This window comes from Chinchilla lanigera, unplaced genomic scaffold (genome assembly GCF_000276665.1).
Source record: "Chinchilla lanigera isolate Chin_1 unplaced genomic scaffold, ChiLan1.0 scaffold00026, whole genome shotgun sequence".
Taxonomy (NCBI): Eukaryota; Metazoa; Chordata; class Mammalia; order Rodentia; family Chinchillidae; genus Chinchilla; species Chinchilla lanigera.
In genome coordinates this window covers 20,189,038-20,333,216 of record NW_004955427.1, presented here as the reverse complement: position 1 = coordinate 20,333,216, position 144,179 = coordinate 20,189,038, and the positions used below count along the sequence as shown (strand labels likewise).

Sequence of the window (144,179 nt, the reverse complement as noted above, 5' to 3'; positions counted from 1 at the left end):
TCCAGCTATGAAGAATGCAGTCATCATAGAGCTTCTACCTTTTAGTTCCTGCAGACTCAAACACATTTTCGTTCCCAGAGTCACTGCCTTCCCGGGACAGTCCACATCCCAGTGAAGCCAGAGAATAAAATTCCAGGCATTTCTGCCGCAGGGAGGATAATTCTGAGTAGCATTACTCACCCCTGAGTTCCCTACGGGGTTGTCTGCAGCTTAGTCAGCTCTGCATCATGGTTTGACTTTTCCCCTTACTCAATTCTACTTCTCCTCCCTGTCCTTTCACAAGTATTGATCTCCAGTATTTTTGTTTTTTAGTACACATTTGCAGTAATGTTTATGTTCCTTTTGTGGAGCTGGTCCATGTCCATAAAATACCTTAATTCCTTCTTCATCTCCTTTTGTTCCCCTCTCTCCCCTGTCATTCCATCTCTTGATGCCCTTCTCATTTGAGAAAGCTTTCTCTTTACTTCCTATTATCTATCTTTTACTTTGCTCTTTATTTATATTCTGAGTTAGTCATATAAGAGAAGTCATGCAATATTGAAGCTTTAAATCCAATTCATTTTGTTTAACATTATGGTCTCTGGATGCATCCATTGTCACAAAAAAAGTCACCCAAATTTATCTTTATTTGTGACAGAGTAGTACTCCTTTATCAATTCATCTGTTGATGGACATACAGGCTACTCTCAAGAGTTAGCTACTATGAGTTGTGCTCCTAAAAACATGGTTATAAATGTATGACTATAATATTATGTTTTTACATCTTTCAGGAAGGTACTTAGAAGGTTAATAGCTGTGTCAAATGCAATTCTACCTTTAGCATTTTGAGGAATCTTCATACTGATTTCCAAGGTGGTTTTACCAGTTTATACTCCCAACAATGTAGAAGGGTTCCTTTTTCCCAGAAGCCTCATCAGTCTTTGCTATTACTTGATTTCTTGATGATAGCTATTCTTTCTGTTGCTTTAGCTTACATTTGTCTAATGATGTTGAGTATTTGGGGTTCAAGACAAGAACTCAAAAAAATTATAAATGATACAGAGTTTCACCAAATTTTTTTGAGTTCTTTTCTTGAACTCCAAATAATCTTAGTGTCTGCTTATCGGGAACACAATCTGTGACTATTTCTCTCCATTCTGCTTCTTCCTATAAGCTCTTTCTCTCTCATACAAAGCACAGGGTGCTGCCCCCAAATGATGACTGGAAGAATTTTCCTTGGAGAATCTGAATGATTACTGAAAAACATAATTACCCAATTCAAGTATTTAGACGTACTCAATGAAAATGTTATCTGACTGTTCTGTCATTCTACAGTGTTCCCATACAAAGAGCATCCAGTTTCATAGTTTCTATTCTTAAATATAAAAAATCAGGCATAAACTACCACACAGCTGAAGAAATTTTTCAATATAAAATAACAGACTAAAGGAAACAAATAAGGCATAGAAAACAGTAAGAACACAAGGACAATACATTCTAAGAATAAGATACTTGTAACAATATCTGCAGGGTAAAAAGAGAAGTTATTGCATCCAGGAGCAAAAAATTGAAATAGAAGAATAATTACAGGCTGAGAGAGAACTTTTGGTGAATAAAAAAATGATTATAAAATAGAATAGAAGATATGAAAGACAAAGATGTAAAGAATGCGCTTGAACTGAGGATAAAAGATAAAGAGAGGTATATAGATGGGAAAATACAGGAAAAAGACTCGGGCCCCAAGATTTATAAGTCTTTTTTTTTTTTTTTTGGTACTCGGAATTGAACTCAGGGCCTTGCTCTTATGCAGCTGAGCTGCATCCCTGGCCCCTCAAGACTTATAAAAATAGCCTAACAGAAAATTCTCAAAATCAAAACAAGTCACAAAAGATTGAAAGCCTTTGGATTTTTCAATAGCAGCACTGGAAGCTGCAAGATACTGGAGAAATACCTCTAAAAGTCTAAGAAATTTAGCCTTAAATTTTATACATAGTCTAATTATCAATCACTTATGAAAATAAAGACTTTTAGGCATTCAAAGACTCAAAATGGGGCCTTTCACATACTCTTTCTCAGTATTCTATTGATGTATGTACTACACCAAAGACAATTAAGTAACTCAAGAAATAGGGGGATACAGGTTTCAGAAAATGGAAAGTCCAGCCCAGGAAAGCAGCACTGGTTGAGAGTAGGGAAAGTGGTTCAGACTGGGACAAGAGACAAGAGTGGAGAATTATCAAGGTGGGGTGGAGAAGGAGGAGGTGAAAAAGGAGAAGCAAGAAAAGAAAGAAGTAGAGAGGAGGGGAGGGAACTAATAGGATATCTGTTGCACTGAACCATACTGAAATACTATTTGGAGGTATTTTAAATCTATGGACTATTTAGAAAAATTAACAATAGGTGTATAGGAAACAAAGTCATTAAAAACTGAGGCAATTTCTTACCCCAAGAAAAGTAAAATGCTATACAAGGAAAAATTGTATCAGTGTACATTTTAAATGTAATCAGTGTACATTTTGAAGCAGGCAATAAACAATATTTATATCAACATAATAATATAAACATTGAATATTAATTTGTCAAAAAAATTATATACCTTGTTGAGAAGCTGGAGTAGGGAGAAGAAAAAGAAGTGGAGGTACATAAAAGACAAACCCTCATTTACAAAAACAAAATATCAAGAGATAGTATTTTTAAATTATATTTTTCATTTATTGATAGCAACCCAAGCATATCAGTTTTGAAAATGGATAATGGAAGAAAACAAAAACCGAAACTAAGAAAAATGTCCCTAAGTGCCTGTGAGGAACAGGACCTAGAGATAAGGAAGGAAAGTTGGACAGAAAACTGCTGAACTTAGTCTTATTTTGCCTCTTTAAACAATGTGTATGTATTGTGTTTATATGTATCGTAAACAATGTGTATATATTACTCTGATAAAGATAAAATTGTGATGAAAAATAAAATTTATCAAGGTTCCTATGTATCTCCCTGGCATCATGAAACTAAACTATGCATTTGTTATTCAAATTATGGAAGGGAGAAAGAGTATGAGCTGCAGATTGAGATAGATGGGTCACCTATCGGCTGTGCGACTTTGGCTGGTCCTCTTACCCTGTAATTGTATCATTTATAATAGGATTTCAAACACCTTTCTCATAGGATTGTGTGAGACTAACATAATGTATTATGGTAAATGTACTCCACCTAAAATAGAGCCCAGCGTATAACTGAGGCTTGATAAATGGTAGTCATCAGTATCATTAGTCTGGTCTTCAGGAATCTCTGAGAGTTCACCTTATTCTTCCAATCTCCATTTTCTGTTCTCTGCCACCCAGCATGGCTTTCCTGTTATTTTAGCAGCATCTCTTTTCTCCATACTTGTCATAGGCTCTGTGCAAACCTTTATCTCTAACCATGAAAAATATCCCAAAGCTTTTCTCTAAAATGCTACATGCATCATTTCCTTTGAAATTCACTTTGCGGTGTCTCCCCAGAACTTATAAGGAACTTTGATTGTTTGGAAAACTTATATGGAAGGAGCGGTTAGACTTATCTCAAAGCTGAGATTGCACAGCATACTCATTTTTTAAAATTGGACTGTGTTTTTATTTGAGATAGTTTGGGAATGGAAATTATTTGTTCTAAACCCACCTAAATCACCATTTGACATCATTTTCTCTTCTTCCTAAAAGCCACATCTTTCTAACCCCACGTCATTGCTATATTCTCTCCATTGTCCTATATATACCGTCATATATTCTTTTGAATGCCTTGATAAAACCTGTTTTTCCTAGGCGATCTCATCATTTATCTTTCAAGATAATTTTGATAAAACAATTTCCTGCTTGTTTTGTATATTCCCATTACATCTGTTGCATACCCTACTCAAAAAATCCTTCAAGACTGTGTTATTTGCTTCTATTGGTGAATGAAGTAGCCCATCGTATAAAGGAGGAAAAAAATTAAAATTTAAGCATCTCCTTCAAGATGCCTAAACCAAGAAAATATACAGTGGGCCCCTTCAAAAGAGACAATATGTCTGGATGAGTAGGAAAGAGAAAGCCAAATCAGGTTAAGGGCATGGCAGGGATCTGATTGGAGACACTGTAAAAATGGGAGGGAGGATATATAATCAAAACTGGACTTCCTTTAAGTGAAGCCCAGGTACTGCAACAGTACCAGTGCTGGCAGTGTCACCATGATCCTTAAAATATGCCCATCCCCGAGCCCTGAGGCACATGTACAGAAACAAACACATGTTTCAATATTTACTCTCTAGGGCCTGAATCCATGATGGTACAGTTGTCGATCCTCCCACAGCCATCAGGCAAATGCTTGACTAAACAGATGGCCTTGCCAGAATTTTTTCAATTGGGTAGGAGGGTGGAGGCTTGCATAGCCAAATTCTTAATTCAATATGTCTTCCTGAGTATATTCTCTGAATAGTCCATCTTAGAAGTACCAGCTGAACAGTTGATATAGGAACGAAGGAATAAAAGGGTAGCTGCTATAGCATTTACCACACTGCAATTTAAGAGATGAAAAATCTAGTTAAAGTCATTCCTTGCCACGGAATTGCTGTGTCACTGTGCAAATATCTCTTTACCTCTTTTAGTCTTTGTTTCCTCACCTGTGAAATGGTAATATCATTTCTCCTGTTCAGTTCTCATAAAGATCAAGCAAGGTTAATTTGTGCCAAAATACATTGCAAATTCTAAAATGTATCATCATCTGATGACACCCTAGTGTCTAGGCCAACTATTTAACTTTTAGTTTTTCCAAGAGAGAGAAATAAAAACATTTTAAAGAACTTTGTACTCACATAAAAGATATTTTACTATCAAATATTCTTTAAATTTCATAGTTATTCAAGATTAAGGAGAGAAATATCTTTTTTGTTTTGTTTTGTTTTGTTTTCTCCGGTACCGGGAACCAAACTCACGACCTTGCGCTTGCCAGGCACGCGCTTTTGCCGCTGAGCTAAATCCACAGCCCCCTGAGCTAAATCCCCAGCCCAGAAATATCTTATTTTAAATAATTCAAAAGAATTCTCTGGGTCAAAATATTTTTCAAAAAGAACTAGAATTGAATACAATTTTATGTAAGACAGAGTCTTATTCATACTTCAACATTCTTATAACTGGGTCCTAATGAAAGGTCTATACGTGACTATTTTCACACATGTAATTATTTTAAAAATCATCCTCCTGTTGGATAGAGAAATAAAAAGAATGAATACAAAAGGTAATGAGGGAGAAACATTTGGAAAAGGAAAGAAGAAAGAAATTTTTGTGGAAGAAAGAATGAGGAACAGAGAAAATATTGCTGTAGGAAAATATGTTTTAAAGAAGATTTTAAGAGATATTTATTCAACAATCTGCTACTCCTAGGTTTATAATTATTTAATACCTAGAATTTTAAGACTGAAAATACTTTCAACTTCTCTTTGCCCTGAAATCCAACAGAAACCAGAATCTGAAAATTAATGTATAATATACATGACATTTTCTCAGAGATGAAATAGTTGGATGACTCTAGCCTCAAGAATGAAATGATAACTACCTTCTTATCTATTAAAGGCAGAACCCTGCATTAGATGACCACTGCAGTTTCTTCATTCTAGGACTACAGGCCAGTGGCTTTTTTTAGATTTCTGACTGTTTTCAGTTTATTGGGAGTGCTTAGACTAGTGATTCATTTCTGGATGGCAAATGGATCTCCCAGATGTTTCTGCAGATTGATACTGTGCAGATAAAAGAGCCAACTGGTTTTTTTCACTTATAAATTATTACGTGGATTCCCCAGAAGCAGAAAAGAGCCATCATAAATCACAGTGCACATCAGTGATAACTACAATTAAAATGTTTGACTCTTGTCTTTGTATTGTGTGGTTTAACTCATTCACCCCTGGAAGGTCAGGCTTCAGCCACTCAAAAAAGTTGTCAGATAGTCATTTTTAGTTTTTTGTCTCTTGTAGGCATTGAAATTTTCTGAAAACAAGAGCAACGTACTCACCTAATCAATAGAATAGATAAAAGATAAATTTTGTTCATAGTATTGGAACAATAAGTAAGTTTAATGTTTTTGCTTATATATGGGGATAAACAGAGAATTCTACTTAGATTAAATCTTTTGCTCTGAAAACTATAATGTTTTATTTTTTTATTAGCTACATTTCCAAACCAACAAATAGAGTGACAAGAAAATGAACATTTTTCAAAGCAGTTTGCAGGTGGTGATTATAAAGAAATTCATTTTCTAAACCTAGAGGCTTCCTTTTTTCTTCTCAGCCTTTCCTCTTTTTTTTTTCTTTCTCCTTTCTGCATCCAACCATATCTTCCTGACAAAGCCCCTGGACCGTGTAGAACTTGACTGTTCTGTCGTGGTTAGACTAAAGGAAGGTGGTGGTTGTCTTAGGTACTTTCTTGTTGCTGGGACATAATACCCAACATTCAGAACTGTAAGAAGGAAAGGTTTACTTGGCTCAGTGTGTAGCGATTTCAGGCCATAATCAAGTGGCTCCCACATGGGGCAGCATGGCAGAGCAGCCTGACAGAGGAGAAACCGCTCACAGCACGGTAGGCAGGAAGCAGAGAGACATCAAGGATGGAGAGAGGGAGGTAGACTTATCAGTATACAGCTTGATGGATTCGTTCAAATTGAATATACCCAGTTAAGCAACACCAGATCAAGAAGTTGGATACTGCTAATATCTGAAGGCTGAAACCCCATTTCCCTCCTTGCATTTTCCCAGGTAATTCCAATGCTTATTACAGATGTGCTCATATTCATATTTTATATAATTTGAATAAAATTATATAAATGTTTGTGTCTGGTTTTTTTGCTCAATATTATGCTTGTTAATTTGTTTTTTATATTGCTGTGCAGTTTTAAATCTTAGTTCTCCACGGCAAGATAGTATGCCATTGTGTGACTATACCACAAGTTTTCTTTCCTTCCTATTGTTATTGGACATTTACAGTCCAAGCTTGAGGATGTTATAAATTGTACTTCTATATACACTCAAGTACATGTTTTCTGTGAGTGAGTGTGTGTGTGTGTGTGTGTGCGCGCGTGCGCACCTTTCTCTGTGATATACACCTGGGAATAGGATCACATGATGTGCACATGTTTGCCTTTAGATTTTCCAAGCACTTTTGGAACTCCAGTGGTTTCACACTCTAGGGAAAAAACCTTCTTTTTGGCTGTGCACACAAGACTTTTCTTTTTCCTCTTTTACAGTAACACTTACCCACTTTGATATATGTTGCTCTTTCACATTAAGCTTATTAAGCTTATTTGCTTTGCCTACATTTAATAAAGTTAAATAATCTAAGAATAACAGAACCTGTTTTTGAGAAAAGAGATGGAGAAAGTTGTGTAAAAGGTTCACTGTAGTTCAGTTTTCCTTCTCACAACCCAGACAGAAAATTATCTTAATAATTTTCAGTGCTAAAAAAAAAATAATAATAATTTTCAGTGCTGTTTTCAGGAAGGTTTAAACATATATTTAACCATTCTAAAATCATGCAGAATTTCATTCTGTGATCATACCGGACTGTCCTCCCTATTCACCTCATGACCCTCATATCTACTCTAAAAAACTATACTGAAAGAAAAAATAAAATCAATAGTCAACAATCCTTTCAGTCATACAGAAGCTAAAGAAAATAACTTAAGGGCAGCATGAAAAGAATAACCTTGCAGGAGACAGATGAAAAGGATATAAATGCCCTACGTAAGCCTTGTGAACCATCTGAACCAGGGGCACTATTAATCTTTCATCTGCTAATCCAATAATTAAACTTTTGATGGTCTCAGGGGGGATTTAGCAAAAACTAGGTCAAGGAACCAATCAAGCTTCATTGCTGGTTAGCCTTCCAGCCCCTTTGGAGTTTCTGGAATTATAGAACTCCACATGACTTCAGCTGGGTTGCTTGTTCATTCTCAAATACAATTTTTAAAATTTATTTATTTATTTACTTTTCAAGACAGGGTCTCACTATATAGTTCAGCCTAGCCTTGAACTCACTATGTAGCTCGGACTGCCCTCAAACTAGCAGTGGTACACCTGTCTCAGCCTCCAGGTGCTGGCATTGCAGACATATGCCACCATGTCTGGCCTAAATACAATTTTTTAAAAAAAAAATTTACCATAAATATTTCAACATGTTTCCTATTCAGCCTATTTCAACTCAAAGTTTGGGGTCTTCAATGAAAACATGTAAAACACCCTTTATCACCTGTTTTGCTGAGTTAATATTGGCACATTTTCTTCCTAATAAGGTTAGATTCAAGTATCCATTTACCAAATGTTCATGGAATGCCTACAATAGGACAGGTTGACGTAAATATTCATTTAAATCATCATGCTGTTGATTCAATGGTGAACCAATAAATAGTTCTTGTGTCATTTTAGAGTTTATAGTTCTGTGAAAACAGCTTGTGATTAGTCTAAGAAGAAAACAAAAAGAATAAGTACGAGAGAATAATGGAAAGAAAAGTTGGAGACTTCTTTGAGGGGTGGGGTCTCTGGCTGGTGATGTTTAAGTTGAGACATAAACAAGGAGAGGGTACTGACTATGTGCAAGGCAGAAGGCAAAGCACTGGGAAGGAGAAGCAGAGGCAAAGGGCAAAGGGGCAGTGTAGTTGGTGGATGGTGTGGGTCAACTTTTTAAAACTTATTGTTTGTGATGTGCAGCATGATGTTTTGATATGTGTATATATTGTAGAATGGCTAAAGTTACTTAATATATGTATAACCTTACACACTTGGGAAATTGGAGGAGGGAGGGAAAGAGAGAGAGAGACAGAAAGAGAAGCAGTTCTAAGGAGAAAGTCCTAAAGACAGTGTTCAAACCTAAAGGTAGGTGTCTGGGAGATTATGTGGCCCTCAAGAACTGAAGATTACATTGGTAAGAGATACTGCTACTGAAAAAAAGGAAGTGAGACAGAAAATCCAAAGAAGACAAATAGAACCATTCCATCAGAGGAAACAAGCCCAAGTCACATCAAAATATTTCCGAGTGTGTGGAACCAAAAGATGTTTGTCTTTGTTTCTCTGAACAAACAGAAACCCTGTAGAATATGCCTCTGAAGGTGAGGTAACATTTCATAAAAGCAGGTTATGAAGGAATTTTTGAAGTCAGAGGTAGCATGAGAGGTTGTGGTGACTCACACCTGTAATCCCAGCTCTCGGGAGGCTGAGGCAGGAGGATTGCCATGAGCTTTAAGCCAGCCTGGACTACATAATGAGTTCAAGCACAGCCTGGACTACATAGTGAGACCCTGTATCCAAAAAGAAGAGGCAACATGAACACCTGACTTCTCCCTGCCTGCTCAACCTCATATCCTGCTAGACCTCACTCAATACTTTAGAATTAGGTTTAGATCTAACAATTTCCATGCACTTCCGGTGCCTGAGAACTAAGAGAAATTTAGGACACTTTCTAAGCAATTCTTAATATTTTGGAGTATGTTGAAATGGGCTGGAATTTCTGCTGACCAGATGAGAACAGAGCTGAACACAGAGTTTTATGTTGAACTTTGTTGCTTGTGCTTTTCCAATGAGCAAGGATGATTCTATCACCTGGCTTACATTTATTGTAATTATTTGTTTCCATGACTACTTGGTGATCCTATTTCCATCTTAGCATCTATAGAACTAAGCACTGTTTCTGACACAGAGAACATACCTCATTCATATCACTTGAATAAATGAATAAAAAAGGGTCCCTTGGCTCAAGGGTTTGTACAAGCTTCCTATAAAGGCAGGAGTCATGCTCCAATTTGGCTCAAAGCACTTAGTGAAACAAAGAAGTAAACAATCTGAAAACCATTTCTAGAGTAGAGAGCAATCAGTCTAAAGAAAGGAAAATTCAGAAATTAACTCTGACTTCTTATTGCCCCAAATTTCCAGTGAGTTGCAAGAGTAGTTATTTCAACAACACCAAAAGTTAACTGTCCCCTTTGAAATATTATACTTTTCTAAAGTCTCCATTATTTAATTTTTTTTTTTTTTGAGACAGGGTCTCACTATGCAGTTCAGGTTGGTCTTGAGCTCACTTTGTAGCCCAGGGTGGTCTCAAACTTGCAAAGATCCTCCTGCCTCAGCCTCCCAAGTGGGATTACAGGCATGCGTCACCATGCCCGGCTTAAAGTCTCCATTATTATTAGCACCTGTATCCTCACTTTCTCCTTCAGCACAATCTAAAACTTAATTTTTATTTTTGTGTTCCATCCTGGTACAAAGTTCTGGAGTTTGCTTGCATGTATGTCTTTCACATCTGTCCTTTTCTGTCTGATCCCATGCTCATCATTTTTATACAGGCTCTAGACACCTCACTGTTGTATCTTCCTATCCTCCAAGATGGACTTTCTTTCTCTGCTGCTCAAAATAGCCTTTTCATTGTATCATTCCCTGGTTTTTAAAATGTCAGTTCAAGCTCAGCACAGCAGCACACCACTCTGGTCCCAGCTACTCAGAAGGTTTAGGCATAAGGATATCTTGAGCCCAGGAGCTCAAGGTCAGCGTGGGCAACAGAGTGAAAAAAGAACCACTAGGGATGGAAGTGTACTTCAGTGGTAGAACACTTAGCTCTAGGGTATGCATGAGACCCTGGGTTCTATCTCCAGCACTGCAAAAAAAAAAAATCAAAACAAAACCAAGCCAAAAATGCTAATTCCTTTCAACTGCCTACTGGTTCAATTGTTAATAAATAGGTATATGTTTATGCATTAATATTACCTCATTTCTTGATATACTATGTGCAGTGTAAATCAAATTGTAACCTGATCATTTTCCCAATACTGGATCATTCTTTTCATTGCTTTGGTTTTTCTCTTTGCCTAAGTGATTCTCAATATCTTCCTAACAATTCATAACTATCACTCAATTAAAATCAGATTCAAGATTTTCCTGCCACTTTCCTTGATTAAACCCAGGCCACATGAGGTTCACCTCGATTTTTATTTTCATCTACTATTAGATATATGGACAGATACATACAAATATATATATATACATAAATATACCTCCAATGAAATTGTTTTATATATTAATATAGTTTATTTTCCAAAATAATTTATATAAACTGAAAATATTTAATGTTTCACCATTGCAGAGTCAGATTATATATTAACTATATTCATATTAATTATTTTTTAAGAAATAAATGAATATTTTGCTGTGAAATATTGGCATTATCACTTTTTCTTTCTTCATGAATATGTACATACATTAATTGGGACCTTTATTCATTCACTGATTAACTACTTATTGAATACTTCCTTCCTTCTGAGCCCTGAAGTGAGACTTGGAAATTCCAAGATGAATGAGACATTGTAACCATCCTTAGGTTGGTCAGTGTGCAATAAAGGAGACAGAAAAGAAACCAGTTGCCATCTACCTATAAAAGTCTCGAGGTGATCTTTATTTAAGGCTGAGTAATATTTCATTGTATAAAAATACCACATTTTTCTTATCCACTCCTCAGTTGATGGGCATTTGGATCGTTTCTAAAATTTTGTTGTGGCAAATTGTGCTACTATAAACATGAGAGCACATATATCACTGTGGCCTGATGTTTTTAATTCTTCTGGGGAAATATCCAGAAGGGGAATGGTCAGGTTAAATGGGACCTCTAATCCTAATTTTTTGAGGAATCTCCAGAGTGATTTCTAAAGTGGTTGCACCAGTCTACATTGCCACCAACAGTGGAGAAGAGTTCCTTTTTCCCTACAGCCCCTCCAGGATTTGTTGTTGGTTGATTTCTTGATGGTAGCCATTCTCACTGGGGTGAGATGAAATATCAGTGTTGTTTTACTTTGCATATCTTGAATGACTAATGATGAAAAAAATAAAAAAGAAAGATTATGTAGATTGCTGAAAATATCATGCACTGTAAAGGATTTATAAGGTCAAATCTTTTACAAAGTGATCACACCTTAATTTACCATTTTCATAAATTCAAATTTTCAATATTGGGTTTACTTAAATTTTTAAACTACAATATATTTCAATACAATATGATTTATGATTTAGGTCTTAATTTCAATTTTCTAAGTACTGCACATTCAATTAAAAATAAATTAGAGGCTGTGGGTAATTGTATTCTGTTTTCTTACCTTCTATATTTTCTTTTTATATTAAGTAATTTACTTTCATTAAAAACCTTTGTAATCCAAATACTTACCAGCAAGTTAACTATTCTCTGGGTAAATTATAATTTAAACCATGTGAATTGGAGATTATATATGTAGTTCTGACAGAAGAAAACTTAATTTCTGAGCTGGAAATAAACCTAGTATATACTAATTTGTATTACTTCTTCAGAAGTGTTGTCATGACTAAGTATAACTTAATCAAAATAAAGGATTTTATTTCAGAAAAATAAAAAAGAAAAGAAACTAGGTTGTTGTGATCATATCAGAAACCTGGAATTTTCATCTATTTTTCTGAAAATTGCTGTTCTCCACTCACATATAAAACGCCATGTGGCTTAACTCTCCTACCCAAGATGATTGGTCCATTGGTAGACAGTTGACTCCTGAGTGTTCTACATTTCTAGTGAAGCAATAACCTTTCTGACCAATGAAACAAGATAATATCTTCTGTACTTAAAATTTTATTTGGTTCCCAGAAAGACAACTGCTGTTAGATGGAATAACTCACCAGTGGAAAACTAAAAGTGCCTTTGGGAGCTGAAGAAGATTTACTTTCTTTTGTTCCAAAGAAAAGTACTCAAAATAAAGAGCTCAAACTGCACTATTCTGATCTAGATGGAGAGGGGACTTTGAAATAGTTTACTATTAGAGATGATCCAGACGATATAATTTGAATAGAGATACCTAGCAATTTTATTTTCAGTGAATTCTATCTTTTCTTTGTCCCTGATGTTATGTGGTGAGTGGCTCCCATGTGGTTTTCCCCGTTACTGACTTCTTCATGTTCCCACATCCTTTATCCTTTGCTTATTGTTCTCCCAGTTTCTTTGCTTGTGTGGAACCCAGTTTGTATTAGTTTTCTAAGCAAACACATATTTTAGTTGTGCCGTGGTTTATGACTTCCTCATCCCACAGGCTCAGGAGCACATCTATTTGGCAAGAAAAGATGAAAGAAAAAACATTGACAGTAACTTTGATAAATGAGAAAATAGGACAACAGATTGAAGTCAGGAAAGAAAATTCAAGGGACTTGATTTACAGACAGAAACACAAAAGTATAAATACAAGATAAAAAGCAATACTGAAGCTCTGAAGCTAATACAATGATTTGGAAAAGGTAAGAAAAGAGGAATAGACTGCATTCCAACTGCTTATATACTTAAATATTTTCAGAGGACTAGTGCTCACCAGGAGAGAGACAGAGACAGAGGCAGAATTGGCTTAGAATAAAAGACATTACTTTTGGTTGTGCATTAGCAAGGCATTCTTCACTATCAGGGGGATGAAATACTGAAACAGGCTGCTGAGGGACTTTATGGAATCTGTAGTCAGTCAATAAGATTTATTGCCTCCCTTGGGGAATCATCATAAAAAGAAGAGAAAACTCTCTGAGCTGGAGGATTTAGTTCTTTGCTTGCTTAAAGAAAGATAGCTGAGCAATCTTTCAGCGTCTGCCTTGGTTCTTGACTACTTTCAAAAACATGATTCAGGGAAACGAAGGAATCTATAATGTAAATTGCTTAGAGTTGAGTGTCGGCCCCATGCTGCATGCAGAATTTCTATAAAACAAGAGATTTCTATGTTTTACATTTGCTTTCCTCCTATATTTGTATTTGACCAAGTTTGCTGATCTCCGTAATTCGCTGTGACTTAAGGATACGGTCTCTGATTTACATCAGCATTATCCTCATTTACCATGTAAAACAGCTAGCCTATTTTGTCATTAAGTTCAGTGTAAAAGACTAAGGGCAAAAATAATTTATCTTAATTAGAAAAAGAACTTGGTCAAAATGGCTCATCTTATAGTTTTAAAAATATGACCTTGTGAACTTATGCTTTACCCCAGATACTAAATTACTTTTCCTCTCCTGCATCTCCCATATTATATCCTAGCGATAGCTCTAATGGATCTTGAATTTTAGAAATGTGAACCCTGTGCTTACATGCTTACATGCCTTGATCTGGAGGAAGAGCAAAGGAAAGACACCCAGCAAAGTGGAAGATGACTTTCCCAGCAAGAGAAGATAGACACATACTAATAGCAGAATTTTTATTCAAAATTCTACACATGTGCTGCCAAATAGAAATACTGTGTGCACCACACATGGTATTTAAAATAATTAAAATTTTATGGTAGTTACATTTTAAAAATAGATTAATAAAAGTAATTTTAGAAATACATTTCATTGAGCCCCCAATGCATGCAATATTCTCACTTCAACATGCAATCAATATAAACATATTCATGAGACACTCTACATTGTTTTGAAATCCTATTTATACTTCACACTTACCGACTATCTCAGTCTAGATTAGTATTGTTTCAAGAGCTCAGTAGCTCCCTAGGGCTAGTGGCCATTATATTGGATAGAGAAGTCTCAACTGCAAGAAAAGAGCAAAGCAAGAAAGGATGGACCATCTCTGTGATGCTTGCTCCAGCACCTCTTTAATACTCTCCCTTATTTTCGCATGGAAAAATAATTTGAGAGGGATTAGATAGAGCACTGTCAAGACTTAAAGTGGCAAACCTGACCAATCTTCATCAACTTGCAACTCTTCTCCATCCTGTACTCCTAGTCCTCTTAAATTCTGCTCCTTATTCCATAGCACTATAACCTTCTACTACACTATGGTATTTATTTGTATTATGATTGTTGTTCATTGTCTCTTCCTCTGTAGAATGTAAAGAAAAGAGTGAACTCAGAAATATATGACTGTTTTGCTCACTGAGGTATTCTCAGTGATTAGATCAGTGCCTTGTATGTAGCAGGTACTGTAACAGTAGATGATGAATGTTGAATGAATGAACAGAGCTTTGCATCTTGTAATTTTAAGATGAGGACGCTGAATTCCAAAGAAGTAAGGAGACACCAAGGCCAAAGGAGCTGGTCCCGGGCAGAGCCAATCCAAAGGCCAAATCTTTAAATCACTCAGCTTATGCTTTTTATATCATTCCATGTATAAAAACGAAGAAGAACAAAAACATTGTTTAATATTAGATATGCTGTTGACAATACAACAGACTTGTATTAGATTATAAATTCCTCAAGGGCATCAATGAATCTCCCTGCCCATCTTCCATAATTACAAAGAATGTTTTATACACACTGGGTCTTCTGCTAGCATTAGCAACTGGCTCCTGGAGCTCAAGCCTAAAATCTTAGAAAAGAGCAGAAGATTCCAAAGGCGGGTTTAGACAGCTCTCTATTTTCTAGCTCTCCTTTAAAAAACTCTGAGCCATGAATGTTTATAGCTTGAATCAAATTTGATGTTTTGTGTTTTGAAGAATTTGGCTTTTTCAGACTGAATTAGAAGTGGTGGTGGCAAAAAATCCGGCCAATTAAAAAGTAACCAAAATTTTCTAATTTTGAAATCATAATAAAATTCAGTTATACATAGTTGTATATGTGAGTTTTTAAAAATGATGTTCACCAACATGTTTAATTCCTTCAGATCCATGAAAGGAAGAAAATAGACAATTGTTACTTCCCCTTATGGGAAAAGGAAACAAGGATGGAGAAAAACATTTTGGTCATTTAGCAAATTACCCACCAGATCACAGATTCATAACTCTCTGCACTTTAAAGACCCTTAAGAAAGACTTTGGATAACAGTCTGATAATTTTTGATAACCTTTTGAACTAAAGGTCATGTTTCCATTTAAATGCAACACTAGCAAAGACCAAGAGAAGTCTTACTTGCATAGGAAATCCACAATCAAAAGTTTACAAAAACATACTATTGGCAGCCTAGTAACTTGCTCAGCTTGAGCATATGCTATCTGTACTTTTTTTAGAATCATGAAAAAACCAGTGCTGGAACTTCGGGTGCAGTTTAAAGTACAAATTCAGGACAACTAGGAGCAATTCCTCTATGACTGAATTTAAAATTTAATGAAGAATTTCAGTGACTTTGAAATAAATTGTGAGCACCCCAGTATCATTTTCGTTGAAAACTAAGTTTCCGTGACAAGACCAGAGACTGAAAAGCTATTAAAAATGGAACCATATATTTTCAGATTAATTTAGCTGGAGTTGTTGAAATGTCTTCATTTGCCATGGCTTCAGTCCAGTACAAGAGAGACAGTTTTCAAGGGCTAATGTTGGCCTGGGTTGGTAGTATTTTATTGTCAGCCAGGTGCTACAGACTTGCTAAGTGCAATTTGAACTTCCGCCTATGAGTTCCATTTTACGTGCATCTGATACTGAAGCAACCACTGTAGCTAAGGAAAAAAGCAATGCCTGGGGATCAGAAAAATAGGTTTAAATCCAGCTCAGTGACTTGCAGTGTTACCTCAGTGAAATAGTTCAGCTTCTCTGAGCCTTAAACTTTTCATTTGAATGAATGAAAGGGAAAAAGTCTAGGTAAAGGGGCCCTTATGAACAGAGACCTAAAATAAAGGTGACAGCAAAGCTTGAGCTTGACTAAGGCAGAAACTATATATTGAGGGGGGAAAAAAAAAAAAAACAGAAAAGAAGGTGGCATGGGTAGAAAAGCAGGGCCAAAATAAGGCTGTGGGCTCAACTCAGGGAGCCACCAGCAACCACAGTGATGTGAGAAAATAGTGTGTAAAAGATGGGCTAAGAGTAGTAGTGGAATGAATCAAAGAGTAAAGTGCCTAGAATTGAGAAAGCTCCCCAGAAGTCAGCTGCAGTAATTTCTGTATTTGGTGAGGAGCCTAAAGTAGCACTGTGGTAAAAGGAACAGAGGGAAGAAAAATCAGTTCAATTTGGCCTTGCTCTTTAGATGACTAAAAAAATTATGCCTATGTAGTGGCAAAGCTGGTGTTGTAATACACACCAGAAAGAAGGTAGGAGGAGAGAGTGGGAAGGGTTTCTGAGATATTGAGTTAGAGGGTGGTGGTGGTGGTAAGTCACCCACGGGGAAACCTTAATTGAACTTTTTTGTAATGTGGACCTAGTGATACAGAGACATATTCAAATTTGGAGATTAAGTACCATGGCTATAGTTGAAGCCATTGTAATAGGCTTCCCCAGTGAATAAAGGGAAGGCAGAGTATAACTTAGGATTGAGGATGGATTTGGAGAATTAAATGTGATAATATATAAAAAGTGGTTTGTATATTGTGTATGTGTGAGAGAGGGAGATGGAAAGGAAGAGAGAGAATATATCTTAAAAAGATTAGAAGCTTTCAAGAGAGAGAGAGAGAGGGATGCATGGTGATCTCCAGTGACTCCCCTTTCAGAAGGGAGAGAGTGGTCTCATTGCAAAGGAGCCAGGCCTCAGCATGAGAGTACCCAAGGGTGCCCAAGGATCATTTTCCGCTAAACTCCTTACTGCCTATAAAATAAAACAACATTAACAGCTTTGCTGTTGGTTAAATTCCCAAGAGCTATATTAACTGATTGATCAGGCATTAGCTGGGAGTGATATATGAGTGTTTGTGTGTGTGTGTGTGTGTGTGTGTGTGTGTGTGTGTGTGTGTGTGTAAAGCCAGAGCATGTAAGAATCTACAATTGCTCTTCTCCTAACTGCGGAAGATGAGTCATGGAAGCACACAGTATGGTCAAACTATTCTTGCCCATGTTAAATCTATGGACAATTAACATCAATTAACATCAATTAACATCAAGACCACCACTCTGTGGTCTTCCCCTCCAGCTTCACAGCCACTTGAACTCATATCTATACAATTGCACAGGTCTCGAACCAAGCAGCCTTCACATGAGGCCTCTGAAATGTTATAGCGCCCATGGAAAAGCAGAATCATTCTGCCATTTAACTGTATTAAATACCTCTTTTGATATAGGGCAACATCACCCACATTCAGAAAAAAAAAGGGTACCAAAGACAGTGAATGGATGAGGGGAGTGGAGAAAGAATAATTAGTAAGGGCTAAAGGGAGGTAGGTTGCTGACAAAAAGACCACAAAGCATTTAACTCTTCATCTATCTTCATAGGCTTTCTCCAGTTTATAGCAGAGAAGATAATTAGATGTATAGGCTACTCAATCCTAATTTCTGAATTCAGGAAGGAATTAATAGTTCTACCAAAAGAAGAGTTTTTCCACTTTTGCTACATCAATCCAGCAGAAGCACAAATGTATCTCTGTTAAGGCTGGGGGAGAAAGCGGGAGGGAGAATATGATTACTGCCAGAACAAGCTCAACAGACAGGAACAGAAAAGAATTTTACTGGCAGAAATTAGAAATTGTTCTTTCTCACTCCACCAACACATAAGTAATAAACGCAGAACTACCTTCTGCTGCTTTTAAAGCTGGGTTAGAAAAATGATGCCTCAAGGGATAGAAGTAGAATCTTCTAGGCAGTGAAGGTATACACCCTACCCAGAACACCTGAAACTATTCCAGAAATAATTTTTGCTCATGATATTTTTATATAATCCCAATAGCATGTTAGTTAATGAAGCTAAAACTTTTTGGCCGTGGGCCTTTGCAAACTCTCCAAAACAAATTGAAAAGTTTATGATGCAATCTTCAGAATTAATAAAAACAGTCATGCGCACACACACACACACACACACACACACACACACACACACACGTGCACACAAGTTAAAGCGAATGCTTCATGCAGAAGTCCTATAATGTTCCAAAGGGTACCAGGCATGTGTGATGGGGTGCTAAAATGGGACTCTGTTTCTGTTTGGCTGAAATCCCTAAGGTAAAGAATGCCAACCACTCCCATATTCCAAAGTGAGATTTCTAGATCCCCAAGGCTTGACTTGGCAGTTCTGTGGCTCTCAGCTGATCATCCACCCATTCTTTCAAAATTAAGGTTGAAAATGCTTTTTGTTCTGCTTTGCTTTGTAGTGCTGAGGATCAAACTTGGGCTCTCACATATGCTAGGCTATATCCCCTGACCCTGAAAGAGATTTTGGATATTTAAAAAAAAAAAGATTTCTTCTAGAGTGAATCATGCCACTGTGGTGTTATTTCCCTTCCCTATCACGCCCATCTTGTGCTAATATGGAGCCCTTGTTGCAATTCCGACCCAATCAGAGGGGTATTGAAGACAACATCGGAAAATTCAGTGTGTGTTTCTAGGTAAAACATGAGAAATTCTGTAGGGTTTGATGTTGCCTGGAGCAGCTTGAGCAGCACAAAAAGCACCACAGCTGGTTGGTAACTACATCCTTACGGACAACAGGGCCAACATGCTAGCTTGCCATAGATCCGTCATGGGCAATGCAAAAGGCTACTGCCCGGAAGTGGCTAGGATGGTGCTCAGGAGGGTTTTCCGCTAGAGGAAGAAAATCAGCAGAAACAGGCTCAGAGGACTCCAAGAGCATAGAGGTTGCAGTCAGGAGAAGGAGCTACAGTTGAGCCATCAGAGCAATTATTGAGAACCCAACGTAACGTGAGGGAATTTATTAGCATCTGCCACAGGCAAGGAAACGGAGACCACTATTGCAGAGCTAGTCAGACTCTTGCTGTCCTTCACCTCTTCCGTCTCCGTGCACTTTAATATTAGAGGATCTAGAGAGAGGAGCAGAAGAGAAGCAAACAATCCACATGCTCCCGCCCACACCCACTTGTGCAACATGCTTCCAGCTGAAGCCGGTCCAAGTAGGGGGAAAGGAGAAGATGTAAGTTTGAATGAAGTTTGGAATTTTACTTACATTGGACTTGATATATCAGTTACTGAATGATGTCTCTTTTCGGAAATCAAATGACCAGAGAAGACATTTTATTATCTAATTATGAATATAGAAGTTGTGAGGTCTGCTCAAGATCTCATCTGCGAACAGACAACACCACGGAGCACAGGCAGTGAATGTCAAGTACCACCTCTTTTTTCTGATTGTACCTCAATTTCCACCTCCACCCACAGCCCATGCTGAAAGATACCATGTTAGGTTATCGTGATTTCACTTCCTTCCCAAACCCTGACCATAGGTGATTAGACCAAGGATGGGTTTCTGACAAAAGTCACTCAAACCATAGCCCAGCCAGAGAGCAAAAGGATAAAGGCAATCAGTTTCCTTGGCATGAGACTGAGACAAAAACAAACAAATAGAATTAATATACTTAGCCATATGAGTTAAAACTAAAATGTTATTCATTCATCCAACAAATATTTAAAATTTCTATGATCAAGGAGCTAATATTTTAGTTGGGAAGAGGACAAAAAAATGGTTAAACCACTAAATAAATTAAATAAGCACAGATGATTATTATTGCATTAAAGGAAGCAAAAATATTTGGATAGGGAAAGCTAGAGGGAGGGGATTACTGTCTGTATAAGGTGGTCTCAGGAAGACTGTCTAAAGTGTTGCCTTTAAATTGAGATCTGAAGGATGATATAAATTCAAAATTGTAAGAGTTGAGGAAGGAGTATTCCAAACATAGAGAAAAGCAAATGCAAAAGCACTGAGGAAGGAAATTGCTCAGCACATTCCCAGAACTGACAGACGGCCAGGGCAAGTAGAGCAGAGTGAGCAAGAGGGAAAGATGAGATCAGAAAGGGAGACAGATGCCAGAGTATGCGGGGATTGGGAAGTCATGGTGAGTACCAGGCAACCTAATGAGGCAGGATTGGAGTCAGTACGGAAGAGGTGCAATATGCCTTTAAAAAAGAGTTGACACTGAATACTACCTATGGGGCTATCTAATAAAATATATAGCTAACTACTGTAGTCAGACCTATATAGTGTTATTTCCATCAACAATGGATAGCGTGTATGATAGTAGTCCTTTAAGAGTATAATGGAGTGAACATTTCCTATTACCTGATAGTGTTGCTATTGTAACATTGCAGTGTGTTGTCATCAAACATACATTGTTGTTATGTACATGTTTGTGGGATACTGGTATCAAAAAAACCCCTGTATTATCATATAAAAGAATAGCACATGTATTTATGTATAGTACACAATACTAGATAATTTAATAAATTATTATATTAGTGGTTTGTGTATATACTTTTGTTGTTACTTTTGGTGTACTACTTCTGTTTTTAAAAGTCTACTGTAGTATGTTTTGCTATATGGCCAGCAGCTTCATGTCTCATGTTTGCTATCTTTTGATTGCATCACGAGGCCACATCGAGGGGCTGACCTATATCATCTAGGTTTGTGCAAGTATACTTTATGACATTTGCACAGCAACGATATTGCCTAGTGATGCATTTCTCAGAAAATATTCTCTTCCTTAAGCAACACATAACTGTACTGAGTACTTTTACATCAATCAATGTTTGGAAGTTGGCAGACTTTTTCTAAAAATAGCCATATATAAAGCTTTGAGGCTTTGTATACAACCTTGCTCACAACTGCTCAATTTTATTGTTTAATACAAAACCATCCTATTGACAATATGTAACTGAATTACCATGGCTGTATATTAATAAAAACTTTGTTTTTGAACACTGAAATTTGAATTTCATATAACTTTCATGTCAAGAACTATATGGCCAGTGGGCAGGACCATGATTAAAGACCTAAATATTAAAACAGAAACACTAAATCTACTAGAGGAGAGAATAGGCAGAACTCTTAAAGACATAGGTGTAGGCAAAGACTTCATGAACAAAACCCCTGTTGCACAGGAAATAATACAAAGAATCAATACCTAGGATCTCATCCTATTGAAAAGTTTTTGCACAACAGAAGAAATCACCAGTACAGAGAAAAGACAACACACAGAGTGGGAAAAATTTTAGCCAGTTGTCCTTCAGACAAAGGACTTATATCTAGAACATATAAAGAACTGAAAAAATCAGACCCCCAAATTTAAAGACTCCATGCAAAAATGGGCATCTGAGATGACTACACACTTCTCAGATGAAGAAATACGAGTGGCAAAATGTTCAACATTACCAGTTATTAAAGAGGTGCAAATTAAGACAACATTGAGATTTCATTTCACTCCAGAAAGGATGACTATCATCCAGAAATCAACCAATAACAAACGCTGGAGGGGCTGTGGGAAAAAAGGAACCCTTCTCCACTGTTGGTGGGAGTGTAGATTGGTAATACGTTGGTGGGAATGGTAATGTTGGTGGGAGTGTAGATTGGTTCCTTTTTGTAACTCCTTTACAAAAAGGAACCCTTCTCCACTGTTGGTGGGAGTGTAGATTGGTACAATCACTGTGGAAATCAGTGTGGAGATTCCTCAAAAAATTAGGATTGGAGGTGCCATTCACCCAGCTATTAAGAATTTAAAACATCATACCATGGTGATATATGAGCACCCACGTTTATAGCAGCACAGTTTATAAGAGCTGCATCTTGGAAACAACACAAATGCCCATCAACTGAGGAAAGCTGTAGTCTTTTTATACAATGGAGTACTTCTTGGCCATAAAGAAGGATAACCTTGAGACATTTCTAGGTAAATGGATGTAATTTGAGACCACACTCTTAAGTGGAATAAATCAGATTCATGTGTGTAAACATCACACTTGTGTGAAGAGTTGAAAGAGTAAATAAGGACCAAAATGTACAACAGATGTTGTGAAATGGAAAGAAATTGTTCAGAAGAAAAGAACTAGGGTAGGGAAGGGGGAAAAGAAGAAAGGGAATAGTAAAGAAAAGATTTCTAAAAAAGGATAAAATAGAAACAGAGCTTTGTCAGTGAAGAGGAGAAGATGGATTGAAAGGAGGAGAGGAGTAGGTAAACAAGAGAAATCAAATGAAAAATGAGAAATCAAAATATATCACATACAGGTACACATTCTCTATGGTTAATATGATCATTAAGTATAACTAAAATGTACAAATAAATTTAATTACAAAAAGAAGTATTCGTTTGATTTTTAAGCCCTTTAAAAATGTGAAAAACATTCTTAGTTCATGGGTCATGAAAGTAAAATGACAGCAGGATGGCCCACAATCCATAATTTGCCAATTGCTATTCTAAATGCTTTACTTGCAAGAAATCTCTAAATACAGGTACTTTGAACAAGTCTGGAGATAGACAGTACTAATACATTAACTTCACAGAAGAAGAAACAGACAAAATACTTTTTGGCTAGAGATCTGCAGAATCAAGATATGTAGGGTTTGTGGGTTTTTTTGTACTGGGAAACTAACTCACAACCTCACGCTTGCCAGGCAGGCACTGTGCAGCTGAGCTATATCCCAGGCCAGCAGAGCCCAGATGTGGACCTGAACAAGTCTGGTTCTAGATCACATGATGCTAATTTTGCAGCCCTGCCTTTGACTAGTAATAATTCAAGCTTGCCTTATTCAAGAGAAGCATTTCTGAAATGATGGAATCAGTACCTCCAAAAGTCTATTCTTCCAGTTGATAAGAAAGCTGATTTTAAAAAGTTAAAATCAACTTTTTCAAACTCAGGAAATTAACCAAAGACTTGCAACATTTGAAAGATATCTATTGAAGAAAAATGGTCAGATCTTGATATAAACAGTACAAATTGTGGCATTTTAACTTTCCTATTCTCATCTCTTTTTCCCAAGCATTCACTAGCCTTGAACATTAACAGCTTTACAAATAAAGTAGCTGTGAAACAGAAATCTAATGGCCTCTGGAAAAGGATATAATTGGTTTGAAACACCACTATTCCAAATAACTGTCATTATTTGGCCTGTCTGGCAGCTTCCTGGAAAACCTACTCACAGAGTTTTATTTGATATGACTTAGAGCTTACTCAATGTGAACAGACTTTCCCTCTGGGTATTTGTCAAAAACAATCAGAGGCAGTTGTTTAATATCACAGCTATTGGGAAGGAGAGATAATCACTGTAGTAAACAAAAGGCTGACCAGAAGAATCTTAAAAGAAAAACTAAGGAATGAGATATTCACAGGAAGCTTTGGAAAGTTCCAACACATTTCTGGAAATCTAGTAGACCAGAAACATATACAAAGTCATGTGAATGCCTAAGTAAGACTTGAAAAGATGTATAGGCTTTGGTTGATATTGAGGCTCTATATAAGTAGTAAATGAAGGCTAAGAAAAATTGAAAATGCTAAAGAGTTGAAGGTATGCTCCCAGTGGACTCACAAACCCCATAAGCAATGGCTGGTAGACTTGCTGATTCAAAGCATTCGAGGAAATCACTGGCAGTTAAATACACCATCAAGATAAGCAAACATAGACTTCAATGGCTGAATATGACAAAGAACGAAGAATTTACAGCATTAGCTCAGGAAAGTTAGTAAACAAAGAATTTATATCAGATATCATAAATAGATTCAAAGAACTGATGAAAATAATACATAAAGAAGTAGAGGAAAGTTTAATAATAATGGCTCACCAATAGAGCATATCATTAAAAGGGTAGCCATTATAAATTTTAAAAGAACCAAAGGTATGTTCTAGAGTTGAAAAGTATAAGAAAGAAATGAAAAATTTACTACAGTGGTTCAATAGCTAATTGGAGCTGACAAAAGAAACAAATCAATTGGAGAAACAAATCAATAACTAATCAGAGCTGACAAAAGAAACAAACCTGAAGATAGGTCTACTGATACTATCCAGTTAAAGTAAGAGAAAGAAAATAGAAGTAAATGAAGAGAATGTCAGAGACCGGTTGGTCTCATCATCAAGCATATCAGCATGTGCATAATAGGAATTATAGAGAGAAAGAGGCAGAGAGAAGGAGGAATATTTGAATAACTAATAGCTGGGAAATTCCAAACTAAAAAAAGTTCAGCATAGTCAAGAAGCTGGAAAAAAAAACAAACTGCAAACAGGATATACAGTACTCAAAGAGGCCTAAATGAGACATACTATAATCGTACTGTTGGAAGCCAAAGAGAAATAATGTTGAAAGCCAGAAGACAAGCAACACAAAATGTTTTAAGTAGTCTCAATAACAGCCGATTTATCATCAAAAACTCTGGAGGCCAGAAGACAGTAGAATAATGTATTCAAAGCACTAAAAAAAATAGTCAATATGTGTAGTATAAATATCCTTCAAAGTAGAAATTAAGATATTTTCAGATTAACAAAGTCTGAGAGAACATATCTGTAATGTATCAGCTTTATTAAAAAATAAGGAAAAGGAGACCTTTCAATTAAAATGAAAGGACACTAGATGATAATTCTAATTCACAAGAAAAATTAAACAGCACCAGTCAAGTAATTGCTTAATTATAAAAGACAAAACAAAGACAATTTGGTTCTTTCTCTTTTTGCTATCTGATTTAAAATATAACTGTATAAATCAATAATTATAAAACCATGTTGATAGGCTATAATATATAAAACATTCAAAGCACTAAAAAAAAATAGTCAACCAATAATTCTATGCCTAGAATAGTTATCCTTCAAAAAACAAAGCAGATCACTATGATAAAAATGAAAGAGGGAACATTATACAAACTTTGGAAAAATAAAAAGCATTATGATGGAATGCTTGGAATATGAGAAATTGCACACCAATGAATTATATGACAGATGAAAATGGACAAATTGCTGGAAAGATTAAAAACTCTAAAATGACTAAAAATAAATAAAAATACAAGTAAGTCTATAAGTAAATAAGTTGAGTTAGTAATTTTAAAACCTATATTAAAAAAGAAAAGTACAGTGCCAATCCTTCACAAATTCTTCTAAAAATAGAGGTGGAAGATACACTTCCCAACAGATTCTATTAGTCTATGTAAAGGAAACTACTGTATCAACCAACAATATCCCTTATGATTACAAATTCAAAACTCAACAAAATACTAGCAAGCTGAATCGCGCATCAGGAACAATAGGGTTCATTCTAGAAAAACATGAGCAGTTCCACATGTGAAAATCTATCTGCATAATACATCACACTGAAACAATAAAGAACAAAACATGAGAGAGTAGGGCATGCTGGTATACGCCCATAATCACAGCTATTAAGAGACTGAGTCAGGAAGATTACAAGTTCAAGGCCAGCCAGGGCATCATAGAAAGACCTTATCTCAAAACAAAAATCCATAAAAGGACTAAGGATGTAACTAACTCCATGAGAGAGATTTACCTGGCAGGGATGAAGTCCTGGTTTCAAGTCCCAGTTGTGCAAAAGAAAGGAAGGAAAGAAGGGAGACAGGTAGGGACAGAAGGCAGGAAAGCGGGAGGAAAGAAGGGAAGGAAGGAAGGAAGGAAGGAAAGAAAGAAGGAAGGAAGGAAGGAAGGAAGGAAGGAAGGAAGGAAGGAAGGAGAGAAGGAAAGAAGGAAAGAAGGAAAAAAGGAAGGAAAGGGGAGGAAGGGAGGAAGGAAGTGAGGGAGGAAGGGAGGGAGGAAGACACTATTGAGACAGTACACACAATGATTAATCATGATTAGCACAGATCCTAGAATCTGCTATATAGGTTTCTGTCCTATGCACTAGATGACAGATAAAAATGGGCAAACTGCTGGAAAGATAAAAACTTTAAAATGACTAAGAATAAATTTAAAACTATGAATAGGTCTATAAGTAAATAATTTAGTAATTTTTAACTAATATTAAAAAAAAAGAAGGTAGAGTGATAGGTTTCTGACCTACTACTAACTATGTGATCTAGAGAAGGCCAGAAATTTTTCCTTTTTTTTTTTTGTTTTGTTTTGGTTTGGTTTTTTTCCGGTACCAGGAATTGAATTCACAACCTTGCACTTGCGAGGCAGGTGCTGTGCCGCTGAGCTAAATCCCCAGCCCCCAGAAATTTTTCTATTCCTGTTTGCCTGTAGATTTTTTTTTTTTTGAGGAATGAGTTAATTTAATATGCAGGGCTTAAAATAGCACCTGATACACAGAAAGTGCTAATCAAGTGTTCTGTATTATTATTTAATATTTTTATTGCTGAACTTGCTAGGGATCGTGAACGTTATGGCTATTCTAGCTCCAAAAGTATTGCAAGTGACATGCTCAGTTTACTATCTTAAGTACTACAGCAATGTCACTGAGAATTAACAGATACTCTGAGAACAAAATAAGCTCATTAGTGCAGTACGAGAGGAAAATAAAGTTTAACATTCTCAGAATCATTTTCTTGCTCTCCCTTACTTAAACCTACGATTCCCCAGTGTTCTTCTCAGAAAATGACAGCATCCAGTTTCTCAGGCCATATCTTATCTTAAGCACTTTTTATTTCTTTTCCTCCCTTACTTTCACTCTTCAAGGCACAAGCATAGTCCTTGCATTTATCTCAACCCAACAGCTTCCTACCTCCTTTGTGCTCCAGGGCGTCATCACCAACTCTGAGTTACTGTAATCACCACCTAAAGGGCTTCCCTGCTTTCACTCCTGAGGTCTAGTTACCACATGACAGACAGAATGACAATTTCAAATGGTAAATTAGATCATGTATGTTCTTACTGTGCCCTCAAGGATCCTACCTAATCCAGACACATATCTTACCCTAAAATCTATGAATTTCCCCTGCTCTCAGCACTCTAGCCGCAGCTGATTTTGGGTTGATCCTAACACTGCAAGCATGCTCTTGCCTTTGGCTCATTGCTGTTATAGCATCCCCTGCTAGAGACACGCTTACCCCATAGCTCCCTTTCTCAATTTATTCCACCCTGTTAGAATTTAACTTGCTCTGAGAGGTTTTCTTTAGCTACCATATCAACAGTAGCATTCTGCTATACTCCATCATGTTTACCTGCTTTATTTTTCTTCATAGCATTTATTGCTACCTGACATTACACATTTATTATCTGTTTATTCCCTGTCCCTTCCCATCAAAGTTTGAACGGCATGATTTTCTGTCTCATTCATTGCTTCATTCTCAGAGACTACAGCAGTTCCCTGCACATGATAAATTAGCTATTGACTAGAAAATACTAACGAGGTAGGGAGGCCTGAAACTTCCTATTGCACAAATGGGCCAGTAGCAGGAAGTGAGGTGTTATAGTGAGGGCTTGTAAGGGAATAAATTTGATACAGGACACACAAATTTATAGGACTATCTTATCAATAGTCACCCAAAAAGTCAAATGCAGAAGAGTGCAAAAGATCTGTCCACATGCTAGAGACACAAAGAATCCAGTCAAGGCCCTGGATCCCATGGCAATGTGCGGCAGGAGCCCATCCCAATGCCTAGAACCCATGGCAATGTCCTCTACAAGTCCAGCTGGAGGCCTAGAGTCCACTGCAATGCCTCATGTGAGTCTGTATCAAGGATCTGCACCAGAAAGGCCCCAAGGTCCATGGCAGAAGCTAGAAAGTCTGAGCCAACAGGTGAAGGATCTGTGCCAACAGGCTGAGAGATCTGCGCTGGAGCCAGGAAGTGATGCTCAAGACAAGGAGCAGAGCTCCGCTGAAGAGAACAGCAGCCATCCCCAGTGACAGCGAGGGCTTTAGCTCCTCCAACAGTGAGAGCAGCCAAGTTCGTATCAGGAAAACTAGCTGGGCAAGCTTCTGCAGGAGAATCAGCAGCACGTCATCTTCCCTGCCCATTCTCCTTTTCTGCCATTTCTGCAACAATCCTCAGGTAGATCTTTCATGCCCAGAACCACACTGACTCAGTTTAGTTGGGCGTTCCAATTTGACCATTAGTTAACCCACCACAGGAGAGTCAGATTAAAGCAAAGGTTAAAAATAAAGGTAGATACCTAGCAGTGGGTGCACACCCAGCACTAGGGAGGTTGAGGCAGGAGGATCCCAGCAAGTTCGAAGCCAGCCTGATTTACATAGTGAGACCCTGTCTCAAAAAACCAATAACAACAACAGCAACAAAAATACACTCTCACAGTAGGACAAAATCCAACATCCTGGGCCATTTCCAGCCATTTCACTCTTTTTATAAATAAAGTTTTATTAGAACACAGCAACATGCATTCATTTACATGTTGTCTATAACTCCTATCACTTTATCATGGCAGAGTTGAGTAGTTGCAACAGAGACCATGTGGCCCATAGAGTTGAAAATATTTGCTGTCTGGGTACTTACAGAAAGTTTTCTGACCCCTGGTGAAAAGAGCTGAGTGAAATAGTCCAGTCTTTGTCTTTAATACTTGCTCTGTCTTTAAGCAATATCACATATAAAAGTAACAGTGGTTTATAAGTATTATCTGAACAATAATTATAAGAATGCAATAATTACAAAATGTGGAGAAAGTGCAACATTGCTTTTCCTAAATAATGATTTTGTCAGTTCCTGTGGAGAAGTTCCAGTTTCTTATAGTAGTTCATGAAGGCTTCTCTGGATGGCATTCTCCTATTACCATAAGACCCTTTGCATGGCTATTGGAGCAACTGAATGTGGACCTTAGCTCTGATAAATCAATGATAATGTCCCCAACAAGTCATCACATATGTTGTTGTTATTATTTTAATGAAAAGTGGGGAGACTAATTTTCTTAAAATTCCTATCCAAATAAATTATCAATGTACAAAGCAAAGGAAAAGAAAATCCTCTTTCAAATATCAAACCAAATATCACCTCCTGCAGTCTGTGATCTGTTAGATGGCATTAACTTTAGTCTCCTCTGTCTCCTGTAGCATAAGGTTTGTACCTCTATTGAGTCTGTCACATTATGCCTTGCTGTGAAGTTGTTTATGAATAGATCTATGCCCTCCTCTGAAACATGAGCTCCTTAATTGTATGATTTTTATCTTGTTAGCTTTTGAATGCCTAGTGCCTGGCACAATACCTGGCATCTAATAGGTGCTCAATAAATGTTTGTTGGAAGGAAATATGAAAAGATAATAATATTTGCCTCTACTATGTCTTTTCTCTCCTCCATCATAGTGAGATCTGCCTCTAACTCCTCTGGCTCTGCCCCTTGTGCTCTATCCCTTTTATGGTTTCCCAAAAAGTTCATACACATGTTGGCAGTAAATCCCCAAACTCATGTGTTGGTGATATATAGGAGCAGGGCTTTGGAAGACAATCAGAATGAGATGAGTTCATGAGGGTAGGCCCTCCATGTTGGCATTAGTGTTCTTATCAGAAGAGGAAAAGGAGACCTGAGCCAGCATCCTTACTCTCTCTGGCCATGTGATGCCCTTTACCATGTTACAATGTCACAAGAAGGCTCTTGATGCTGATGCAAGGCTGGCACCACACTCTTGGATTTCCCAGCTTTTAAAACTGTGAGCCAACCCAATTTCTGTCCTTTATAATTGACCTAGACTCAGGTATTTTGTTACAGCAACAGAAGATGGGCTGAGACATCATGTTTCCTCTTCTCAGTTGACCTGCTCGTGTATGGATCTGCATAAGGTTTATATGTGTGAAAATGTGTCTTTCACATTGAAATTTTCTTCTGTCTCTAAGATTTCCCATTCTCTGATTCTTATCTTCACTGAATACTCTTTTTCCTCACTCCCTTGTACATCCCTAAATTGCATTCACCTTTGTGCACTCCACCAAACGGTGAAGCAGAAAAGAGAGAGAAAGAGCTTTATTTCTCTACATTCCCCACCTCCTTTCCTGTGTTTCATCGACCCAAAATACTTGGAATCTATCTTGGCAGGAATTTGCTGGTCAGAAGTGCAGCAGCTGCTCTGCCCTAAAATTTAAGTCTTAAAACAGAAAAAGAGCTCTTCGTGTCCCACCCTCATCAAAACATGGCCTTAGCTACAAAGACATAATGATGTTTGTATTTAAAAAACAAACTCATAAAAACTAATCATGGAAATGGGAACTCACCAGACAGAGGTTCCCATGTCGCCCTTCATGGCTGGAGACCACCTCTGCCATTGTCCACAAGGGGTTCACGCAAGGGGCAAAGAATGTTCCCCTCCCTGGCCCCAGCCCTGTGCCTGTGGGCCCTTCTGCCATTTACCAGTGCTGCTGCTGCCAGGGCTGACTCTTGGTGTTCTAGCTTCCTAGGCATCTACCAGATGCAGCTGCCAGGCTGAAAGGGAAGAAGAATTGATTTCAGTTTCCAACTTGAGCATATCCGCATGGCTTTGACCTTGAACAGAGCTATTCCACTTCCTTGCCAATCCTCATCCGCAGCCAGAGTTTGCTCTCAGCATTGTTTTGATGCATTTCACCAGGATTTTTTTCTTTATTTCTTTTCTATGGCCTCTCATCTTTCCTGGCCTTGTGCCCTGACCCTCTCCAAACACAGCAAGGCCTCCTAGCCAACCAGGATAATGATGGGCACTAAGAGAGAGTTGCGGTACTGGCTCTTGGCAGGCTGACAGACATCAGGGAGGACCAGTGGCTAGGAGGCAACCGGAGCTGCCTGGTCCTCTCTTGGCCTGAAAATTGCTTTGACCCTTATAAATGAAGACAGATTGGTCTTAATATTGAAGTGGTGTGACCTTTGGGGGAATACAAATACTGTGCTTATTTTTGCTTCTTCATTTTATTTACAAGATGAAAATAATACCAAGAAGGCACAAATATTCACAGAGAGATGCTCAATGACAGAGCAATGGTAAGTACTCCTTGGAAGAAAGCAGTAATTGCTTTAGGCAAGTTCCATTAAAGATCTGAGAAAGTAATGCAGGAGAACTCAAATTTGATCAGACATTCCAACAATAAGATCCAAACCATACTAGTTAACTCTATAGTCAAGCAATGACACTTCCCTTTCCAGTGAGTATACCTTATTGCCAGAAGTTGGGCTTGTCTAGGAAATACTGACATTTGCACAATTGTAAAACTGTCTATTCATCACATGGCCTATTCCTTTCCCCTGGGCCACATCCCAGGAAAGATGGTGATGAGACTCTTTCTGAGTCAGAATTTAGCCTTGCTTGGGAGCTAATTTTTTCTGCAGGCTATAAGTCAGGAATAGAAAGACAGATCTGGTATCAGTTTGCTGTGGTGTGGGTGTAGTACATCCCCCAAGGACTCACGTGCTGGAAGCTTTGTTCTCAGTGTGACAGGGTTAAGGTAGAGGGACCTTTAAGAGGTGGGGCCTGGTAGAAGGTAATTAGGTCAGGGGAGAACAGAAGCCCACAGAAGGGATTAATTCTTGCAAGACTGAGTTGTTATAAAAGAATAAGCCTGGCCCTTTCCTAGCCTCTTTTGATTCCTGTCTCATTTTGTAATGTCTCTGTCTTGTGTACATGCTCACCATGAAATCATTCACCATGCTGTGATTTAGCCAGAATACCTTCACCAGAGCCAAGAAGATGTGGGTCCAGGTGCTAGGATCCTCCACGATGCCCAGCCATTAGCTTTGGGGTTGCTCCAAAAGAGTGTAGTGATGCCAGAAAGCCTAAGGCTGATCCAACAGGGACTCATAGCTAAAGGCAGTCAGTCCGTGCACACCTTGCTGCTGAATGGCAAGGTCTTACGGGAGAGCCATCAGTCTGCTTCCGTGGCTGTAGATGCCACTATTCTATCTCAATTTGCTCTATCTCTCTGGTTCTCCATTTCTTTCTCTGACAAGATAAATAGGCTAAATCTTTCTTTAAGATTCCTTCCAGGCTCTGCTACAATAATTCCTTTCGAGCAGCATCAAGTGCATCACAAGTTTGAAGTCAAGGGGGAAATAATTGATTCTCAGGCCCTCTGACTCTCCTTCGAAGCATGAATGGAAACTCCCTTCAGAGAACCTCCATGTAGCCTCAGACACAGGAGAAGAGGAGAGAAGAATTGTTATGAGAGAAAGCTGTGCTCGAGAGTCCTAGGCACAGACTTCTCCTGAGAAGCAATGGAATCTGTAGAGACCAGTGAGAACCTTCCTCTTAAAGCATCATTCCTGCTCTCCACGGCCCAACCAATTCACTACCCATGGAATGAGCACTCTGATGGGTACTACCAATAATACAAACTGATTAGGTAAGATCCTTTCCCAAACTAAGTTCACATCATTTCCTAGGAATAAAGAACCAGCAAGGTAAAAGCGCAAGGGTCCTAGGTAAAGAAGCGTTCAGATCCTCTTTTTCACCTGCTCAAAAAGGAAATGAGGTTGATGTTTGGAAGATGACCTTTAAAGTCAGACACACTTGGATTCAAATTTAGACAAGTTGATCTTACTTAGTTTCCCCATCTTTAAAATGGTACGGTAATAGTATCTTTCTCAAAGGATTCGTAAAATAATGTATATAAAACTTCTTTATTTTCTCTCATCAAATATTGTTGAAAGCTTCTTGTGCTAACCTTTTTTAAAATAACAAAGGATACAATTTTAAGTGCAAATGTGGCCTCTCCCCTAATGGATTTTACAGTGTGGCTCAACATTAATTAGATATTACATGAAAAAATTTATAAGCTTAAACAGTGATAAGTGTTATGAGCATTTGGTTCCTGCAAGGAACAGGTGCAGAAACTGTGTTAGAAGCATAGGAGTTATTGGAGATTAATGTCTGAGAAAAGTGAAGGGTGAAAGAAAGCTAGAGTAGGCAAGAAAAGCCTCGGATTACAGTATTCTTGTCAAAGGCTTGACCAGTTTGATGGGGACTTAGGAACAAATATTGCTGATCAGAGGAACTCCACATTGGGCAGATATGACCAGTGCTAGGACCCTCCATGATGTCCAGTCACTAGATTGGGGTTGCTCCAAAAGAGTGTGGAAAGTATAAGGCTGATCCAGAGGTACAGCTGGAGGCAGTTTGTCTGTGAGCTTCTTGCAGCTGAATGACAAGTTCTTAAGGGAGAGCCATCGATCTACCTCCATGGTTGTCTGTGCCACAAAGGAAAACCATAAGAAAGGTCAATGTGGAGACTAACCTAAGCTTCCCTGACTCGGTCATTTGGACAGAGGTGTGGAAAACAAGACCTAGTGTTAACCAAGCCAAGTGATGTGGACAGGCGTTGGCTAGGTAAGAAAGAGCGGCACCAAGCTAGAAGAGAACAAGAAGCTGCTTTCGAGAGGCAAAGATTCAGTAGTGAGAAGTGGAGGGAGGAGATGTAGGTTAGGAAATGGGACTTAGAAGAGAGAAGCTATAACATAGTTTAAAGAAGTTTCCCGTGTTCCTTCTCCATCTCCTTAAGAAACATTAGTGAAGACCTAAATATGCCTCTAGAATGTTCTGATTTGGGTTTCCCTTCGTCTCCAGTAGTGTGGCTACTCTGCCTTGGAGTAAGACCTGCATGGCCCAGCTCATTCAGGTTTACCAGGAAATAAGGTCTCCCAGGTTTGGGGAGGGGTGTGTAATACAGGGATTAACTTGAAACAAAGAGATAAGTATTTCTTTGGACTTGTCGGCTAAGATGAGAGAAGAAGAATGGGAAGGAAAGCTCTTTCTCTATGTTGCAGGGAGTGAAGATTTTCACAGGGCTGACACATGAAGAATGATTCCACGTCATTTGCTAAAAATGAAAGTAGGGACTTGAACCAGAAACTTTAGAATCCTGAAGTTTATCAATAAAGTGTGAAAACTGCTCTTTTGGAAGTCTAAAGACTAAGATATGCACTGAAGGAGAAGGCAGCAGCTGAGTGTGGGCTAAATCTCTACTGTTCTTTCTCTTCCTTAACATTCTTCTCATCGACTTCCTAACAACCCAGGAATCAAACTGTATCTCTGTATCCTCAGATTATTGGTGGTAAAGAGAATGAACAAGGCTTTGTTCAAGGGAAAGTATTACAACAAAATAGCACAACTAGTGTGATATTGCAGGGAAATTCCATTTCTCCTGCAGAATTCCAGGCCTTCTTTGGATTTGAAAATCAATCACAAAAGAACAGTATTTTAGCTTATAAAATATTTTCTTTCTTTTTTTTTTGGTTTTTCTCTGGTACCAGGAACCAAACTCACGACCTTGCGCTCGCCAGGCAGGCGCTTTTGCCGCTGAGCTAAATCCCCAGCCCCTTATAAAATATATTCTAAGAAAGTATTTCAAAAGAACCACAGCAATCATTTGCATGTGCATGCGCACACACACACATGCAAATATATATACACTCAATGCTCAAATTAAAAGTATATACACACATTTTCAATTAAAAAGCATTCAGAAAGCAAACTGATCACTAGATGTTCCTATTTAAAGCAGGAAAGAAAGACTCATGAAGATTTGAAAAGAGATTGGGAACTATAGGGAGACACATTTTAAAAACTATGTTAAGAGAATTGTAGAATTAATGCTATTTGAAAATAATTGCATTAAATATCTTTCTAACAAGAATTAGTGCATTTAATTGACTTAGGTGATTATAAAAGTAACTTCTCTTTTCAAGAATTTTAATTGGATGGCAACAACCAGATGCACATGAAGGAGTCATTCCTGGTGCTAGAATTGTTCAATTCAACAGTGGGATACAATTCATCATTTGGGTAAATCCTACAACTCAAAGGATTCTCATATAGCTAGCTACTCTGTACATAAAATCATCCCCAAATATTTTCCTTGTTTCTGACTTCCTGATTTTTTATTAATGGTGAAACATCACATTTTAGGCTATTTGTCTATTTCCACTCCCGGTCACCTTTATCTCTCAAAATATTCCATAGTTTTATCTCTTGGTTTAACAATTACAGAAAATAAAGCTATTTAGTTTGCAAAGGATATTAATTATCATCTGCCCTTTCCCTTCATTATATAGATCATCGAGACCAAAGACATTCTCTTCCTCAGAATCCTCCATGGGGTTGAAGGCAGAAATGGTAAAACCTTTAGACTACACTTGATCTTAGCCAAAAGGCCGAGAAGCGATGGTAAAACCTTTAGAACCCAGGCCCTTTGCCCACAGGTCTGTGCTGCACCTCCTGCTCTTCAAATAAACTTGCATGGAGGAGCTTTCTTGTCTTCTAATTTTCCCTCCTGGGAGCCTTTCCCAGCTCATTACGGCTCCGCTATGACAGGGAGATCAATATTACACACACATAATATGTTTACACAGGAGCAATATCACATGCCCTGATTTGTTTCCTAAACACATTTGTGCAGCCTTTTGGCCTCATTTGTACCTGAGGCACATGTCCTCTTTAAGCAGGCTGGCCAACATGCATTCTCACTACAAGAAGAGTTAAAATAGGAGCAAGGAACTCAATAGAAAATCATGTTTTGAAAGAAGAAATTTTTAAATAATATAACCACATAACAGAAAATTACAAAGGTTGTGATCTGGGGCCGAGGACGTAGCTCAGTGATAGGCATTTACCTAGCATGTGCAAGGCCCTGGGTTCCATTCCCAACACTTGGGGTAAAAAAAAAAAATCATGATCACATCTCTCTACCCTACAGTATAATTGCGATTGTATACTCCCACCGGCTATTCTCTCTCTCTCTCTCTCTCTCTCTCTCTCTCTCTCTCTCTCTCTCTCTCAAGTACTGTAACTGTTTTTTAGGCCTTTCCTTTAAATGTCGTTGTTCTCTTTCCTTAACTCAACTTAGCTCAGACCCAGTATTGAAATAAGCAGTCTATAAATTGTCTTGTCCTTCCTTGGAATCAATAAAAGGACATCTGGAAAATATCAATACATCTAGTGCCTCACCAAACACATAACTGGGAGTTGGAAATAATTTTTTGGCCATTGTATGGTTGAAGGGTTGTGGCAGAGACAGCTACTTGCCTGTTTAACATCCTAATTCCCTTTACCTTACTAAGAGAACTCTAATTTTATTTAAGGCAATTCAGTGCCAACACTTTTCCAATTGCATGTTTTGAAAGGTACTGGCTTTCCCTGGGAAGCTGATACTGCTTCTAAATTTCACTCTCTTCATTTTACCCTTATCCTTATTAGTTTACGTACCTGCTAGGGTCCTTTCTGATCAACTTTCTACCCAATGCTTAACAGAATATTTACATGTAATACTTCTTTGCAGGATATTCTCTACCATCTTCTTAAAATGATCTTTATTTAAAAGTTTCAGATTTCCTTTCCCCCTTCCTAATAGTTTATCAAACTGAATGACTTGTTCCTCCATTCAGTAGTTCTAGCAAGGGATAATCATGTCTGATTAGAACAAGCCTAAAATATGTCCACAGGTGACATAAAGGATCTTCCACCTTTTGGGTCCATGTTTACTTAATGAATAAGTGACAGCCTTCAAGCCAATAAAATAATCTTGATTGAATATTTGACCTATGAATAAAAATATTTAATAATTGACTCTTCTTAGCTTAATTATATCAGCAGCTGGGTTTTAGTGGTAAGTAAAATTCCTCCCTTGGTTATCATTCAACAATATTAGTTTGTGATTACAGTTTGGTCAAATATTTCCTCTTTGGGTTCTAGTAGTTACCTTTAACTCCAGCCTATAAAAAAACAATCTTCTTGGTCCAGGTTCCCCAGTAATAAGGCATTCACAGGTCTACTGACTAATGTGATTTAAGTTGGATTGCATGTACTGCCACCCTCATAGAGCCTGGCTGAGACAGAGAGACATGAAGGAGACCACCACGTCTATCCCTGAGAAGAATGAGTTGGAAGAAACAGAAGGCTAGATAAATGACTCTTGGCACAAGTGTCTCAGAGTCAGCTCTCAGAGACTCACCATTATGCTCAGTGAATCAGGAACTGATGCAGAAGGTACTTCAGATGTAGTCTAGTCTACTAGGAGCAGGTGTAAGACTTGGGACTCTCAATGGGGTTCTTTGTCACTGGGGACTGCTCAGAAGATCTAATCAAGAGACCAAGTCATTTCTTCCCTAAGGATTCTCATTCATCCTTTCCCTTTATTGTACAAAGCAGTTCTACATTTTCCCACCCCAGTTGCTACCTTGGGATTTTATCCCCATACATATGACGACTTGGTCAAGAAAGGATATTTTAGCTACCAGGACCTCCTTCTCGGATCATAAGCAATAACAAGACAATACCTTCCCTCACACATGATAAAAGACAGAGTAAAAATACCTCACAATTAGTTAAAGAGGTGGAACTATGGGTAATTTTTTTCTTCTATTTTCAGCCTTCCCCTATTTTATGGGATTATAATGCATATTAATGAGTGCAAACATTTCCTAAGCACTGAATCTGGTCCAAGCACTCTGCTGAGCACATTTCACATCTTATTTCTCCTAATCCTCTTTAGAAATCTGTGACCCAACGTTCAAGAAAACTAAAGAAACTGATTTATGAGTGGGTAGCCTGCATACACATCCAGGTCTACTTGACATTAACATCAGGAGTCTTAGTACTACATATATTTTTATAATGGAAAAAACTACGTATTTTAAAAATTATAAGATGTTGAACCTACAAGCTGGAGACACTGATTTACCTTAGGGAATTGAACTGATGCAAAAGTGAGAGGATACATCATATGTAGTATGGTAGGATGATTAAAACCCTGAGTTGTAGACCAGGACTCATGTCTTGCTAATTCTGTGACTTCAAGCAAATGACATAACTTCTCCATGTAATATTTTTCTCTATCTATAAAAATACAGATAATAATAGCACCTATCATTGGGCATTGTGAAGATTACATGAATTACAGTGTATAAAATACTTTAATAAGGCCTGGCAAATAGTAAGTGCTGGGAATGTGTTGTTATTATATTATTGTTTTATTTTACTCCCAGGTATTTGAGGCTTGTCTTTTCCTGTGATAGTGTAAAATATACTTGCTCTTCTTCCCCATTTTCTGGCACAATACTCCTAAAACACTTGCTATCACCAGAAGGATAAGTTCCTTTTTGTATGCTAAGGAGATCACGGAAGATCAAGGAAGGTCCTAGACAGCCATGGATGGAGGATGGTTGCCAGGGAAAACAACTGTGTGATTAGAGAACTGAAACTTTCAGTCTACCTCCCAGACCTCTGGGGAGAAGAGAGAGACTAAAGGTTGAGTTGATCACCAGTAGCCAATGATTTAACCAGTGGTGTATAAATAATGAAACCCCCATAAAAAATCAGAAGGACTGAGCTCAAGGAACTTCTAAATGAAAGTGCCTGGAGCTGGTCACCTGGAGAGGGCACGAAAGCTCCCATACCCTCCCCTCTACCTTGCTGCTATAGTGTAGATCTAAAATGTCTCCCAAAGCTCTCATGGGTGTGGAAGTTGATTGGATGACTGGGGAGTTGCATGGATCAGTGAATTCATCCATTGATGAATTTGGTAGCTAAATGTGCTGTTAGGAAGTGGGGCCTGGTTGGAGGTGGTCACTGCAAGCATGACCTGGAAGCATGTATTCTTGTCCCTTGTCTCCTCCCTCCTTCTGTCTGCTTCTTGATCACCATGATTTGAGCACCTTTTCCTCCGCCATGCCCTTTTGCCGTCTGGTTTCTGTCATTGAGCCACTGACCATGGATTGAAACCTTGAGCCAAAATAAACCCCTCCTCCTTTAAATTATGGGTGTTGAGTAGTGTGTCTCAGGGACAAGGAAATTGACTGCAAAAGGCTCTTGCCATATGCATCTCTTTATCTGGGTGTTATCTATATCCTTTATAAAATCCTTTATAATAAGTGAATAAATGTGTTTAATTGTTTTCTGTAACCTGCTCTAGTAAATTAATTTAAGCCATGGGAACTCCAATGTATAGCCAGTGGATCAGAAGCACAGGTTACAACGTGGGATTTGCAAGCCTCTTGATCAAGAATTTTAAGGCTGTCTGACTTTTCTAGCAGGAGAGATTTAAGGTAAGGGAGATCAGGAATCTGATGGCCAATATTCGGGGCTCAAGAGATGTACCTTGCAGGAAGACATCTCCTGGTGTCATTGTTAATAGTATAGGAAAGTTGCTGAGCAGAAACTTTCATCTTTTTTCATATTATCAGACTTTTGTTCATCATTTTTAAAAACAAAGAAAAATGTGTAGGAATTACCAAATGAAACTCAAAGAAAGAAATGCACAATATATGTGATAATAAAAATATTCTTGCAGCAGAAATAATAATTGCCTAATATATGCCCAAAAAGCAGAGTGAGTCTTTCTATTATTAGGCAAATGGATGGATACAAGAGCTTGAGTTTCACTGCGAAGAGAATTCCTAAGTAAAGGGCTGGGTTATTGGATCAGGTGTTCAAGGTGGTGGTCCCTGCTCAGAAAGCTATAGGCTGTGAATCTTCAGGCTTGGGCATTTAAATAATGTTTTGGTGGCATCAACTGGAGGCACAAGAATACTATAAAATATCAGGTAAAATAAGGGCAGTGAATGCAATCAGGAGAAAACAGAGACAATGGTGCTTCATCTGGCCTGAGGAACATAAATCAAACTTGTAAGATTTCTTCTCTTCAAACTCGTAAGATTTCTTCTCTTCCCACCTTACTACCGTCCAGTTGTGAAGTCCTCCTCCAGGGCAGCCACAGCTATAGTGGTTGTAGATGCTGAGTCTTGGGGGAGGGTCTGGCTCTCTCTCTCAGCGTTTTAAAAGCTCTTCCTTAACTGAATTCTGTCTTCTGCTCTTTGCTATAGCTCTACATCTTGATAGGGCAGAATAAATTTATTTTGCCTGTCACACAGGAACTTTTTAAATATTTGCAGATAATGATCTGGTACTCTTTAGCTTGACTATTTTTCCCCTTCTCCAAGCTAAATGAGACCATTCCTGTCAACTCTTCCTGATTTCCTGACTCTCGCCCTCCAATATATTAACCTCACTCTAGTTGGTCAATATCCCCCAAGAATTGTGGTAACTACCACAGAGCCCAGTACTCAAGTGTGGTCAGACCACAGCCCATCACAGCAGCGCAGGGGCTGTCTGCGATATTCGCCTCATTTCCCTTCACACAGTCAATGATCTGATTTGATTTTCTCAATAGACACATCATAATGTTGGCACATATTCAACTCGTGGATAATTAAAGTCCCCAGGCCTTTCATATGAACAGACTCTGTCCATGTAATCTCCCCAGTCCAGAATTTATATAGCTGGTTTTCTTTTGGCTCTAAATATAGAATTCTGCAATTATTTTTGATATATTTCATCTTATTGAGTTAGACAAGATGCTTTAGACTGTCTAGACAGTTTTGAATTCTGATTTAGCTCTCTAACTATACTTTCTAGCTTTATGTCACCTGTAGGTTGACCAAAAATGCCATTTAACTTTTTGACGCTTTGCAAAAGTAAGGCAAACTTTTTTGACGTTATTGAAAGTGTAGGCTTGAGTACATGATGCAGAATTTCTAAATTAGCTACAGCAATTTACAGACAGCATTTCCAATGCTTTCCAGCCCACCTGCATGACATGGAATACAAAGCACACAAAGAGGAAATAGAAATCTATTGAATGCAGGTAGTGAGCAAGGAAGAGAATAGAAGTAAGTATGACACTATCTGCACCTCCTTCTCTATTGTATCCCTGTTCCCCAGATAGTTTTGTCATTCAGTTCAAGAATTACCCCTTGGAGAAGAATGATGCTGATCCTGTTTATAGTTCCTCCTAGACCGTGGCTCAGCTTAATCAGTCAGTTTTCCTGTCCAGGGAGATCAGAGGCAATGGGTTCGTATCCAGGCACCATTCGAACAGAGCAGGTACCAAACACAGGAGCCCCAGTCTGTACAAGATGTAGCCCTTGGACGGTTTTTATCTCATCAACCACCATTCTTCCTTCTTCCTTTCATATCTATAGGATCAATAACAGCCAGAAAAGGAGTTATTCTCCATGTTAATGTCCTTCCTTAGATCCAGTCAGAGGAACGGAGCCCAATTTTTATAACCTTAATCTTAAGGAAACAGCTTGCTTCCTGATAATACTAAGGAATAGAAACAGCCCGCACTTGAGAGGCTGAGGCAGGAGATCACTGTGAGTTTGAGGCCAGCTCGGGCTACATAGTGAGTTCAAGTTCAACCAGAAATACATAGTAAAATAAAAATAATTGTATGGCCAGGTTCTGATGACCATATAATATTGGTCTTGACGCTGGCTTTTCCACTCACCAGCCATGTGATGTTGGGCAAATTACTTACGACTTTGTCCCTAAGAGATGAATAAGTAAAAATAGATTTGATGTCATAATAATTAGTTAAAATAAGTTATTAAACTAGTTAGCATAATCCTTGACCCATACACAGTTCTCAATAAATATTCATCATTAAATAGCTTTTTAACGTATGTGTTTAGCTTTTTTCCCTTACAATTAAAATTCTGTGCTTTGATCTAGAACAATTAAGAAATATGGTAACAGCTGTCACCAGGTTCTTAGAATCCTAGCGTGTTAGAAATCTAATTCAACACCTTTTAAAGATGAGAGAAATGAGGCCCAGGAAGGAAACAAATTTTCTCATAATACACACTAAGTGAATAACCAGGCAACCTCATTTCTAATCCTAACGCTGTTATGCTCTCATTTTTCCTCAGAAAGGAACCAGAACTAAATGTATAACCAAATGCAGTGCTAGTATATTTTCTATGTAGGACTGTGATAGTTGTCATTATGAAATATGTTAATATATATATAATTGTGCAGAGAGAAATTGTAAGAATTTTCTATAAATACATATACTTAGCACAGTGAAACTTATGCTCAAAATGCCTACTTCCATACTCTCCTATCTACTAAGTAGGATGGGATTATGAAAAAATTCAGGGCTGGGGATATAGCTCAGTGGCGTAAGCGCCTGCCTGGCAAGTGCAAGGTCGTGAGTTCGATCCCCGGCACTGCAAAGAAAGAAAGGAAAAATTCAGAACTTATGACTGAATAAGCTTGGACTCCATCTCTTACTGCTTTCATGAACTTTAGTGAATTGTTTGATCCCTTTAAACCACAATTTTATCTAGAAAAATGAGACATCAAACCCATGTCAGTGGTTTTGTGACACATAAGGTATAAAATATGAGAATGCAATGCCCATTACACACTGGTACCCCTCCCTATTCTCATTCTGCTCCCCTGATTTTGCTGCTCTGCTGCAGGCACTGTGAGGTGCTAGTGAGACTGGAACCATACAGGAGAGGAAAGGCACCTGCTTTCTGTGTCGTGAGAGGGAAAGTACACGGACCACCCTTAAAGACCACTTGGGAATGTAAAGTTTTTTTTTCTAGAATACATCAGCTACTATGCCAAGAACTAGGGTCACTTACCACAGGGAAATCATCCCTAGTTTATTCAAACTCCAACCTTGGTTCTACTACTGGCTGGCTTTACAGCTATGCACCAGACTCATACTGTATATCCTAATCCTCGAAGTTTATTTTCACCTTAATACAGTTTTTACTTTTGGCACTTGGAAGATCAATCACAACAAACTCCTTTATTAAGCTTCCTTGTGCAGTAACTATTTACTAATGTTTATAAAAGTGAGGCAAAAAGAGGAAGAGAGGGAGGGAAGTACATAGGAAGAAAGAAGCAGAGGAAGGATGGAAGGAAAGGAGGAAGGGAGGAAGGGAAAGTTAATTCAAGGATTCAACAATGACTAACTCCTGATAATTAAGAAATAACATTTTGTTCTGACAGTTATTCTATACAATCAACTTATAAAGGACCATATCAGAATATGCAAAGTCATCTTAAAGTGACAGTATATATTCTTAGCCAAATAACACTCTTATATCAGTAGTTTTCTGACCCTGCTGATGATCACTGTCACTTGAGATACCCATAAACATTTAGATTCCTAGACCACTCCAAAGACGTAATAAATTAGAATTTCCAGTAGAGCTAAAAAAGAAATGAAAAAAAAGGTTTGTATATTTCTTTACAAGTGCCCACGTGCTTTTGTAACAACAAAATCCAGCCTGTTCTGCAGACTGGCTTTGGAAACCACAGATCCACTGCCAGTGTCTGAGAAGAATTACCATATATAAAGAGCAGGGAGTTGGTCAGAAGTAGATTGGTCAGCAAAGGGAAGGAGCAGAAAAGGGCACTCTGGCTCATACAAGCCTGGAGTTTCTTAGCAGAGTGTCTGAAACACCCCTAGGCCACCAGGAGGATAGATTTCTGTAGAGGATACAGAGGTCCCACATGAGCAGAACCTGATGGTATTAAACATTTGAATACTGTAACTCCCCTTACCAAAGTTTCCTACTCAGTGAGCAACCTTCTGATGATTCTGAGTCTTCCCATGTGTTACAGTTGATACATTGTGTCAACTTGGGGAGTCTAGAGGTTTGGCTAAGTGACTCAGCAGGAAGTCAGGGTGCTTACTTTGTATACATCCTGAGCCTGTGGAAGAGGAGGGCATGGAGATTATATGAAAGCTACATGCCCCTTAGGTGGGGGTAGCCTGTTTACAGTGTAAGGCAGGGAAAGAAGCTGCTTGCCGCCATTCTGCACGTTTGCTCTGGCTGTTTTGCTGTTCAGCTGCCATTCCCCCCTTTGCTCTTGTTGCTTTGCTATCTTCTGCCTCAGAGCCAGCCAAGTACAGACTGAAACCTCCACAAACTGTGAGCTAAATAAACCTTTCCTTCCTTCATTTTGGGCGTTGGGTATTTTGTCTCAGCAACGAGAGAAAAGTAACCAAGACACCATGCAAATGGTCTATAGGGAGAAAGGGGCAGACTGGGTCGTGTGTTTCCCTTTGTAAATGAATAACCTGGCACACTTGCTGTGCATCCTTCTCCTGTGGGGCAGCATGAATTAGCATCCTTGAATCTGATCAAGTCAGAGCTTGTGCCAAGATCAAGTTTCTGGTGCAGTAAAGCTGAAGGCTTGACCCTGGGCCCCAGTGAATTCATCAGAGCAAGCCTGTCCCATGCAGGCTTGGGAAGTCAGTCTGTCAGCCTCCCCCGGAGAAGGACGGCAAGAGGGAGTCCATCTCCCTGCGAAACACACAAGACAAGATCTGTGCAGGTTACATGGACTGGGGAAAAGAGGTGGGCTTCTTATAAACACAAGTTTTAAAAAAGTTTTACTGTTCTTAAAGGGCTTCTATATGCATTAACTCATCTGCAGCAACCTGGGATGTACATAATGCATATATTGTTACTTTTCTTATGTTTGAGATAAGGAATCTGAATACACAGGCACTTACCTAAGATCCGAAGTAGAGGGCACAGCAACCAGAATCCAGGTCTTTCGATCCTTCTACATATTCTTCTCATTCCCCCTACCATTCAGTAAAGAGCTAAACAGCCCTCTAAGTGAGCATTAAAAATACCTGGCAGAATAGGACTGTGTTTTCACGTGTGTGTATTCAGGGAGTAGCCGGGCACTGGGCCAAGGACACAGATATGGAAGGACAAGTTGACAGAACACCGAAAAAGAAATCAAACCAACACTGGTAATAAGAAAGCACACTCAATTCACATCTCAGCGAAGAGTACTGGAGACCAACTCAACGGAATTAAAGAATGATCAAGTGAACACCTATTGTGTACAAAGCCTCACATGCTACATGCTACAAAGAGAAGTGGAGCTTGAAAAGAGCATGATTATTTTTTGTTTGCTTGTTTTTGGAAAAGAGCATATTTAAACATGCACTTCAGAGTGATAAAGAGTGAGCCTTTCATATTTTTTTCTTTAATGGCAGCAGGGAGAGCAATCTACAACCACAGCATTTAAGGGGAAGTGGCAAAAGGGAGAAGCTAACTGTCGTTAGGACTCTAGTAGCCACTTAGAAATTCAGGCTTGATGACATGTCATCAGGATTGGATATTTGTGTAAAATCCTTCTTGGGGAAATAAAATGATGCAGCGTTATACATGCTGTTCCATCACTGTATTTATCTTAGTTGTTAAGTACTGGGTGACTTCACCAGTGACAGTTTCTAAAATAAATTGTTTTTTAGAATATTCTTTTAAAATATCCTTCAATATAATGGTAGGAAGACAAACTGTAGATCCAGAGGCCCAGGAACTGTGAAAGGGGCAGGCCCCTGGGCTCCTTTTTCTTTCTTCTCTTCTGACATGGCTTCAGCATGATGCACAGCTGGGATACGGGGCTCCAGCCAGACCCTGGCTAATAGCCCAGACACCATGCTGTGTCTTGTTTCAGTCTTCCTGATTTGCCAACTTGCCAATCTGGCTTTCAGTGTATAAATCTATGCAGCCTGATGTGAGCACTCTGGAGTGGCAAAGGGAGAGGGAGTTAGCTGCCTGTTCCCTACCCTATGGGTTCATGTCTGGCTGGATCAGCCTCCCACCTCTGTGGCTGAGTCATCAGGCTCAGTCTATTCAAACAGATGGAACTTCTATTTAGGTATTTTAATAGCATGCATTTAAGATACCCTATTGAGAGGCTGATCTGATACAGGGTTTGATGAAGTGTTGATGTGCCAAGAAACCAGACTCACTAGGCATACTTGTACCCCCAAAACTAGATAATTTGAATCCATTCAACAAGTGCTCAATCTGCGGGCCTACTGAGCCCTAGTGTGTGCTCAGCAGAGTCAAGAGAGCCAGAAAAGAAGCAACATGTTTGGCACAAGAGCCCTAGAAAGCTTCAATTTTCTCTAAGGAGAAATAGTACAAGGACAGATGTCTGTATATATCTTTAACTGCCTACTATTTGAAAGGGATTTGAGCAAGTAAACAGCTAAATCATCAGGGTAGTGGCCACAAAACTTCTTTTATAACAAGCCTACTTCAAGCAACTTTCAAGGGGAAATAGCTTTCTGTTGTCTCTTATGATGAGAAAAACAAAATAAATATGTAACGTTCAGCGAGCAACTCAGCTGAATGGACCTCTCAGTGCGCCGTGTTCCTTATTGGCACCGTGCTCTGCTTTGGTCACTGCCCTAACTTTAGGTGATTTCCATTCTCTAACTCTGCTACACAGTACTTATTCAACACTGATCTTCTTTTTAAAAGATCCAATCCGGCCTTCTCCCAGATTTTTGCTCCCAGACAATAATGCTGTCTTTCCTTTACAGATAGCTTTTATTGTCAGTACCATGCCCTTTGAATCTTTGAATCTTCAGTTTAATAACAGAATATACCATCTTGAATGGATCATGAATCTGTAAGGTTTTCAAGACTGGCCATTCAACAGTATTCTCTGAGAGTAAGTCTTTCAGGGTAAGCTCCATTTATACCAGTTCATTTAATCAATATTCATTCAACACCTACTTTACACCATATCACAGTTGCTAGGGAAACAAATATAAATAAGAAAAGACTCTTGCTTCCAAGGAGCTCACACATATTATAGTTGCTGCTTTGAAATGGAATATAATTTCTTTCTGGAAATTAGCGTAATACCAGACACATAGTAAATCTTTATAAATAGATGCCATTATTACCTAATGTTTCTTTGAGTCTGGATGGAAGAGTAGAAAGCAAAAATAAAAACTGAGAAAATTAAAACTTTTAAGATGCTTTTGAAAACAAGTATCAGAAAACCCATCTCAAATGCCTTAAACAATAAAAAGGGGGATTTACTGGCTTTCCTAACTGAAGAAGTCTGGAGCACAGGTAATGATGAGTTACGATGCAGTTAGGGCTTTGGTTTCATTCCTCTGTGATTCTTTTGGTGCTACTCTCCCTGTTAATTGGTTTTATCCTCAGGCTAGTAGCAAGATGACTGTAGTAATTTTAGGTTTCACATTTGCACAAGTTCAAAAATTTTCTTCCTCGAAGCCACAACAACTCTTCCTTATCATCTCAGTGTACAACTGAGTCAACAGCCTTTTCTTCAGTCAAGCTGTTGGCCACAGAATGCTGTGGACTGGTCAGTTTAGGCGAAATTCCTGGCAGAGGCGCTGGTAGGAGGATGCAGTTACTGTATCGGTTAGAACCGCCTTCTTACATAGTGTTAACGGCCAACCTTCAAATCGCAGGGGCTTCAGACAGCAAAAATCGACTCCTTGCTCTCAATACCTGTCTGTGTACTGGGCAGGGGGAGCTCAACCATTAGTCACTCTTGGACTCAGGCTGATGGAGACTTCATTTGACTCAGAGTTAAGCAATCACTGCAGCAACAAGGAGGGAACCTGGTAAATCGCTCGTACACTGGCTTTTAAAGCTTTCTGCCTGGAAGTGACAGGTGTCATTTCTGTTCACATTTTATTGGTCAAGACAAGTCATATGGCTATGCCTAATTTTAACAAGCTGGGAAATGCAGTCCTACTCTGTCTCTAGAACTAGAGTATTTGTAAATAGTCCACATTACTATGTAATTACATTTGGGTCAATGAGGCTTCTCCTGAAGCACATATGCTTCCTCAGAAAAGGGATCTCCTAGCAAAAAACAAACAAATACACAAAAACAGGTATTATTAGGGAGGATGCAGTGGAGGCTTAGAAGACAACCAAAAAATGTTTACCACTGAAGTTGTGTGAGGACAACTTGATCATTAAAGAAATGGAGAAAGCAAGATCATGAACACACTGGCAAGGGTCAAGGAGAACAGGACACTAGAGATCTTCACGGCAGAAACTCTCCAGAGGAAAACAGGCAGCAAGGCCAGTACTGCGTGAGTTCACTGAGCTGCACTTGGCAGCTACACCCCTAGCTCAGGAGGGAAGGATAGAATGCAGGGCAGGATTGAGCAGGGTGATTGATGATTTGAAGAGCTTTGTGGGAGGCCTTGGGTTGTTGAAGTTGGAGAAGTTGAAGAAGTTAAGTGGTTCTAAAATTGGCAGCAGGATCAAAGCCACAATGTAATTTGGAATAAAAGTCATATTGCTGGGCTGGGGATGTAGTTCAATGTGAAACCCCTGAGTTCAATCCTAAGAACACCCACACATTATACTCTTACACTAGAATAAGTCCTTGAGAAATAACCTAAAAGAGCAGTAAAGACTTAAAGTTGTTGATGCAGGAAGACAAAAGGGAACCAAAGGCTGGAACATGGAGGGCAGCTGATCTAAAGAGATACTGAAACAAAGACGAGGGTTCGGTCTCACTGGGACCACAGGCACTAGAGAGAGGCGGTCTCCATGGGAGAAGATAGTGTAAGTTTACATTAGATCCATGTTTCTACCCAAGGGAGACGACACAGTATAGAAGAAATAACTCTGGCTCTGCAGTCAAGAAACGTGGGCACGAGTCTCAGCAGTGACTATAAATAGCATGGTATGGGCAAATCATCATAAACTTCTTACAACTTGTTTCCTAGGGAGAAGGAAGGAAATAATCATGCCTCATCCATCTTCCTCAGAGCTTTAGGTGAAGTCTGAATGAGATAGGGAAGTCCTGGCTAGACTAAGAAGCCCTAGCATGTCTGTGAAATAACACTGAAGAGCGTTAATGGGAAAGGGTAAGCAGGATGCTATCTCCAGGCCCAGAGGGAAAGACAGAAGTGAAGAAGAAGTGGAGACATAAGGGAGCTGATTTTCTTGGACAAGACTTTTAATTGCAAGGGATAGAAACCCAATTCAAATTGGCCTAAGAATAAAATAAAATGTATTGACTCATGTTCTAGAAATAATTGCAAGGATAAAAATGGCTGCAAACATGGCAGGTTTCTGTACTCAAGGGCAATGGTTGGAAATCTGTCTCTCTCCAACTCTAGTCTCTACCTATCATGCTGTTGGTTTTATTTTCTGGCAAGTTGTCCTCAGGCGGTAACAGAGATTGCTCCCAGCAGTCATCAGTTCTGCTCCACCAGTTTAGTAACTCTGGTAGAAGAAATGCAGTTTTCTTAGTTCAGCAATGATGTGGAGACACTCTTGACTATCTGGCCTGGACCATGCATCCCTCTCTGAATCAACCACTAACCCAGACAACAGTCCCAGCTGAGTCACACGGACAGTGTGGGTAAGGAACCCAAACGGTAGGAAGAAGACAAAATCACCCATCCCACGATAGGAAATAGCTTTAAATGGCTTGTTCTGGAAGCGATGATGGTGACGAGGATGCAGGACAGAAGAGGTAAAAAGACTCGAGGGAGGACCCAAGGCAGAGGAAAAGTGTTATGTATGTAGAAAGACAAGTTCAAAAAGAGACTTACCAACTGCATTTCTGGGGTGGGGAGGTGGTGTGAGGAGACATTTGTTGAAAGAGATCTGTGAGTCACAGAAGGGAAGGACAGAGAGGACATATGTAAAATTCTCCAGATGACTCAATGTACATTTTCAGAAGTAGTAGTTTAGGGGGAAAAATCGCCACTGTCACATACTTCCATTTAGTTCTTTGCTTGGTGGGTGGTTTTGTTCCTGCTGGTGGTGGAGGGAGTGTGAGCGTGATGTGGGGGTGGGAAGGCTGAACGGTAGGCAGGAGCTAGACTGATGCTGGAGACATGAACATCGATGCCCATAACATTGCGATGATTTTAGAGCTTAATGAGTCTCCGGCAAAAGGGAGCAAAGAAATTATGACTAACTTTCCTATAAGTTACAGCCTGTCAAAGCAATGTGAACTGTGACTGACACACTGCACAGGAGGTCCTCTCCACCCACACACCAACGGGAAGGCCCGCCCGTCTTGCCCCCTTTTCTTCCTCCTAGGTACACAATTGTGCCTGCACACAGGCACACACCAGCAGGAGAAGATTCTCTTGGAACACTGTCAGAATTACTCTTCAGACCTCCCAGGTAGGTCACTACCCTGAAATGAAAAGCTGTCAGCCTCTCATTTTTGAAGCCAGTGGAATAGGGCTGATTAAAGCTGATTTCATACTGAGCAAATACTGTGAGAAGCAATTTAGTTCTGGATCTATCCTCTGGATGCTAACAATTGCCATCATCCCCAACCCCCATATTGGTATAGTTTTAAGCATTTCCAACAGAAAGGCCTCACCTCCATGCTTAAGCAAATAAGACACAAGCCCACCTCTGACCCTGGCCCTGAAGACTATATGACCAAGAAGTAGAGCACAGAGATCACAGGTCCAGATTAGGAAACTGGAAAGCCAGGATGAGCCCTTATTGTGATCTAGAGTCTAAATCTTTGGAATAAATGTAAAGGGCAACTTAGAAAAGCTAATTCCTTCAGAAAAAAAAAAAAAAAAAAAACAGAACTCTGACTTCATATACACATCTGCTGCTACTCTGTCCTTTGTAGTTACACTAGTCCCAGGAAGATTTCTCTAGTCAAAACCATAAAGTTCTGATATTCTCTTGGGACTGCCATTTCCAAAACAGACATCTTGGTTACTAGTCCCTGACTACTCCCCGCTGAACAACGCTAATTACTGCACCCAGTGCAGGAAGAGGTATTACTTTAAAAAGATATAGCACCTAGAGTTACTATATAACCCAACAGAAGGGCTGGGGATTTAGCTCAGCGGCACAGCACCTGCCTGGCAAGCGTGAGGTCGTGAGTTTGATTCCTGGTACCAGAAAAAAAAAAAACAAATGAATAAATAAATAAAAATCCAACAATTCCTAAGCATATACACCCCCAAATTGAAAACAGGCACACAAATACTTATATGTGAGTATACACAGCAGCACTATTTAATAACCAAAATATGGAAACAACTTAAATGTACATGAAAAACTGAACTAATAAACAAATTATGGTATATATACATAATGGAATATTCTTCATCCCTATACATATGCATATTTTGCTAAGTGAAAGAAACTAGACATAAGAAGTAACATTTTATGATTCCATTCTATGAAATATTCAGAAAAAGAAATCCATAGAAACAGAAGGAAGGTTGGTAGCTGCCAAAGGCTGGAGTTTGGGGGAGGGGAGAATGGGGAACCACAGGTGCTTAATGGGTGCTTTTAGAGTGGTAATAGCATTTCAGAGCTGGATAGAGATGGTGGTTACACAACATTGTGAGTATATTGAATGCCACTGAATCATTTGCTTCTAAATGGTTAATTTGATGTCATGTGAATTTCACAGAAAAAAAAAAAAAAAAAGTGAATACTGACTTCTCTGCTATATACAATTTTCCCCTTTTCCCCTCCCTTCTATCTGATGGGGAAGGTGGGCCAGCTATTATGATGCAATAAGCATTTGCCAAAGCAGGCTGAGCATAAAAACAAAAGGAACCTGGGTCTGATATGTTGAACAAGTACAGAATCATTAAATTATGTTATTTGAAAGATAAGCTTCCCAGCTGATTTAAAAGTGAAAGAAAAAATAGCACAAGTTTTTTTCTTTACAAATTTCCTGTTTAAATAATGATCTTGGGGCTGTGAATGTAGCTCTGTGGTAGAGCCCTTGCTTAGCATGTGCTAGGCCCTGGGTTCAATCATGAGGACTAAAAAAATAAAAATCTTAATATAGTTGTAGTGAATAAACTAATGTGCAAGTCTTGGGGGAGATGTACTTGTTAAATGCACTTTTGGTTAGGAGGGTTTACCTGTTGCTGGGAAAATGCCCTCGGCTACACAGATTAGCACTCATCATCTGTAAGCATTTTAAAAAGGAAGTTTTAGACAGATAATTAATACACAACAGCATCACAGATGTTAGGTATAGATAATGTCAGAAATTGAAAATAGCAGTGTTTTACAGGAGGGTCATAGTTTGCTTGTAGCTTGAGTAAGCTGCCACATAATTGTTTATTCATTCCACAAATATATATTGATGACTCCTTACTAATGTACCAAACCTTGAGCGACAGGTATGAGCCAGAATACAGTACTACAGTGAGGAGGAAGGATGATACCTCTGTTCTCATGCAGTTTGTATTCCAGTAGGGGTAAGAGGGTGGGGGACGAGGATAGACTACACACATGAGGCTTTTTTGTTTGTTTGTTTGTTTGTTTGTTTGTTTTCAGGTACAGGGAATCGAACTCACTACTTTGCACTTGCCAGGCAGGCACTATGCCGCTGAGCTAAATCCCCAGCCCCTACACAGGTGAGCTTTTTAACATACATTACATACACATACAAAACAGTGAGCTTCCTGCTGCCCTGATTTAGGACTGGCTCTTAGTTCCCTGGACTCTGGCATGACTTCATGGGACACTCTGCTCCTGCATTACCCAGAAGCCAGCGGCATTCTCCTTGTCATACTATTGACCTCAGTAGTTAAAATGTTTCCCTGCATTCTGTTCTGCTTCAGGAAAAAAGCAAATGAACAAAAATGACCCATCCCAACGGCCCTCAACGCTGCCCAGAAGGTGAAGCAAAATACATTGTGGATCCCCAAAACAAGGAACAAAACAAAACAAAACAGAGCCTAACCTTCAAGAGGGTGGAGTAGGGGAAGGACAGTGCACACATTCAGGTCAATAAGTGTATGAGGAAAAATGCAAGTACTCATTAAGATAAGATTATGTGTATAACTCTAGCACATGAAAATACCCTCAACGAGTGCGGCCAACAGCAATACATAATGCAAGCTACAAATGTAACCCATTGGTGCAATTTTAAGTGCTCTAATAACCACATCAAGTGAAGTAAAGAGAGGGCTGGGGATATAGCTCAGTGGCACAACGCCCTGCCTGGCAAGTGCAAGGTCCTGAGTTTGGTTTTCAGTAACAAAACAAACAAACAAACAAAAGAAACAGAACTAATTTTAATAGTATATTTTCTTTAACCTATTGGATCTAAAGAATTATCTTTTCAAAATATAATCAATACTAAATGATTTTATTCTCATACTGTCTTTGAAAATACAGCATATGTATTATGTATTTAAAACATATCTCAATTTAAACTGGATACATCTTAAGTGCTTGATAGCCCCATGTGGCTAGTGGCTTCCTTACTCAACAGTGCAAACCCAAAGTACTCAGTAAATTCTCTTTTCCATAAGCATTTAAACTAATGGCTTCCAGCACTGAAGCTTCTAGATGTCTAGCTGTGCCCTAGAAACTATATTCCAGCACCCCCTACTGATAGTACTGGAGACATAGCCCTAGGTACCATGAGTCACAAGTGAGCATAATTAACTGATTAAAACATAATTAAATAATTTGTAGTTCAGGCAGGAACAAAATGATTAGCCTTGGAGAAAAGAGCATACTCCTTGAGTGCTAATTCATCTGTCCATGTCAATATTCATTGCCAGGCTACTATGAACCAGAATTAATTCTTCCTCCTCCTGCCCTCAAGGGGCAGATAGTCTTTTAGGAAATGGGGTGATAGACATCTACAAGTAAGATACGAATGAATTCATTTTAAATAATGATTTTGTAATAAACAGGTAAATATGATAATGAATGGAAGAGATCACTTTGATAGCACAGAGCTGGTTTCTCTGAGGTGGCATTTAAGCTGACAATGAAATAACAAGAACACTGGACAACTGCTTTATGCAGAGAATACAGCTAAACAAAGACCTAAAGCATGAAAAAAGTGAGCATATGTTGAGAAACAAGGCAAATGGCAGTATGTTTAGAGTAGCTAACAAGGAGAATTGCACAGGATTCAGGTAGCCAGAGGCCAGACCATATAGGAACTGTTGGAAAGGATAAAAGAAAATCAGTGAAAGATATTAAGCAAGGGATTAAGACAATCTCATTTTTAAAAAATCCCTCTGTGTGGGGGAAATGGTTAAAACCTGTGGTGGTGGGGAAGCATGAAAGTAAGGAGACAAGTTGGAGATTCCTGGAGTAGCTAAGAGGAGCATTGCTATGACTGAGAATAGGGTGGTAGTGGTAGAAGTTATGAGGTCAGATGTAAAATATATCTTCAGTTTATCAGCAAGTCCTGTCAGCTCTATCTTCAAAATTAGGTTATATAAATTAAGTTATATAAATTATATTGTGAGTCTGACAGGGCTTGCTAATAAATTTGATATGGCTTGAAAAAAAAAGGAAAGACTAACCAAATGTTAAAACATTGGCTTGTGCTTATGGGTCAAACAGTGGCGCCATTTAACTGAATCTGCAACAGGAGCAAAATCCATTCCTGCTCCTGAATTTCTAGTCATGGTGAATGCAGCCACCAACCTAGAAACTTGAGATTCATCTGAGGCACCAAGTCCCATTGATTCTTTCTCTTCAAAGTTTCTCAAACCTGTTCCCACCTTTCCATCTCCACTAATGTGGACAGGTCTTTAGACCAAATTACTCATGGATACTACTACAATGGTTTTAATAATCTTCAGGTTTAAACTTTAATCCAGCTTCAATACCACAAATTGTTCCCTGCTGAAAATTACCCCAAAATTGTTTTGAAGAGCAATTTGGCACTGTCTACTTAAGTTTAAAATGGACATTGCCCCTGCTAACATCTGGATGTGTCCCCCAAAGCTTCTTGTACTACAAAGTTGGTCCCCTGTGTGGGGGTGTTGGAATGGTAGAACCTCTCAGAGGTGGGGCTGAGTGGGGGACAGTTAGGTCACTGGGGGTGTGGCTTTCAGAGGGATTAATGTTGGTCTCTCAAAGTGAGGTTTTGCAGAGTAGGTTTATTACATAATGCAAGTCCACCACATGAGCTTGGGCTCTTGCACATACAGCCATTTTCCTTTCCACTTCTTCTGCACATTGGGGCAAAGCCCAATGGGTCTCTCCTGATGGGACTACATATTCTTAGACTTTTAAGCCTTCAAAACTGTTAAATAAACCTATTTAGTTTACAACCTATTATAATGTATCCAGTCTTGGGTATTTTGTTGGAACCACACAAAACAGACTAATACAGTCTTTGGCTACTTCTCTATTATAATTCTGTTTGTAGAAATAAGAGAATGAAAACATAAGGGTAATTCCTCACAGCACTGTCATAGTGAAAAGAAGACACTACCTAACTACCCATCAAAAAGGAACATGTTACATAAATCACCATACAACGTAAGAGTCTATTTAGTTCTTTTTAAAAAGCAAACGAAAATGCATATACAAGCCCATTTATGTAAAAAGCAAAGTGGTACATGGGGAGTGTGAAGGTTGTCTAAAGGCCTAGAAAAGCTCTGAGACAATACGCATTAAGCTATCAGCCATGATTTCCTCAGAGGAGTCACATGGCGAGTTTTGTTTGTGCTATTTATTTTACTGGGTGCATTTTAAAATAATGAACATTTACATAACAACAACAAAACTGTATAACTACCTCATATGGATTAACATGATTCAAGGCACTTCAGGACCTTGTGCTAGCCTTTTTTCCAGACAAATTCCCCAGACTTATTTACATTAGGTAGCAATTATGTACTTTTGTTTGATGGGAATCATTGGTTGATTGTTGAAACTGGGTCATTCACTATGCCTACCTGCTTTGCAGCCAGACTAGGACAGGCTGCTTCTTGGTACTCAGAACACAACGCTCTTTCTGAAGAGAAGCGAGGGTACTTGTGCTTGCCCTTGAGGGCATGCCAGAATTAGTTCATCCCTGTAGGTCTCCAAAGGAAGATTTCATGATTCGCTCCCCATTTCCAACTCATTTTAGCTTTACAAGTGTTTAAAGTATCTGTACTTACCTTGTTCAGAGTTTATTTTCCTTCTTTATAGCAGAAAAAGCCAGCAGGACAATAAATTTACCAACCCCAGTTTCTTTCTAAAAATCTTCCTCACTTTCCCCGAAGAATTTTAGATATTAAATGATAGCAGCCCAGCTGTTAAAGGTAGCACAGGTAAAATAGCTCTGATTAAAATAATATCCTAAGCAAACAGAAAGTGGAATTATACCAATTTCTAAATTCTACACATTTTCATATTTGTCCTTTGTCGTTTCCTAGTCATTTAAAAACAAAAATCAGAAGTAAATATTTTATTGGGATTATACGTATGTGCCATCACACCTGGCTCCATTTAAATCTTAAAGGACAGGGAAAAAGGAAAACAAGGTGTTTTCATTCCTTTGGTTTTTTTTTAACTTGGAAATAAAGTGAACAGGAAAGTACATATGTAACTCTATTGTGGTCCTGGCTGGGAATCTAGCCATAGAGCTGGTAGAAGAGAAGAAAATGAACTTGCTTTTCCAGATCTTGTTCCCATGCAATGGCCATTCTTTTAAACAATACTGAAAGAGAATTATGAAACAATTTTTCCTCCCTCAATCATTTAGATGACTAGAAGTGAAGTACCTTGGCAAGATGAGGAGAGCGAAACCTAAGCAGTTGTTTATGCTGTGGTTTGCTAAATTCTCAATCCCAACCTGCCACCTACACCAGCCCTTCAATTAAAATATCCTTCACCTGGTTTGAATTATTATAGCACAACCAGAAGTCTTGGGGGTGGGATTGTTATTATTTAGCACCATTTTAAAATGCATCATCTACCACTTACCCCTACAAAATTATCAGAACTGGAGGGAATCTTGGTGATCCTAGCACAATACTCTCACAGCTGAATTAAGCTGGCGTGGAAACGTTATATCTGATAACAGCATCCCAGGTAGCAGTGTTAGTTAGCTAGTGCTGGGACTAGAACCTAGTTTCCTGACTTCTGACTATGCTATATTGAATACTTTCCTGACTATGCTATATTGAATATTTTCTCTCTTTTTTGCATATTGAATATTTTCATCATTTAAACACAGTTCTAAGGTGTTTTGCAGAAACAAAAACAAAAAACAAAAGGGGGGGGTTGAAAATAAGAAAATGGCTTCAACTTCAAGGACAGATAAAATGAAAGCAATCTTCTACCAGATACACACTAGATCACTAGGACCATAGGATCAGGGTTGTTTATTCATTGCCTTATTTTGGCAATGTACAAGTGATATTTTTCAGTGTAGAGAGAGAAAAGGTTCCATTTAAAACTAGTTAGCCACCTATGCTGATTCCTACAGGTGAGGAAATGGTCCGTGGGTTAGGGAAACAACGGTGACAGGGCATTTAGGATACAGCAGGAACTTTCAAGGCAACCATTTGGAGGATTAGAACAAAACAAAGAACTGTACCTTTTCTAATGTTTTTAGAATTCTCCAATACCCTTGGAGAGAAAGGTGCGATGAGAAGGAAAAAGGAAATTATAATTTTAGTAAGATTTGACTGTAGGATTCTATTTGAGGTGAAACCTGTAAGAAATTCTTTAACAAGGATGCACACCGTACAATCCAACCTTATTCCCTGATGATGAGATGTTGACAAAAATCCTTTTCTCACCGTCTCCTTCTCCCTATTGCCATAAACTTCAGGGAAGACCTATTATATAGGCTTGTACAAAGGAGACACACAAGAATAGTGGAGAAGCAGAGCCAGAGGATATAAGTCTGCTGTTCCCTGCCCCAGAAAAAAAAGGTGGTTTCCCAAAAGAAATGACACCAGAAGAGGTTTTCTACCATGTGAGGACAAAGGAGCTTCATTTAAATATTTTTTTGTGTGGTTAGCAATAGGGATTGAACCCAAGGCCTTCACACTGAGTTACGCGTACATCCAGCCATTGTTATTTTGAGACAAGGTTTTATTAACTTGTTAAGTTGCCCAGGCTGGTCTCAAACTGTGGTCCTCCTGCCTCAGCCTCCTAAAGTGCTGGGATTATACACATGTGCCATCACACCTGGCTCCTTTTAAATCTTAAAGGACAGGGAAAAAGGAAAAGTTGGGATACCTGAGCAGCTGATGTATTTTATGTATTGTTGAAATATTTATATATTTATAGCTATATACCCATTCATGTGTTAATTTACACAGATGCTAACAGTCAGTCACATTTAGAGAAATCTAATTCCTAGCCAACTTTTACCATAGGCTGTGGGTGGCGACAACTCCATTGTCCTGGGGTCACAAAACATTGCAACTTACACTTCTACCACTTTTGGGTCCAAGCCTGTCCTTACTAAAGTTTCAGAGGCTAATAATTGGCAGGGCTCCCAGTTGTGGCCCATCACTGACTGGCTTTCCTTACCAAATTATTACCCAACTTGAGATACACCTGACTAATAAAGTGGTATCAAATTCTATTGAATTTTCTTAGACATGTTACTAAAATATGAAGGTAATGGTTAAAACTTTTGATATTAAACTGTATTTCCTATTAATTTTGAGTATAAATTCAAAGATATTTATCCAAGGAAATGACGAACCCAGGATTAAGAGACAAAGTATGAGAGGACACCTAAAAATCTTAGCATTAACCTAAAGAGTTTTATGATTTTTTTTTTCTTTTTTTAGTAGCACTAAACTGAACCCAGAGGGCTTTACCACTTAAGCTACATCTCCAGCCCTTTCTTAGTATTTTGAAACAGGTCTCTCTAAATTGCTCAGGTTCTCTCAAAGTTGTGTTCCTCTGCCCCAGCCTCCCAAGCAGCTGGGATGACAAGCATATGCCACCACTCCCAGCTCACTCTGCTGTTTCTGTTTTTGTTTTTGTTTTATTGGTCTTTTTGAGACAGGGTCTCACTATATAGTTCAGGCTGGCCTTGAGCTCACTTTGTAGCACAGGCTGGTCTCAAACTCACAACGATCTCCCTGCCTCAGCCTCCCGAGTGCTAGGATTACAGGTGTGCGCCACCGCACCTGGCTCACTCTGCTGTTTCTATAGGTAATTTCTACATAAAATTCTTTAGCTGCCCATTTAATTCTTTTTCCAAAATAGAAGTATCTTTTCCATTATAACACATTCATATGACTGTAACTCTCATTCCTAATACTTTTGTATACATATACCTACCTCACAGGTTTTTTTGTAAAAGATTAATCAACACACATAAAGCAGTTAAGATAACTGGGTATGATGCCCCATGCCTGTAGCCTCAGCACTATGGGAGGCCAACACAAGAGAATCATGAGTTCAACCCCAACTCTGTAAGACTGTCACAAGATGAAAAATAAAAAGGGTTGGGAATGTAGCTCAATGCAAAGACCTTGGGTTCTATCCCCAGTAACACACACACACACACAAAGTTAAAATGACATTAACACTCTGTTATTTTTTCCTTTTATCTCCTACCCCTCCTGGAGAAAAAAATAAATTCTTCTATATTTCACACATTATGGTTATCTTTTCTTGTCAATACACTGATTTAACAGCTGTGTGATTTTATAGAAAAACATTTAATTTCTGACTAATACACATTAGTGTGTCTCTATTCCAAACACTGCAAGGTAAGTACCCTTATTCATACCTCTACCTTCACTTGTGACATTTTTCCATGACAAAAATTCCACATTCACATATGCTCACATAAAAAGTAAACAAAGAACATATAGTTTAAAAAATTAGGGGCTGGGGATTTAGCTCAGCGGCAAAAGCGCCTGCCTGGCAAGCGCAAGGTCATGAGTTCAGTTTCCGGTACCAGAGAAAAACCAAAAAAAAAAAAAGACTATGTTTAAAAATTAACCCCTGGTTATCTTACCATTTTATTTAAATTAACTTTTAAAGTTATGGTATTTACAAAAAAAAGACACTTAAAAGTTGAATAGTCCCATGTACACAAGACACACACATAAAGATCATTCTTAAAACAACTTATAACCAGAGAAAGTTTAGATCGTATATAACTGCACCTATTATATGAAATAATGACTAATAAAAGAAGTCTTTAACGTGTTTTTAATGAGAATATATATTTTAATTATGCTCCATGATGTTATAGAGCTAGACAATGACAAATTTCAGTTAGTATAAAATAGTTATTATCAATATTTAGTCATTAATAGACCCAAGAAAATGAAACATCACTTCATACAAGGCTCAGATACTCTAAGATGCTATCTTAATTTCACACATGTACTACAAAATGATAAATACTTAAAAATTACAATGCAAGAAAAATACTAGAAGAAATACAATCGTCCTTTATTTTTAAAGTTCTGCATTCAGGAAACTCATGCTACAACATCAGAACGCAAACAAACTACGTTCCTTGAGGTTACAGTGCTCCACAATATGCAGGGTGCACTCCAGACTACCACGTCTGACAAGGACCGAAAGAGAGACCAAAAAAAAAAAAAGGCTTTCAAAACATGTTGAGAGAGAAAGAGGAAGGTAATCAATTAGTCTGTGCTTTCTGCTCGGATGGCCTCCTTAATTTATAGCACTGACAAGAAGTCTATAGTGGGGGCGGGCAGTCCTAAAGGACTTCCAAATCACAGCAGACACAGGCAGTTCTAAGGCACTCCTAATGCTCTCTGCTCCTCAACCCTTTACACGGACTCTTTATCCTTTGTCCATGTTTCTTTAATTTCTTCATAAAGGTATACTAAGCATACTTTGTTTTGTATCACTGAAAATCCAAACCAAAAAAGCATTAAGCAAAACAACAGAATCTACCAGTCTGGTCAACTCTGAAGACACAAATTCTGGTTTACACACTAAACACAAGGTTCGGGCATATCCATCCCTCTTCAGTACACAGTCTCACCTCCCCTTACAGGTCGATCCCAATCTTAATTAGGGGAAATATGGAGTTTTAGGATTCTTTGCCGCCAACCAGTGATTTGCCTATAAGGCAAGCTGCTTTGTTTGGGGACAATATAAGCAACTGTTTAAATCCTTGGTAAGAATTACAAAACTCAGTTACTAATTGTAATAGGTTTCTGTAGGTATGCAAAAAGTTTCTTCCCTCATTCATCTCAGAAGGGAGAAAAGAGTGTCTTAGAAAGGAAAGAAAAAAATCAGATAAGGAAATACAGTAACATATTAATACTGAAGTAATAGCAGAGAAGGGAATGCTTACGGCCAACCTGCCTTTCTGGGAAGTTCTGGTATTAAAATTAAACTTTCTCTCCCATTATCTTTGTAAAAGATTAACAGGTGCTTTCTATCAAGAGGGCAAGAAAGCCACTTAAACATTTTTCTTCAAAGGTAGGGAATTTCTTTTTGAAATGAACATGACAGAAAGGAGGAACAGGCAGAGAAAGCTCATTCAAAGAGGTCCTCAAACATGCGCTGCCCCATCGCTATGTACGCTTCCTTCTCTTCTGGTGTCATCTGGGCCACCAGCTCTGGCCGCTGGCTCACTTCACTGTAGGAGAACGGACGGCCAGCCACCATGACAATCGGGTCATCTGCCACCTCCTCAAACTCATCATCATCTTCCTCGTCCTCTTCCCGATGATGCATAGCCACAGCAGCTGCTGGCCGGGGGGGAGAGTCTTCATCTGACTCACTGGTCTCACTTTCTGAGTCACTGGGATTGGCGGCAGTCACAGGAGCAGCCGCTCCCATGGAGCCAGCTGTGGCAGAGGGAGTCTTCTTCTCATGAATGAGGAGTGCTCGCATGACCTCCTCATTATCATCGGGCCCTGTGTGGCCTTCCTCATGCTCCTGAAATGGATCCATATCTATGCCACCTGGGGGTTAAAACCCAGAAAGTCAGAAACCTTAAATATAGTAAGCCATTCCTTTACACTGAAACACATGTGTATATTTAAATAAATAACGATGTAATAAAACAACACAGATGTCACTGATTCCATTTCTTGGGCTACTATACACAAAATATTCAAAATGTTTCTCACAAAGTGGAGTTAAGCAGTGTAACAGTCAAGAACGAACATGAATTTAAATCCAGGTTCTTCCACATGTACCACCTTGAGCAAATTACTTAAGCTCTTCAGTGCCTTTTCTGCGAAACAGGATGATAAAAGGATCTACCACCTATGGGTTCTGGTTCAGGACTTTATGAAATAATGCCTTTGCAGGACCAAGGATAACGTGGCACAACAGAAAATCAAAACACTGCTCATCTTGCTCAGAGTGGAAGGCAAAAGCGCTACAATGAATCACTCTTGACAACTTTCACCTTACTCACTCTCTCCCTACTACTGCTCCAGCCAGGACAAGGGCCTCCACGACATTCCTTGTACACGTACGAAACACCCTTATCTCAAGGCATTGGTACTGCCTGTTCCTTCTCCCTGAAATATTTTTCCTTTAGGTAGTCAAACAACTCCCTTATATCTTCCACGTCTTTACTCAAAGGTCACCTTACCAGTGCTCTATTTTTTCCCAAGGCACTTATTTCTAACCTAATGAATAAATTATGTCGATTGTCTTTGTCATCCCTCCCCTTTCCAAGGATGTAGGATGTACAAAAGATATTTATCTGTTTTATTCACTGATACCTCATGCAGCTACATAATGCTTGCCACTTGCTAGGCAATGAGAAAGTATTTAGTGCATGAGTGAATAAATGGCAGTTTTACTTTCCTGAAGCCAACTACCCATGCTTTGAACTCTTTAGAAAAAAGTATCTAATTGCAAAAGTCACCCTTCTCTCACCACATACCTCTTATCATGTTTTGTACCACCTTCACTGCACATTGCAGATCAAAACTGTAAGGACATTCATATTCTACATTCTGATAACACCAAACATGTGCCATTTAAAATATATAAAAGCATTAAGTGTTTTTTGGAACTTGATTTTATTCAAATACTAACACTTATTAGCTGTGTAATTTTGCCCAAGTTACATTATCTCTGCTTCAACTTTCACAATACAGAAGGGGAAAAAATAACAGCGCATACTTCAGTGAAGTATCGTGGAGATCAAGTGAGGGTGATGTGTTGAGAAGGGACCTGGTACTTGGGAAAGTGTCATCTACCATTACATCAAAAGAATGCACAAAGTAAAAGCATCTTCTCATTAACACATCAAAGTGGATTATGTGGAATGCTGGACATTTTGGAAAAAACTCAACTTCCAAAATGAGAATTTGGGCAATAAGAGAGAAAATGATGTCAGAGAAGACAGGTTTATAGCATGTATGCCAAAATGAGAGTTAAAATTAAATTTAACTACTTCACAAAATCATCAAGGGCAGAACCTCTTCTCCCCAGAACTCTATTTCCAATGCAGGATTTCAACAGAAAAATAAAAAGGCAAAGAATGCATGTCTCAAAGGAATAATTACTAGTAAAACAATGTTACAAAATAGTTTTATCTTACCAAAATTGTACTTCAAATTATCATTAAATTGAATATAAAACTAGGGGAAAATTAATTTTGAAAAGTAAATAAGGTCACATTCACAGATTTCTGATAAAGATCTTAAGAGGTTTTGAGAAAAAAGGAATTATTTTGTTATAGATAAAGAGAAAACAAAACAAGGAAAAAAGAGCATATCTCTGGATGTTAACGCAAAGACATTAGTTCTAGGAACAGTTTTAATTTAGTAGTTATGAATTATAAAGAAGATGTATACTACAAAACATTTAAGCTCACTGATGATGCTATGCAGTTCTGGGGACTGAAAGGCCAAGCTCCAGCAAGAACTACAGGAAGGGCTGAAGGTTGTACAAGTGGACAGAAAGGTAAAAGGCCTATTTTTACAGAGGCAAGTGCAAGGAAAACTGTCTACATAATTTTAAATACATATGTTAGACAGTTAACAGATACAAGGCAGAAGAGATTCTGAAAAGGCCTGTGCACACATTTCTAAAGTTAATGTCTTAACATGTTCCTAGAACCAAAGCAACTAAATACACTGGAAATAAAACTGAAATCATTAAAGATTAATCTGTATATAAACAGCATGTTCTGTTTTCTGGTCACTAGGTCTCGAGAAAAGTACACCATGACTGGAGATGGTCTGCAAAAAGACAATTAAAATAAAAAACTGTGGGCAGACACGGTTTTGGGGAAGACGACTACTTATAAGGAAAGCAGAATCAAAAGAAATTAGAATTAATTAATGAGAATATTAGAGATGTCTGGAAAATTCACAAAGATATCAACATTACTTCAAGTTTGAGGAAAACTAAGTGTAGGACAAATAAGACTCACTTTATACACTGACCAACTAGAACCCATTGCACGTCATGAAATTTAACAGAGATACAGCAGTACCTCGGTTCACGAACTTAATTCTTTCCATGATTCTGGTCACAGAATTTGTTCTATGAATGGCAGTTCCATGAACCAAGGTACCACTGTAAATTTAGACATGATAGCATAGTATCCTATCTTATGAAGAAAACTTGAGTTGACCAGATGACTTATTTAAGATCCATCCAAGTCATATTCTACTATTCTAGGAATTGTAAACATAAAATGTTAAACTTATGAGCTTAATTGTGTTTAGCATTGGTTAATAATAATGTTATTTAATTTCATCCAAAGAAAAGGTTTGGTTGCTTCAAAACTAAGCAAGAAGACAAGTTGGGAGAAACAATTCTATTAAACAGCTAACTACTATATAATCTAGAATAACTTGAATAAAAATAACTAAATATAGTAAGCTGATTAATAAAGTGGTTGTCAAGGAAAAATTTTTTTCTGGCTGGAATTAAAATATCAAAGAGAATTCCACTAGTGGTATTGCCTACTTTTACTATCACTACCTAAAATTCCATGCTACTTGAATAATTTCTAGTACATACAGTATATTAAAAATAAATTTAAGAAAGGAAAATAGGGCCAGGCGTAGAGGCACATGCCTGTAATCCCAGCACTCAGGAAGCTGAAACAGGAGGATCATCATGAGTTCAAGGCCATCCTGGACTATACAGTGAGACTCTACCTCAAAAAATAAATAAATACATTAAATAAACAAACGAACAAAAAATAGGAAAAGAGGTTAGAGGAAAGGCCAAAAAATAAGTAGTTTTCAGTGTCTGATGATTCTTTAGCACTAAGTAATCACATGAAGGTAATCTGCTAGTAATGACACATAACCTGGGAATGGGGGCTGAGGAAGTCTAACCAGAAGCACACAGACACCCTGTCACTTCTGCTTTCCCATTTCTGAACAGCCTTTGTCTAGTCTTAGTCTCTCACTTTCTATACCATCACCCAAAGTCTTGAATCCAGTTACCTAGAATTTAAAAAGTAAAATCTTGCAGCTATTAGAATTGCGAAGATTATTATGTAATTCTCAACCCTTTGGGCTCAAAGAGGTTTCTAAAATACAGAATGAATTTTCTATGAATCTTTTTGGACTGTGAGAATGCTTAATCCTTTATATACATGGTTTCTTTATTTATATATATATGGCAGGCAGCACAAATTCCTGGTATTTGTGAGAAAAGAACATTAAGAATTTTAGACTAGTGTGCAATTAGGACTTCCAATTCAGAAAAATAAAATGCATATAAATTAGGGCAATAGAAAATTAAAGGAGAAGTGAATTTGACCATCTTGACACAAAAGCACTTTCCAAGATATAAAGATAGGGCAACTCTAAAATGAAGTTTTGAAAAGTTATCACTTTGACTACACTGAAGAGCAATACAAATATACTGTTTTTGTTTTCTTTTTGTGTGCTGGGAATTGAACTCAGGGCACTGCACTTGCTAGGCTGGCACTGTACCACTGAGCTACGTCCCCAGCCCTACTGGTTGGTTTCAAGGCTCATAGCTCCATTTCTTACTTCCTGATATTATGCAATTGATTGTTTTTATAAAACAGGCACAATGAATGGGCAATAAAACTAAGAACTGCTTAAGCAGTGTCTCACAAAATCAAGGTCATTTTCTACTGGCCTAAAGACATATCTGTTTTGCTGACTTGTATCTTACCTTCTTTCATCTCTTCAGAACTATATGCCCCTTGGACAGTGCTCTCTCTCAGCCAAATGGGTCTCTCTTTGGCAGACTTCCCCTCTAAGGAGGCCCGGTGAACATCTTCTTGGTCATCCATGTTAATGACAACGTTCTGCGTGTATAAGTCCTCATAGGAGGGCCCTTTGGTGGCCCATGCTTCCCGGTGGTGACCTCCTGCTTGGCCAGCAGCTCCAGCAGTAGTAGCTGCTCTGTCCTTGCTGTATAAAAGATTAGAGGGATACATGAAGAAGAAACATTAACATCTTGGTGTGGGAAAAGAAGGATGGCCAGAGAGGTAATTACTCAAGGATTATAAATAAATGCTATCCACAGACATCCACACTTTAACAATTCTGAGAAATCTCTTCAATAACTCAGAGTGAAAACTGGATTAGAACAAGATGTTATATTTACTATTAAATTTCTCAAACACTAATTTCCTGGTGTATATAAAGGTGTTTTGCTTTTTACAGTACTGGGGATTGAACCCTGAACTGTCACACTGAGCTATACCCCCAGACAGGCAAGGTCTCACTAAGTCATTATGTTGCAGGCTTGTACTTGTGATCCTCCTGCCTCAGCCTCCCAGCACTCTGCAGGGATTACAGGAATGCATCATATGCCCAGCTACCACTAAGTTTTCACAGACTGAGATGCTTGAATAAACCTATTCTGGGGAACAGAATGACAAAGTCCACTAAAACAGGCAAAACCAAATCAAACCTGCCTTAGTAACATCTCTCATGAGAATTTTGTTTAAAAAATAAAAATGAAACAAAATAAAACACATACTATATTTTTGAAGAGATCCCCTCAGCCTAGCCCAGAATAATCCAAGGTGGTATGTGTACCGACCAAGAAACAAATCAGAAAATTATTCTACAGCCAGACCTCAGTTCAGGATTAACATGCTCCTCTTGCCATTCACCAAGTGAGACATCTCTCTCCTCACCAGCCTCCTTCTCTACCAAGTTTTATCTTTTATTTCTACATCTACACTGATGCTCTATTTCTACCCCACAGGGACTATGACCTGCTTCTCAGTCTACTATGCTTTGCTCTTTACCTTTCCTCCCCATGCCTGTCTTTGCCTGTTTGCATACCACAGGCCTGATCAGCGCTCATCTTTCGCTAGTTTCTTAACTTTCCCCATCTCTATGAGTTCGGCCACATTTTCCATCTTTCTGCTCTTCTTTTGTTTCTTTCACTCTCAATCTATTTCAGATTTGGCTGCTACTCATGCTTTCTGCATCAACTTCTATGCATGACTCTGTTTAGACAGCTAAGATTTACCCCATAAACAATCCTCACGCAGCTTGGACTCCTGCTCACTCTAACCCTCTGCTATATTTTTTCAGCAACTACTAACTCTTGGCTTCACAGTTTTCCAGGATTTCTCTTCTACTTCTCTAGATCTTTTCTACAAATACAACAGTCTCCTATGAGATGACTGTCTTATTCTTAATCTAACCAACACTTCATTTGTCTTCTCATAAACCATTTACTATTTTTCCTTTATTTTAATCGCTTGTTTATTCTGCTTAGCGCACTGCTCTTCACTTCTTTCTAGACACATTTCACATATTCTTGGGCTTTCCATTAGTGCTTAGGCTTCTCTACCCATGCATCTAACTGGCCCGCTGCATTGCTCCTTACAACACTGTGTTCATCCTCTGAAGATAACCTCGGGCTCATCCCATCCCTCCTGCCCTGTCTCTGGAAATCTACAGGCCTGTGCTATTTTTGCAGTCAAACCAGCTCTTTCTAGTTGTCCAGTCCATCCTGATCTAGTCATCTAATCCATGCCTTCAAAGCACTCCCTCTGCAATTTTCATCATGACTCTAGCTGAACTCAGAGCTACCTTGTATGTCACTGTTTGTCACAAGCAATTGTGACAAACCACTGTTCTTCCTGGTACACTCTATCTGTTCCAGTCTCAGTCACTTCTTCTGCCTCCTCCCCATTTGTTTCCTTGCTCCTGCTATTTATCAACATTTTTTGAAGAAGATACTTTTAACCATAGAGTTGACTCTACAAATTTTATTTCTACCTACTAGTTACAAATCTAAATAACCAGCCAATGTAACCCGAAAAAAATCTAGATGAGAGAAACCTAAGTTCACTCCATTTTTCATTTAAATTTCTCCGTGGAGAGAGAAAATGTACACATTTCCACTGAAGATGACATAAATGACAATTTACTGTTAAATTTCAGAAATTTCAAAATATACGAAGACAATTATTCCAAAATTTTTTCTTTGGTGCTGAATATTAAACTCAGGGCCTTGCATTCTACTACTGGGCTATAGCCCTAGCCCTCCGAAATTAAATGTTAGAAGATTTTTAAAATGAGTGCTAAGAGATGATGGAAAAGAAAGGTAACCTATAAATATTATTATTGAGTTGACTTATTGACAGGCTAGAACTCTCTATCAACTCGTGTTAGGTCTTCTGACAATACTGCAGAGGCAGCCTCTGGTTCCTGATGGAGGGACCTTCAAATTTAACTGATTACAGATCAGTAACCAAACTAACAACGTATTAAAAACAAAGCAAACCAAAATACCATCTCTGAACTCTCACTCCACCCTTCTGATAATTCTTTTCTTATATTTAGGGCAGGATGGATTATTACAGCCTTGAGACAGGATGGGCTATTACAGAAATTTGTGATCTTATAGTTGTGATGCCCAAACCTTGCCAATTTAAGGATGTTCTATCCAAACATGGAGCTTGTCAGATGCTTGGCAGTGCCATCTTAGGGTGACATCCTCTAACCTAGTGGTTTTTCCCTGACAGAACAGAGATGACAGTATCTTGGTTCTGGCTGGAGCTCCAGGAACCCCACTGTCTTTCTTGCCTATCTCTACTTGCCTTTTTCCTTGGTGACCAGGCCACCAGATTTCCTCTGTCTGGTCAGCTTATTTACTCTACTTGAGACTCTTTTCAGCCCCGGAGTCACCATCATTCCTGATAAGAGGGTGACTTGACAAAGCAAGCTGCTGTGGGGCTCCTGGTGTTGCTGTACACTATCAGTCGTTGAGTGAGGCTCATCTAAATAAAGATTCTGGGGTGGGAGTGGGAGTGGTCTGTGCGAGGTCGGAACATTAGAGGCAGGATGCCACTGGTGGTGGGAACTGAATGCTATAGTAGTTGGAAGCATCTTGGTAAATGCAATAAATAACTATAGGTAGAAGAAACAGAGGGTAATTCAGATAGTATTATACTATATAGAAAGGAATTAGAAAGTGTTGGAGCATATTTCAATATGAAATACTTACAATCTTAAAAAACCCAATATTTTTGTACTTCTTGTTGCATTTTCTGTTATCATAGGAAAAAAAGCTTTCATATGGTACTAGATTAGAAAATTCATAATAACTGACACAGATACACAACTTTCTGTACAATCGAATTGTTTTCAACCACCCAAAAGGAACTCAATTTGCTCAGGACTCACTATTCTATAACATCAGTATCAGAGAAAATAAAATATTAAGAGTACAACTGGAGCTGAAGTCTAAAGAAGGAAGAAGGTAGATATCAAGGTATCCTGACACAGGGAAAGGGAAAAGGGGTAGAGTATGAGAACATGGCCTAACTGTAGTTCTCATTTATGTTTTGCATACACAGAATATAACCAGTTGCTATGGCATGGCAGAACTAAGCTGCCTCTGCAGTTCCAATACTTATGCACGCTGAAAAAAATAAAAAGCCATTATTAGAAGTCTTAACCTATAGGCAACACTTATACTTTACTTTCAAGAAAGTCACATTCATAACTAAGGACAGCAAGAAACTTGTGGTTAAATGCTTCAAAAAAATGAAGAAAATCCTGTAGTCCTGAAAGAATTTGAGCTTTCACAAGTTGACTAGGAAAATTTAAGAAGCACAACTAATTTAGGATTAGTGAATAATTGGTTGAGTTGCTGCAGGCCCAAACAGAGTAAGTGGCTCAAGTCAAATCTGACTAATTAAAGATTTCTAAAGCCACACACTATTTTGCAAATTTCATCACAGGCACAAGTTAATAAGACAAGTATGGTAGAACTGTGAACCTATGTAACATAACAGTCTTTAGTCTTCTGGCAAATTACTCCCTTTGCAAAGTTAAAACAAGAGCAAGTTTAAAAGGATTCTTGGTAAGGGCACAGGGCTCTGCTTACCTCTGTTTCAGGGCTGAGATTTCTGTAGGTTCTGGCTCAAGTATTTCATAGGCCAAGTTTACATCCTCTGTCTCCCGAAGCAATGCATAAATGGGCTCAATTTGTTCGTTAAATCTTGCCAAAAGCGTGCGTGCATCTTTTTTGGGCATTGCTGATTCATCCTCTTCTACCTCTGTATGGCAAAATGTACAGCGGAAAGTTCCTACAGAGAAAACAAAAGTCTCTGATCAGGTGGGTAAAAATCATCCAGACATGTCTTCTGCCAACAGTTTATTATCATTCTCCCTTCCTTCAACATTTTATTAAAATTTTCAAATAAGCAAATAGTTGGAAGAATTTTACAGTGAACATCCATGTGCCCAGTAACTGGAATCTACAGTCAATTAACATTTTGCTTTAGTTATCAAATATCTATTCATCTTTCTGTGTCTGTCATTTTTGATGCACTTCAAAGTAATTTTATATCCCTAATAGCAGTTTCTAATCATATGTCTAAGACAGTACATTTATCTTAAAAGCAAATTCTTGTGCTCACTTCGGCCGCACATATACTAAAATATTAAAAGCAAATTCTTTACAGCTGATCTCTGCACTTGTATCCCTTTCCCAAAAGCTTTCTTTTTACACATTACATACAAATTAGGGTCTGAGGTAGGATACGAAAAATAAAGACTAGCTAAAAACAGACCAGAAAATCAAGATTTTAAAATTGTTAACTTTTGTCTTAAAGCTACAGTTATGTACAATTTTAAAATTTCAATTTTCTTATCTCTTTTTTAACCTACTTTTCATTTTTTTCTACTCTGCTTCACATCTCTACGGAGGGGAAAGCCAAATAAATACCTAAAACCAAAAGCTTCTATTTGTTCATCTTATACAGTATATTATCACAAGGCTATTTTTCAAACATATTACCCACTTACATCTAAGCAAAGTTAATCCAGTCCCAAAATTAAATTACAAGAAACCTTTCTTTTCCACATTCCTCATATCCAACTTAGAACAGCAAGAATTCTTTAAAAATGCCCCAGCTTTTTCATGTCTACTGTGATTTCAATAATGTAAACCACCAGTAATTAGTATAAAAGATCTTCCTTGATCCTTGAGCCTCTAGGTGCTCTTCCAAGTTTCCTATGCCACCACATTTATCATCATCCTGCTCTAAAACCCATTTCTAACACCCATAGCATAAAATCTAAATTTCTCATCCTGTACTCAAGACCCTGTCACATTTGGACCCAACATATCATAACCCAACCACAGTCACTTACCTATCAAGGTAAGACAAAGAATTGAGATTAGTATTGATTTTGTACAGTGCTTTCTGTTTCTAAAACGTTTCCAGTGTATTTTTTTATCCTTATGCCAATCGTGTACAGTGGTATTAGAACTAAGACTCTTCAGAATTTTTGATTTGTCCAAAGTCATACAGCTAATACAAGAAAACAGGGTCTGGGGATTTAGCTCAGCGGCAAAAGCGCCTGCCTGGCATGCGCAAGGTCGTGAGTTCGGTTCCCGGTACCGGAGGAAAAAAAAAAAAAATAGAAGAAAACAACAGCCACTATTGTTCATTCAATGCTTATGAAGTGCAGGTATCACCAACCCCCTGAAGGAGCTATTATTATTTAGATCTGTAAAATACAGAAGTTCTAATGGGATCATAAATCTTTTAAGTACTTAGTGCCCAGCACATAGTAAGTACTTAAACATTCGCTTTAAAAGATCCCATATACCATTAATATATAACCATATTCTTAGCCTCTCTTCCCCAGGTAGCAAATAAACGGACTAGATTTCCACTTTAATATAAAAGTAGATCCCACTGATATTTATTCCCAGTAGAATATGTTTCTTTACTGCTTCTCCCTCACAGCCAATAACATGGAAATTCTTTGTTCTCACACAGTATGATTGAAAAGTACAGTGAATATTTACATTAAAAATTATTATAGTAAAAGATGCACTGCCATTAATCTCCCTCAAAATACTTCCTCTCTGGTTTGAACACACTTATCCCATCGTTCTTGCCACTCTCTGAAGCATTTTTGGAGGTTCCTTTTTTGTGGATATCAGCAATTGTACTGTAATGGCTGCCTTGATATCTTGAATTGACTCAAAATATTGACCTTTCATAGTCATTTTGACTTTGGGGAAGAGCTAGAAATTACACAGTGCCAGACCCAGTGAATAAGGTGAATGAGGGTACACCATAATATTTTTATCAGCTTGCCTTTCTGTTGCATACCACTCACCAATAGCAGTCAACATATTTTTGATCATATCTCATAAAGACACTCATGAAAAGGCACTTCCAGAAGTGCTTCACAAACTGGCAAGAATGATGGGATAAGTGTGTTCGAACCAAAGCGGAAGTATTTTGAGGGGGATTAATGGCAGTGTGCCTTTTATTGCAATAAATTTTTAAAATTTCAACATATACTATATTATTTTGATCGCCCCTTGCATATCCCAAAACATTCTTCCATCTTCCTACTATCCAAATGCTACCTAATTTTCTACCTCAAATAAGTGAGAAAAAAGTGGCCCTCATAGCTAGCAGGTGGTATTATTCTATCAAACAGAATCTCACAACTCACCAACGTCAGATAAGGTCCTGTAACCATAACGGCAGTGAGGGAAAACTAGTTAGCATGGAATAAATTCTGACAAGCAAAAGCCAGGACTCTGTAAAAACCACAAAAAAAAATCCCAGCAAACCCAATGATGGTGCTTCTTTAGCAATTCTAGTTTATTCTTATCATTGGCAGGGGAGATTTATTAAGATAGCCAACAACAGAATTACCACTTCTCGACAAATCCAATAGAGAGCAAATTCCTACTACTTCCTTAAATCCTCTCTAAAATAACCCAACAAAAGGCCAAATTCTCTAAGTCTATCCAGCACCATCTTCCTAATATACTCTAGTTCCCCAGGGCATGTGGCTTCTCTTGCTGCAAAAAGCTTTCATAAATTCAACTTTGCAAAAGGTCTGAACAGCACATCTTTGATTGAAGGCCATCATCACAGATTCTAGCTTAAACAACTGGACAAGAACTCCACTTACTAGGATAAGAGAGGAAGAATATGTTTATTTTTCCTCATGGGTATGATATCAGTTGCTTTAGATATGAATCCATGTTGCCCACAGCCATTAAAATGGAGCTTATAGCTCAAGAGAAGGAAGGGTATAGACTAGAAATAAAGATATGAGAAAAAGCATATAGGTAGCAGTGGAAGCCAAATTAGATCAGAGAATTTAAAAAGATTAAAGAGAGTGGAAGGAATAAGCAGTCAACATATAAACCTAAGGAAAGAGCAATCCTTGGGGACCAAGAGATGGAGGAAAGGGAAGAAAAAAAATGTGTTATGTGCATATACCAATTCCCCACAATAAATGTAATCATTATGTAGTGCAAATATGTACTAGAAGAAGTGGAGGAGGAGGAAGGAGAAGAGAAAATAATGGTGCACCTAGAGGGACAGGATGGTATTTGAAGGAAAAGGTAATTCTTTTTCAAACAAGACTTGAAAGCAAACTTTTATATTTAGTAACACAAGGTAAATAATGCATGACTAGAGAGGTTTCAGATGGAGTGCTGCCTAGAATTATTCTCTAACTCTTCTAAGTGGTCTCAGCCACTTCTCAATAGACAAAAATATATAACGTATGTGGGGATTAAAAGATAAACTATTACAGTTAGTGTGCTTATATTGTCTGATCAATTTTGCACGCCTGTACCTGGTAATCAGAGCAACTACTCTGAAGATAACAATATAACATATAACAACCTTTGTTAATTGACTGTCATCTTTTGAAATTCTGTACCTTATTATTTTTTCTCTTTAAAAAAAAGATAAACCATATAAAATCAGGTTCAGTATGGCACTTAAGTACATGCTAAATTAAAAAACAGTATCACTGGTATGGGTCTTAGGTTTACTGCTGAAAGATGGGAACATACGGAGACAGAGAGGACTACAAGTATCTTAGAAGAAATGACATACTTCAATAGTTTCATAATTTTATTTTTAAAGGAAAGAATCCTATTCATCATGTAAAAAAATAACAAACACATAAACATAAAAGCAAGTGCTCTGGTAGAGGCACAGACAGAGAGCAAAGAGAAAAGGGTAATACTCTAACTGGTTCATTATGAACCAGCCTCCTCATGTCTCGCACCAGGCACTCTCTCTACCCACAGTGCTCAGCCTTCGGACAGTCCAGTGCTATTCTTCTAACATACTGCAGCTCTTTACGCAGGACTCACCTCAGTGAGGCTTTCCCTAGGCAGCAGGATCTAAAATTTCAACATTATTCTGTTCATCCCTATCTAACAGTCCTATCTTTTTTCTTGACATTGTTCATATCCAACATATTGCTTTACTAGTTAACTAATTTATTAGTTGACTCATCTTAATACATCCATGTTATGTCCAAATTTTTTGGAGTGCCCTCCTAAATACCCCATTTTCTTTTATGAAAACTATATATTCCAAATCTCAACTTCATGAAAAACAAATCAGCATGCTTATTTATCAGTGCACCTCATCCAAACTGCAATGCTTTTATTTCTAAGAGGAGAGAGAACAGAGGGAGAGGAAGAGGGGGTAAGACTGTTAATACCATCATTTTATAATATAAATATTATATAATATATTCATAGTATATAATTAAATTATTGTAATATATAACTTTTATATAATGTATTTTTAAAAAACCACTGCTATAGGACTTAAGCTGACTGCTGAAAGATGGGTATGTACAGAGACTGTCAAAGAGAAATATAAATATCTTAGAAGACAAGCTATAGTTCAGTAGTTTCCGAATTTTGTTTTCAAAGGAAAGAACCCTATTCATCATGTGAAAAAGTAACAAATATATAAACAAAAAAGCAAGTGCTCTGGTAGAACATAGGCAGAAAGCAAAAAGGGTAATACTCTTTTTATAGAAGGGTAATACTATTTTGTAGAATGACAAGACTCAGAATGACAGTCCTTTAACTTGAAAAAAAATTACTTTCATAAGAAATAGGATAAAAAAGCATAATGTATATTCATAAGGAGCCTAAATTCCAGCTTCATTCAGATTCAGTAAGATTTATTGAAGGGCCCCTTTTATAGTTCTGAAAAGAATGGCATTTCTTTTACTGACAAGAACTGTGAAGGGTCTGGGAATTTACTGTCTTTGCAGACTAACAAGTTATTCTACTACAGTTTCATGGGTGCTAAAAAGCGATATAAGATATCACTCATGGCAATAGCAGAGTGTTAGTATGTAAGTCAGATTTCAGAGACCCAATCCTTAAAAAGGCAAGGCAACAACTATACATGCAATGGACGTGTTACAGGACGGGAAGCCAAATTTTAATAATAGGCATAAGCATGCCCATTCTTTTCTCTGGAAGGTGATGTTATTTTTACTGAACATTAAGTAAACATGTTCTATACAATTTTATTACACTAGACAGTAAGCAAATCTTCTTTTTGTGCTAGAGAAACAATCTATCTTCCAAAGTTGCTCACTATAGATTAACATCCTTGAAAAATACAGTCCAGACAAAAGGCAGTCGGTTTGTACCTCTGGTTACAAGACACGCATAACGTATAAGACCTATGGAGAACTATCTCCAGTAATTAGCATGTCTGACAAATATTACAAGAGAAAAGGTAGCTTGACATCTCGAAGTACTACGTTTATCCCACAAACACAAGTTTACAGAAGTTATAAATGAGAAGCAGCCTGTCAAAAGCCAAATGTAGAAATCTGACATTTTATGAAAAATGACTTAAGACTATTTTAACATACCACCAACATTTTTATGAATTTCACTAAGCATTATGAAAACAGAAATCAGCTTTCCCAAAATTAGAAGGGGTGGTGGGCTAGGACAGAGGGAGGCACATACTATATATATACTAAGCAGAGTGGTGATGGGCTACATCAGACACAGAACCTGGCATCAAGAAACTTACAGTTTACTGGAATGTACCTGGAGATAAGTAAGATTAGGAACCACTGAAAAACTTAAGTACATAAATGGAGTTCAAAGGAATGTGATTTCTAACTAAGGGCAAAAGGAAAGTTTATGCAGAAGGTATATCTTTCTGAGGTAAAATTTAGAAGATAAAAGATACAGAGGTCAAAGAAAGGCAAGGAGAGAACAGGGCATTATAGATCAGTGATGGCCATCCTATGGCACAAGTGTCGCAGTGTGCTGTTTGTATCACTGAAAGCTTAAAAGGTTTGCCATCACTATTCTGGATCATCATGCCTTTGAATGATCTCCCTTAGCAGATTATAAAACGCTCCATGTGGTAGAATACTCAGGCCTTGCCCCAGAGTTACTAATTCAGAGGTCCAGAGTGGTGCCCAAGTATGTGAATTTTAAAGTTTCACAAGGAACTGCTGTTGAGTATGTAATCAATGTGATAAATATCCCAACTCTTCTTGTAACTAAACGGCTTTATACTAAGTTCTATGCAGAATTTACTACTGAAGAACAAGAGAAGAAACTGGAATTGAAACTCGGTGCCCCACAACATCTTTCCCAAACATAAAGCCGAGGGAAAACCCAGAAACAATGAATCCAAGCAACGTCAGTAGTAATGAACAAACTAGATCTAATAATGTGGCAGCACAGAGAAAACAAAGGTTACAAAGATCCTGCAGGCAAAGCTTGACAAATGATGGGGTTAGGAGAAAGGGGTTCAAAAATAACACGTAAGTTTGATCATTTATACTTACAAACTACAAAAGATGACAGCTACTTTTACAAATATTCCCATGCATTCATCACAAGCAAGTTTGTGCAACAGTACTATTAAATTCCTCTTATAAAGAAAGGAAGTCTTAGATGTTAAGTTTACCACATCAGCTTGAAAACAAAAACCATTAAACCTGCTTCAAATAAAAAGGTGCCTGACTCAAAAGACTAAATTCATTGTATCGTTCTGAATTACATATCCTTTCACCACTGCCAGCTACAATTTAGCAAGCTTTTCATGTATGTATATATGCTTTTCATATATATGTGTATATATATATATATACGTGTAATATGAGAATATATATATTCTCATATTTCTTAGCTGGAATAGAGGAAGTATTTGTAACAAAGCATTTATTCAACAAATATAAAGTATCAACCAAATGCCTGGCCTATATTAGCAGAGTCCTAAGCTATTGAGTTTGCCAGAAAAATCAAAATATATCCAGTTGCAGATATTAGGCATTGAAAATCTGGATGAAAAATAAGAAACTTTACAGATAAAACTTTCATCTATTCAGCAGTATATGAATATCTCATTTCTATGACGCAGGGCTCGTCTAATGAAGGTATTATCACTCCACAGGAGGAGAAAATAGAGACCTAATTGAGAGGATGGAGAATGGGAAGAGTTCTAAACCACTGGGTAAGGACTGAGAATAAAAGAAAAAACAGTAAGGTTCAATAAAATTTAGAAAACAAAGAAGAAAATATAAGTGGTGTCTATTATGCTAGCCAAAACCACCAATTTAACTGCATCCAACATGTTATTCACTGGTGGGAATGAAGACTGGTGAAACCACTGTGGAAATCAGTTTGGAGATTCCTCAGAAAACTAGGTCTAGAGGTCCCATTCAAGCCAGCTATTCCCCTTCTGGATATTTTCCCAGAAGATCTGAAAACAGCATATCACAGCAATATATGTGCACCCATATTCACAGCAGCGCAATTTGCAATTGCTAAATTGTGGAAGCAACCCAAAATGTCCATCCACTGAGGAATGGATTAAAAAATTGTGGTACTTTTACATAATGGAATATTACTCAACTGTAAAGAAAGATAAACTCAAGGCTTTTACAGGTAAATGGTCACAACTAGAGACCATACTCATAAGTGAAATAAACCTGACCTCAATGTGTAAGCAACGTATTGTCTCACTAGTGTAAGAACCTTGAAAGAATGACTAAAAATTAGGAGGTATGACAGACATTATGAAACAAAAGGAAAATGCTCAAAAGTAAAGAGCAACTGGGGTGAGGGAAAAAAGGAAAGAAGGGGAAATTATGTATATAAGTATATACAGGATAACTAACATAGTTGTACTACTGACTTCTATCACTTTACTGAAAGGAACAGGTAATGATTACTTATTTGATCAATCTTCCATGTCTCTGTTTGTTTTCCTGAGAAACCACTTTGAAGAGATAAATACGTAATACAACCAATGTTAATTTCCTACCACTCTGTCTGTAACTCTGTATTGCTTGTACTGTTCTTATGCTATTTTGTAAATGGATATCTGTTTGTTAATATGTTTTCCTTCTTTTATTTTTAAAATAAATTTTTAAAAAACACAACATGTTATTTACTTCAATTATGTATTTTAGTCAATAATAAGTAATAATAAGTAAAACCAAAGTTTAAGAAACTGCTTATCTTTCTTAGTTTGACCAAGAAAATGCTTTAGAAATTTCTAATTGAGGAAAAGGACAGAGATAAAATGAGAGTATTAATACAAGACAGTCAGATCTCCACACAACTGATTATTTAGGATTAAGGGTTTTCTTCACTTGAGTAGGCTCATACAGTGAATAGGGAGCTAATGCCCACAACTTATTAATAAGGATTTAAAAGGTGTTAGTTGCAAGTGGAAGGTTATTCAGCCATTCCCCTCACACACAAATTAAAAAAAAAAAAGAATTCAAAATAAGCGCAGCTACTTTGAAATATAGGCCAGTACTGCAGTGCTGAAGCGAGCCATGTTGCGACACTAGTGAGGGAAACAGAAGTATCCAGTGTCTGCTCTGCAGAGCCCTCACTAGAACACGGGTCTTCTCTCCCAAGGATTTCCAAGTTCTGTTTCCCTAAACTGAGCCAACCTGAATCAAGTACTGACGAGTATTATGGGGGAAAAAAGGCAGGAAAGAGGGTAAAGAAAAAAGGAGTGTGAAAGCGGTACATTTTATTTCATTTTATAGGCTATCCACGGCAAGCTTCTCTGATACAGCAATGTATGAATGTGGAAGGGACCAAACCATGCACATATCTAAGCAAGGGGAAAGAGCATATAAAAAGACAAGTAAAGCCCAGGCATGCTTGATACTTGCAAGGCACATAAAGATGCTTGCTGTGAATGAGTAGTAGAAATAGTTTCCCAAATTTAGAGGAAGGAGTGGGGTGAGGTGGGGGAACAGATATAAGATATTATAAATGCTACTAAGGACTTTCACTTTTCTGAATGAGGGAAGAAGGCTTTGGAAAGTTATGAAGAGAAGAGTGACATGACAAAATCAACTCTTTAGAAGTTACTGGCTACTAGAAATAGCCTCTCTGGGCACAAAGAAAGCAATGAGACTAGCTAAAGGAAAGAGGGCGAATGCCTTTGAATCGTATAAAACCTAGGCAAGAGACAATGCCTTGAGAACTTTTCCACGTGAGATTATAAAAACCTCTCAATACAAAGTGTTTTTGATTATTGTTATGTGTTTTTAACTCCTCACTCAAAAAAAAAACTTACAGAAAAAAAACAACAAAACACAAAAGGCAATTCATAGTTCCACAGTGCAAATCAGTGGCTAGGACACCTAGAACTTCAGTGAAATAAAAATAAAACTAAAAAACTTCAAGATATAACATTAACACGTGACTAATTTTGCTGTACTACAGAAATAGAAAAACCGTGTACCTTAAGAAGTATATCTGGACATTGTTTCCCCTCCCATAGTTTATAAAATACACACACACACACACACACACACACACACACATACTGGGAAAGGTAGTGAATTGAGGTACTTGGGAAAATAAGACTGATTAAAATTAAGACTTTTAAAATTACAGCATATTTTCTATATGAAAACTACTACAAATAGATTTCAATTCCTAACCAAGGCTTCCAAATTAACCAAGAATGATTAATATCATCATCTAAAAGCAGTGATAAAACAACCAATCTCCTCTATCCTTTTAAAATGTCAACTACCTCCAAATTAAAGATATGGTTATAAAATAGGCTGAACTTAAATTTTACACTCGCTAAAAGAAGGCCTAAACTGATTCACCCAAGGTATAATTGCTCTAATAGCCCAAGATTAGGAGCCAGGGCTCTGGAAACATAACATATTGCCATTTTTGTCTTATAGCCAATGCTTAAATAAAAAAAAACCCTCTGGCAATGACATGTTCACTGAACACACTGATTATGGAAAAGGACCACATAATAAGTGCTTTAAAAAAAGTACAATAGGGGCTGGGGATTTAGCTCAGCGGCAAAAGCGCCTGCCTGGCAAGCGCAAGGTCGTGAGTTCGGTTCCCGGTACCGGAGAAAGTACAATAACATGAGTTGACCAAACATTAGTACACATAAGCTGTTATATATTTAATGAAGAATCATTTTTCCTTATTAGATTTCAAAACGGCAGGAGGGGGATGAGAGTTCAGGGAACTGGAAGGATAACCTCAAAACATCAAGAGTTTTAAGGAGAGAAAAGTGGTGAGAGTGGGTAGTAGGTTCAGTGGGACAGTCAAATAGGAAAACTGAGGTTGCCTATGTCTACATTCTTCTCTATTTCAGTCTTTTTTTTTTTGGTTTTTCTCCGGTACCGGGAACCGAACTCACAACCTTGCGCTTGCCAGGCAGGCGCTTTGCCGCTGAGCTAAATCCCCAGCTCCTCTATTTCAGTCTTTAATAAGTTTATATACACATAATACTTAAAATTTTTGCAAAGAAAACTTTTATGTGTGTGTGGTGCTGGGACCGAACCCAGGGCCTTATATATGCTAAGCAAGTGCTCTACCACTGAGCTATATTACTAGCCTCAATAAATATTATTTGACTCCTCTAAAATCACTCAGTTCCCTTCTAATAAATATGCAGAGATACACAGTCATTCTGGGTTACTATCAAAAGCATCATCAGAACTTTAGTACAAGTTTTACAACTCAGAATATTCAGGGGGATATACATTAAAATGTTAAGTCAAATGCTAGAAGCCTCAAAAAGTCAGTCACCTTGTATTCTAATTTCCAAACTACGGTATTTTCATAAAGCAAATTTCTTCATTTAATTGGATAAGGAAAAAAGAAAAAGAAAAAAGAACTTCTATTATCTAACAGTAACAGACATAACAGCAACACAGTTATATATTTCATATCATTATTTATCTACAATAAAAAAGAATTTGAAAAATCACCCCTTAACAATTCACCACAGAACACCTAAGACTGCAAAAATATTAATGGGTATGTTAAAAGAAAAACAGCAAATGTAGAATTTTTTTTAATTCAGAAAAATGTCAAATGTATTAATGATATACCCAATACAATCCCCTTTCCCCTCAAAAATTAAATCTGTTAATGAAATTGGCTTCTATCTCCCCTCAAATGGGCATTTACCTAGATCTGGTCTAACCATGCTCTATTCTTAAATTCTAGAACTCACTATAAAGGGGTAAAAAATGTACTATGCCTGGGGATAGGGAAAAAAAAAAAGACAATCTGAAAAAGTTTGTGGTCTCAATGCAGTGCTTGGTGGTGCACACCTGTAATCCCAGCACTTTGCAAGGCTGAGGCAGGCAAATCCAGTTCAAACTCAACCCTGGACAACTTAGTGAGACCCTATCTCAAAATGAAAAAGGGGCTGGGGATGTACCTCAGTCTAAAGGCCTTGGGTTCAATCTCTGCTTCTGAAGGGAATAAAAAAAAGTCTGTGGTCGTAACATGAATATTTGAAAGATAATAACCAAGTTAGTGTTGTATGCCAGCACCAAAACATGAGAGCAATTCTCCACAAATAAATTAGCTCTATTTTAGCATCAAAATACAAAAAGAAAATCACAAAAGCTTTTTAAAAAAAAAAAGGCTTTCAAATTCGCAAGATGAAAAACAGGGGCTGGGGATCTAGCTCAGCGGCATAAGCGCCTACCTGGCAAGCGCAAGGTCGAGCGTTTGATTCCCAGTATCAGAAAAAAAAACCAAAAACAAAAACAAAAAAAAAACAGCCAAATTTTAAAAAATCAGACAAAGATGTGAGATAGAGAAGGGGAAATGAGGAAAGACACTCGTACCTTACTATTTTCCATAACTTGTTTTTATATATTCATTTAACTGACTCTAGTAATCACCTTTTCTATCCTTTCATCCGCCAACCAAGTGCAATTTTCTAATTAACTCATCCTGGGTAAAATTTCAGAAGACTGAGGCCTCAGCAACTGAGCAAACAATCTTAAGATTTACTTTTGTTTGTCTGTGCTTTTAGCACTTCAGAAACTCAAAACATCACTTGCAAGACATCTCCTGTCCATGCTGAGAGATGAAAGCAGGAGAAAGTAGTTTGCCCTATGAAGGCAAACATTCTCAGGAAGTCTTTGAGAGTCCCACAAATATAGAACCCTAATAATTTAAAACTATACATAGAAATGCAAAAGAAATTTGAATGTTATGAGAGTCAGACAACTGATTTGTCTAAACCAAAAAAAATTTATGTGGCAGTCATGAGGCAATAAAGAACCCATGATCTAACCCCAAGCTTAACTACAAATATCCCAAGTAGATACAAAGTTTACTTGACTATTCCAAAGTACCTCAAAACTCGTCATCTATTACAAGGGTGGCTATTTTCAAAGTTATTAGAGACTTTGTTATCAAAGATTCTTCATGCTAGTTCTAAAATCTATTGTTTCTAAATCTAAATGTTCAAGAAGTCATACAAACATAAGCTCAGTCTCCAAGACTATCATATTCTTCCCTAATATTCAGTCTCAAAGATCCCAGCACTTCCTGTACTTGTAGATTTACACATTACATTACTTTGCAAGGCCTACAAATCTCCAAATACAACATACAAACGATGAATGTGGCACCCACACAAACATCATTTTGAGTTGAACGAGACAATCTCTCAATTCCTATTTTTAAGATTTGTTAAGTATATATTTATACTATCTTAAAAATTCAAATTATCTTTCATCTCAAAGTTTATTTAAGATGAAATTCTGTGATCTCTAGATAAATTTAGTAATATGGCCTCCAAAATTCTTAAGGAAAAACTTTAACAGGAACAAAATACGAGACAAAGGTTTAAAGCACCTCGTTTATGCCAGTAAAAAACAGATACAATCAAAGCACCCCAAAGCGTTAGCAGGGAAACACAGGAATCTGACTTATTAAAACATATTTTGAACACTAATTAGAAACAAGAGTTTGGTACAATTAAGACACCAAGAGATTACAAACTATTCTGCACTATGATTAAAACTAAAGATAATATGCTAAAGATGATACGGTGGTTTTGTGGGTGACTTTTTTCATATTTTTTGATTTATGGATGTATAATCTGAAACTAAAAATGGAAAATATAAAGCTACTTCCATCTCACTTAACCTTAACACCTACAAAGAAAATATGACATGCTGCTGAACTTAACTTAGAAGTGCCATTAACTAAATCATCCGTGGCTGAGACTGCTAAAATAGAAATGCTAAGTCTATTTAAAGAGAGTGAACACCAAGGCAAAATTGGAAAGGCAAGTACAGAGAAAGCAGACAAGCTGCAAACTGAAATAGATCGCTGACCGGTATGTCAATTAACCCTGGTAAAACAATCCGTGCAGAGCTCAGAACCTTGAGCCCAGAGCTGTCAAGTGCTCTTCAGGAGCTCATCTAGGAATCACCACTGTTCCTCTGGTGGTAAAAAGCTACCCACAGACTGAAGAACTTTTTATCAGAAAAACAGTAAAGTATAGAAGGCATCAAATCTAATTCTTGAATGTTCCCTAATAGCAGAGATACCAGTTTAACCTTAGATCTGCTGAAAAAGGAATAAAAATAGAGGCCAGCAGTTATCCCTATCATTTGACCAGACACACGTTCAGAAATAATATTAATCCCCACTAGCAACCAGGAAATAGGATAGGTTTATATGGGACTGAGGTTCGAGTGAAAACTGTAATCTACTAATTTAGACAGTGCAGAAAAAGCTCCTCCTCCCCTGCTACACATACCAAATATTTATTTCACATCTTCACAAAGGAGAATGGAAACCAAGCAAGAGGACAGAAGAGAAATACTGCAGATTTTTAAAGACGACGTACAGATCAATGGACAGTATCACGGTATTAGTAGTTAAAATAAAAACAATAAAAAAAAACCCTAAAACACCAGAACTAAGTACGTAGACTGGGCCCAATAACAAATTAGCACATTTTGTCTTTCAAGGAAAGTTCAGTAAAGGCTAAATCAAAATCAAAAGACAGGTTCATTCTCAGAATTAGGGTCCCTCGTGATTACAAATTTTCAATCATGGTAACTTAGGCTTTACCACGGAAAAAGAACTGTCAATCGAATATATTAGTACAGGCTGCTGAGGGACCCCTCCACTTAGGTAACATCAAGATAAGTGATGCTTTTTTGTTCTCCAACACTCCTTTCTACTTTCATACGGACCATACTCCTCTTATTAAAAATATAGTTGCTGTTTGAACTGATCACATCACACATTTCACCATGTAACCTTTCTTTCAGACAAGATTGTGTTCAGGGTGATAGGAACACAGACGCCTTTTAGCTTTCTTTCCAAGCAATCGTTTTCATGTCTCTTTTTCCCTATTTGAACTCTGATTCAAATAATTCTGACTACGCCTGGATATCAGGTTACTTCTTTCACAGGCTGTTAATCATTGCTAGTTTCATTTAGGAACTAAAAATAGGTGAAATTCAAAGAGCATCTTAGATCAATCTCCTAAATAATGACATACAAGTAGTGGATTCACCTCCTTTTACAAAGTTTCATGAAATTAACTAAGACTCAAATGAATAATAAATGTAGTAGAAGCATATTACTTCAGATTATCCTCTCTGAGGAACTTGATAACACGTTCCACTGCAGTCAAGAGTGATGAAGACAGGACCACTGTAACACCAACATCTGCAGAGAATCACAAAACCAAAACCCATAGCTCTTTAAGAAATCTGTTAGAATAAATGGCAAAAATCACAAGACCTTTCTAGTTTGTTGTGAAAGAATTCTAGATATATTCTGCAATCTTCCTACTTTATTAGAGCACTCAAGTAATTCTTATAACCAGCATGGTTAAGATTTTATAACCAAGATCTCTCCTAAGTAAGACTTTTAGGGTAAACAGGGACAAACAAATACCTAATAACAAAATGACAATTCTTTGAGTTTTTTCATCCAAATAAATGCATCACAGAAAATAAGACAAAGTAAAAGTTACAGGCTCAATAACTCTTTTTGTTAATAATCTAAAATGATATTGGGGTTACTTTAAAATTTTTAAAAATTCTTTATTTAGCATGTACACAAATACGTAATTTTTAAAACAAAATGTTTCTATACAAATTTAGATTAAATTTTTCAATGTAAAATGATAAGCTAAAAATTATTAAATTGTCAATTAAAAATTGAAAACTCTTTAAAGTTAAAAGTTAATTGATCTCTACTCTGAAATTCCACTGTAACAAAAGAATAATCTAATTTAACAGCATGAATCCTTCTATAGATTTTTACTTCTAGAAAATAAGGCAAAATTGATCTACTGGCTAATTACTGTCTTTTATCTAGTTTAAAGACAAGACAAAATAACTCTACAGCCCAGCTCTTTAAAGTTTCTTATGTTAATGCTAGACATATTGTATTTTTGGAAAATATGTTTTATGTATATTGTATTGATAAGAATACCCCTTAGAACTAAAGTCTGTGTTAAATGAGGTGAATTATGCATGCTGTTGAAACTTTTCCATTAATGCATGGCTAAGAGGCAGTAAATATCTATTAATTAATTTGGAAAGGGCTCCCCACTTATTTTATCTGAGTAACTCTTACTTATCCCTTAGGTCTCAGTTGTTACTTAATTTCTCCCAGAGGCCTTCCCTAAATCCAGATTATGTGCCCTAATTATGTACTCCTGATAGCACTTTTTACTTCAATTAACAAAGTATTTACATACACTGTATTATAACTATCTGATCTGTAGAGAATGGCACAAATAGGTGCTCAAATATTTGCTGAAAGAAGAGGTCAAAAGTAAAGTCAGAACAACCTCACAGTGGCAGAAGCCCATCTTTCAGATAGGATGTAGTAGTAAATAATGAGTGACAGTAGGGGCAGACGCAGGACAGCCATGGGTAGAAAAATCCCTTGGATAAATCTATTTCCTTGTGAAGGAGAAAGTCTTTGCAAAACCTTCTCAAAGCATGAACAACCAGGTTAGTAAAACTGACTGCTGACTCACACCAATCCATTCACTTTTAAAACGTACATGCTTGGCTTAAAAACTAGATGAAGCAATTTAAGAAAACAGATTCACACTTTATTTACTCAATTCGTAAATGCGATTAAGCCTCACCTGTCATGGGATCAAAGAGCTGATTAGCTTCGAGGTCTGTGAAAGTACTACTACAGACAGGACATTTGAAGGAAGCCCGGTTGGTGGAATCTCTCTCATCCGTTTCAATCCTCCTTCTCATGTGGTCTAGTTTATATTTTACCACATTAACAAGAGTACGATAATTGATAAAATAGTAGTTATGGCGAGTGGTTTTCCCATCTGCAGCAGTCTCTACTCTCATTCTGCATTTGATGAACTTGTCTCCCTTTAAATTATTCAAAACTGATCGAAGTTGCTTCCGATCAAACTTGAGTAGCTCCAGCATATCCTCCTCTTTCACACAGGGGTTTCGAATCAAAATGTCCAAGGCCAACACGTGCTCAATGCCATAAAAACCTCGGATCACGTACTTGGCTAACCTCTTCAAAGCTGCTGGAACCTCGGTGAGGACATCTGGGTCTGCCATCTTAACCAGCAAATTTTGACTTTATATATACTAAATTCAGAAAAAAAGAGAAGATTAGTAGGCATGAGAACATGATAATTATTTTAAATCTCGAATAATTAACATGTTACTAGTAGCTACATTATTCTTGGAGTGCCACAACGGTATCCAAACATTGTTTTAAAAGACTTCTAATACCTAAACATTTTACAGGGAAGAACAGGGTTGTCCTCTATAGTGCACAAAAGATTATACATAAAAAACTGAATATATTTCTTATATGGTTACTTTCATGACGGACAGTGTGCCTGACTGAAAAAATGGCTTGTTATTTATAACAACAACATATTATACCAAGTCTACTTTATGTCAGAAAGAGAAATACAGAAATATACACTCTTTGTTGTTTCTTTCCAGTACTGGAGTTTGAATCCAGGGCCTTCACACTGAGCTACATCCTCAGCTCCCTTTTTTTATGTTTTACTTTAAGACAGAGTCTCACTAAGTTGCTACATTGCACAGGCTGGTTTCAAACTTGTAACCCTCCTGCCTCAGCCTCCCAGAGTATTGGGATTATAGACTTAAATCACCAGGACTGGCGATTCTTAATGTTCTCTAGGAACAGAGGAAACCTTCTGAGAAATCCAACAGTTAACACATCTTTAAAGTGTTTGTGTTTCCTTTCTTGAGTAAAATTTTTCTACTGAGACTTTAGGATGTTTTAAAGGGTCATGCATTCACAATAAAATCACAACAATCAATAAACCATAAAGTGTGACGGAAGGGCAAGGACAGCTTCCCTATCAATTTAAGACATTCCAAAGTACAAATGGCCAGGCTATCCATAGACTACATCTGCTGAAATCTTCCTAAGAGTAGAGAAAATTTTAACAAGACAACCCTACTGAACTACTCAACGAGGAACAATATTGTCATTAAAACTAGTTTCAACTGAACCTTTTATTTGAAATCAGTGGTTAAAATATCTATAAGAAATATTTTTATAAACACTGAACTATACCATAAAGAAATTCCTACATAACCAAGCTATAAACATATTTTGGGTTTTAAAAACACACACACACACATATATATATATATATATATACACACATATACATACACACATATAGTCTACCCACACACATACCTAGTCTATCCATAATAAAAGAAAAAAAGGGAAAGTCATTTACAATAAAATATACACTTTGTCTATAAATATTCAGGTATAGCTACGTACATGGAGAGATAACAAAATAACACCTAGATCCAAACACGCGAGCCTAGATTCTTTTGGTTCGCCTCAGGCATTAAGGATACCTACATTCAATACTAAAAGAACCACAGCATACTACTGAACCCATTTTGCTCTCCTATCCCAAGTAGTCTGTACGGTGCACTTAAACTCAGTTTTGGTTTTTTGTTGTTTTGCACATTGATCAGTCAAAAGAATACAATAAATGGGTTCGGAAATGTCCAAAGACCAAAGAATAAAAGACAAACGTCAATATAACCTATATTTTCAGTATTGCGTCCTGTGTTGTTTTTTTCCTCTCCTCTCCCCACATACTCAATGCAGCAGATCAATAGATCTCAACCCTGGCTGTATAGCAGAATCACCTAGGGGGCCATCCAATACCACTCCCAGCCCCTATTCTCAGAAGTTTTGTTTCAGCTGGTCTGGGAGGGCCAGATAAGGCATTACACTAATTTTAAAAGCTTTCTTAGATGACTCAACATGAGGCAAAAGTCTTGACTACTGCTCTAGACAATCTTTGTCCCTAGCTATTATATATTCTGCCAATGTATATTCTGCCTGGAGAGGTTCCCATGCCATTTAATTGTTTGTTCAGCCTGAGCCTAAAACACCTTAGGGAGCCCTCAAGATTAGAGTAGGGAGTGACATAAGAACTCTGCAATCCAAAAGGCTAGGGTCTTGAATTCCAGTTCCACTTTTTTCGAAAGGAAGCAGGTGGTACTGGGGATTGAACCCAGGGTCTTTGCACTGAGCTACATACCTAGCCCCCCCCCTTTATTTTGAGACAGGGTCTTGCTAAGCCATTTCTTATACTGTGACCCCAGAAAATCCTCAGCCTCAATTTCTTCATATATAAAAAGTAATAAACAGTGTATTCTTCATACAGTTGATGCATGGACTAAGTTCTAAGCACCGTAACTTAGAAGAGAAAACTACTATCGAAATAGGTAACACCTGAAGAGTACCCTTGGAAGAAAAGAGGTATTCACCTTTAGAAGTCTATCTTTGAGGCAATAACGTATCATATTCCTCTGAAAATGCCTAGCAGGTAACTGAATAAATAAAACTGGACCTCAAAAATGAGGTCAAGCTGTGCCTATTTCAAAATCTCTGTATTTTGAAATCCTCTGTCTATGGCCATCCCACCCTGAATGCGCCTGATCTTGTCTGAAATCCTCTCTGACCACTGTCTTATCTCCTCTACCACCTTCCCTCCCCCACTCATGCTCAATCTCCTTACTGCTTTCTTAACTTACTTAAGACAGAGGTCTGAAAGGCAGGCAACACACATTTTTTCATCCAAAGAATGTTTTGAACATTGTGCATAACTCACTGTCAACATTAAAAATCATGGGTTTGCATAAATTTCAACTTCCAGCTCCTCTTGAAAACTAGAAATAACAACACCTAGGAAAAAGCACTTGGCTGGTTTCTGGAGATTTGAGTATGTGATATCTAATAGTCCTCTTTTTTTTTTTTTTTTTTTTTTTGAGATAGGATCTCACTACGCAGTTCAGGCTGCCCTTGAAGCCACTACAGAGCCCAACTCACAGGGATCCTCCTGCCTCAGCCTCTTGAATGCTGGGATTATAGGCTTGTAATCCCAGCTTATTTCCACTTTTATCTTTATGTCTATAAGTCATTGTCCAAATTCACCTACCTGCTACCTAGTCCAGACCCACACATACTCTAATCATACAAATACTTCGCACACAGAAAAATAAGGTTGAAAGAATTAAATTCTGCTCCCCTGTGAGTCTGATACTCAGAGACGCCAGCACACTCTCAATTGCATGGGCCACATATGCCTTCCTCCCCTCAGCTTCCCAAACTAGGTCCAAGCCCCTTTTTCCTATTCATTCTTCAAGTCTCAAGTGAGGTTTCTTCAGAGGCCTTTCCTCCCTGGTAGCGTACGTCCCCATACTCTTTCCCATTCTTGTACTCTCTCCATGTCTATCTTTAAGACTAGGGCCCTCGTCTTGTTCACCATGGAACCGGAGCATCTGGCGCCGCTAGTCAAGTACTTACAAAAAACTTTCAGTACCTCTCCCAGCCACGTGTTCTTCCAACATGCCCATCCTGCCAACTTCCCCATTCACTTGCCACTCCTGCTTCCCTAATAGAAAAAGGTAACCGTAAGCCACCCTCTTCTTAAACTTACTGTGGCTTTAAGCACGAGCTGACTGCTTAAAGCCACAGTAAGTTTATTTAAAAATAAATTTGTGATTTAAAAACAAACAAACCCATGCTGACTGAGGGGAGGAGAATACAAGGAAAAAGGAGCGGATGCAAGGCGCTCGATTCGATTATTCCAGTGTACGACTATTTTATTTCTGGATGAGCCCGCATGCTACACGTTCGGCTGCAGTTTTCAGTTCCTGTACGGGCTGTTTCACGGCACGTCCCACCTTCATACATAAAAAGCGGCACAAACAGGGACGCGCGAGCTGAGAGCAGTGACGCTCAGGTCTCCCCACTCCAGACCCCGAGACCCACGCTCCCTCTCTCCCAGACGGCCCGGGGCCACACACGGCGCAGCCAGTCTGTCCTACCCGAGGTCGCACACGGGCCGCTCCGGGGTCCATGGCTCTTTGGAGGACCAAGGCGCGAGGGCGGCTACACAGATGGGGGTGGGGAAAGAGGAGCGAAAAGCAGAAACCATGAACTAGGACGCCAGGCCAGGGAACTGGGAACAAGGAATAAGGTTTACCGAAGTTTACCGAAGCGAGTCCAGGAACACTCCCCCACTAGAGCTTCCCTCAGCACCTCAACCACCGGCTCACAGGAGCCCACGCCACCCGTGCGACAAAGAAGACGCTTTATTCCTGCGACCAGCCTTGGAAATCACCCTTTCCCTTTAACCAGACGGGCCAATCAACACAGTGAAGCCTTCAATCAAGATGATCAAACTCCGAGTGGCCAATGAAATTGAAGGCTCGGCTCTCCATACCGCTCTCTGATTGGTCCAGAATCCCGGAATAGGCGTTAACCGGGACGAGGCAATGGCAAGATGGCGTCCCTGGATCGGGTAAAGGTACTGGTGTTGGGAGACTCAGGTGAGTGACTTAATCCACCTCTGGGGCTCCCGACACTTTGGAGTTGGCCAACACCCTACACCTTTCACTGGCCCCCTCAAGCTTCCAGGCTCTTTAGTCTATAATTGAAGTCCCTTTCAAGGCCTAAGGACTACACTTCCCAGAGCACTTTGCTCCCTTGGACAAAGTGGCAGCGTCGCACGGATGTGGGGCGCAGAGTACTGACCTTTTTTAGCCTTCGCTGGCTTCCACGTCTATCTGATGGGTGATCCCAGGTTATTGTCAGCTGCCTTATTTTTAAAAGCGTGCAGGCTTTGAGTATTGCTTTGGGCGCCGTAGTAAGCATGCAGAAGTTAGTAGGACAGTGCCTTTCTAGAGGTTTTTTTTTTTTTTACTTAAATCAATTAAGAATGACGCAGACAAGCGCTTTGCATATATTAACTCATTTAATTCTGAGATCAGACCCTTAAATCCATTTTACAGATAAGAAAAGTGAGGCGGAGAGATACGAATAACAAAACTAGTTTGAACCCAGAATCCATGCACTTAAATATTAAACTGTATTATCAATGAAGTGTTACGTGGTAGTCCCAGGTTCCTTGCTTCCTTTGTTCTCATTTAATTAAAAACCTATTATGTGCTACATTGTAGGGAAAAGAGAAATTAAATAAGGGCCACCTGGTGACGTAGCTGAAACAATATTGAGCCTAATTTAATGTTAATATTTTTCGGTACCTTGGACATTTGCGAACTACAGTTGAAATTTGTAGTTCCCCTTCCACCTCACGGTCCTTTTCTTTCCCACTACCATCTCCAGTCCACTTCTCCTTTAGAACCCGAATAACTGCTAACCACGCAGTTATTCAAGAGTTTTCTGGGGCTGACCTTTGAATTTGTCCTGTCAGCAAAGATACTGTGCCAGCTGTTGGAGGTAAAGAGAATATATACCCGGAAGTTTAAAACTCAGCCTTAAAGAAAGTGTATAAAATTGAAATGGGGAAAGGGAAGTTAAGGGCTTTCCATGTTGCTGAAGTTTATTTGCATTACAAAGTATCTTACAGAAAGCATTATTTAATATTCTAAAAATTGCAAAATTATGTGAGCAAAATCCTAATTTATATTACCTTCACTTCTTCACCATGTGGCTGAGGTTAGTTTAATAAAATCACTCAGTTTTACAGATGAGGAGTAATGGTGACTTAAAGGGACTTGGTAAAAGTAGCACCAAGTACAATTTAAAACTAGAATCCAGAGCTAACACAGTTCTTCACAGTATGTAGAATAGATGTTCGTTTTGATTCCCTTTTCTATTGTATCTAACAACCATGATACTATAGGAACTAGTTGACTTACATGTTTCAACAGGGACTGTATTAGATGCTAGTGTTATAAGTGTAGAATCAAGCTGGGCAAGGTGTACAAGCCTGTAATCCCAGTACTCTGAGAGCATTATAACTTGGAGTTCAGCCTGTCTCAAAATAAGAAATAAAAAGTGCTGGTGATGTAGCTCAGTGCAAAGGCCCTGTGTTCAATCCCTTGGGACCTCACCCTCAAAAAAATCCCTAGGACTAAAATGGAAAAAAAATAACCATAGAATCAATACATTATATTAACTGGTAGAATTAGCAGCTGTACCAGATGAGGAAAAGGGTCCAGGCAATTAGTAAGCCCCACCCCCATTATGCTTTAGTTGTAAAACGGGATGCAGCTGTGCCCATCAGGAAATCGACTGATCTTATCACACATTCGCTATTAGGCTGTATGTACAAAATCAATTATAGTCTTCTTCCCAGTTTCCTTTTAACAGTGATTTGTTATTTGACAGATTAAAATATACTTTTTTTACGTTATATCTGCCTTTATATTTAAGTTACAAAGTTTATTTTTGAAGTAAGTTATTTCCCTTGTGAAATTTTGAGGCTTTCACAAATGTGGGGAACCACTCAGGCTGCTTCAAAGTTCAAGGGAGGGGATGAGAATATAGCTCAGTGTCCCTAAGCGCCTCCCTGGCAAGCGCAAGGTTGTGAGTTTGATCACCGGCATCGCAAAAAAAAAAACAAAGTTCAAGGGAGTCTAAGGACACTTGAGACATGACCTTGCTTGTCCAGCACAGGCACACCTCAGGATACATTCATGTAACCGTGACTTAGCACAGGTAAACATACATGTGCTGGTTACAGCACTATGTAAGAATGTAAATACGAGATAACAACCTGTATAAGAATTATACAATAATGATGCAGGCTGCTCTTGCACCCTTGTGTTCTGCTCTGTTCTGCTCTATGCTGTCTGCTGTTGTTGCTGATGTCTTGCATATGTGCATTTTAATCTTGGGACCTCACCCTCAAAAATATCCCTTGGACCCCCCAGTGGACCAACCACAAATATATAAAGGAATGAGATTTAAAGATTTGGTTTGTTTGTTTTTTTTTCCCGATACTGGAAATTGAACTCACGACCTTGCGCTTGCCAGGCAAGTGCTGTGCTGCTGAGCTAAATCTCAGCCCTTTAAAGATTTGTTTTATGTGCTAGAGAGATACTTGATAATTTGTTGAAGAATTTGAAAAGTCTCACTAACATCATGTACTGGTTTGTCTTTGTTCTTTCAGATATAGGGATGAGGTTCACATTACCAGCACCTATATTTGGTGCTGACATTTATTTGATTATGTCGGTCCTTTTTCCCCAAAGCAATTCAAGTATAGTCTTTTGATGTACTTTAGTTCAAAAGGTAAAAACATAGAATCATAACCTCCCAAAATTCTTTAAAAAATGAATAGTTAGCCACCATTTCCTAGCACTTCACCTGTTCCATCCCGTGTTGTCTTAAGAGTTATGTCCCAAAACAGTTAATTCATGAAGATCTGTACAGTATGACTGCATGAAGATATTTACCCAGAAAAGCTAGGTGTGGTGGCACACTCCTATAATGCCAGCACTGAGGAGGCAGGAGGCTAAAGTGATGTTAAATGAGTGAGTGGCTGCACATGTAGATATACAGGAGAGCTCATCCCTTTTCCCCTTCATACAGATCTCCAAGTACACCCCTCAGCATTAATAATTAGATTGTCCTGAACTCAAGAGATCTAAGAGGTAAAGTGCTGCCTCAAAATAAAAGGCCATCATGTAGAAAAGAGAGTAGAATTATTCTTTTTATCTAAGGACCAAGTGGTTAGCTGCTCTTTTAAAAAAAATCACTATATGGGAGAAGTGGAGTGACTGAATATGGTGAGTCCTGCCATGGACAGCATCGAAGCACAATCTAACAGTGCTGTGGAAGAGATGTCTGTATGGATATTCAGGATGGAGGGATGGCCACTAAGACTGGTTAAGATTCTATGATTATAAAATACACTAAACAGATTAAATCACTGAAAACAAAAGCGGTTAGTTAATAGAAAATTATCCTAGACCAGTGTTTCTCCAAGAAGCGCCCTTGGACTAGGAACATCAGTATCAGCAGAGGACACAAGGAAAGTACAAAATCTTAAATTCCCATAACAGACCTACTAAGTCAAAAAGTTCAAGGCAGGATTCAGCATTCCCTATTTTAACAGGTGCTCTGATTCTGATGCTAAATTTGAGAGAATCACTACTCTTAACCATCTTCCCTTTATTTAGTGAAGCTTGGATGGGGCTATGGTGTGAGCAGTCTTTAGACAGCTATGCTTTAAATATCATTATTCCTACACATTCATAGTCTTATGTTCACTACAGTAAATTTTAGTGTTTCTTTAATATGATTCAGATTCTTATCTCTTGTACAGGTGTTGGGAAATCTTCACTAGTCCATCTTCTATGCCAGAATCAAGTGCTGGGAAATCCATCATGGACTGTGGGCTGTTCAGTGGATGTCAGAGTATGTGTCTCATATGTTTTAGTTTTTCAGTAGTCATATGAAAGATAATTGCTTCAAATTACATGATCAAATTATAGTACTATAGTCAAGATTAAGTAATGATAACTAGCATTTATTAAGTTCCTACTATCTGCCAGCTACAAATGACTTGCACATTTTAGCTTAGTTAAACTTTTTAAACTGTGATTTATAATTGCAGAAGCTAAGACATGGGGAAGTAACTTGGCCACATTCATTCAGCTTATGAAAAGCAAAGTCAAGAGTTAAACCTAGTTAGCCTGATTCCACAGACTTCCATTTTAATCACTGTGCTATATACAGTATCAGTTTACTTGACATGCTCTGTAAATATTCCTGCCTAAGCCTGTGTCACTAAGACTGCCAACTTCTGGCCAGAAATGTAGTGTAAATATAGAAGCTTCTGGAACCTTATTTCTGAGTTATTTGTTTGCTCTCCCATTTAGGGGATGGGTGCAGTTTCCACTGAAACAAATACTTCACAGATATTGTTGGTTTTGCTCTTCTCAGCTAGTTCTGACCTATCGTCTGCTGGCACATCTCGCACCTTTGATTTAAGAAATAAACAGGGAAAAAATAGTCATTAACTAGATTGACAGTTGTTTTCCTTCCATTCTTTGAAGCTGTTGTTTCATAGGCTCTAATTTATATTGCTGTTGATTAGAAATCTTCTGTCCAACTCATGTTATTTCTTTTAAAGTAATTTCTTCTCTAGTTGCTTTCAGAATTTTGGGTTTTTTTGTCTTTAATGTTGTGCAGTTATACTAATCTATGTCTAGTACAGATTACTTTTTCTTCATCTTCCTATTCAGAAATTATCCCATTTCCCATATCTTCATTTTTAAAAAACTCTAGCCATTATCTGTTTCCCCACATTTCCTTTTGCATTTCTATTAGATGTTCACTCTCCTGTATCTTTTAATTGTACTCACATGCTCTGTATTCTTTATTTCTCCTTGCTGCATTCTGGATGATGTACTCCTACTCCTGTCTTCCCTCTAGTTAATTAAGAATCTCTTCAGTGATATCTCATCTGTTTTTTACTGTATCTACTCTCTTTTATTTCAAGTAACTATAATTTTTAATTTCTTTGTTTTTTTTCACATTTAAAGTATTGCAAAATGTATTCATCTTTTATTATACTTTATACCTTTGATTGTAATCATTGTTAGCATATGTATTTTACTTTTTCCCTACCATTATATTTTTCACATCATTTTATTTTTATTAGCACCTGTTTGTGATACATAATGTTTATATTCTTTATGTGGAGTTGATACATGTGCATGACATATTTTAATTCCTTTTTTAAAATCCCCTTTCCCTCCACCTTCTATTTCTTGATCCCCTTCCCACTTGAGAAAGATCTAGCTCCCTACTTCCTATTATCTATCTTTTATTTTAATCTTTATTTATAATTTAGGTTTTTCATGTAAAAGAAACCATGTGATATTTAAGCTTGTGTGTCTGATTTATTTCATTTAACATTATGGTCTCAAGGTGCATCCATTTTCCTACAGATAACTCAAGTTTATCTTCCTTTATGGCAGAGCAGTACTCAATTGTGTAAAATACACATATTCTTTATCCATTCCTCTATCGATGGACATATAGATTTAGCTACTATGAATTGTGCTGCTATAAACGTGTATATATGTATCTGTGTAATATAATGCCTTCAACTCTTTGAGGGAGATAACTAGAAGGAAGATAGCTGGGTTGAATGGAATTTTTAGTTTTAGTTTTTTGATGAATCTCCATACTGATTTCCATAGTGGTTGTACTAGTTTACACTCCCACCAACAATGTAGAAAGGTTTTCTACCCCTCCCCCTACGCCCCCAGCATTTATTATTATTTGATTTCTTGATAAGACCAGTCTTTCTGGGATAAGATGGCATCTCCGTGTAGTTCTGCTTTGCATTTCTGTAATGACCAGCAGTGTTGAACAAAAGCAATCCTGGGTAACAAGAGCAATGCCAGAGGTATCATAATCCCAGACTTCAAGCATATTTATTTTATAGTTTCCTTCAAAGGAAATATTTTTGAGAGTATGGAGGTATATATCCCACTTGTTCTATATTTTCCTGTACTTTATGAAAATGTATCTCATTGTATGTTTTATAACTTGAAACTGTTTACATCTTCGGCAGGATTATTTTTTTTCTCTCCTACGGAAGTCCTACAGTGTTCCTCAGTTCTTCAGTATTATGAAAGTAGCCCTGTATAGTACCTTTTCATTTCTATTGCTGCCAGGATCTCAGGAATTATAAGATTTTTAAAATTACTCAGTTCAGAGTTTCCATGCCATCCACATACCACCTTGCTTGAGGACCCTAACAAAGAGTTTTTTCTACTTCCTTGAGTCTATGGACACTTTTTTCCACTGTTCCTTTTTTTTTTTTTTTTCATTGGTATCAGGGTCGAACTCAGGAACTTGCACTTGCCAGGCAGGTACTTATGCCACTGAGCTATATCCCCAGCACCTGCCAGCTGTTTCTTTAACTGACTAGGCAGTTCCTCAAGAATCCAGATTTCATGAAGGGAACTACAGTCTGTCTGTCCCTCACCAACATATACTCTTGGCTAACAGTTGGAAAACAGATCTGCTATTCCTGGATGAGCAGTAAAACTGCAGGCACCAGCCCCTGAAGCTCTGATTATATGTCAGTTTCCACTTCTCCCTTCTCCAATTTTAAGTTCTTTCTTTATTTCTAGTATCCAAGGATGTCCCTTTCTTTCTCTTTTCTTGAACTAATTTGTCTCCTCTCAGCGCCGTACCTGTGTGTGTGTGTGTGTGTGTGTGTGTGTGTGTGCGTGTGTGTATAGCATTTCTATGAGTTTAAAGTGGGAAGAAGCCTGTCTCTATTATTTCACCCTACCGTGTTCCCAAATTCTTAGATATGGAAGAAATATTGTAGATAATGAACTCAATGGCAACTTTATTTAGACTTGGGAAACTCAAAAGCATTTTCTCAACAAAATTCCCTTTAGATTCTTCTAGCTCCCTTTCTGTGAAAAAAGCATAGCATATTGTAAAAAAACATAGATTTAAACCCTCCCTTCTTAGGCCAGCTGCCTTTTGCTTTTTAAAGAGTGGCATCAGACTGATCAGTTTACCTCTTAAGGCTTAGTTATATCATCTATGAAACAGAAGTAAATAATACAGTAGCAGTTTTATCTAACCTACAGATTTATATGGGGGATTGGAAAAGCCTAATAGATACAAAGTTATAGTCCAGAGCTTTACAATTTGAAGGTCAAGTTGAATACTTGTTCAGTTTTCCAGTCCTTCTTTTACTTTTCTACCTCTCTACCCCTTTTTCCTGTTCTCACCTAAGCCCAGTCTGCTCATATCATTCACCTTTTGTCTTGTTTTTTTCCCCTTTCTAAATCAACTAAAATTCAGATCAGTGCAGAGTGTCAATGCCATAGTTAAACTTATTTATCAACTTGACTGGATTATGAGACATCTAGCAGATTAGTAAAACACATTTCTGGGTGTGTCTGGATGAGTCATGGGAGCCAACCTTGGGAGCTGTGTCTGGTTCCTAGCCCTTTCTTTTCTAATGATCTTTCCCTCTGCTCTGCTTCCCTGCTACCATGAACTGAGCAGCTTTGCTCAACTGTCCTTTCTGCCACGATGTTCCTGCAGTGGAGCCAGCCAACAGTGAACTGAAATCTCTGAAACATGATTGGTTATTTTGTCCCAGCAGCAGGAAAGCTGACTAATACAGAAAATTACTACTAGAGAAGCAGGGTAATTGCTATGATTATATCTAACTGTACGGTCTTTGGAACTGGTTTGCAGGAATTTGGAAAACTTGAGAAATGGTGGAGAAAGCCTAAAAGGCTGTAAGCCGAGCTTAAGGCACAATTATGCTATCAGTTTGGAAGACTAGAATGCTGACAAAAATGCAGAAAGTAAGGGATAGGCTCATGAAAATTCAGATCGGATGGTCTCCACTGGAAATTTGACTAGAGGCCATGCATGTTACATCCTGGCAAAAAACGTGTCTATATTTTGCCCATGTCCTAAGATTGTATGATGCTGAATTTAAAGATAGTAGAATAATTGATCTGGCAGAGGAAATTTCAAGACAGCCCAGCGTGCAGGCTGTGGTATGCATACCGTTGGCTGCTGTTAGCCAGATTTATAGTGAAAGTTGGGAGCAAAAAGCTGAGCACAAAGATTTGAAAAATATAAATTTTGGCCCATAAAGAACTACAGGTAAACTTGGGAATCTACAGAGGAAAATTGTTAAAGAAATTAGTGCCATTAAGAAGACAACAACGGGGGCTGGGGATTTAGCTCAGCGGCAAAGCGCCTGCCTGGCAAGCGCAAGGTCGTGAGTTCAGTTCCTGGTACCGGAGAAAAACCAAAACCAAAAAAAAAAAAAAAAAAATTAAGAAGACAACAACAACTTTGAACGGGGACAGAAAACATTCCTGGAATGAATCTCAGGAATCAGTAAGACCCCACCCGTGGCATGTGTAAGAGTGCAAAATCGTAAACCTTTCATTTGAGAAGACAGTCCTAGGAGTCCTCAAGAAGGGCTACCAAGGGAATTGGATCTGTGGGATTCATTTTATTTGGGTCAACTGTCCAGGCATTAAGAAGCCACTACATCCATGGTTCAGGGGACTTGGCTACTGCTTGGGCTGGCAGCAGACCTTGGCATTGTCCGTGTAATGCTGGTTTGCCAGTATAAGCAATAAAAGAGTTGTAGGGTCATGGAAGCTTTCACCCAGATTTTAGAGGAAGACCTGTGAGGCTAGGCAGTGTGCCTTTAAGAAGCAGGTGTGTGAAGCTGTGGGAATGAAGCTAAAGGAGATCCCAGGAAGTCAAAGATACTAAGAATGTGCACAGTGTACAGAGGAAAACCATAGACACCAAGCGGTAGGCCAAGAGAAAGGTCATGTGGGCTGCAATCAACAAGGCCATATGGGTGTAGCTGCCCTTGCCTTTTGAAACACACATCCTCCAACCATGTGCTTAGATGCCAGACATGGATCTATAAGATTTAATGTTTGCTCTGCTGGGTCTTGGTCTTTCTTTGATCCTATTCCTTTCTATACCCTCTTCCTCCCTTTTGGAATAGGAATATTTACCCTGTGCCATTGTAGTTTGGGAATATGTGGTCAGCTTTTTAAAATTTTACTGGAATTCATACCTAAGAGTTTGATGTGAGTCTTAGATAAGACATTGGACGTGGACTTTTGAACAATGCTGTAACTGTTGACACTTTGGAGAAGGGATGATTGTATTTTTGGTTGTATACAGGATAGTTAAATCATGTTAGGCAAATTATGATCTTGTTATTTTCTTAATTTGGAGATTAAATATGGTCTAAGGAGTCATATTTAGGTGTCAAATTGACAAGAAGTAGAATGTGATGGTTAAGCTTAATTGTCAACTTGATTGGATTAAAAGATGCTAGGTTAGGGGAACACAATTAGGTGTATCTCAGTGGGTCATTGGGCTATGGCTTTGGAGACTGCTTTGTTCTGTCACGCCCTTCCACCACAATGTTCTTGCAGTGGAGCCAAATGACAATAGACTGAGACCCTGAGCCAGATAAGCTTGTCTTCCCTTAATTAGCAGGTGTTTATTATTTTGTCCTACCAATAGGAAAGTTAATTAACACCATCAACAGCAAGCAACTTTGTTTCATTCCCAGTCTGTAGAGAAATTTTCAGTATAATGCCATTGAGCAAGGTGTTTGCTATAGGATATTTTGTAATTACATTTTACTAGATTAAATAAATGTCTTTCTGTTGCAAATGAGTTTGTAACATGGATCAATATTGAATTTTATCAGTTGCATTTTCTTGATAGTCATGATTTTCCTACTTTATTGTATTAGTGAAGTAATTTATATCGATTGATATCTAAATGATAAAGCAACCTTGTAATCCTGGAATGAGTCCAGTAGTGTACTGGGCCTGATGCTCTAGTCTTTTCATGTGCCATTAGGTTCAGTTTGCTAATATTGTTTCAGATATTTTCTTGTAAATCTATGAGAAAGATTGCCCTACTAATTTCCTTTCTTACATTTTCCTTATGGGATTTTGGTATCAGGCTTATGCAAGCCTCATAAAATGAGTTGGTAAATGTTATCTTTGTATATGTTCTCTGTAAGAGATTGTATAAGATTATTTGTTCCTTATATATTTGAATGCACAGGTGAAACTGTCTGGACCTAAAGTTTCTTATGTGGGAAATTTTTAAATAACATTAAATAAAATATGAAAATGTGTTTCTTCTGTCAATTTTGGTGATTTATGTTTTTAAAAAAATTTATCCATTTTAGGTAAATGGTAAAAAATGTGTTCTGGTTTTCTGTTGTCTTTCAGTAAGACATTTGAACAATAAGGCTCTTACTACAAATCCTAGAGAGAGCTTTTGTTTTTTCTTTCTGGTATGTGTAATTTTTTGCTTTGTTTACTCGTTGTTTTCTTCATCAGTCTTGCCAGAGAGTTATCAAAAACCACTCTCTGGCTTTGCAGATTTTCTATATTATATGTTTGTTTTGTATTTCACTGGTACTTCCTCTTATCTTCATGATGCTCAAGCTTTCTTGGGTTTAATTGGTTGTCTTTTCTAACTTAATGAAATAAGTAGTTCCTTCATTGATTTCTTTCAGGCTTTGTTTCAGAGTTCTGAGGCTTCAAAATTGCTAGCTAGTCACAGCCTTCACTGTATCCCTGAGATTTTGTTCATTATCTTTCTGTGAAAATAGTGTAATTTCTATTGTGATTTCTTAATTGACTTGTGTTATTTAATATGCTTCTTAATTTCCAAACACTTGGCTGTGTTGATTATCTTTTAATTATTGCTTTCTAGCTTATTTTCATTGTGCTCAAAGAATAGATGCTGTTTTGATTTCATCCTTTTAAATTTTGGGGGATTTGCTAGCCGAGCGTGGTGGCGCATGCCTGTAATCCCAGCACTCGGGAGGCTGAGGCAGAAGGATCATTGTGAGTTTGAGACCAGCCTGGGCCTTATGTCCTATTTTGTAGCTGACTTTGGTAAATATTTCATACACACAAGAAAAGGGAGTATATTCTGTAATTGTTAGGTTTAGTGTTCTAAGTATGTCAATTGAGTCAAGGCTGTTAATCATTTTGTTCACTTCTGTATCTCTATTGTGGTTTTTTGTCTGCCTATTTCATTAGTTTCTAAAGAATGAATACTAAAATCTCTTACATGTAAATTTTTCTATTTTTCATTTATTTCTTTTTTTGTATGTGAAGTTATATAATAGTATATTGTACTGTGAAGTTTGTCTTCTCAGATACTAAAATAGTTAAACCAACTTAGTTCTCATGTGGCATATTGTATTTTGATCATCTCATTTTCATATTTTTGTGTCTTTATATTTATGGCAATGTCCTGTAAGTAGAATAAAGGAACATTTGTGTTCAATGACCGCTCTTAACAATTTTAATCTTTTAGTTTGATTCTTGGATGCTGCCCCCATGTATCCTTACTCAGAGTTGGATATGGTAGCCGGAAAGATGCATTTGAAGAAGCATCTAAAATTCTGATAGAGGTGAACTGTAGTTTAAGGAACAGTGGACAGCCTGTAGAATCAATAACAAACTGGAAGTAGCTCTTGCAAAGTAAGTAAGGTATTTCTTATTTCACAGTTTGAAAGTAATTAGGATGTTGACACGGAGCAGCGTCTATCTGAGAAGCATAGGAGGATGTGTATATTTAGGGTAGAAGTAGGCCTTGGTTAATACAATCAGGTTGAGAATAAGATGTGTTGAAATTTTATAGCAATGGAGTGAGATTCTAGGAGAAAGGTGGAAGCATTTGGAGAAAGGAAACAATTGAGGATTGAATGATGACCAGCAGATAAAACAGAAAGTAGTTTGGAGACAAGAAAATGAGAGACCAGGTTAGGGCCCAATATATATGATAACTGAGGGTAACAGGTATGTGAAATTCTTTATTACTGATAGCAGAGTTTCCAAAAGGAACTTTTGTCTCAGCAGTCACCTGTACATGAGAGTGGACACTTGACTGTGTCTACAGTTAATGCCTTGTGTGAGTCCCAGAGAGCAGGCCAACATGAAATTAGTTAGTTGTAGTCTTAGTTGTGTTCTTGTTGCTGGGAGAAAATACCTGACACCCACAAGTTAAAGGAAGAAAGGTTTATTTTAGCTCACAGTTTGTAGAGGTTTCAATCTGTAGTAAGCTGGCTCTCAGGCAGGGCAGCATTGTTGGGAGACACTGCAGGGGAGAAATGGTCCATGGCAAGGTAGGTAGGAGGCAACAGAAGAGCAGCATCAATCCTCTCTTACTCTTTTATTCTACTCAGGCTACAAATCTACTGGCGCACACCCAGGGCGGGCCTTCCCATTATGTATACCTAGACCTATGCTAAACAACTCAGGGGTTGATCCAGTACCGTACAGCCTTAATCCTAGTATCACAAACCCTAGATCCTGCCATCTCTGAAAAGCCCCACCTATGAGTGTATGAGGCTTTGGGGGGATATCTATATATAGGCCACAATAGTTCTCCAGATTGTGACCAAGTTTTAGAAATAACAATAGCAGTTCCTGTTTGTAACCCTGCTTTTGGAGAAGGTGAAGTTAGAGTTCCCTTGTTACTGTCCTTTATGCTGGACTGCAGATTTTTGAACTTTTAGCATAGTTCCAGACACTCTGGGGAGGACATAAAAATGCCCAAGAGGAGTCAAAAGTAAAAGCTACCATAGTCTTAAAACAAATGTTGTGTAATAATGTGACTGATTTTATTGGAATGAATGTAGTAATAACTGATTCCTTTAAAGTCAGTCTGATCTGTACTGCATTGTTGTAGACAAATGGGGCAGTTAGGACTAAAAGTGGCCTTCTGTTTACTTCTGTTCATTGAATCTTGGGCTGGTGAATCTGTCTTCCATCTTTGAAAAGAATGTTCTTCTTGAATGATAACGTCAATCAAAGGCATTTTTAAACTACAATCTTAAAGTTGTCATAGACATGTAAATTGTTTTGACTATTATTATAAAATTAATGGTTCTTCCCTCTAGAAGAAAAGTCATTAAAGCTTGTAAAGCTTTTACCTAAATAACCTGGAAGCTATCTTCCATAATACCTTTTATATGGCAATTACAGTTTCTGTTACTGAGACCCAGGAGAGGAAATCTCCAATATTAGTACAGATTCATGAATACCCACTTTTCAAAGCTATTAGAACCAGTTGGTTCATTTAGTTCATTTCCGATTTGTTCAGAGTCAGCTAAAAGTAGAGGTGATAAGGTAATTGTTTAATTTCAAATACCGGGAAAGCTAATGAGTTTAATGTAGGTACTCAGTACTTATTAACACTTTGGATTAAGTAGTCAGTGCAGAGATATTCATAACTAAAGAGAAAAGTGTAGGGCCGGGGATATAGCTCAGCAGCATAAGCGCCTGCCTGGCAAGTGCAAGGTCCTGAGTTCGATTGCCAGTACCAAAAAAAAAAGTATTATTTTGTGATGTTGTTTATTCATTCTTGTCTTCTAATTTTATTATCTCAAGTCTAATGGAGTACTATACGTGTATGGTCACTCCTAATTATGAAAGCAAGACTTTCAAAGTTTAATCTTTTCACAAATTATGAATAAGGAAATTGACTTGTCATTTCTAATTCACTTTCATGGGATTTTAACTTTCTAATTTACACATTGCGTACAATCAATATTTACTGAATTCCTCTTTGGATAAAATAACAATGTACAAAGCACTGGAGGGAAATAAAAAGAGGCATAGCCTTTATCCTCACTAAGAATATGAGATGGATCTAGTAAATGGCACAAGGTTTATGTTTATTAATGATCTTTAAAGTAACAGTAATGATAGCTAACATCTTATAGTGCTTACTTTGGCTAGGGAGCCTTATGTACAAATTAATTCCTAAAACAACCTTGCAAGGTAGATACTGCTAATGTCCCTGTTTGTTACATAAGGAAGTTGAGGCACGAGGGGATTATGTGACTTGTCCAAGATCATGTTGCTGATTTGAGAGCCTCTGTTCTTGATCGCTGCTTTATATAGTACTGCCTCTTATTCCACAACAGTTTTTAAAAAGCAAGTATTCTAGGGCCTGGGGATATAGGTCAGCGGTACAGAGCCTACCTGGCAAGCACAAGGTCCTGAGTTTGATTCCCAGCACCAAAAAAAAAAAAAAAAACTAAAATAAAATAAAATAGAAAAATTAAAAAAAGAAATAAGTATTCTGATGTTCAATACAGTGACCACTAGTCTTGTATGGCAGTTATCTTTAAATTTTATTTTATTAGTACGTGTGTGTAGTACATAATGTTTACATTCTTTGTGGGGTATTGGTGCATGTACATAAATACATTTTCATCCCTTTTCCTTTCTTTCCTTCCCCTGTCTGCTCATCGGTTGATTCCCTTGCTTTTTTGTTTGTCTGTTTGGGTTTTTTGGTACATGTTTACAGTATACACTATGCTTGTATGGAGTTGGTATAGGCACAGTGATGGCAAGCCCTTTAGAGCTTTCAGTGGTAACAAATAGCCTGCTGTGGCACGCATGCTGTAGGTTCGATACCACTAGTATAGATTCTCACCATGTATTCCAGACTGGCCTTGGACTCACTATTATAGCCCAGGCTGACCTCACATTCGCAGTGATCCCCCTGCATTAGACTCCTTAGTGCTGGGAGTATAGTCATGTGCCAGTATTCCCAGCTTATATGGCAATTTAGATTTAAATTAACTAAAAATAAAAATGTAGTTTATCAGTTGAATGAACCACATTTCAACTGCTCAGGAGTCACACATTACTAATAATTACCATATTGGACATTTACAACATTGCAGAAAGTTCTTTGGCAGTGACAGCAAACCTTTTAGAGGTTTTAATGATGCAAATAGCCCACTGCAGCACATGTGCCTAGGTTCACCACCACTGTTCTATGGCGTAGCAGTGGTCAAGAAAATAAACATTATATAGGTTCCAGAGAGAAAGTGACATGTGTGTGAAGCTTGTAAAATTATACTGTCAGTGACTGAATGGGCGACCTGGCCAACTGGGTGGATGAACTGTTCCTAAACAGTGATAGAGAAAACAATGATGAATTTAGTTTTGTACTTGGTAAAGGGAGATATCTGTGACCTTTTCTAATTGAAGCTGTCCAGAAAGCATTTAGAAATGAGGTAGTGGGGCTGAAAAGAGAATTCTGGAGTTGAAATCATCCATATAGAGATAATCCTGAACCAGCTGAGCCAATGAGACTTTCATTGTTTTATTTGGTTTGGCTGTTTGGTTTGATTTCAGGAAACAGTGTCTCACTGTGTTGCCCAGGCTGGCGTGGGACTCCTGGGCTCAAGTGGTCATCATTCCTCAGCCTCCCAAGCAAGGGGACTGCAGAGTCACGCCACCATGCTATATGTGGCTATAAATGAGATATTTTGTTTTGGCAGACTGGGGATTGAACCCAGGGCATCATGTGCTAGGTAAGCACTCTACCACTAACCTACATCCCCAGCCTTTGTTTCTGGATAATGTGTGGTACTGGAGACCAAACCCAACCACGTCCCCCAAGTTTTTGTTTTGTTTTGTTTTGTTTTGAAACAGGATTATGCTAGGTTTGAACTTATAATCCTCCTATCTCAGCCTCCCATGTAGGTGGGATTATAGGAGTGCAGCACCACACTCTAAAATAAATGAGGTTTTAAAAAAGAAAATTTAGAAAGAAAAGATTGAACAGCTTGGAGTTACAGAGATGAGGTAAAAGAGGAGCTGGAGAAAGATTAATTAGAGGGATGAGGATAGCCAAGCTGATGAACTAGAGCAAATGAGAGACAGGAATTTCACGAAGGAGAGATTGATTTTTTTTAGTATGAAATGCTGTAGAGATGGAAGGACTGAAGAAAAAAACACACATTGGATATTGTGGTTTAGAAGCTAGTGCTGACCTTTACAAATAGAACTGCAGAAACAAATTGGCAGAAACCAAATAATGTGACTGGATAGAGGAGAAATAAAAAGTTGAAACCACTCCTTCATGAAGTTCAGACATCAAATAAAGGAGAAATGGGTATAAAGTGGAAAGGAAATATATTCTTTAAATAGAAGACATGATCATGACCAAAGGCAAAAGAGAAATTATTAGAAAAGTACTACAATTAGTAGTACCTTATATACCATTCATTCATTCATTTGTTCAGTCAGTACAGATGTTGCTTATCAACTGGGTACCAGACTTTGTATAAGAAACTGGAAGTGTATCAGTTAATGAAACAAATTAATTCAAATGAACAATAGTGTAGCAGTGGTCCCTAGTATAGTTTCTTACTGCTCTTTTCTACCTTTTTTCTCCCACCTCTCTCTAAGACTTTCTACCTTTTTTTCTCTAATAATAATTTTATAGAGACAGATAATAAACCAGATGTATTACATGTGTAGCACCAGGTGTTGGTTGGGTTGGGTTGGGTTGGATTGGGTTGGGTTAGGTTGGGTTGGGTTGATTTGGTTTGGTTTGGTTTTGGAGGCAGGGTCTTACCTGGGATTTCTTCATGTGTCATTTTCCTTACTAAATTTGTTTCTGCTTTTTAAAAATTAATAATTTTTAAAAGTTCAAATGAAACAAAACCATTTGTATGTGGTCTTCATTTGGTTTCAATAAAAAGCCCAGAGGTGCGTAAATGAGAAGGCCCCAAAGTGGCTGCAGCATTATAGAGTGTTGCTCTTTCCCATTTGATAATCAGCCCATACGATTATTTCCCGCTGAGAAATCCTGCCCTATTAGCTGTAAGGTCTTTAGTGGCTTTAAGTATCAGTCTTGATGACTGGATTTAAACATAAATTGTACATCGTATAGCTTGATATTACCCACACAAACACACACACACGCACACACACACACACACACACCATCATGTTGGGCTGTTAGCGTAGCACAAGGGTGCCGTTTACTGTATCAAGAGCAATGCTTTTTATAAGGTTAAGCTTTCCCTTGGGGATTACTCACCCATGTAAAGGATATAATGTCATAGCAACAAACTATAAGCTACTGGTTTTAAGTTTAAGACTCATTCCATATGAATTAAATTAAACTTAGAATTAAGATACGTTATGTACATGTACCAATTCCCCATGATGAATGTAATCATTATGTACTGCAAGCATATACTATACTAATTTAAAAAGTAAATTTAGCCAGTATTAATTGAGCAAATTAGAAAAGAAGGAGAATATCTTCTCTTCCAATTCTAGAGGAAGAATGAAAAGATTTGGTTAGGGAACATGTTTTGTGATGGAGAGTACAGACAATTGAGTCAGTATGGCTTGGGAGTGTGTACATCTCAAAGGATACCAGCTAACACACTTGGTATGACCGTGAGAAGGTATGCTTCCAGCCTGGCATGGTGGCACTAGCCTGTAACCCCAGGACTCTGGGCGGCTAAGGCAAGAGAATCACCAGTTCAGCTTAGGTTCAGCAATTTAGCCACATAGGAAACACTGTCTCAAAATAACTAAAAACCAGGACTGGGAATGTAGCTTGGTATGAAGGCCCCGGGTTTAAATCGAGGTTGGGAGTTCCCCTAGGAATTACATTACATGGTCAGAATTCTCAAGGGAATTATGGCCTTTTAGGAAAGCCAATGTTAGACCTTTGAAATAATTTTATAGAAAATAATGATGTACTGCCATACTTCCCAAGCCTAATTATGTATCAAAGTGGTATAGAGAACTTTTAAAAAATCATACAGACTTTTGAGCCTCATCCCAGAAGTTTCAAGGATAGTCCAGCAATCTATTTTTTAATAGAATTCCTGTTGGTACTGATTTAGTTTGTTCTCAAAACTGTTCTTAGGAAGAATTGCAATTCAGTAAGCTAATAAAATGAATATTAAAAAGCCTTGGAGAATAACATACTCTAAATTTATTCACTTATTTATTCATCTAACATGCTGTAGATATTATGCTACATTCCAGACTTATAGAGATGAATAATACATGGTCCCTAGTCTCAGTTTAATAGAAGAGTTATCAGTAGATAAATAAAACAGTTTGGTTGTGAAAAGATGGAGATGTGTAGGATGTTATAGAAGTGCTTGGCCCTGGTTTGCTTGGGGTAGGAAGAAACACAGGCTAAGGAAAAGTCTATGGGAGTGGCTGAGCTATTTCATAACAACAGATTGTGTAGGCTTTGTAGCATTGTGTAGTATTTGTCTGAATTGTTATGCTTAAAAATCTTGCTAAAATGTTTATATTTCCCCATTTTATTAAAAAATGCATGGAATATAACTTTTTATTGATTTGTCCTGATTACATGTTATCAGTTATCCATACCATATAGCAAAATAGTGATACCTTTTATTGCAGTGTACAGTATTAATTTCTCTTATCTAAAATGGTCCCCAACTGGTAAAACTTCGTATAGAATTGATGGAAAGACAGCTCCAAAGGTAAATTTGAATTTACAATGAAATCAGTCACCTTGAATGTGTATTTCCCTGAGATCTACATTCAATAGCTGGTTCATAAACTTGGAATGAGAGAAAGGTGGCTATAACCAAGGTTGAAATTTTGTCAGATAAAAACAATGTGAAAGACAGGTAAAGAAGTGATGATAAGAATGAATTGTGGAATCTGTGCTTAGTTAGGAAAGAATGAGGCTTTGGAAGTGGAGGGAAGAATGGTAAAAGGTGGTTGGACCCATTAAGAACTATAGGATCTTCTTGGGTCAGTGGTTATTAGAGTTGGAATGTTAAGGAGAGTAAGCTTGAAAGGACAGAAGGTGATGCTCAGAGGCCGTATGTGAGATGCCAATATGGAATGCCCAGTGCTTTCAACTGAATGCAGGGTCCTTATGAGTTTTAGCGGCTATAATAATCATTTTAATTCATTGATTGGTTAGGTTCATGACTACAAAGAAGGAACCCCAGAAGAAAAGACCTATTACATAGAGTTATGGGATGTTGGAGGCTCTGTGGGCAGTGCCAGCAGTGTGAAAAGTACAAGAACAGTCTTTTACAACTCTGTAAATGGTAAGCCTTTTTTAATTTCAACCACATTTTAATGGTCTGGAAGTACAGATCATCTGACGTGATATGCTGTGATATGTCAGTCTCATCTTAATTTGTTAATAATGTAATATACTGTTAACTCAATTTAAATCTGCATATTACATTCCAGTCTACGTTTTGAGATTCTAGCTATATAATTCAGAATAGTAAAAATCTCCTTTGTCTAAATCTATTTTATTTATATTTTCTACAATATTATTATAAAGTATTGAGAAACAGAATTATATTTTTCGTATACTTGTGATAAAAATGGAACTTCCAAAACACTAGGAATATTGTTTCTCCACTCATAGTCTTAAGGCAGATGTTCAGAGAGAGATTTCTTTCTTCTGGCCCTTAGAGCCTAATGTAATTGCAAAGAGCTGCTTAAGGGTGTGTTTAGAGATCGAGCAATTTTATCCAGTAATAAATGTTCAAATACTTGAAGCATACTTTCAGATGGAGGTATGTAATACAGGGCAATAATTGCAATTCATGAGTGCTTATTCCTTGTCAAAGGACTAAGCCACTCATCTTTGTGATTTGCCTGTAATTTCTTGTGATTATTTTTTAAAATTTTTATTATGAAATACAATTTTTTTATTTGTCTTTGATTAATATTCCAAAAGATTTGGCATTTCCTTCCCACCTGGTAAATGTGTAGCCATTAGTAGGACCTTATTCATGTTATGCTTAGATCTCATTTAATATTAAGTAAGCCTTGCATTTATTCAATATCTACCTTCCTTATATTTCTCTTTCAATATCTTCCCTATATCATAAGATGTAGTGGATACTACAAAAATAAGTAGAAAGCATTCTTAGATACATATTATAGAATATATGATGAGTTGTATTCATTCAGACCCATGTCTCACTTAATCCAAATTCTATCGGAAAGTGTCATAATCAAGTTGACAAAACATTCCTAAATGAAACAAAACACAGTTAAATGATGATAATATATACCATCAATTTGCAAGAAAGCACCCAATAAAGGCATGTAATAATAGAATACAGTGGTACTTCAGTTTACAAACTTAATTCATTCTGTGAGTCTGGAGAAGGTGGCCGCATTTGTGTTCATGTGGGGAAGATGGCAGTGGTCATGTTTGTCATCTGATGCAGAGTTTGCTAACAGAAACAAAATTTTGCCAGATGCTTCTGTTCACAAACTGAATTGTTTGAGAACATTGAGGCATTCATGAACCAAGGTATTACTGTGTATATAAATGAAGAAAAAGCAAGATTATAGTGTGAGTTAACTACTTGAAACCTGTTTTAGACTTCGAATCAGGTGGTAAACTTATATATCAGTCAAGTGATTTGTCAAAGCAGATCATCAATCTTCTTTGGCACAGGAAAATTTGGATGTATAACAGTATATATATCCAGCTGGGCCAACACTCAGGAAGGAGGCCAGCAGGAGGATCACTGCAAGGTCAGCCTTGGCTACATAGTGAGTTCAAGACCACCCGAGAATACATACTGAGACCATGTCTCAAAAATACAACATAACCAGCATACTGTGTATACCCAAATTTTTTTCAGCAGAGATAGATAAAAATTAGAAGTAAATAATACAGATAAAGACCAGTTAAATTCTACCAATTATGAAATTCTTAGTTGCAAACTTACAAGTACTGAACAAGTCCATTGTCCCCCATATTTATTTATTTCTTCTGTACTTACTGTTCTTTAGTGATTTGTATCCTCTGTTAAACCACTGGAAAAAAATATACCCTATTTTGATTTTGCTAGTAAGACCAAAATCTATTCCTATTTCTTAAAGCTAAAAAAAATTTATGTTGCTTATTGAAAAACCTATTTCTTTTTTCTTTCACCCTAGCTCTAGAACTTTCTCCTTGGTAGAAACACTCAAGGTTCTTTATCTTTTATCCTATGAAACAGCATAATGATCACTCCATTCAAATGTAGTCTTCATTCTTAGAAATAACTTTTTTTCCTCTCAGTATCCTACTTCCCACTCTCTTGAGCTATGCTTGTAATCTCAGGAAACTGTAGTAAATCCCTGACTTATAAACATTCAAGTTGTGATCTTACAGATACAAATGGACCTCGCATTACAAACATTTATAGATGGGAACAAATCGCAGGAACAAATCACAGAAGTAGCTCATGTGTCTGCTGAACATTGTCTTAGTTGTGTTACTGTGTGTTTACTGTGCAGTGCAAAAGTGTACAGTACTGCAGTGCTTAGTCAGAGCTCAGGATGTCTGGAAGCAAAAGGAAAAGCAGTGCTGATGTGGAGAGGACTGCTTGGAAGCGCAAAGGAACACCATGGAAGCAAAAGTGAAAATACAGTATAAGACTCATTTTGTCGGATTTATGACTGAATCTGACTCACACATATTCTCCCAGAAGGGAACTCATTTATAAGTCAGGGACTTACTGTACAAAATGCCTCTGCTTCTCTCCCTTAAAATTAGAACATACCGTATTCTAATCTGTCACTTGACTGCTTTCACCTGGGCCCACCTTTCCCTCCTCTAGCTCATATTCTACAAAGCAAGAACGCTGAGAGCAATTGAAAGAGGAAGAATTAGGAAAAGGTGCTTATATGTCTTCAAAAGCCTTAGAGATCCTTAAAAGAATGAACATCTTCTTGTTTATCTAATAGCCTATTATCTAATAGCGTTTGTAATTCTCCACAACCAAAAGTCTTCCCTTGTATTTTTGTAATATTTATACCTAGGAAATAGAGGAGAAAATATATGCCCTAAAATGATATTTTATTCTGCTTTCCTCCTGTCAGAATACCTGAGTGCAGATTCCAGCTATCCTACCTACCATGTGACCTAGGGCACATTAGTCAATCTTTCTGAGCCTTAGTTCCTCATGTATAGAAAGAAGGTAATAATTCTTAACCTTATAAGACTCTTCTAAAAATTAAATTAGATAATTGATGTAAAGTACAGTATCTAGCACATAAGTACTTACCAAATATTATATATTTCCTTTAATGGTAGGTCTTTCTTCTTTTTTCCAATCTATGCTTTTGATGCCTATAAGACTCCTTATTGAGGAAAGAAGAATTAGTGCAGTTGTATGTGGGGGCGGATGCCAGTCTTTTCCCAGACACCAAGATACTGGTTTATCTGAGCTCCTTGGAACAGGTCAACTACAGTACAACTTGCACAAGCATCTTGGTTATACAGATGGTTGTAAAAACTAGAAATGTCAAGTAATTCTACCTTTTCTGCCCTTCTTTTTCAAATAATCATATCCCACATTTTAAGATTGAGGAATCATAATTTCATGTTCTCTTTTCACAGTGGAATAAGGGTAATACAGTAAAGTGTTGGGAGTTTAAAACCTATAGTCTCTTGACCATAAGCTAATATTCTAAATTGTAAGCATTAAAGCCTTTATTCATTTGTCTCTTTTATTGTAATGATTTATCTGCTTTGTCTAGGATATCAATTGTTTGCATTCTGAACCTCATTACATTTTGTTATTTTTCTCAATCTCTCAAAAATTTTTATTTTCTACTATTCATACTTCCTTCTTTCTTATAATGCCATGTTTCTTTTGCTCTATTATCTAAGTCTCCTTTTAAGTAGCAAGGTTATATAGTTAGCCATTAATTCAAAGAATAGTACACTGAAGTTAGTTTATCAGGCCCAAGTGATCTGCAACACAATATTTTATCTCTGCTAAAGAATAGCATTAGTATAAATTGTCAATGACATTTTAATTTTTTCTTGTTTTTTTTCATTATTTGGGGGTTTTTTGGTGATGGAGCTAGAACCAAGAGTCTTACACATGCTAGGCAAGTGCTGTATTACTGAGCTATAGCCACATCAGTGTCATTTTAATAAATTTTTATTAGTATCGTTTTCAGTGAGTATAAGTAATATTTGCACTGATGGCATGCTATATATGGTATAGAAACAACTTTTTAAATGAACATAAGTTATTATATTGAAGTAGTTTCATTGCTCTTGATTAATAAAATGTTTAAATAGGACCAGGCATGAAGTGGACACTCAAGTAGTATTGAATGAAGAGTAAAAAGTGACATCTAAATTTAATGACATTTAATGACATTTTGTCAGCTTTTATACAATTTTTATATAGTTATATAACTGACAAAGTTTTATAGTTAATTCCATAGTTAATTATTTGTAGAAGGAACCTAAAATAATTGAGCTTGTTAGGAGTAATAGAATACTAGATTCATTCAACCACCTAGTACTTGTACAGAGCTTCACTTTGCCACTTGTGAAATGAAGAGGAGTTGCTACAGTACTGACTATATGTTCTCTGATTATTTTAGGTATAATTTTAGTCCATGACTTAACAAATAAAAAGTCATCTCAAAACTTGTATCGTTGGTCACTGGAGGTTCTCAATAGGGATTCGGTGCCAACAGGAGTCTTGGTGATGAATGGGTAAGCCCAGAATTACTTTACAGTTGTTTTGAAATCTTATAGCAATGAGAATGTACTTTATGAAATAACAGTTTGTAAAATGTTTCATTTGCAAATATTTTCTCCTTGTCTCTTCATTGTCTTTTGACAGTGTCTTCCACAAAGCAATAATTTTTATTTTGATGAAGTCTGTTTTTCTTTTCTTGATTATGCTTTTGATATCATGTCTAAGAACTCTTTGCCTAACTCCAGATCATAGAGATTTCCTCTTGTGTTTCTTCATGTGGAGCTCTGCTTTTCTAGCCCACAATGTCCAGTGTCTGACCACTCAGTTAATTATGGGATCCAGGCAAATCTTGCAGCAGGTTGGAATAGCCTCACATCGGACACCAAAATTTGTCACTGGCTAGCATAGTCCTTGCTCTTAAAACTAAAGCACATATTTACAGGAAAAGCAATAATTAAAAGTATTCTCATGTCTTGTACTCTGAGTAACTACACTGAAGATAGCAATACACAATGTATTAGCTATTATTTTTCTCCTATTATTTTGTTTTGAAATTCTGGTTTGTTTGTTTTTTTGTTTGTTTGTTTGTTTTTTCATAAAAATCCCTAAAATATAAAAAGTAAGAGAAAATGATAAAGGATTCTAGGCTTAAAGAGCTGACAAAGACCAGGCCAGCCAAGTATGAAGAAGAGGAAGAAAAATAGGAAGGGACCAATTTAAGCAGGGTCACACTCTGACAAAAGGTATCAGAGTGGCCCCACATTGATTGATTTTCAAATAGTGAACTATTTTTCCATTCTGCAGTCATTTTTTGCTGGGTTTAGTTTACTCATATTTCCTTGGGAATTTTTTTCTGGTTCCTGCAAGATATTGGTTGTTTTTTCTGGTTCTTGCAAGATATTGTAGATAATGTCTTGTACTTGTTTTAGTGTGAAGATAATACTGACCTCATAGAATAACTTGACAGAATCTCTTATTCTTCCATTTTCTGGAAGATACTATGTATATTTGCTGTTCTTTGTGTGTTTGGTATAATTTACTAATGAGGCCATTTGGGCCTGCATATTTCTTATTTGAAAGGTTTTTAACTTTAAATTCAATTTCATTAATAATTATAGGACTGTCCATTTTATCTAAGATGAATTTTGGTAATTTTTGTCCTTTGAGGAATTCACTTGAGTTGTTAAATTTATGTGAATAGAGTTCTGCATAGTATTTGCTTATTATCCTTTTGATATCTATAGTATTACACCCTTTTTCATTATTGATTTTGGTTGTTTCCTTTTTCTCTTTGTCCGAGTTATAGTGCTTTATCAATTTATTGATCTCTTCAAAGAAGATTTTGGTTTCATTGATTTGTTTTTAGTATACTTACTCAGGAAATTTATTTTTAAATTTAAGAGTAGGAGGCAGTATATTCATATCAGGAAGAAATTTGCATTGGTTTCAGGAAATTCAAGATGGCAGTAAAAATTATAGATGCGTTTGCATTTTGACCCTATAGCTTCATTTTACTCCTATGGAGAACCTGCAAATATATAAGACAACATAGTACACTGGTGCTACAGTGGTACGTTATAACAACAGAAGATGAGGAAACAAGGCTAGAGTCCATCAACAGAACATTCTTTAAATAATGGCATGTCTGCATACTGAAGTACTATTCATCTGCTTGGAAGGGAAGCTCTGTACGTGTTCTAAAATACAGAGATTTACCGAGGATATATATATATATATATTTTAGAAATAAAAGGAGGAAAATACTAACAGATCGACAACGTTTTACAAAATAGCAAAGGATCAGTACAGACTTTACAGAGTTACAAACAGAGTGGTAGGGAATTAACAATGCTTATTGTATTACATATTGATATCTTCAATGTAGTTTCTCGTGAAAACACATATAGACATACAAAGCTAATCAACCAATGCCTCACTGACAGTTTCTTTCAGCAAGGAAATACAGGACAGTAGAACACCTGTGTTAACTATCCTGCATATACATATATACAAACTTTCTCCTTCTTTCCCTTCTCTTTTCCCAAATTCCAGTTATCCTTTACCTATGAGTGCTTTCCTATCAATTCCCAAAGTCTATCATATCTCCTAGTTTAAATTAACTCTTTCAGGCTTTACACTAGAGAAACAATGCGGTGCTTGCACATGTATGTTTGATTTATTTCGCTTATGAGTATGGTCTCTAGTTGTGACCATTTGCCTATAAAAGCCTCGAGTTTATCTTTCTTTACAGCTGAGTAATATTCCATTATATAAAAGTACCACAATTTTCTTATCCAATCCTCAGTGGATGGACATTTGGGTTGCTTCCACATTTTAGCAATTACAAATTGTGCTGCTATGAACATAGGTGCACATACATCACTGTGATATGATGTTTTTAGATCTTCTTACCGAGAATATATTGATAGGTTTAAATATTCAGAGTGCACAGAATATTATTCAGCATAAAAAAGAAATTATATCATTTGCAGGAAAATGTTTAGAAATAAGTCAGACTGAGATAGACAAGAATCACATGTTTTTTCTCACATGTTGAATCTAACAGACAGATAAACAGTTGATAGAAAGCAGAACAGACTATTAGAGAAGAGGAAGGGAGTGGAGGTTAAGGGAATATGCAGTAGGGGAGTGATGCAAGTGTGTTGTGTACATGTAACTGTGCCAAAATGAAAAACACTATTTTGTATAATAAATAGATACTGATTAAAAATTTTAAAAATAAAGATACAGAATATATATAGCTCTTATTATATAAGAAATCAGAAAAATAAGAATATGTACTTCTTTGTATAAAAAATCACTAAAAGGATAAATGAAAAACAGTGGTAATAAAAGTGGTTTTCCTACTAGGGATCTGGACAAATAAGAGGATGGGCACAAGGATAAGAACAAGACTGCTTATCTTTTATATCAGCTAAATTTTGAATCATTTTTAAAAACTTAACGAAATTTTATTTATTTAATTTTTTATGTGTGTCTTGGTTTTTGGTTTCTTTTGGGTACTAGGAATCAAACTCAGGACCTCACGCTTGGCGGGCAGGTGCTATGCCACTGAGCTAAATCCCCAGCTCCTATGTTACGCATTTTTTATGTGTTATATGTTTGAACATACCTAAGTATAAAAAATAGAAGATGAACCCCTGTGTACTGGTCATCCAGCTTCAACAATTATCAACATGTGGCCATACAGCCAGTCATGTTTCATCCAGATCTCCACCCATTCCCCACTTTCTCTCCCCCTCAAATGGATTATTTTGAAACAAATGTTAGACATCATATCATTTCATTCATGTATACTTTAATGTGTAACTATAAAGAACAAGGACTTTTCTAACATAACCCACATGATTATCACTCTTGAAAATTTAACAGTAATTCTCTAATAATCAAATGTTATTTCAACCCTTCAATGCATAGTGATCCACTTTTAAAACACCCCTAACAATGCACATAATGAAATGTGTTCTCTTCACATTCTTTTTTTTTGTTTGTTTTTCTGGTACCAGGAATCAAACTCACGACCTTGTGCTTGCCAGGCAGGTGCTGTGCCGCTGAGCTAAATCCCCAGCCCTCTCTTCACATTCTTATTCCTTAAATTTCTCTAGGTAACATACATGAATTTCATTAAAAAATTCAAAAATGTCAATGTTCAGCGTAAATGAGTTAACTTCCCCAATTATTTCATGGGATGTATTTGATATGTTCAAAATGGTACCTAAAAAGGTTCTGCTCATTATATTTGATTTTAGTTTCTTTTAATCCCCCTCTTTTTAAAAAGAAAAAATAATACTGCTTAGTGTTATATGCAGAAGAAAATGGCTTTTTGTTCTGTACACTTTCCTGAGCTCTGGAGTTTGCTGATTATATATTCCTGTAGTGTCTTTTAAAGTTGTTCCCTGAATCCTACATTTTCCCTCAGTGGTAGTTAAATATAATGGTCTAAAAATTGCAGGGCATTTTTGCTTTTGTTTTTCCAAAATGGTACTGTCCATACAATATGACACTTAGTTGTCTGTCTTATTATGATTTTAAGAAGTTATCAGCTTTATTCATCCAGGATAAAATTGTCCATCGGTTTTTTACTTAGTGGTTTAAAAAGAGATTTCAAGATCAAATTTCAAGATTTTATAAAATGAAGTGAGAAGAAAGGAAAGCTAAAAGGAGGACAGACTGATGTGTATGCTTTATGTGTGTTAATGTGCAAGAGAGTATACAAGGCTTGTGTTTGTACCAAAGAGACTATTTGATGGATAATATACAAAAATTTTCATGGAGCTGAATTGGTGAATATGAGAGACAGAAACAATTTTAAAGGAGAATAATCCAAAAACTTCATTCTCTAATTAAATTAAATTTCAGTTTTGGAGTGTATCTCCTAACAGTGTTGATCTTGATAAGAAATATCAAAAGTCTTGATCATGAGCTATTATTGGCTTTGGTACAGTAAACATAATGATATTTGTATGAGTCAGAGGGTAGATAATTAACAATAATTGTGTTTTAAGACTGAATAGTAGGTAAAGTGCTAAAATTATTGTGAAGGGCATAAAGACCTAGTAACATTGCCTGCCATCATCCTCGCCCCAATTTTGATTACTCAAAAAGAAAGTAATGTGAAAGACAAAAAGAAAACTGTGCTCGAGTTATATTATTATATTATACAGTATTGATTTATTGTCATAACTTGTTCAAAAGCAGATTTTGCTGACTATTGTAAAGTAAGTTCATCATGTGTTAGAAATCCAAATCTGTTCTGTTCCCAATATGTGAATGGAATTTAAATTAATTTAGTAACAATGGAATTTATGTTTCTTTCAGTAATAAATATTATTTATATCACTGCTCTGACCTTTAGATAAATACAGGGAAAAAAAATATGTGATAGCCACTGACCCAAAAAATTAACCCTAAATCACTCTACTTGTCTTTCCCCTGTCTCTCATGATTATCATGTCTGGACAAGCAGTTGTTTGGTCCTGAGTCCTTTCCTTTTACTATTCATTTTGTATGTCAGCTATTTCCTTTCATTTCTATTTGTTTCATCCATCTTTCTCCAAGTTATAGTACCCCCATATTCAATTTATTCTAGTTCCCCTTTTCTTCTTTTTCTGAAATGATCTATTTTTTAAACTTCTAGACAGAAATGTGTATGATATAAAACTTATGCAGCCCCAAAGGCATCCAGAAACTTGCCATTCCTCTCGGACAAGGAGGCCTGAGTGTCACGCTAGCCTCCCAAGCTTTCTCTACACAAAGGTTTTAATCTGTTCTCTGTTTCTACACTGAAAAAATTCTGAGCTGTTATCCTTACAAGACCGAACTACGGGGAAAGCCAGGAAGCGTGACTATGGTATACTTGTTGGGCAGTCAGTTGTCAAGTGGTCTGTTAGGAAGAGACTTGAGAACAAGTTTTAAATAGGTGCATAGTTAGAGCTCAACAGATTTTATAGTGGGTTGATAAATGGACAAGTAGGTGGAAGAAATTGAGAGGAGAATAGATTTATATGTGATAAGTGAACAGGAATCAATCAGTGAAACAGTGTAAGCTACTTGCATTTAAGTATTATACATCTCACTGGAAAGGTAAATTGTATTCACCTTTTTGTTATTATTTACACAGGGATTATGATCAGGAAAAGTTTGCTGATAACCAAATCCCACTGTTGGTAATAGGAACTAAACTGGACCAGATTCATGAGACCAAGCGCCATGAAGTTTTAACTAGAACTGCTTTCCTGGCTGAGGATTTCAATGCAGAAGAGATTAATTTGGTGTGTATTTTCACTAATACTTGTTTGATTATTATCAGGTAGAAACAAAACCAAAGATTTATACTGAATGAAGCTTTATATTCAAAGTCAAGATATTGGGGTTCTAGCCCATGATGCAGTCAGAATTGCAGTCGATGTATCTAGACTCAGACACAGTCACTTTGGCCTTGTATGCTGACGTATTGGCATGTTCAAACATCTTGAGAAGAGTTTTAAATAACATCAAAGTCAAAATACTTAAATTGATTAAGATGACACTATATTTGAGTATTTTTTACTTTATCAAAGGATCTTTTAGCTGCTTAAGTAACAGAATTAATCTTAAGGGGAAACCAAACAGACACATGAAAAAATTTCCAACTGTAAAGTAGGAATCATAAAAACTAATTTATAGACACTTAGGGATATAGACAGGATTGAGTCCCTTCCTGAGATAATTCATTTAATTAGAACTCAGGGATAAGAAGGCTAAGAAGTAGTTCTCATATAAACCAGTTAACATTACCCAGAGAAAGATCTCAATCAGCAACTTCAGCCATAGTTACATGTCATTATTCACAATTGGATTTCTGTAACATATTCAGTGCACTGTGATCCAAATGTGCACTGGGGAACGTTCAATAATTCTAATGTCCAATATTGATTGAGGACTTATGTTTCCAACACGGTTCCAGTGCTTTATGTATATTATCTCACATGCATTATCTTCACATCAACCCTGTAAGGTAGGTACTCATACTATCCCCCATTGTAAAGATGAAGACCAGAAGCAGAGAGAAATAACAAGTCCAAAATTACACAGGTCAAATAAAGTACTCTATTTCCCAGCAACTAACCTTTCAACTAACAAAAAATCCTGGGAGGTGAAAGAACTCTTGGAAATCATCTAGACGGGTGATGGTTGTTAACCTTCTAGAGCTTTCAGTGATATAAACAGCCCATTTCAGCATGCGTGCCATAGGTTCACCACCACTGATCTAGATTAACAGTTACCCAAGGCTGACTGCATGTTACCAATAGTACTTATGAAAAACTTTTAATAACTTCCCCCACAGCTGGAGCTTTTTATTCATAAAGTCTGACATAAGGTCTATAATTTTGTTTTGTTTTTAAGTGATTCTGCCAATCAAAACCAGGGCCTTTCATGTACTGAACACACACTTTACCTCTAAGCTACACCCCTAGCCCAAGCTCTGTAATTTTAACAAATAATTCAGGTGGTTTTGATGTTCTTATTCTGTGAATCAACCTTTGTAAATGCTGCTTGGTTCAACTCCACCAATACTTACCTGACTGAGTCTGTTCTTAGCTGCCATCTGATTAGTTTTTACATTCCGCTTTGTAGCAGAAGGTGCCTTATTTTTCTGTACAGCTACTGTGGACTATTCATTGTAAATACCCAGGGAGTCAGCATTGGACCATAGTATTTCCAAGAATCATTGCTGTATAAATATATAATGCCTGTGTTGAAGGCATCCTGGGGTTAACTTTGAGCATTATTTCCAAAGAGAAGTTTACCACTGCATACCCTTAATTTGTCCCAACTTTTAATATATTTCTGAATGCATGTGTTTCTAGTGCCTGTGAGTTTCTGTGACAACCAACTTTTATTTGCTATCAAGATATAAAGGTACATAAGTAGTGGAACTTTACAGGCCTAGTTCCCAAAGAATTTAAATACAGCATGCTTTAGCTTTTATCAGTATACAATTTTAAGAACACAGCCAGAAATGATAGGAGAGGCTCATGAGAATAGAAGGAAGAAAAAAATGAGGAAAATTGGATGCAGGGAACTTTCAAAGAGCGGCAGACGTCAAAAAGACTCAGCAAGTAAATAGGAAGTCTCAAATTAAAAACTAATGAAGTTCAGGTGTGAAGGCCTGTAACGTGCCTGTAATTCCAGCTGTTCAAGAGGTTGAGCCTGAGGCAGGAGATTGCAACTGGCAAGCCAGCTTGTGCAACTTAGCAATACCCTACATCAACAGGCATGGTGGTGCATGCTTGTTATCACAACACTCAGGAGACTGAGGCAGGAGGATTGCTTTGAGTTGGAGGCAGTTTGGGCTACATAGTGAATTCAAAGCCAACCTGGATTACATTGTGAGACCCTGTCTCAAAAAAACCAAAAAACTAAAATTTGAAAAAATGGAATCAAAATTATTCTACCTGAGTAAATGCAAAATTGTTCTAATTATTAGTAGGTGGAAGATTACTTTTTAAAAATGCTATTAGGCTTACTATATTTAGTAAAAGTTTCATCTGTCATGTGTTTACTCAGAGTGATGGTAACTGAAGCATTTTCCCTAGTTAATCATTCTTTCTTAAGCTCAGACAGTCTATCAGAGATACTAGCTTACAGCCTTTGTGATCAATGGCAGATGGTTCTTTCAGCTCTAAAATTTTCATAGAAAAAATGGCTTTAGGTCCATCGATTGGCTTGAAATTGTAAAGCTGTAGCATTAAGTGGGTTTTTTTGAGGGGGGAGATTCCTATTGATTTAGTTTTTGTATTTAGCAATTTACCTATTTTGAATCATGTCTGACATTCTAAGTAGTTAATATCCATTTTGTAAAACATACCTAATGCAACCTAAGGTTTGTTGCTTATATGCCCTAACTACTATATAAAGGTGTTCACACGTTATTTCAAAAACAGCAGTATACATAGTGGTGTTTCCGTGTACTTAACTCACATATAGAATTATCTTTATGGTGTTAGATAGTTTTGTGATAGCATTTTCTTAGAATGGAGAAGGGAATAATATTCCAGTACCTGCTAAGTCCCAGACATGCATTATTTCATTTAATCTTCACAAAAATCCTATGCATGTGCTATTATCCCTGTTTTATAAGTGAGTAATCCCAGTTTAGTAACACAAGCAGTGTTACATAGTCTAGAAATGTTGGAAGATACTCAAATACAGAGCTTACTGGTTTTGAAGACTACTGATTTTGCTATTAGTTACCTTTGAAAAATTTGCCATAGTCTCCGTGTGTGGCCACTCACTGTGTGTGTGTGTGTGTGTGTGTGTGTGTGTGATTTTGGAGAATGTCTTAGTTTCTGGCCAAAACTTACTATGGGATCCTTGAAATTTTAAATATGGATAAAATAGTTACTACTAAGTTCATTGGAAAGGAATCACGTGGGCTTAGAGATTACAAAGCAGAATAAGTACAACAATTTCTTAAGGGACACAGAGAATCTGTACATCAAGGATAAATATTCTTGGAAAGGAGCTTCATGACCTCCTCAAAGTCTGGTCTTAGGTAGTATTTGAGATAAACATCAATGTGCACACTGTCTCTTGAGACAGAAGTGAATGATGACAAGCAGAGACCATACAACATTGGAATTCCAGGTGGATAGCACCCCTTGTAAGATTTTTACAAGTTTAATGTTTTAATGTTCCAGACTGTTTTATCTCTTCTGGGCCCCATCTTTTTTCTATTTTAAATAGTATTACTATATTAAATTACAGTATTATACCTGTTGCTTATTATTATGAAAAACAGTAGATCTTTGTGGCTTACAAAAACAGAAATGCTTGGCATCCCTTCTTTTTGTTCTTTGCTACTCTTTGCTGCTTACTGTTATATGAATTGCATAGTAGTTAATTATTTGAGCATTGTGAGTAATCCTAAAAATGAAGTGTTTACTGTTTGTAATGGCTTTGTTTCTGGTTTGGGAGGGTAAATGTCAATAGGTTGCCTGATTAGGACTTTTATTTTGTGGTAAATAAACTACTGGAAATTCTGTCTTCTTTTATAAATTATGTCATAAGGAGTACACTGACTCAGCATAGTTTAAAATTGCTTAGATGACAAAAATAAGTGATCTTATCTTCTTTCTCTGGTACTGTTCTGTTGGTTTTGTGCATTGTAATTTTAGAAAATTATTTGAATAGCTTGTGAGAGTACTCAATTGTTTAGATAGGTGTAAGAGGAACAGTTATAACTAAGAGTTTTGGCCCTAACTTTTATTTGTGGATCTTGTATTTTCTAGGATTGCACAAATCCACGGTACTTAGCTGCAGGTTCTTCCAATGCTGTCAAGCTCAGTAGGTTTTTTGATAAGGTAATGACTTCAATTAAGTTATTTTTAAACTTAATTTATATATTATGAAGGTTTAAACTCTTTGTAGAATGCTGTGTCCTTTTATTTCTTCATGCAGAACTTCACAGCCTGAATAATAACTGTTTTGATCACTCTTATCTGTTGAGATAATTGCTCAGGGCTTGCAGATGTATTTATTTCATCCCCAGTCTTTTAAGCATAGGGTGAAAGCATTGGATTTAAGGCAGAGTTTTTAAATGATACCTAATTGCTGTCCTTAAAACAATTTATATTTACCCATTTTCTAGCTCTTTGAGTACTGATTCACACCCTCCAAAAGCCACTGAACTGGAAAGGCTATGTTTAATAAAGCCTTAGTTCTTTTTGTTCTGTCAGCTAGTAATATTCTCCACATGAACAATACTATTTCTTTGTAAGGTTATTTCATCTTCCTGATTCTGTAATGTTGCCCTATCAGAAACTTTTGCATTCCTTTTGTTGACTCTGTTAACATCATCTTCCTGTCACTGAACTAGAACGAGAATGTAGAGTGACTCAGCACACTGCAGCTTAGGGCCCCTTTTGTTTTTCTTGCACAAGACCATACAACTGCATTGCACATAGTGTTGACCAAGTTTAAGTTATTTGCCCAATGTTGATGTTCCATACCATAATAAAGTAAAATCAGATGTTTCTCTGTATGTATTATTGAAGAAGATTAATTTCTATATTTTTCTTTTGAAGTAGAATCTGAGAAAAACATTTCCCTCCTTATAGCTATTCTTATGGACCATTTTTCTTTTAACTCTTTATAGATCTAATATTTGGCCCTTTTGTTCAATATATCAACATAGAAAATAAACCCCAGTTCCCTCCCTCTTTAATATTAGCCCAGTAGGAAATTTTTGCCTTGCTGCAGAACTTTTTAACTGAGAAATAGGGTACAGCTGTACCCATATATGATTCTGCAGTTCTCAGAGCAGCAAGAGTCCCTGCACAAGGAAAGCCAGCATCAGCTACCTCCCAGTCCTGTATACATGTTAGCTTTCTCTAATTGTGCCATTGTTGCTGTCCAAATTGGGACACCATAACATGAAAAATATTAGGAAGCACTGCAAAGAACCAGATTTTTCTCCACATTGTTTTCAAATTTAAAATGTAGTAACTTCTATTTGGTTTAGATCTTTAGCCCCAACCCCTTATAAAATTCTATTCCCTAAGAGCAGCATCCTGTATAGCTGTGCCTGATATGGAAAGGTTCCACAGAATATTGTTTAATTTTTTTAGTTATTGATTTTAAACTTTAAAAAGATGTAGTAAGTTATATGCTAGAAAAACAAGGAGGTATAGACTAGCCTAACGCACATTGTCAGGCAGGGCTTTATTTTTTTTTAATGAGGAATAATTTTGTTGGTCATAAACAGCAAGATTTAGTAAGACAAAGACTTTGCAAGTTGGTGGTAAAGATTATCAGCAAGGGGCTGGGGATTTAGCTCAGTGGCAAAAGCGCCTGCCTGGCAAGCGCAAGGTCATGAGTTCAGTTCCCGGTACCGGAGAAAAACCAAAAAATAAAAAAATAAAAAAATAAAGATTATCAGCAAAAGCAAAAAGATAACTTCTCTGTTACCTAAATCTCAACAAAATATTTGGGGACTAGGAGGTGGGCTAGACCTCCAGACTGAAGTGGTAGCCTGAAACCTAGGTGCCTGGCCAGTTAATTTTGCCCAGTTTCCTATTTAGCAAATCTTTTAGAAGTTAGTGTACAGTATAATTCCAGACACCCTTGGCTAGGAGTAGTTCTGTTCTAGAATGAGATTTTCCTATTGTTGTTTTTGTGGGGTCGAGTGTTTTGAGATGTATATCAATCAGGAAGCAGCTTTTCTACTTGTGAGGCCAGTTTGCCCTGAATCTCTTGCAGCTTAAACTAACTGAATGGTAGTCTCCGATACAGAAAGGATTTGGATATTTTGGCTCTAGTGCCAGTGAGAGCTACCTGGTACAGGCCTGGAAAAACACGGCTTGCTCGCATTCAGAGGATTGCTTACCTTCATCATTGGGGTTTGAATGGCTTCATTTCTCTCCAGCTAATCTGTATATTACCTGATTAACTTTTCTTATCACAGCAGCTCTGTGTAACAAAATAACACTGACTCTGCAACCATTGCAATGTTTCTCAAATGTTAGAATAAAATTCACTTTCATTAAATGTTTTTTTATCATCTGAAAACATGGTACTCTTAAGCTCATTACATTGAAATGTATACTTTTAGCGTTTTTCCCAGTAGACATGATGAATTTGTGAAGCTGCATCTATTGCTTTAACTTACTTTTCCTATTGACCATATTAGACAGTTAACTACTGAATTAAAGCTGTAGCTGAAAAACAAAAGGAAGCTATTTGACTGTTTCTGATCATTTGTCTATAGTAAGGAAATACAGAATTTGTCACTCTTTACTATAAAGACATTGCAGCTCACTGCATCACAAAGATTCCTCTTAAAGGAATAGCTGTACTACTGTAAGAGTCAAATGCTTTGCTTATATTATGAATTCTGTTTAGAATGTTTTGGGGCTGACTGCTGGGAAACTTAAGAGACAGGTTTCCTGCCATTCTATATAAATTGCATGGGATCTTATAATTCTGTTGTTTAGTTGTTTTTATTTGTTTAGTTTTTAATCTCTCATTCATGCTTTTTTGGAGTGAAGTGGACCTTTATGGAAATAGTCCCACAATTCTGATCTCTTTGTGCCATATTTTAACCCACTACTATATGTTTACAGCTATTAAAAATTCTTATTTTGAATATATTCCTTTAGACCCACTAGTGGCCGTTATCGTCAGCTACTTTTTCCAAGTAAAAGTGTGCTAGCCCTTAAAATCTTTGTTTCTCACAGGTCATAGAGATGAGATACTTTTTAAGAGATGGTAATCAGGTTAGTATCTATTTTCTTAATAAAATGGGGTTTTAAATTGGGAAAAAGATGGTTTAATTTCAAAACTGGTTTTAAAAAATTGAGAGAATCCATTTTAGGCACAAGCAACTTTTTTTCTTCTGTTCTATTAAATACAAAAGGAGTGGGGCTGGGGATTTAGCTTAGCGGCAAAAGCGCCTGCCTGGCAAGCACAAGGTCGTGAGTTCAGTTCCTGGTACCGGAGAAAACCAAAAAAAAAAAAAAACAAAAGGAGAAAATCACAAAGGAAAACGAGGATTTAAGATACAAGAAGAATCCAAGGACATGATTATATTATAATAGAAGAAAATCATTTGTTTAAGACTCCAAAGTTTATGTCCAGCATCTGTCAAAAATGCAGATAATTCATATAAAAGTTCAATAGGTGATTCTAGGAGAATCACCTCCATCCTTTCTTATTTAGATATAAATAACACTGTCACCAGTTTGTTGGCAAATATTTTCCATTTTGGTGGAATTTCTTTTTATTAATTTTCTATGATTTTCTGAGCAAAAGCTCAGAAAGCTGGTTCTGTAATGAACAGAAGGCTGACAGAAACAGAAAAAAAGGGAAAAAATTTAATATTAGTATTGAATTTTTTCTTCTTGAATTAAATATGATTATCTTTCTTACCTACAGATTCCAGGCTTGCCTGATAGAAAAAGATTTTGGGGAGGAACATTTAAGAACCTTCATTATGACTGAATTACAGTCATCCTTTGGAAGAATAAGAAGACAGTTGGCAATTTTCACAGCTTTCCTTTTGCTGTGTAAGTTATTAACATCTCAGACTTAGGACAAAACCATCGTAAGACACTACCCTTCAGCCTCATTTGTTAATGGAAAAGTGAAAGTAGATGACAACGTGGGAGATCCAAACTGTGTCCCTGTTCTCAAGTGTTCCTCACCCTTTCTGTCCCTGTCTAGAGATTATGTAAAAGCCTTGTAGAAATATGAGATACTGTATTGTCAGAATGATGCAGTAAATGAGCAGTGACAGTGCTGCAGAGAAAATTTCCTCTTGCCTGGAACTGGAGGGTTTTTATGGGTGTGTAATTTTCCTACACTCATTTCTGAAAGCTTTTAATTAAGTACTTCAAAAAAATCTCTCTCTATTGTTTTATCTTCTTAAGGGGAAAACTTATATAAACCAGCCCTAAGTTATCTACCCCAAACAGTCTCTATCATTTTCAAAGCAACCAAATGGTATTATTTAAATTTTCTGTACCCTCATCACACACAGAAATGCCTAAGAAGAGCTACCCTTGTCTCCCTCTCATCTTCTTTGCAAATGGCTTTGTGGCCAGGTGAGGTGGACTAATAGCTGGAGTTAAATATAAATACAGGTTAATAATATATAAAGAACAGTATCAGGAAAGAAGAATTTGGGGAGAAATTGACAACTCCTCACTCTTTAGGTTGCAGCTGTCTGCAGTCTCTTACAGTTTTCTGTTTGAAAATAGCTAAGGTGAAATTTAAGAGCTATACAAGGGCAGTAAGAGATTTACAACTTCTTGATGTTTATTTTTTTAAAGGAAATTGAACTTCTAAAGTGTTCCTTAACTTTAGTCAGTAAACTAAGAATATTATCTTTGTGTCAACAATGTATTTATGGAGATAAGTAAAAACAAGTTTCACAGCAACAAATTTACATGAATTATGAACTAGAATTCTCGGATTTCATAATCACACTAAAGCTTTTTGGGGGTGAGGTGTGTGTATTTTTGTGCATAATTGTTGTTCATTAACTTTTTTGACCCATCTTTTTTGCTTAATTCTCTCTGCTGCAGTTCTTCTTTAGTATATAAAAGTGGTTTCAAACACTGTAATTTGCAACTTTATTCAACACTTTGTCATCTGTATTCTGTCTGCTAAATCTCAACTTTTCTAATTTAGTCCATATTAAAATAATAATACCTACACAGTTTTAGTTGTTATGTTAAAGCAGAGCAAAAACAATAAATTCATTTTCTATTGCATTTTAATTCAATTTTGAAGAACTTTGGAAATCAAGATGTGTTGAAAGAAGACATTAAAATTAGAATGTTGAAGAATGTTCCTAGAAAGTATTGTTACAGTACTTTTTATCAGGTAGACTATTCTCTAATCTTTCCTCACTTTATCATTGTCAAGATGTAGTCCTACTTTCTTTTCTGACATAAAGGAGAGTTACACAAATCATAAGCTGTATATAGAATCTGGCACAAGTGTGTTGTACCAGAGACTCTGCAGTTAAGAAGTAGAAATCAAATGCTACACAAAGATCTAAACTAGCTAAAGTCCATTGTATTTCCCTATTTAAAAATCAATCAAGGGGTCTGAGGATATAGCTCAGTAGTAGAGCACTTTGCTACCATATGCAAATCCATGGGTTTGCTCCCTAGCACCACAAAATTTAAAAAAATCAACACCCCTTCATTCTCTTTCTTTTTCTTTTTCCTTAATTTAAAAAAATTCCCATTTCTTTAATTTTTTCTCTTACTAAGAAATGAATCCATCACCAAGATCACCTTTGAAAACGTGGCAGTATTCCTGAAATTTTATTTCTTTTTGTTACCAGCCTGATTGCCTGAGTTATAGTTTTGTAATGAAAAAAAAAATTCACTTCTTGGAAGATGGTGGAGTGGTAAAAAGCAGAGAAGGAGCCTTTCCAAGATTTGGTGTCCAGATGCTAGAATATAGAATGTGTGGAGAAAAAAGGAGGGAAGTGGGTCCTTGGGACCAGAAAGGATCTGAAATGAGAACTGAACCCCACAGGGAGAGTGAAGAGAGAGACTTCAATAAAAAAAGAGGTGGCAAGAGACACTTTTTTCCTGAGCCCTAACTCATTGCATGGAAGGGGTGGCTTGAACCTGCACATACATGGTGACTACTGGTGAGCCCAAAGGCCTCCAAAGAGAAACCCACCAGTGAAACAGCAGTAGATGCAGCAGACTACAGTGGCTTGTGAGTTATTTGGGTTCAGGAGAATACCCCAGGAGAGGGTAATTGGCCTGTAGCAATCCTGGAGAAGGGCCAACTGAGCTCAGAACTCAAAGCAGGTGTGGACCAGCTCCATGTAGCACCCCCAGTGTCAGGATGAGGCAGAACCAAGTTTAAATCAGCAGGAAGTCAGGAAGCCAAGTTCAAGCTAGCAGGAGGCACATGGACTGCTGCAGGCTGAACAAATCGGGTTCCACCTTTACACCCAGACACCAGCTTAAACTTCAGAGGAACTACAGGTGCAGACTTGCTGGGATTATCACAACCCCACTGTTAATCTACAACTGGCTTGCTAGGATTAATCAACATGGATCTGGACTCTTTCTGCCCACTTTGTCTACCAGTGACAGACATACACCTTGATGTGGACTTTCTTTTTTCCTTATTTTTTCCTTTCTTGATTTTGGTTTTGTTTTCTTTTTTCTTGCTTGTTCTTGTTTTTATATGAGTGTGAACATTGTTTCTAGTTCTATTGTTCTGTTCTGTTATTTTTATTCTTCCCTTCTCTCTTTTCCGTCCTGTTTTCACCAGTTTTCTAAAGTTTGTATAGTCTTCCTTTATCCCACAGCCTTGCTTCTGAAATCTCTTCCTCTTCTTTTATTTCTCTATTTTTTCACATAGCTCTTTAAATTTTTTCCTCTAAGGGTAAAATCACCATATTGAGGATTATTTACTGTATACAGTATACTGGTGTGTTTTAGATTTTGTTATATAACCATAATTCTAGTTGATATGGTTAAAGGTGGAAAATTATTGGTTACCACAGTCTGTCATTTTCTAAGCTATTGTTATTATTGATTGTACTACTTTAGCCAAGGTGACATAATTGTTCTGAACAGTTGTTCTTTCTGGTATTCTGAGACTGAAATTGTCTAAGGATCATAAAAAATACTGTAGGCCAGTGCCAAAGAGCCAAAGGCAGGGCCAAATAGGTAGCAACTTCTCATCCCCATAAATTGAAGAGATAGCATCTTGCAACAGACTCAAAACCCAAAAGCCAGCTTCATCTGGAAGACATCTCTGAGAAGTAGTCATTTCTTAAGGCTTCTATATACTAGCAATAAAGCTACCTACCGTAAAAAATTTAAAAGCATCAGCCCAGGAATTAAACTAAAAAAATACAAAATGAGAATACAAAATGAGAATACACTTAGGCAAGATGGAACCTCAGACTTCCAGCTTGCCAAAGGCAAACCCAGGGAACAGTGAGGTGGAACACTTAGGAAGCCACCCACCTGGAATCTCTGGAGTGGTAATAGCAGAATGAACAAAGCTCTAGAAAAAAAATCAAATCACAAATAATTTCTCAGGTAACTACAGAGATGATGACCATGATGAAAGAGATGTTTAATGATACTTGAGCAGATACAGATTAAAAAAAATACAGGAGTTTAGGAAAATGATGGAAACCATGAACACCCAATATAGGAAAGAAATTTAATCCATGAAACAAATTCAAATAGATAGCAAGGAGATTAAAAATTCCATCAAAAGTATATACAGCAGAATGAGCCAATGTGAGGACAGAATATAAGATCTAGAACAAGGAAATACAATTAGTAATCATGAAAAGAAAGATTTCTTAAAATTAGCAAGGGACCATGAGAAATCAATCCAACAGCTTCTAGATGATGCAAAGAAGAATAACATAAAATTGACTGGAATCAATGAAAAAGCAGGAGATAGCACCAATGACATAAAAAGCCTGTTCACAGAAGTAATGGCAGAAAACTTCCCAAGCAGGGAAAAAGAATTTGACACACAGAAAAGTGACACATATAGAACTCCAGTTAGCCATGACTAAAAAAATGGAAAATGTACAGCAAGGCATAGTCATGATTCTAAAAATTCAACACAAGAATAGAATATAGAATATTAAAAGCTGTTAGAGAAAAAAGAAACAAATCACTTATAAAGAAAAGCCTATCAGAATCACAGAGACTTCTCAACACAAACCCACAAGTTTGGAGAGCTTGGAGTAAAGTATTTCAAGCCCTAAAAGAAAACAGCCTCCAACCCATATTAATGCACCCTGGAAAGCTGTCTTTCAAAATTGATGGAGAAGTAAGAAACTTTCATGACAACACCTGAGGAAATTCATGATCACCAGACCAGCACTCCAGAAGGTTCTGAAGGACATCCTAGAAAGAGGTACAAAGGACTACAAATCTGTGAATCTCAATGGAACACCTAGCAAGGCACCCAATTAAACAGGAAAAAAGGGATTAGGCAATAAGAAAATAACGACAAGGATAAGTCCGTACATATTAGTTAAAACCATCAATGTCAATGGCCTCACTTCACCAATCAAAAGAAACACTGGCAGAATGGGTCAAAAAGCAAGATTCAGTAATAACATTGCATAGAAGAAACACATTTAATTCAGAAAGAAATTCATAGACAAAGTCAAAAGGATGGAAAACAATACTACATGCAGTAGGAACCTGAAAGAAAACAGGGGTACCTATTCTATTTGCAGATAAAATGGATTTCAAGCCAAGACTGATTCAGAGAGACAAAGAAGTTCACTAAATTCTTGTAAAGGAAACAATCCAAGAGGAAGAGATAATTATTAATATATATTTAACAAATACTACTGCACCCAACTATATAAAATAAATATTAATGGACAGGAGAAATCAAATAAGCATTAATACAATTATAATTGTATAATTACACCCCACTGTCACAAATACACAGATCAACTACAGAAAAAAATCAATGAAATATCAGAACTAAACCAAATTTTTTAACAAATGGACTTAATAGATGTCTACAGAGTGTTCCACTTCAGAATATCAGAATACACATTGTTCTAAGCTACACATGGAACATTCTCCAAAATAGAACACATACTAGCCAATAGAACATGCTTAAGTAAATGCAAAGGAATTGAAGTTATCCCGTGCATATTACCAGATCATACTGCAGTGAAATTAGGAACCAGTGGCAAAAGAACCACAAGAACTTCATAAACAAATGGAAATTAGATAACACCCTACTGAACAGCCAAGGAGTCACAGATGAAATTAAAGAAATTAGTTTCTATAGTTAAATGATAATACCAATGTGACATACTGGAACATATGCAAACAAAGCAGTCCTGTGACAGAAATTTATAGCAGTGAATTCCATATGAAAAACAGGGTAAACTAAAAAAAATAATAACCTAATGTTGAACCTCAGGCTTCTAGAAAAAGGAGCAAGTCAAGCCCAAAGTTTGTACCATGGAGAAAATTATTTAGATCAGAGCAGAAATTAATACAATGGAGACTACAGAAACAAAACAAAGAATCAGTGAATCAAAGAGTTGGTTCTTTGAAAGTTTCAAGAAAATTGATAGACCCTTAGCCAGCATTATCAAAAAAAGATAATAGACTCAAATCCATGCAATTAGGAATGAAAAGGGTGAAATCACAACCAACCCTGCAGAAATCCAGAAGATCATCAATACCTATTTCAAGAACCTGTATTCTAAAAAGATAGAAAATAGAAAAAATGGAGATTCCTAGATACATACGAATTACAAAAGCTGAGGCCCTAATGGATTTGTTGGTGATTTCTACCAAGAAATTTAGAGATTTAATGTTGCTACTTCTCAGAATCTTTAATGAAATTGAAAAGGAAGCAGTACTCCCGAATTCCTTCCTGGAAGCAAGCATTAATTACCCTGATACCAAAACCAGAGAAGGATCAAACCAAAAAGGTGAACTATACGCTGATGTCCCTAATGAACATAATGGCAAATATTCTCAGTAAGATACTAGGAAACAGAATGCAGCAAAATCAAGAGGAATCTTAGTTGATCATGTTGATTCAACTAAGATTGATTGATCTTAGTTGATCAACCAAAATTCATCTAAGGATTGAAGGATGGCTTGACATATGCAAGTCAATGTGTAATGCACCAAATTAACAGAGCCAAGGATAAAAATCATCTCAATAGATGCAGAAAAACAGTCTGAGAAAGTACAACACCTATTCATGATAAAAAAAACCTTACAGATAATTAGAATAAGTGGTCTGTCTCAATCTGATGAAAGCCATCTATGACAAACCAACAGCCAGCATCACACTGAATGGAAAAAAGTTAAAAGCTTTCACTCCAAAATTAAGAACAAGACAAGGGTGTCCACTGTTACTACTCATATTCAATATAGTTCTGGAAACATTAGCCAGGCAAATTAGACAGTAGAAAGAAAAGGTTTAAGGGTAGGAAAAGAAGTTAAATTATTATTTGCAGATGACATCATATTCTACATAGAAGACCCCAAAAACTCCATTGAAAGACTTCTAGATTTAATAACTAAATGCATTACTATAGCTGAATACAAAGTCACAAATCAGTGGCATTCCTGTACACAAATAACAAGCTCACTGAGAGAGAAATTGGGGAAACAACACCTTTCCCAGTAGCATCCTAAAAAGCCTGAAATACTTAAGAAGCAATGAAGGAAATCTAATGAAGTAGAAGAGCTTTACACTGAAAAATACAGTACTCTGAAAAAGATTGAAGAGAATATAAAAAATGGAAAGATAGGGGCTGGGGATTTAGCTCAGCGGCAAAAGCGCCTGCCTGACAAGCGCAAGGTCGTGAGTTCGGTTCCAGGTACCGGAGAAAAACCCAAAAAAAAAAAAAAAAAAAAGGAAAGATAGCGCTTGTTTTGGGGTAAGAAGAGTCAATATAGTGAAAATTGTTATACAGATTTAATGTAATCCCAATCAAAATGCCTTTAGCATATCTTAAAGAATTAGAGAAAGCATTCCTAAAATTCATTTGAAACCAGAAGAGACCTAGAATATCAAAACCAATGCTGGGCAAGAAAGGCAAGCAGTAGGCATCATCACAATCCCTCACTTAAAATTATACTACAAAGCTACTGTGATAAAAACAGCATGGCACTGGCAAAAAAGACAGACCTGAGCATCAGTGGAACAGATTAGAAGATGCAGAAACAACTCCAAACATGCTCAGCCACCTTATCTTTGACAAAGGAGCCAAACACATTCACTGGAGTAAAGATATCCTGTTTAATAAATGGTGCAGGAATAACTAGCTTTCTACATACCAGTGGTTACAACTAGGCCCATATCTTTCACCATGCACTAAACTAAAATCAAGATGGATCAGAGATCTAAAAAACAGTAAATCTAGTGGACAATAGAACAGGTGGAACTCTTGAACACATTGATATAGGCAAAGACTTTATGAATAAAAGCTTGATGTCAAAGCAACTATCACAAAGAATCAACAACTGAGATCTCATTAAAAAGTTTTTGTACAGCAAAAGAAACTCTCAAGAGTGAAGAGACAACACAATATGGGAAAAAAAAATTTTGCCAGCTGTTCCTCAGACAAAGATCTACTATCTAATAAATATAAAGAACCCCTCAAAAAATCAGACTGTCCCAGTTGTGAAGACCTAATCCAAAAATGGACACCTGAAATGAATAGACACTTCTCAGATGAAGAAGTAGTAACAGCAAATAAATACATGAAAATGTTCAGGATCACTGTGCATTCAAGAGATGCAAATGAAAACAATGCTGAGATTCCATCTCACTCCAGAAAAAATGGCTATTATCAAGAAATGTACCAATAACAAATGCTGGCAGAGCTTTGGGGGAAAAGAAACCTTTCCACTGTTGGTAGTGTAGATTCATGCAAACACTCTGGAAATCAGTGTGGAGAATCCTCAAAATACTAAAATTAGAGGTTCCATTTGACCTAGCTATTTTCCTTCTTGGGATCTTCCCAAAAGATTTTAAAGCATTCCACAGTGATATTTGCACACTCGTGTTTATAGTGGCACAGATTGTAATAGTTAAATGCCTGTCAACTGATGAATGGATAAAGATGTGGGTCTTTCATACAATGGAGAACTACTCTGTCATAAAGAAGCATACAAGCATACAGCTTGAGACGTTTCTAGCTAAATGGATGGACCTTGAGACCATACTTTTAAGTGAAATAGATCAGACACACTTGTTTAAATATAACATTATTTCTCTGGTGTGAGAAACTGAATGTGTAAATCAGGACCAAAATGTAATAATAGATATTGGGAAATGGGAAGAAAATGTTCAACTGAGAGGGGATTTGGGGGGCAAGGAAAAAAGGGACAAGAAAAAAGAATAGACAGAAAAATTGTAAACAAAGCTTTTGTAGATAAGAAAGGGAAGAGCGGTTGAAGGGAGGGGAGGGGAATGGGAAGAAAAGAAGAACCAACATATTATCATGTACAAATTATCATGTACAACAGGTACAAATTCCCAGTGATGAATGTTATCACGTATATCTAAAATGTATCAATGACATAAAACCATGAGAAATAATTTTTAATAATCTAAGGTAAACTTGTTCCATAGATTAGTAGCAACAAAATAAAGCTGTTTATCAAAATGAATGTTATTAACTGGAATTATGCAAAAAGAGTATTTTTATTTTTTTAATTTATTTAAAAGTAAAAGAAGACAAACATTAACAAACAGACATCCATTTACAAAATAGCATAAGAACAATACAAACAATACAGAGTTACAGACAAAGTGGTAGGAAATTAACAATGGTTGTTGTATTTCATATTGATATCTTCAAAGTGGTTTCTCAGGAAAACAAATAGAGACCTGCAAGATTGATCAAATAATTAATCATTAACTGTTCCTTTGAGTAAAGCAATAGAAGTCAGTAGTACAACTATGTTAGCTATCCTTTATATACACACATACATAATTTCCCCTAAAAAGAGTATTTTTAAAGCATAATTTTCCTAATACTTAGTCATTAAAAATTCCCTATAGTTAATATGAGTACCAAAATAATTTTTTAAAATTAATAATTAAATCTTACATTTCTTTTCCTTTTTAATGGGACAGTTTGCTAGGTATAGAGTGAGTTTTGGTTCCCTTGCCCTTACTATATGATTTAGAGCTCTAAGCCAATATTCTCACTTACTGTAGAAGCAGCCAGATGTGAAAACATGTGGCCATTCATCTGTCCCTTGGATGGACAAGGCCAGTAGTTGGAATTTGGGTTGGTCTTCTCCTTAACACTGATAAGATCCAGGATATGCTCCCAAAATGTAGTACCCTGACATTTGAGAAAACAGAATTAAGAAGGCCACTCATACCTCCCCATCACCCATTATCGCCTGAAGCAGGCCATAAAATCTAGCTGACCTTCCCCTGAAGTTGTGCCTAGAATCTTTATTCTAGAGACATAGTCCCTTTACCTGGGAGAAAGACACATCCTTATCTTTCATGACAGAGATACCAAGACAAATCTGAACAAACATGCCTTGCTAAATTCACTAGTATTATATTGTACCTTCTGTCCTCTATCCATACTTGTGCACACTTATGCACCAGAATACACAGGTTTTCCTTTTCCTGTGAGTTTTCAAACATATTTAATAAACATATATGCTTTTCTCTTGTTAGTCTGCCTTTTGTTACAGGTGCCTCAGTTGTGAACTTGGCCATAAATGAAAGAAGAAATGTCTTTTCCCTTACAGTACTTTAAGAGCTATTCATTTCCAAAGGGAGTATTAGATTTCAATCAAGGTTTCAGGGTTCTTCTTACTTTAGGTATTGATAGTATATTCCAGTAATATATTCCTTGTATCCCCACACTATTTTGTTTTTGTTTTTTGTCCATTCATAGAACTGATGTGCGGGACACTTGGGTTGAGATGAAGGGCTCCTAATTGCTATCATTATTGTTCTTTTGAGTCTTCATTTCAACAGTGTGTATTATATCATTCAACATGGGTAGGGCTTTGTAGGAATATTTAACAGATGATGGTTTAATTGGATTTTTTAAAGCACAGCTAGTATGCTATTTTAAGAAGTTTGAAGGTCTAGCAGGATGTCTGCATTGATTTAATATCTGTTAAAATTCAAAGGAGAATGCTGATTGGGGGAAAGGAGAAGGAAATTAAAAATTCATTTCTCCTTATTTGCAAGACAGCTAAATCACTGCAGTGAAAGTTTCCAGGAAATCTAGCCCTAGGCTACACATATTCCACAGTATGTTTGCCTGTGCGAAATATTTGAAGCTGGAGTTTGCCAGGGCTGCCACATAGGGTAGGGAAGGGATCTGACTTCCAGTAGCAATTAGCACCTTCATTTAAGAATTTAAATAAATGGTTTTCAAACTCAAAAATGCATAAAAGTCATGGAATGGGTGTTTGAAATGTAGATTCTAGGATCTCTTCTCTGTATCCTCCCTTCCAATTCTGTGTGTATGAGATAAGGCCAGGATTTTGTACTTTTAACAGAATTCTGCATCTGATTCCAATGTAGGTAGCCATGATTTAGCCTTTCAGAAAAACTAATAAATTCATCAAAAAATAGAGAATACATAGACTGTAGACTCTGTACTTCATGAACACCATTATAACAGACCTCGTTGGCATTCGTCTTTGGCTACCTCTACATATCACCTTGGTGGATGGATCCATTTCTCCCTTATCAGGCCTACACATGCCAAAGTGAACATCAAGTCACACCACCTGCTGAAAAACCAAGAAGTACTGTTTGTGAAGTACTGCTTTCATTTTCTGTTGCTGCCACTTTGTTCTTCCTGGGAGGATGTATTTCTTTTTAATTTTAGTTTATTAGTATATGTGTATGGTACATAATACTTACGCTCCTTGTGGGGAGTTGGTACACATACATAGCATATCTTAATTCCTTTTTACCTCTGATTTCCCTTCCCTCCCTCCCTCTCTCCTCCCATCTCTTGGTCCCCGTCCTTTTTGTTTGTTTGGCTGGTTGGTTGGTTTTTTTGGTACATGCATAATATTTACTGGGAGGATCTGTTTCTAATCCAGATATGTCCATTTGTAATCAGTGCCTTCCATCTGATACATCCATCCTCTGCTGTCCTGTGTTTGCTTTCTTAGCCAGCCAACCACTAAGCTAATGGTCATAAATAATGGTGAAGAACAGAAACCCTAAACTCCAAGATACAGCACCCTTGCTCAGTACCATCTTTCCCTTGCAGACCTCTGTTCTAGAGTCCTCTGTCCAACCCTACTAGTGATTGTTCTGTGGGTCTGGCATACTGCTTCTCATTATCCTGTAATAATCCCCACCTTTCTAGATATAATGTTTTCCAGTTTCTTGGTGTGGGTCAGTGACCTTCTAATTGGGAATAATACAAGTATCTCTTCCAAAAGATATGCAAGCATGGATCGTTTTAAGGGACTCATTTTCCAGATCATCATTTTCCATGTTTACATTTCTCAAAACTGAACTGCTTATGAATATAGCACAATGCTAGTTTATACATCCCACATTTACTTTCATAAAAAACAGTTCATTTGCAGTAGAATAGTACCACGATATAGTCTTACCCAAGGGTGTAAATATCTTCAACCTGCCCACAAAAGGACAATTTTAAATATTTATTTTAAGGACTTTGTCACATTCCCCACAATTATTAAGACAAAAAAAAAATAATTCCTGAAAACAAAACAAAGAGCATTGGCAAGAAACAGCCAAGGCTTTCATTACAAGACTTATGTCTAGTCCATCAAAGTATCAAAAAATTTACCAGCAATTATGTGGGGAAAGGGTGGATAAAATTAACATTTTTATTTTCCCAGACCTTTCTGAGTAAATGAGTTAGAGGACCTCTAAATGAAAGTATAACATTTAGCTATTATTTTACTAGCTGGTAATGATGCCTTTTCTAGTAAGGATTCCAATTACTTGCTTTTAACCCTATTGAGGAAAAACCTAGTTGAATTGTTAACTGATAGACCATTAAAAATAATGTTTAATGATAAATCACTGATTTTTGTGTGTGTGTTTAATTCAGAAGGGGGTAAGACCAGAACAAAATCCCTTGCATTCTTATCTACTTATTTATGTGAACGAATTTTCTCAATATATCTGTAAAGCCAAAAAATTAAATGGAATGATAGTTAATCCTATTCATTTCAGAAATAGGAATTACCAGTGAGGCATCGTGGTGCATGCCTGTACTCCCAGCACTGTGAGAGGCTGAGTCAGGAGGATCTCAACTCTGATCCCAGCCTGGGCAACCTAGCAACTTAGTGAGAACCTATCTCAAAATAAAAAATGGCTGTATCTCAGAAAGCCCTGAGTTCAGTTGTGTTATAGCTTGTATCTAGATGTCCCCCCAAAGCCTCAAGCACTCACAGGAGGGGATTTTGGGAGATGGCTGGATCTAGGGTGTGTGGTACTGGATTAGTCCATTGATGGGAAGTGCCATAGTTCTTGGTGTGGCTGAATGGATTCACTAGATAGAAATCCCACCCTGGGTGTGTGTGACACCACACAAAAAGCTTACAGCTTGGATAGGATAAAAGAGAAAGGCAGGGTCCCTGCCTTGCTGCCTGCTGTTTGCTGCCTCCTGCCTCCTGCCTCCTGCCTCCTGCCTCCTGCCTACTCTGCCATGGACTGTCTTCTGCCATACTATGTTGCCTTGGAGCTAACCAACTGTGGACTGAAACCTCTACAGACTGAGCCAAAATAAACCTTTCCTCTTTTAACTGACAGATGTTGGATATTTTGCCCCAGCAATGAGAAAATTAATTAAGACAAGTCCACAGTACTGGAAAAAAAAAAAAAAGAGAGAGAGAAAGAGTTTGTCATAGATATATGAATTAAAGGGAGAAACATTCACTTCATTAAAGCATTTCCATTTTTTACATTTTATATTTAATAATAATGTATACCACTTTCCTAGGAAAGAATCCTCCAGTCACATTTTTAGACAGTAAAACTTGCTTATAGCATTGGCAGTGGGAGGAAGCTGGAGGTTTGGGTTTGGAGGGGGCACTTGTTTGTTTTTGAGTCAAGATCTCACTATGTTGCTGGCCTGGACTTCCTGGGCTCAAGCAATCCTTTTGCTTCATTCAGCCTCCAGAGTAGGGGGACTAGAGGCACACACCATGGCACTGAGCAAGCCGGAGGATGTTACCACTTACTAGATTTGCCTTTGGTTTTACCTCCCACCCCTGGTATCTATGAGTCTGGACTTTTTTTCCTGAGTTTTCACAGAGAGTAAACCTACTTTGAGCTGGAATTCTTGCTGCTTTTCAGTTTCTCTGCCTGTCCTGTTCCCCATGTGAGTTCACCAAAGCCATCCTCTGCTGCCTGAATTTTAGCAACTTTGCTTTTGTTGCTCACTGTTTTAAAAGCTTGTTTGGAGATTCTAGTGGGAGAGCACAGCTACTCCTCTAAGGTCTTCCTCTATCCAGGTGGTCCTCTTCTTTTCTGAGAATGCAGCTTCAGGAGGGACACACATGGAGCAGTGAGGGGGGAAGGGGACAGCCAGATCACTGAATCAACCCTGGTATCAGTGGGGTGACAGATGTTGCAGCCAGATCACCTTCACATCCTGCTGCTCGCCGTTTTGATATTGTGACTCTGATCTAGGATGCTTTTGGGTTCCCCTATACGCAACCTACTTCTGCTGCTGAGTGTCTTTTTGCATGCCAGTCACTCTGTCCAGAAGGCTATCTGGACACCTCTAATAGGTCACCTCTATTTCCCTGGCTTCCAGTGCCTACCAAAACAATCCCCTTCCTAGAAGCCTTCCCTGCCTCAATCCCTCCACTCTGCTCATTTCAATCACACTGCCCTAAATAGTTCACTGGATACACTGCACTTCCACTTTCCTTTGTACATGCCGTTCGCTTGCTGAATGCCCATTCTAGCCAGCTAGCTTTCTGTGTGATGTGGCTCAAACATCATCACCTCTGGGAAGCCCTGCCTGACCCCATTAGTCGTGGCCAGGTCCCCCCTCCGAGCCCCACTCATGATGCCCTGGGCTCTCCGCTATTGCAGTACTTCCCATGCACTGTTCTAAGGGGCCTCAAAAATTATTAATGAATGAATGTGTGGTTAATTACAATGGAAAGACATTAAATATAGAAGCAGAACTACTTGTACTTCAGTTCTGTATTTTCTCATATCACCTGTGTGTATGTAGCATGTGCCTGGCCCCTACCTGACCCATGATTACAAGAGTAGAGAAAGACTAGAAATAAAATTAACCCACCTAGAAGAAATTCCTAAGATCTGATGAGAGGTTAATTCAAGTTTAAATATTTTTAGGGCCTGTTACCACTTCCTTGCTTATTCCTTCAAAGTCTCACACCTTGGGAAAGAACTGAAACACCTCTGAAATTTGCCATCAAGCCTGGTTCAATGAAAAGAGCACAGAAAGTTTATGGAAAAGTAAAGCAGTAAAGATTTTCCTTTTTTATTGGCTCTCATTTTTTTTAACAAAGGCTAACTTTCAAGATCAATAGACATTCAAGACCCAAGGTGTAGCGTATTGACAACTGGTGGTCAACTTTTTTTTTTTTTTTTTTTTTTTTGGTTTTTCTCCGGTACCAGGAACCGAACTCACAACCTTGCACTTGCCAGGCAGGCGCTTTTTGCCGCTGAGCTAAATCCCCAGCCCCTCTGGTGGTCAACTTGTAACCCCCAGCTGACCTGAATCAGGGCCCACCTGAGAATTGTCACCAACAACACAAAAAGGAGAACTGGAGAGAAAGAAGGGGGGCTGTTGGTTCTTCCGGAGGAGCTTGTCATGATGGCTTTTCTGGTATGAACTCAGCTGTTCTCAGCAGCTGGCAAAGGAGCTTGGGACCTCACTGTTGCTGAGAATGGTTACATTTCACTCGAGGGAGCTCTGGTCCTTACTTTGAGTGACTTTCTGGCTCCAGTGCAAATTCCTGAGCCTAGTGGCACAGATCCTTCACCCCACTGACACAGACTTTCGAGCTTCCACCGCTGACCTTAGGGCCTTCCCGGCACAGATCCTTGAAAGAGGATAATTTTTTCTTCTCCCCGAAATTCTATTCTAAAACACTCCAGATCCTGTGTTCGCAGACATTTTCCCAGCTGCTGTCTGGTCATGCTGCTGGTGGCTTAGGAAATCTGTCCCATTTTGGTTAGCCTCTACACAGAGCAATAAACGCTTTTCTTTTGTTGTTTTTCTTTTTTGTGGTGCTGGGAATTGAACTCAGCATTGTACACGCAAGACAAGAGCTCTACCACTGAGCCACATCCCCATCCCAAACTGTTTGTTTTTAGAGAACTCCTAGTCTCAAAGTTTGATTTTAAACTTCCTTTTGTCAATGTTGACACATTAGGGGATAAAAAACACATTTGAACTTCATCTTGCCTTAAAAAAAAAATACTTGCACTCAAGGGTAAAGGGCAACTGGGATGTGAGAAAAGAGAAGGGAAAGGAGAAATTTTGTATGAATGTATATACAGGATAGTTAACATGGTTGTTCTACTGTCTTCTATTTCTTTGCTGAGAGAAACTGTCAATGAGTCCTTGGTTGATCAGTATTGCATGTCTATATCTGTTTTCATGAGAAACTACTTTGAAGATATCAATATATAATACAACAAGCATTGTTAATTTCCTACCATTTTGTTTGTAACTCCATATTGTCTGTACTGTTCTTTTGCTATTTTGTAAAATGTTGTCTGTCTGTTAATGTTTTCCTCCTTTTATTTTTAAAATAAAAAAAATACTTATCCTATTTTACTCATCAATTCTTCCTGTGGGTTTGCTGAATTTGAGTTTGTAACAATAAAGCCTACTTTACAAAACTGTTTTTGTAGAGTTAAATGAGGTAATGTCTGAAAAAATCTGGCACAAGCAAGTACTCACTGTACATTCGTTCCTTCCTGAATACTGTTAGCCACAAAGTGGCTGAAGGCAGTCACCAGGATGAAGGACAAAGGAGTCCTGGAGTGAGTGGTGAGAGAATAACTTCTTGGTCTGTTTTTAGAGGAATAAGGTGTTAGGAACAAAATGATTGAAGAATTTATTAGAACACTAAATATATTTTAATAAAGAGAAACAATAGTAAACATCTCAGTTTGCTTTAACTGAGGTGCTTCAGACGTTGAACAGTTTACCCAAGAGCCTTAGCTCTTCTCTAGGAGCCCCCTGCAGAGCTGTCTGCTCCCTGGCCCTGTCTTCAAG

The 144,179-nt window shown here is 37.4% G+C and overlaps 2 protein-coding genes across 6 annotated transcripts; one reads left to right on the top strand and one right to left on the bottom strand.

Annotated features, from left to right (window-relative positions):
- Nucleotides 1–59,902: 59,902 nt before the first annotated feature.
- On the bottom strand, nt 59,903–90,891 carry Gtf2e1 (general transcription factor IIE, polypeptide 1, alpha 56kDa). 3 transcript variants are annotated; one of them, XM_005386470.2, is made up of 5 exons: nt 90,770–90,891; nt 86,375–86,852; nt 70,024–70,225; nt 65,833–66,074; nt 59,903–61,661 (listed from the first exon to the last, which is right to left on the bottom strand). In XM_005386470.2, exons 2-5 carry the CDS (start codon nt 86,820–86,822, stop codon nt 61,231–61,233), a joined length of 1,323 nt encoding a protein of 440 aa, XP_005386527.1. In that variant the 5' UTR covers nt 86,823–86,852; nt 90,770–90,891; the 3' UTR covers nt 59,903–61,230. The 3 variants fall into 3 exon arrangements, with proteins under 3 accessions (XP_005386527.1, XP_005386528.1, XP_005386529.1); XM_005386471.2 differs by having other exon boundaries at nt 90,780–90,891; XM_005386472.2 differs by lacking the exon at nt 90,770–90,891 and adding an exon at nt 90,612–90,675.
- An 83-nt stretch (nt 90,892–90,974) lies between these two features.
- Rabl3 (RAB, member of RAS oncogene family-like 3) lies at nt 90,975–128,316 on the top strand. 3 transcript variants are annotated; one of them, XM_005386473.2, is made up of 8 exons: nt 90,975–91,115; nt 94,862–94,953; nt 109,861–109,990; nt 114,309–114,423; nt 120,051–120,201; nt 124,204–124,275; nt 127,150–127,188; nt 127,847–128,316. In XM_005386473.2, the coding sequence occupies exons 1-8, from the start codon at nt 91,070–91,072 to the stop codon at nt 127,910–127,912; spliced, it is 711 nt and encodes a 236-aa protein (XP_005386530.1). In that variant the 5' UTR covers nt 90,975–91,069; the 3' UTR covers nt 127,913–128,316. The 3 variants fall into 3 exon arrangements, with proteins under 3 accessions (XP_005386530.1, XP_005386532.1, XP_005386531.1); XM_005386475.2 differs by lacking the exon at nt 124,204–124,275; XM_005386474.2 differs by lacking the exon at nt 127,150–127,188.
- The last annotated feature ends 15,863 nt before the right edge of the window (nt 128,317–144,179 follow it).

Excerpts from the sequence above, each read along its gene's own strand:
- Gtf2e1 (XM_005386470.2), bottom strand. The coding sequence starts at position 86,822 with ATGGCAGACCCAGATGTCCTCACCGAGGTTCCAGCAGCTTTGAAGAGG. Across the intron at positions 66,075-70,023 it reads ATCTCAGCCCTGAAACAGAG|CAAGGACAGAGCAGCTACTA; the intron begins GTAAGCAGAGCC and ends TCTTTTATACAG. Across the intron at positions 61,662-65,832 it reads TTCTGAAGAGATGAAAGAAG|GTGGCATAGATATGGATCCA; the intron begins GTAAGATACAAG and ends TTTAACCCCCAG.
- Rabl3 (XM_005386473.2), top strand. The coding sequence starts at position 91,070 with ATGGCGTCCCTGGATCGGGTAAAGGTACTGGTGTTGGGAGACTCAG. Across the intron at positions 94,954-109,860 it reads GCTGTTCAGTGGATGTCAGA|GTTCATGACTACAAAGAAGG; the intron begins GTATGTGTCTCA and ends TTGATTGGTTAG. Across the intron at positions 120,202-124,203 it reads ATGCAGAAGAGATTAATTTG|GATTGCACAAATCCACGGTA; the intron begins GTGTGTATTTTC and ends TGTATTTTCTAG.